This window comes from Osmerus eperlanus, chromosome 6, assembly GCF_963692335.1.
Source record: "Osmerus eperlanus chromosome 6, fOsmEpe2.1, whole genome shotgun sequence".
In the NCBI taxonomy this organism is placed as follows: domain Eukaryota; kingdom Metazoa; phylum Chordata; class Actinopteri; order Osmeriformes; family Osmeridae; genus Osmerus; species Osmerus eperlanus.
The window spans coordinates 17,584,013-17,721,395 of record NC_085023.1 but is presented as its reverse complement, the minus strand read 5'-3'; the positions used below and the strand labels follow the sequence as shown (position 1 = coordinate 17,721,395).

At 46.1% G+C, this 137,383-nt stretch overlaps 17 protein-coding genes across 21 annotated transcripts in view; 9 read left to right on the top strand and 8 right to left on the bottom strand.

The window, feature by feature from the left end:
- tbc1d12a (TBC1 domain family, member 12a) overlaps positions 1-643 on the top strand; it is an 8,998-nt gene extending 8,355 nt beyond the window's left edge. For all 4 annotated transcript variants that reach the window (XM_062464109.1, XM_062464108.1, XM_062464107.1 and 1 more), the window contains one exon: positions 1-643. This exon is cut by the window's left edge. The gene's annotated coding sequence lies outside the window, so the exon portion shown is untranslated.
- Positions 644-22,248: 21,605 nt separating this feature from the next.
- On the top strand, positions 22,249-27,612 carry LOC134022529 (cytochrome P450 26B1). Its single transcript, XM_062464105.1, has 7 exons — positions 22,249-22,481; positions 23,113-23,377; positions 23,773-23,997; positions 24,216-24,491; positions 25,069-25,224; positions 25,415-25,852; positions 26,349-27,612. The coding sequence occupies exons 2-7, from the start codon at positions 23,174-23,176 to the stop codon at positions 26,697-26,699; spliced, it is 1,650 nt and encodes a 549-aa protein (XP_062320089.1). The 5' UTR covers positions 22,249-22,481; positions 23,113-23,173; the 3' UTR covers positions 26,700-27,612.
- A 1,439-nt stretch (positions 27,613-29,051) lies between these two features.
- LOC134022904 (cytochrome P450 26A1-like) lies at positions 29,052-32,127 on the top strand. Its single transcript, XM_062464650.1, has 7 exons — positions 29,052-29,392; positions 29,596-29,820; positions 29,925-30,206; positions 30,326-30,475; positions 30,571-30,705; positions 31,060-31,212; positions 31,374-32,127. Exons 1-7 carry the CDS (start codon positions 29,204-29,206, stop codon positions 31,713-31,715), a joined length of 1,476 nt encoding a protein of 491 aa, XP_062320634.1. The 5' UTR covers positions 29,052-29,203; the 3' UTR covers positions 31,716-32,127.
- A 6,269-nt stretch (positions 32,128-38,396) lies between these two features.
- Positions 38,397-45,391, bottom strand: slc22a15 (solute carrier family 22 member 15). 2 transcript variants are annotated; one of them, XM_062464101.1, is made up of 13 exons: positions 45,154-45,391; positions 44,645-44,794; positions 44,144-44,284; positions 43,797-43,929; positions 43,533-43,697; positions 43,087-43,216; positions 42,634-42,861; positions 42,404-42,544; positions 40,541-40,626; positions 40,340-40,448; positions 40,166-40,238; positions 39,920-40,078; positions 38,397-39,836 (listed from the first exon to the last, which is right to left on the bottom strand). In XM_062464101.1, exons 2-13 carry the CDS (start codon positions 44,726-44,728, stop codon positions 39,795-39,797), a joined length of 1,491 nt encoding a protein of 496 aa, XP_062320085.1. In that variant the 5' UTR covers positions 44,729-44,794; positions 45,154-45,391; the 3' UTR covers positions 38,397-39,794. The 2 variants fall into 2 exon arrangements, with proteins under 2 accessions (XP_062320085.1, XP_062320087.1); XM_062464103.1 differs by having other exon boundaries at positions 44,645-44,718.
- Positions 44,972-49,517, top strand: znf365 (zinc finger protein 365). The gene is made up of 5 exons (XM_062464104.1): positions 44,972-45,305; positions 45,846-46,643; positions 46,890-47,061; positions 47,181-47,227; positions 47,557-49,517. Exons 2-5 carry the CDS (start codon positions 45,853-45,855, stop codon positions 47,741-47,743), a joined length of 1,197 nt encoding a protein of 398 aa, XP_062320088.1. The 5' UTR covers positions 44,972-45,305; positions 45,846-45,852; the 3' UTR covers positions 47,744-49,517.
- Positions 49,518-52,036: 2,519 nt separating this feature from the next.
- adob (2-aminoethanethiol (cysteamine) dioxygenase b) lies at positions 52,037-53,815 on the top strand. The gene has a single exon (XM_062464100.1). The coding sequence runs from the start codon at positions 52,364-52,366 to the stop codon at positions 53,123-53,125; it is 762 nt and encodes a 253-aa protein (XP_062320084.1). The 5' UTR covers positions 52,037-52,363; the 3' UTR covers positions 53,126-53,815.
- Positions 53,816-53,917: 102 nt separating this feature from the next.
- Positions 53,918-56,032, bottom strand: LOC134022525 (early growth response protein 2b-like). Its single transcript, XM_062464099.1, has 2 exons — positions 55,843-56,032; positions 53,918-55,519 (listed from the first exon to the last, which is right to left on the bottom strand). The coding sequence occupies exons 1-2, from the start codon at positions 56,006-56,008 to the stop codon at positions 54,540-54,542; spliced, it is 1,146 nt and encodes a 381-aa protein (XP_062320083.1). The 5' UTR covers positions 56,009-56,032; the 3' UTR covers positions 53,918-54,539.
- Positions 56,033-60,296: 4,264 nt separating this feature from the next.
- kif11 (kinesin family member 11) lies at positions 60,297-67,843 on the top strand. The gene is made up of 23 exons (XM_062464098.1): positions 60,297-60,441; positions 60,752-60,866; positions 61,050-61,179; positions 61,266-61,363; positions 61,481-61,559; positions 61,777-61,962; positions 62,128-62,252; positions 62,433-62,523; positions 62,623-62,865; positions 62,967-63,062; positions 63,430-63,518; positions 63,655-63,742; positions 63,967-64,155; positions 64,326-64,533; positions 64,629-64,801; positions 65,018-65,143; positions 65,274-65,432; positions 65,616-65,755; positions 65,896-66,175; positions 66,300-66,522; positions 66,766-66,926; positions 67,240-67,347; positions 67,518-67,843. Exons 2-23 carry the CDS (start codon positions 60,790-60,792, stop codon positions 67,629-67,631), a joined length of 3,183 nt encoding a protein of 1,060 aa, XP_062320082.1. The 5' UTR covers positions 60,297-60,441; positions 60,752-60,789; the 3' UTR covers positions 67,632-67,843.
- Positions 67,844-68,243: 400 nt separating this feature from the next.
- On the top strand, positions 68,244-89,283 carry arfgef3 (ARFGEF family member 3). Its single transcript, XM_062464096.1, has 36 exons — positions 68,244-68,628; positions 68,772-68,823; positions 69,419-69,500; positions 69,645-69,776; positions 69,968-70,036; positions 71,407-71,523; positions 71,615-71,660; positions 71,786-71,870; positions 72,030-72,134; positions 72,247-72,613; positions 72,817-72,929; positions 73,032-73,815; positions 74,021-74,177; positions 74,596-74,762; positions 75,372-75,537; positions 75,661-75,768; positions 76,947-77,162; positions 77,371-77,481; positions 77,681-77,819; positions 77,970-78,266; positions 79,486-79,619; positions 79,741-79,886; positions 80,240-80,419; positions 80,529-80,670; positions 80,813-80,935; positions 81,030-81,133; positions 81,318-81,462; positions 81,867-81,995; positions 82,766-82,942; positions 83,038-83,152; positions 83,257-83,359; positions 84,314-84,445; positions 84,619-84,749; positions 85,868-86,201; positions 86,474-87,439; positions 87,565-89,283. The coding sequence occupies exons 1-36, from the start codon at positions 68,544-68,546 to the stop codon at positions 87,754-87,756; spliced, it is 6,651 nt and encodes a 2,216-aa protein (XP_062320080.1). The 5' UTR covers positions 68,244-68,543; the 3' UTR covers positions 87,757-89,283.
- Positions 89,284-93,098: 3,815 nt separating this feature from the next.
- On the bottom strand, positions 93,099-94,612 carry LOC134022522 (cytochrome c oxidase assembly protein COX20, mitochondrial). Its single transcript, XM_062464097.1, has 4 exons — positions 94,458-94,612; positions 94,159-94,264; positions 93,837-93,900; positions 93,099-93,595 (listed from the first exon to the last, which is right to left on the bottom strand). Exons 1-4 carry the CDS (start codon positions 94,473-94,475, stop codon positions 93,454-93,456), a joined length of 330 nt encoding a protein of 109 aa, XP_062320081.1. The 5' UTR covers positions 94,476-94,612; the 3' UTR covers positions 93,099-93,453.
- A 648-nt stretch (positions 94,613-95,260) lies between these two features.
- On the top strand, positions 95,261-101,227 carry lhb (luteinizing hormone subunit beta). Its single transcript, XM_062464095.1, has 4 exons — positions 95,261-95,335; positions 95,422-95,614; positions 95,782-96,060; positions 101,126-101,227. The coding sequence occupies exons 1-3, from the start codon at positions 95,274-95,276 to the stop codon at positions 96,016-96,018; spliced, it is 492 nt and encodes a 163-aa protein (XP_062320079.1). The 5' UTR covers positions 95,261-95,273; the 3' UTR covers positions 96,019-96,060; positions 101,126-101,227.
- Positions 96,040-97,204, bottom strand: LOC134022519 (ovarian cancer G-protein coupled receptor 1-like). Its single transcript, XM_062464094.1, has one exon. It carries the CDS (start codon positions 97,194-97,196, stop codon positions 96,333-96,335), a length of 864 nt encoding a protein of 287 aa, XP_062320078.1. The 5' UTR covers positions 97,197-97,204; the 3' UTR covers positions 96,040-96,332.
- Positions 101,228-101,379: 152 nt separating the features above from the next.
- Positions 101,380-102,261, bottom strand: LOC134022783 (G-protein coupled receptor 4-like). The gene has a single exon (XM_062464533.1). It carries the CDS (start codon positions 102,259-102,261, stop codon positions 101,380-101,382), a length of 882 nt encoding a protein of 293 aa, XP_062320517.1.
- A 2,541-nt stretch (positions 102,262-104,802) lies between these two features.
- Positions 104,803-113,661, bottom strand: desi2 (desumoylating isopeptidase 2). The gene is made up of 5 exons (XM_062464093.1): positions 112,892-113,661; positions 109,544-109,616; positions 109,313-109,406; positions 108,636-108,777; positions 104,803-106,463 (listed from the first exon to the last, which is right to left on the bottom strand). Exons 1-5 carry the CDS (start codon positions 112,937-112,939, stop codon positions 106,194-106,196), a joined length of 627 nt encoding a protein of 208 aa, XP_062320077.1. The 5' UTR covers positions 112,940-113,661; the 3' UTR covers positions 104,803-106,193.
- A 290-nt stretch (positions 113,662-113,951) lies between these two features.
- On the bottom strand, positions 113,952-118,248 carry LOC134022516 (cation channel sperm-associated auxiliary subunit epsilon-like). Its single transcript, XM_062464090.1, has 15 exons — positions 117,999-118,248; positions 117,368-117,582; positions 117,061-117,247; positions 116,605-116,860; positions 116,373-116,431; positions 116,152-116,230; positions 115,973-116,025; positions 115,759-115,812; positions 115,584-115,629; positions 115,271-115,350; positions 115,088-115,187; positions 114,930-115,010; positions 114,528-114,685; positions 114,383-114,436; positions 113,952-114,203 (listed from the first exon to the last, which is right to left on the bottom strand). The coding sequence occupies exons 1-15, from the start codon at positions 118,244-118,246 to the stop codon at positions 114,068-114,070; spliced, it is 1,806 nt and encodes a 601-aa protein (XP_062320074.1). The 5' UTR covers positions 118,247-118,248; the 3' UTR covers positions 113,952-114,067.
- Positions 118,249-118,262: 14 nt separating this feature from the next.
- On the bottom strand, positions 118,263-121,101 carry LOC134022517 (cation channel sperm-associated auxiliary subunit epsilon-like). The gene is made up of 9 exons (XM_062464091.1): positions 120,993-121,101; positions 120,736-120,784; positions 120,565-120,638; positions 120,314-120,377; positions 120,121-120,203; positions 119,834-119,858; positions 119,318-119,395; positions 118,999-119,099; positions 118,263-118,858 (listed from the first exon to the last, which is right to left on the bottom strand). The coding sequence occupies exons 1-9, from the start codon at positions 121,061-121,063 to the stop codon at positions 118,336-118,338; spliced, it is 1,068 nt and encodes a 355-aa protein (XP_062320075.1). The 5' UTR covers positions 121,064-121,101; the 3' UTR covers positions 118,263-118,335.
- A 134-nt stretch (positions 121,102-121,235) lies between these two features.
- On the top strand, positions 121,236-134,970 carry adss2 (adenylosuccinate synthase 2). Its single transcript, XM_062464089.1, has 13 exons — positions 121,236-121,565; positions 126,162-126,264; positions 126,871-126,939; positions 127,037-127,087; positions 127,552-127,618; positions 129,110-129,217; positions 129,579-129,660; positions 129,888-130,014; positions 131,105-131,259; positions 131,453-131,577; positions 131,705-131,802; positions 131,917-132,066; positions 132,264-134,970. The coding sequence occupies exons 1-13, from the start codon at positions 121,374-121,376 to the stop codon at positions 132,314-132,316; spliced, it is 1,380 nt and encodes a 459-aa protein (XP_062320073.1). The 5' UTR covers positions 121,236-121,373; the 3' UTR covers positions 132,317-134,970.
- Positions 134,971-137,383: the final 2,413 nt, after the last annotated feature.

Genomic DNA, 137,383 nt, shown 5'->3' with positions numbered 1-137,383 from the left:
CCTCTCAAACAACAATCCCACTGGCCTCCATGGCAACACTTCCAAGTTACAGCATTGTCGAATATGTGAAGAGTATAGCTACGTGCCCTTCTAATTCTGCTAGCTGCAGTAGACATCACACACCCCATTGGAGGAAAAGATGTGAGCAGGAGAGGATATTTTTATATAAAAGTGCAATAGTTATCTGTCTTGCTGGGCATATGAGGTTTTCAGTGTTTTGAAAAGAAACACACGTTTGAACAACTGCTTCGTATTGAGTTTAGCGGCTTCAGTAGTCAGCCATGCTTTGATGGTATTATCCTGCCTTTATGACGGCGCAGTGCTTTGATTAAATATTTAGGCAGGGGAGGTGAGGGGAGGGGGCAGAAATTGTAAATGCAATTTTCTTCCTGTTCATTTTATGGCTATGTACATCAAATAAGGCTTGTTTTATTTCTCCCACAATAAAATGGTCCAATGGATATTATTTAAGTTCTTTCATTGCTCTTGGTTGTATTTTATCTCTATGTAAATGATTAATTTAGGTTTCTGTTTGTTTTCAACTGTACAGTTTTCTTATGCCTTACTGGTTCTGTACATAACATGTAAAAAGATCCTCTCTTTCATATATGAACACTAGTTACATGTGTAAATAAAAAAGTTAAAATGACATGTTTGGTCTTATCTTCATGTCTTCTTTGGTCCAAACACTACCTTTTACATCCCAAACACAGTATTTCACAGATTTATTCCACCCTTTTTTTATTTTCAGACCCCTTGGCTGTAGTGTGCTTGTGAGAGCACTAGGGGGAGGTATAGCCACAACTTCAAGCATTGGCCTTATCAAGAACTTTCCTGAAAGGAGACAGGGTTTCTAGGGAGAGCAGAACTGGGCTCCCAGCAAATCATCAACCACAGTCTGCATCTAATCAAACCTTTACATTACTGCTACTCAGCTGTGTGGCAGGTATGTTTCGCTTTTGCAGCGTCACCTGGCTGAATGTAGAATGCCTTTGATGCGCAACTCACACTTGCCCATTTGTGTCAGTGTGTTTGAAAAGCTACATGAAGCACATCATCTCAAGAATGCTTAAACTCTGGTATGTCTGTACTGTGTGTAGTATGTGTGTACATGTGTGTGTGTGTGTTCATGTGGGTATGTGTGTGGTCTCAACACAGTAGGCAGCTTCATTGTTGTCTGTCTGGAGTGAGAGGTTTGGCCTTTCAGCCTTCAGCGCCTCAGAAGGGAGACTGACAGTTTAAGAGTGGTGGGAGAAGGTAGGAGGGCCTCTCTGCTCAAACCCTGAGTGTTGACATGTAGATGTTTGTTAAAGTCATTTAGTCTGCATGTGAAACAGAGGGCAGCAGCCTGCGAAAGGAAAGGCTTCTAATATTGGGATGAGGATCGGAAGGTATAAAGATATCCATTCCAAAACAATAAGAAAAGCTCCGGGGAAGATTGATTGTTTTCCTCCTGCGCCCACAGTTGGAGTTAAAGAGGTTACCTTGCCTTGTTACGACAAAGAGGTTTCCAGTGTGTGATTCCCCCCCTGTGCGAATGCTTCTCATCAAGCACGATCTGATTACAATCAGTGATACGTTATTAGAATTCAATATCATAATTCATTGTCGTTTTCCTAGTATTGCGCTCTTACGTACTGATTCACTTTGATTACGGAAGGACAGTTGTGGAGGACGAATCATGTTCTCTTCGTGCTCAGTAGCCGGTGAGAGCCTGGTGCCTAGGGCCAGGGGTGGAGCGCCCCGTGGCTCGAGCCTCCATTGGTTGAGTCTGGCCTGGTGCATGATAACTGTCTCGTCTGTGATTGAGAGTTTTCCATATTTTGTATAACACGTCATATTTTCGTCTGTTATTCTTCTTCTATCCTCGAATCTAATCTCTAATTAGACGCTAATCCTCTGATCTTCATGCCTCAGAGAGACTCTGCAGCAGACAGTTTCCGTGTCTTTGATCCATTCATTATTCTTGCAGAGTGTGACTCTCTCGATTCAGCTGACTGATAAATGCGTATGAACCCCAAAACCGAGACTGAAGGCACAACGCTGGGACAGTAACATTTTGTTCTCCCACAACTTACAGCTCGGCTTATACATGGGCGGCACAAGCCCATTGGCGTACCTATCTGTTCAACGTTATAGGGACGTCTCATCCGACACAAACATGTGTTTTGACAAAGGAAAGTGATACACTGTGACACGGATCTCGCCGTGACGTGCAACTGGAGGAAACATGGCACCGCTGCCAAAGCAGCTGTTGACACCGTGGCCTATCTGAGTCGGCTCTGACGCTGACGCACCAAGAGGTAGAATGGCTCTCTGTTTGTGTGTGAGCTCCCGTTGTCAGGGAAACCTGTTATCTCCGTTACGTGGACATTAGCGAGATGCTGGGCAGATAGTGGCACAGTGGACACCGCTGGGAGAGAGGAAGGGAGGAAGAGAGGAGGAGAGAGGGTTTAGGAGAGAGGGGCTAGTAGCACTCAGGCCCAGAAGTCTTTGATCTCCTGCTTATCCTCTGCTCACTGTCACCCTGAGGGAGGTGGAAAGGGGGCACTAAACCTCGTCTCTCCCCATTTTATCCTTCCGCCTCAACAACCACGTGCGCACACACATGCACAAACTACACACACCGTATGTAAGCATCTAGCGCACAGAACGCTTGCGGGACAGAGAACTCGATAAAAAGTGGAAAACAAAACATCCTCACAGAACACAGAATGTTCTGCTTTATGCCAGCGCTTGGTCCCCCCAACATTTACATTACATTTAGCAGACGCTCTTATCCAGAGCGACTTACAGTAAGTACAGGGACATTCCCCCCGAAGCAAGTAGGGTGAAGTGCCATACCCAAGGACACAACGTCAGTTGACACGGCCGGGAATCGAACTGGCAACCTTCAGATTACTAGCCCGACTCCCTCACCGCTCAGCCATCTGACTCCCTAGTGATGCCATGTGATGCCACCAGGGTGTGAGGCAGGCCAAGTCTCTTTAGCTCCCTTTACACTTGCCAGGGCGAAAGACGCTCGCAGATGAACGACCAAGCCACCAGGAGCCGAGTTGCAATTAGACGTTCCATTCTACACGGGATATTCAGATAATAAGGGAGTAGCTAGGGCATCAATGAGGTCAGTGGCCTGTCATTGTTGGCGAATGAATGAGATTTTTAATAAAAACAAAAAACTGCTTCCTTATTATGGTGACCTAATGAGTTCTGTGTCAGAATGTGGGAAAGTCCCGTCATGCCTCCTAACTCCCCCTTCCCAACCCCTCTGCACCTGCATCTCTGCCCCCCCCACCAGCCCTTCACTATGCTCAGGGGTTTTGATGTGAACCAGCCATCCAGTGTTTGTATTGAGCGTGAAACGGACATTTAATTACCAGAAAATGCTATCGGCATTTCGCCCCAGACAAAGAATGGCACATAGAGCTCATTGAGGTTATCAACAAGGGGACCAGTGGTCAATTGGGTCATTGATTTGAATTGTTTGACAGACCCGGAGGAGCAAGCAAAGTTCAAAAATCCCCCTGTAAAATTGAGAAGTTTGTCACAGAATCTGTTGGAAGGGTCTGTCAGGAGTGATTAGGGTGCATGAAAGGGCCTGGCGATCAAACAAGCCTATACCAACGCTGCAGATTTAATTAGAATTTGCATGGCTTTGTTCCTGACTCCTCATCAAGCATGATCTGATTACAAGGGTGAACAGTTACAACGGGGTAATTGTGGACTTATTTGTCTAACAAAACTGATATTATTTTTGCAGAACCTCAAAGTTTTTAAAGTAAATCGGTCCGTGTGGAGAGAAAATATTTGTAGGTAAAAAGAAGCAGAGGACTGTCAGTTTGATTGTGAGTTTGAAGTTTTTCCTGTGCAACCAATTTTAAGCCGGGGCTTGTGGGAGTTTAAGGGTGCGTTGGAAGCGAGGCCTCATTAACTGTGTGGCGCCCCTTGACCCCACTGATGTGGGGTGACAGGCCAAATGGGGGGAAGGTGATTGGGTGACAGGCCAAATGGGGGGAAGGTGATTGGCTAGCAGGTTCCACGGTTAAACGTGCCACCACTGGTGTGTCCTGAGCAGACTGTACACAGCCTCCTTCTGTCAAACCCATTCACACCACCAGCCCCATCCTGCCCGCTCTCTCTCCCACACACTGTCCTTGCCCTCTCTCTCTCTCTCTCTCTCTCTCTCTCTCTCTCTCTTCATCTCTCTCTCTCTCTCTCTCTCTCTCTCATCTCTCTCTCTCTCTCTCTCTCTCTCTCTCTCTCTCCCCCCCCCCCCTCCCCACAACGCTCGGCACTAATTGTTGTCTTCCATGAGTTCCATGATTTCGTGTTTTTTACACACAACGCTTTCCAGAAGGTCATTTATCTGAGACGGTCCAATTGTTGGCAACTGCTTTTATATAAAGTCACTCCCGAAATGATAGTACTGTAAGTGACGTGCGAATGACGAAAGTTAAAATGATATGATTTCTTAAATGACGATGGTGCAGCGAGGAGGAATGGAGCCCGTCTGGAGAGAGTACTCTCTGAACTCCAAAATAATGACCGTTCCTGGTTCATTAATGTCTATTTAGTCAATCATAACACATCAGAAATTAGTTTACTATTCAGAGGCAGGACAATTGACCTTGTGTGTGCCCTTCTTCGCCATAGAGCTGTCACAGGCCTTCCTCCAAATTGAGGCAATTAGCAGCACTGTGTCTGCCCATGAAGATGAGTGTCTCCACTGTGGACTAATGACAACGCCAGGACATGGCCTAATCAGCCCCGGATGCCTGAATCCCCCAGAGGTCAGAATGTACACCTGCCAATGGGACGGATGGGTTGTGGAACTTTTCCTCCTTGTGACCTGAGTTGGACGTGCAGAACCTCGGAGGAACAAAGCACTGTAATTCCACCTCTCTTCCCCTGACACAGGGTCTTTCTACTAGTCATCAGACTGCTGCATATCCTTAGACAACCCCAATTCCATAAATGAATAAGCCGATTAGTCCCAATTCAAATTTGGGACACAAGGAAACATTTTAAATGGCATGCAGAATCTCTTCGGCTTAAATCCTGACCTGTTGCTGACCTTGAGATAGGTCTGGTGAGGTGTGTGTGTGTATGTATTTGTGTGCGTGTGTGTGTATGCATGTGTGTGTGTATGTGTGTGTATGCGTGAGTGTATGCGTGCGTGTGGATGTGGGGACCCAGGGCTTCACATAGATCTAATTACTGTGCGTCTGAGCTGGATTATACTGTAACACAACCGATCAGAGGCACTTCACACACACACACGCACACCCACACTCGTAAGCTCATCCAGGGAGCATTCAAATTAAAAACCTTTGATATGGTTTTTCGATGCCCCTCTACGGATTTACCCCGCTCTATTAGCGCTCTCTGCTCGTGTGGCGTGGTGAGGAGCGATAAGGGCGCAACCTACTGTATCAGCCCAGACAGCAGCCCCCTACCCCTCCCTCCGCCCTCCCTCCGCCCTCCGTATTACTGAACCAAATCTGGGGGCGTGGATGGGTGAGACCAGCGGGGCGAGGCTGGGTGTGTGTGTGTGTGTTAGGGGTCGGGGGGGGGATTCCGTATTGTGTTGATTTACGTTGGGTTTGAATTGTCCGACGACAGTCAAATCCTCCGCCCATTAGAAAGGGTGTTTTCAAGTAATGTCCTTTTCTTTTTCTCTTTCGACTCTCTCTTTCTTGCTTCTGGGAGACAAGAAACGGATAAACACAAAACGGCAGGCTGACTCCCGACATTGATTGCATGTGGATAAATCTCTAGTTTCTATTTGTGTAGCTCCCTAAAACCCCTGTGTGTGTTAGGACTTGAATCAAATCCCGGGTTCTTACAGTCCTGAAAACAGAAGGAGAGAGAGAGAAGGAAGAGAGGCTTCTGGTCTGACCTGGCCGTAACCTCGCCCTGTAAAAACACAGCATGCAAAAGTGACCAAGCTACGGCTACTGTATCAACTGAGCAACTAACAAACAAACTGGACGGGAGAAGAGATTATCCTGCCAGAGACAAGTTTTACAGTGCAGGGAGCTGTCTCTCCCGTACTGCAGATGTTACAGAGAAGGAAAGGGGGGGGGGGGGGGGGGGTGGGGGGGGGGGACAGAGAGGAGATGATTCAAGGAGGTGACATGAAGGAGAAGTAAAGAAAGTGGCTCTCAGTGGGGGTTAGTAGAGGCCACTACACCCAAAATCTGGCAACCTTCAGGCCTGCAAACCAAGCAGGTACACATTACTTAAGTCCCTCAAAGTGTTTAATTGTCCACATTTGCTATGCTCCATAGACGTGGCCAGTATTACAACACAAGGGCCTGATCCTTGAGATTGCTCCAAAATAAAGCACAAGGTACAGCCAAGTCCTATTTCAAGTCCTGCCATGTTTGCAAAAACGTATCAGTTGTGTTTAACGATAAACGTTTCTGTCTGTCTGCCTCTCCTTGGTGGTGAACTCATATCGTCTCGTGAACGTTCTGGTTTTTCCTTTCATTACTAATGATCAGAGCCGTCGGGGGGACAGTCAAACAAACATTAAACAAGACAACTCCTCATCTGTTTCAATTAAGTATGAGGTCATTGGTAGATCATGATCAGGGCTGATGTGGAATAAGAATTAGTACGTCTGCATGTCGGTGTAGCCCCCCCACCCCCCCCCCCCCACCCCCCCTGGCCGGGTCTTGATTGGGTGGAGCCTCTTAGCGACAGAGAAGAGCACAGTCCAACTGACCTGGCAGGAGGGGAACCCCACCAGTTCCACATCTCTAGCCCCCTCTGTGTTGACAAAGATCACTGTGAGAGTTGAGATCTCTCCAAGCTTAACCTCCTGGCTTGTTGTCTTAGGGATAATAGCCTGACTAAATACCACTATTTTAGACAACATACTTACCTTAAAGATTTACCTTAAAGATTTAGCAAGAATACCTCAGTGATCTGAGCTTATGTTTCAAAGACACAGGGCCTTTGCAAAGCTTTGTTGTCTGACTGGGGTGCAGACAGTATACATTTACATTTAAGTTTTAAGACATTGAAATACTGAAAATGTACACACACTTATTATTGGGGTTCTAATCTGTTTGAAGTCTTTTTTTTTACACTTAGTTTGGGTGGGATTTATGGACAAAAGGACTTCTCGTCCTCTCAACTCCTAGCTCCCCAGCCCTCCCAGCCCGCCCATACCATCCAGCCTCTTTCCCACTTTTCCCCCAGTCTCAGACCCGAGGCTAGACCTATAGACATCTCCTAGACCTCCATACCCAGATCCACGACGAGGCCAACCCCTACAGCCTCACCTTGGACATTAGATTCCAAGAGTAGTCGTCCATCCCGTCCGTCCGTCCCCCCCCCCACACTGCCCCTCCGGCCCCCACTCCCTCCCCTGCATCCCTGGACCCCAGCTGGGCCCTGAGCGGGCTTCAGAACATGTTACTACGGTTACGCTGCCTGTTCTCTATATTAACAGAGAAAGTTAGTGGTGCGGAACAGCAGAAGGGGATTGTAATTGACAGGCGGACTTTCTCTCTCTCCACGGTCTGTCCAACTCAGGGGGGCCTTCTTATTAGGGAGCCCTGCATGAGGCCTTGACCTGTCACACACTTAATGATCTGGGGCCCACAGCCCCGGCCTCTGCCTCCAACCAGCCCCAACCCCAGCCCCAGCCCAACCCCAGCCCTGGCAACTCAGCAACATGTCAGGTATTAAGTCAGTTCTGACATCAGCTATGTCAGGTATTAAAACAGATTTATGTTGATGCGTTAATTTAGAATCTCTGAAAACCACCAAATCCTTAAAGTGACTTTTTCAACCTCCCAGAGGATATACTTCTTTGAGATACTAAATGTATAAAAAAGGCAACTTTTAAAAAAAATCTCAGTGAATGTTTTTATACAGTGTTACATACAAGGTAAAAGCAGAAAACTAAAGCCTATGAGGCACTTGAATCGAACAAATCCATAAATACACATCTTAACTACATTCAAACCATAAACAAGAAATCTTACCAAGGGGAGCTTTAAGGCGGGATTGAGGGAAGTGAACTCATAGTGCACTCTATTCTTAAAACGATCAAATTATAGCCTTTCATCTTGGTGTGCATGGCATGTTATTAACATTGCTAACACACTTGAACACATTGCTGCCACACACTCACACACACACTCACACACACTCACACAAGGAGGAGACAAATCCGTCATCAGTGGGGTTTCCTTCCACTAATCTGGGGTTTGGGAAGGTTTGTTTAGTGACCATTAAGACCCTGGTTTAAATCCAGCCTGACCTCTGACCCCTATCTTAATTGCGTATTGCCAGAAAGAGGTGCTGATAGGAGCACACCCTCATCAGGAGAAGTTGGGTAACATTCTCCAATATACCATAATTCCACCATGCTGCTTTTAGCAGATATACACGTTAGTTCCCAGCTAGTTGTTTCCAATTATGCTTTCCAGCTAGATCAGCAGTAAGTGAACAAATAAGGAACAAAACTGTCTGTAATGCAAACCATCCCAAGATTTTCACTGCGGAGAAGTCTGTTTTATTACTCTAAACTACATATTTGTTCTCAAAGAACTTTGCACATTGTTTCAACATGCTTTTGTGTATCTACAATGTGTGTGTGTGTAACATTCTACAATGTTCCTGTTTTCAAAATACATCTCATACAGGAAGTATGTGTCTTCTGCAAGAGAAACAGGTATGAACAAATCTTACCTTTCCCAAAAGAGCTTTACTCTTGGAAAAGGAATCCCTCACATATTTCTTCTTGTTATGGCAAAGCCACTCAACAGCACATTATCTAACCTGATTGTGTCTATAACTGATTCAACAAACAAAGAAATTACTTTCTGTCTTGTTTTGCCATAAACATGACCTAAGCACTCAAATATTTGGTTGCTAAACAATAGCTTCAGGTGTGCCAGTGAAGTATTCAAGGTATGATTCCAGGGAAGAGGATATGATTCAGGGAAGAGGAGTGTGTCATACACATTTAAAGGCTGTCCCGTATGTGCATTGGGCCTGCATGGACATCTGTCCCTGGTCCCACTGGCATGAATGCGTCTTGTGTCCTCACTCCTTCCATCAAAGACAGTCACAGCAAGATCCAAGGGAAATAAGGACATCCATCATGTTTATGTGTTTGATTTATTCCCTCACACTCACACAAACTTACAAACAGGACAAACCCAAACTATTCGAGCCACTAGTGATAGTTAATCATGAAAATGAGCAATTTGTCACTTGTTGCTAATTGATGGTTTGTTGTATAAACAATTTTATCACCCCCCCCCGGTACACCCCTCCACCAGTGTGCTGAGTCAGGACTGCTGTGCTGCCGTAGAGCAGACACAACAAAAGCAGGACCCTGACAACTACTGTTGGTTTAAGCCACTGATAAGTCAGACTGATTCTTCAGTTAAGGGAATTAAGAGGGACCATTTCAATTTCATCAGTTGATATTTAAGTGTTTTTAATAGAATCAAAGTGTGGTTTTATGTGTGTGGACTGGCAGGGTTATAACTGTCTTTTGATCATTTAAACCTACAATGGCCTTGAACTCGGTTTGCAGCACCAAACTTTTAAATCTTAGTTTTTTATGTCAAGTTTGTGTTGTATGTCAGACGTCTTTTCAAACCGTTTTCAAGTGGTATAGTGCATTTTGTGTCCATCAGGCATATAAAAAAATGTGCGTTCATGTCAAACCACAGGACAAGAACTTAGCTCTCCCTTAAGGATGGAATCTTCTGAATCAACTGAGAAGCCCTGGGGTTGTGTAAGGATACGTTGTGTAATTACTTGTAATTTGTGCAATTAAAGCGTGAAGGTGAGCAGGGAGTTGGAGGCTTGTTTTTCCAAGTGAGCCTGAAAAATGCGTAGGATGTGTTTTTGAACTCTTGGTCATACTTTCTATCTGTGGTCGTCTGTGGAAACGCTGGCAGCCAGTCAAAAGTGAGCTGTCTTTGTGTCTGTCTGCTTGTCTGTCTTCCCCAGATAGAGATTAACCCTTGTGCTGCCTTCGGGTCACATGACCCAAAGGTTCATAACGAATCATTGTTGTGTTTACCCAATTTGTGTTTACCCCCTTGTGTTATCTTCGGGTCATTCTGACCCATCAGTCATTGTGACCCACCGTCGTATTGCGACAAATTTACCTCATACAAAAACAAAGTGAAGCATTTTCTTTTAACCGTTGGGCTGTCTCAGACCCCCCACATTGCGAAGGTTAAAAGAAAATTATTTTTATTTGTTTTTGTATTGGGTAAAATTGGGTAAACACAACGATGGTTCGTTATGAACCTTTGGGTCTTGTGACCCGAAGGCAGCACAAGGGTTAAGAAGGTGGGATGCTTACTGTCATTCAGTGGTGGTTGGGGGGGGGCGGGGGGGGGATGAACCATGTTAAATATCGAGGCTGAATCTACCTTTTTTCTTCTCAGTCCTACACCTCCTTTGTTCTTCCTCTTTAACCTGACTGTGGGACATGGTCCCCTGTGAATCTGTGTCTGACCGGAGGAGAGGTAGTGGTTGAGAATGATTTGTTGCAGCTTCTGTAACGGTTCACTGAACAATTCAGCCCACCACACTGGTGTCACCTAATCCCATTAGAGAGTTCCCTACCAAGGGAAAGAGACAATTACACAGTGTGTGAGTGTGTTTGAGTGAGTGTGTGTGTGTGTGTGAGTGTGAGTGTGTGTGTGTGTGTACTGGGTAGGAAAGAGTAGTGTAGCAGGCTGCCCAGTTCAGCTCTCCCAGGCTGGAGACAGACCTGGCACAAACAAGACAAACACAGACAGAGCTAATCACAACTGAAGTCTGCTCAAGCTTGGGTTTCAAAGGCAGCGGATGCTTCTGCCACCCCACCCACACACAACTCCCTCTGTACTCACAGCATTTCATCTGTCTATTTGTGACACTTCGTATATTATCTTGTGTAACTTTCTTTCTTTCTCTCTCTCTCTCTCTCTCTCTCTCTCTCTCTCTCTCTCTCTCTCTCTCTCTCTCTCTCTCTCTCTCTCTCTCTCTCTCTCTCTCTCTCTCTCTCTCTCTCTCTCTCTCTCTCTCTCTCTCTCTCTCTCTCTCTCTCTCTCTCTCTCTCTCTCTCTCTATCGCTCTGTCTCTGTCTCTCACACACACAACCCACAGGTGCCGTGTCTTCAATAGAAGCAGTGTCATTTTCAGATAATGACTGAGATCTGACAATACAACAGGAAGAGAAGGTGGTGCTTTGTCTGGCCCATGGTTTAAGAGTGTGTGTGTGTGTGCGCGCGCGTGCATGTGTGCGTGTGTGGGGGTAGGGTTAGGGTTAGGTGTGGAGAGTGAGGAGGGGTGAGAGAAAGGAGGTGGGAGTTTGTGTGGCCCCCCTGTAGGTAATTGTTGGAGTGATTGGCAGTGGAGGACCCCAGCTGGCTATGAGGTAGCAGAGGTAGGACACACACACACACATACCCTGTCCGGTCCCCCACCAGCCTGACTGAAAGGATGTCAATCAAGGGTCCATTCCAGCTCAAAGGAGGGGCTGCTGTTGCTTCACACTGGGGTTTGAGTGGCGCTGCTGGGGCATGGAGGATGGATGGACCTGTCATAGCAGCAATGCCACTGCCTCATGGCCCCTAGATCAACCCCACACCCCTATCCTCTCTCTCTCTAAGTGGATCAATGCTAAACAAATTAGCAGATAGTAGTCATATTTCTCAAACAGGGAGCTCCTACTCTTCCCCACGCTCCCCATAAATCATCCTGACTGACGCGGCCCACAATGATGAAAGCTACCTGTCAAGCCTAACTGGTGGCAGTTAAGAAAGCTCTGCACATTTTTTCTTCTTCCCCCTCTCTCCGTCTGTGTCTCTGTGTCTCTCTCTCTCTTTCTTTCCTCCCTCACCTCTTTCCACTGCTCTTTCGTCTTTGTTTTCTCAAGCAACTCAAAAAAAGAGAAGTAAAAAAAAGTAGAGGAAAGAATGCATTGAATGAAAGTGTATGATTGACCCCTTCAGGGAGAGAATGTTCCCAAGAGCGAAATGTATCTTTGTTGCAATTGTCCCTCGGGTTTAAAAGCTTTTCACAGGGCCCAAGAAAGGCTGTGCCCGTGTCAGCAGATCTTCTTTTGAAATATAAGTTGTTTGCTAAGGGCTTCTCTTTTTTCATCAGCCCCTCGTAGCCAAGGGTTACGTGCACGCTCGCGGTGGGTTCAAAGGTCACACGTACACGCCTGTGATGGTCAGTTTGAGGTCGATGTCTTGAGATGCTCTGCTTGTGCCCTTATGGCTCTGTGTCAATGCAGGGCTGCAGGTGGTCGTCACTTTTGCTTTGGTCTGGAAAACCATTCAAGCTAGAGTCAGCGAAATTGACAAAGAGGGAGACAGAGAAACTCAAACCTTTCTAAAGTTAGGATGAAATCGTTTTTCTAAGGTATCATTAGCTATAATAACTTCCATAATAGCGTTTGTGTGTTTTAAGGGTGGAGACACACACAGTCACACACACAATGACCAGCCTAGATTTCCACCAAGCCATCCCTTTCATAGCCCTCCTGTACTGTCTGTGTGTGTCCAAATGGAATAGTGTCCTGAACCCTCTCTGACAGTCAATTCATCACATGGGAGTTATAACGACATTACACAGCCACACAATGGATGAGCAAAGACACTGAGGTGAGACAGAGACCACCCCCCAGTCCTCCTGCCCCCTCCCTCCTCACCATGCCCCCACCCACCCCCCACACCAACCCCACCGCCAGGCTCCCAATACCATTAAATTAAGACAACATTCACTAATTAAGTATCTCCGACCTATTACTCTGTCATTCAATCAGCCATTATTTCGAAACTTCCTTCCTCCTCTCTTTCATATTGATGGGCGCTGGGTGAGTGAGGTTCCCCCTGTATAATTACCACGGAAGGGGATTAGGGGATAGGGGGTGACGGCTGGGGGTGCATAGGGGCTGGCGCTGGGGGGTACCCATGCCTGCTGCTCCTGCATTGTTCCCTGCATTTCTTTTTAGGAGCTCATCTATATGTGTCAATTTAGTGCGGCCCGCAGTCTGGTGTTTCCTGCCTCTCTGAGATTGCGTTAAGGTATTGACCACACACATACTGTATATCTTGCCTGGACTAACAGCTGTATCTCTCTGTTTCAACCGTGTTTCATATCAACGTCCTTCCGTGAGTTCTCGTACCCCTTCCTCCGTTCTACTTTGTCGAGAAGTCAACTGTGACAGACGATATTGCAGCATCATCTCTTTGTGGGAAGTTCGATATACGCCTCTCTTTCCTTGTAACGCATCTGCTGGGCCTTTGTTACGGAGTGACATCAGTTGTACGTGTTCCCAGACTCACTGGAGGCTGGGTATTCACCCAAAGTGCTGTTGTGGCTAACCACACCATGGTGGCTTCAAAAGACTGGGAGAGGTGAAGCTGCCTAATTCATCACAACCCAGTGTACTATTTCACATGGCCGGCCGGGTTATTAGCGGCTTCTGAAGCAGACAAAGTAATTACACCTTTCAGTATCAACCTACAGGGGGTAGGACACCCACACCTGAGACAAGGGATCCCAGGGAATCAGATGGGATCTCACCCTAATCTGAAGGATACTGTGTTATGAAGTGTCTCTGTGTCTGAAAGGACACTGTCTTATATCGTGTCAAGCTGTGCTGTGTCTGATTGTGCTCCCCTGTGACTGCGCGGTCTCCTTTCTCTGGGGATGAAATGAAGCCCAATTCTCGGAAAGACGGCCTACCCAGAGAACGTGGAAGTATTTATTTACACTATATTGTAATAAATATCCGATTTCCTCAAAACGCACACATATGCGCACGCACATGTACACACACATACACACACACACACAGTAGCTAGATTAGTGCGCCTCTCTTTGATGGATGAAGGTTTACATGGGGGGGGGGGGGCGATGGTGGGTCTGAGGTTTGAGGAAGGACAGAATGATAGTGTGTTTGTGTGTGTGCGTGTGTGTGGTGTGTGTGTGTGTGTGTGTTCATTCACAGGTTCTATCAGACATACATTCCAGACACTGGGTTCTGAGTTGAGGGGGAAAGAGTAGTGATTTATCCCTTCAGCCGTGGGCCCTTCTCCAACCTTCCTCCACGCCAACTCACGATTGATGCTCTCAGCTGGGATTACCATGTGTATGGAGCCGGGGCTGGAGGGGAGAAGGCCAAGCAGGTAGGAAGCTATGGCTGAGGGCTATTTCAGGCAGGGGAGGGTAGGTTAGAGCTAGCTGGAAAAGTTAAAGGAAGGGGGTACGGGTAGGAAGGCAGGAGTTTTTTCAGGGGACACTGGGGAGTGAAGAGGAGGAGGGGGGGTAGATAAGTCTGAGGACAAGGCTGTGGAAGTGTGAGGGCTGGGAGGACTGGAGGATTCTGGGAGGACTGGGATGACAGGAGTACTGGGAGGACTGGGAGGACAGGAGGACTGGGAGGACAGGAGGACTGGGAGGACTGGGAGGACTGTGAGGACAGGAGGACTGGGAGGACTGGGAGGACTGGGAGGACAGGAGGACTGGGAGGACTGGGAGGACAGGAGGACTGGGAGGACTGGGAGGACTGGGAGGACAGGAGGACTGGGAGGACTGGGAGGACAGGAAGACTGGGAGGACAGGAGGACTGGGAGGACTGGGAGGACAGGAGGACTGGGAGGACTGGGAGGACAGGAGGACTGGGAGGACAGGAGGACTGGGAGGACTGGGAGGACAGGAGGACTGGGAGGACAGGAGGACTGGGAGGACTGGGAGGACAGGAGGACTGGGAGGACAGGAGGACTGGGAGGACTGGGAGGACAGGAGGACTGGGAGGACAGGAGGACAGGAGGACAGGAGGACAGGAGGACAGGAGGACTGGGAGGACTGGGAGGACTGGAAGGACAGGAGGACTAGGAGGACTGGAGGACTGGGAGGACAGGAGGACTGGGAGGACTGGGAGGACTGGGAGGACAGGAGGACTGGGAGGACTGGGAGGACTTGGAGGACTGGGAGGACTGGGATGACTGTGAGGACAGGAGGACAGGAGGACAGGAGGACTGGGAGGACTGGGAGGATTGGGAGGACAAGAGGACAAGGAGGACAGGAGGACTGCAGGACTAGAGGACAAGAGGACAGGAGGACTAGAGGACAGGAGGACAGGAGGACAAGGAGGACAGGAGGACAGGAAGACTGGAGGACAAGGAGAACAGGAGGACTGGAGGACAAGGAGGACAGGAGGACAGGAAGACTGGAGGACAAGGAGGACAGGAGGACTGGACGACAGGAGGACAGGAGGACAAGGAGGACAAGAGGACAGGAAGACTGGAGGACAAGGAGAACAGGAGGACTGGAGGACAAGGAGGACAGGAGGACTGGAGGGCTGCAGGATTAGGAGGACTGGGAGGGCTGGAGGACTGGGGGCCTGGGCATACATAACTCAGGAGTGGCAGGTAGCTTCCTACTGTAAATGATAAATGTATTGGGGAGGAGCAGGGCTGAGCTGCTGGGAGAGTAGGTGTGAGGTTCTCCCTCCCTCTTTTTCTATCTCTCTTTCTCTTTCTATAAATCTACTGTCTCTTACTATCTCGCTCTCTCTCTCTGTCTCTCTCTCTCTGCATCTGAGCTCCCTACTTTATCTGACATGTACAGTCAGTTAACTTTTTGGTTTGTTTGTTTTGATGCCTTTGTTATTGCGTCAGGTTGTCTGTAGGTCGATGGAGATAGAAGGAGAGGAGGCCAGGCCGGAGGTGCACACATTCCAGACTGGGAAGGATGGGTCCAACATTCCGCCTCTCGTCTGCGAATGTGCCAATGTCCCGCCTACTCCAAAACACCTACACAAGCAAGCACACACAAGCCAACACACTAACAAACTCACGCCACGTGACACACTTACACACCCTGACACACACACACACATCAGCCCTGCGGCCGTCATGTAATTGCTGTTTGGCTGGAGGTAATGTTAACGGGAGTTGAACAGATGCCTGGGCTGAAGCAGATGTTTGAAAGGCACTGATGGAGATGGTACCTGTGTCCTCCGCTCTCTCTCTGAATACCACAGTAATCATGCTCCCCCAGGCTAAAGAAACACACACACACACACCCATATACAAAAACCGCATGCAAACCTCCCTGCCTTTTGGCTCCATAGACACGTCACAACTGAGCTTGTAAACTTTATACAGGTAAACACCAGCAAGACTGTGTATAGTGCAGATTGTAGGTAACTAACATAATATCTGTATGTGTATGTATGTGTGTGATTACCCTATACTGGGGTTATAGCTCTCCACCTCCGTGCGTCAGAGTAGCAGTGATGTCATAATAATGATAGGCCTCTATGTGGTGACTGGCTGGGGTCCCAGCTAGCTCTCTCTCTCTGTCTTTCCCTCTCTCTCTACCTCTCTCTGTCTCCCTCTCAACCTCCAAGCCCCGTCTATCCCCCTCTCATGAAGGAGAATGGGTTGTTTCACTCACGAGCCTTGTTATAATCATCAGCCTTATCAGCTGTCAGGGGACGTTTGGCACCCCGCCACACCACTCCTCCACCAATGACAAGCATACTGCCCTTTCCTGTCTGACAGAAAAAGGCCTCATCATGCTTTGTTAGAGTGTGTGCATTTAAGGGGGCTTAGGGTCTTAATGGATTATAGCTTTTTGGGGAAAGACACCCCCTTTGAAAGAGATTCCTCAATTGAAGATGCCTTTTGGGCCATTGTCCTGCCCTTTCCTCTTCTCTGTGTGTGTGTGTCTGTCTGTTTAGAGCTGAGGCATTGCTGACCCCTAATCGTTGCCTGAGGTGGGCTTTCCACAGGTAATGGGTTTCCATGACAGCACGGCCTAATGCCCACTCTTCCTTTTCATAAAAGGACTTCCTCCTTTTTTGTTGATTCAATAAGAACGTAAACAAGACACAATCTCCAACGCTCAGGGGGCGGAAAACCATGTCCTGCTCCCATCACACACACACATACAACAAGGTAAGCCCTCAGGTAAGACACATTTTGGTGACACTTAAAATACTCCCATAAACTGCTAAATCACCATCAGACAACACTGACATGAGATATATAAGGATTGGTTGTGAAAAAGGTTCTAAAACGTTGTAATACCCGGGAAATACATTGAAATACATAATTATCATGGTGGAGATGATTACAGTGAGTATTTAAATTCAATAATAATAATAGTAATACAATACCACTTGATTAAACTATGATTATTGTTTCTTTAATGCTGTTATGAAAATAATACTTTTTAAAGTTCTCCCTGTTTTCAAGGCAAGAAAACAAAACAGATTCTTATTCTTTTTTGAGCTGCTTTTCATCAGAGGACTGACTACTAATCCCAGACCAGACCAACAGAACAGTAGTCCTTGTTCACCAAGCGTTTCTACAGGGTCATGACACTGCACCCTGGCCCAAACCTGATACCCTGGGCAGCGCTCTGCGGCGGCCCTCCTGAAAGATAAGGAAGTGGGGGTCCGGTAGTCAGGCGTTACCCCCCTTGCCCTGCTCCTGCCCCGGGGTCAGCCTAACGCGGCCCCTCCCTCCCCCTCTCCCCAACCCTCCCTCCCCCTCTCCTCGAGCCTCCGTCCTCCTCTCCCCACCCTCCCTCCCCTCAGGGGAGTGCTGATGACAGGCAGCAGCCTCAGACGAGGGGGAAAGGGTCTGGGAATCAAAGAGAGGAGGTGGGGAGGCCCGGGGAGGGGAGGAAGGACAAGGGGAAGGAGGGTGGGGAAGGGATGGAGGAGGAGGTGGAAAGCTGTGGAGGTGAAGGGGTGAGGGAGGGGATGAAGGGAGAGGTTCAGGAAGGAGGATGGGGAGGGAGGAGGTAGAGGAGGGTTATAAGAGGTGGTGAGGTGATGGAGGGGTTGAAGGGGGATAGGGGGTTACTGAGAGGGAAAGGGGGGGTCACGGTGTGTGATGAGAGATGGTGTCCAACATACACAGTTTCAGCAATGTGGAGAGACTCTCTAGTTTGTCAGGCCTAGTTAGGCCAACGGATACCTCTTGTCCCAACAAGACAGCTGAAGTCTTATCTAGCCCACTGATTCTCCACTCCAACACCTGACCCCTGGCCTTTTTTATCTGACTGATTTTCAAATAGACAAATATTCACTCAATGAAATTGTTAGCTCTGTCACACTGCTTTGTCAAGTTTCCAAGTGGCACTGATAATCAACCTGCTGAGACAAGTAACTTAGTTATAGTTGATAATGTTTTGGATTGTGTTTTCCTTTCTTTTCTGTCTTGATGAAGCCTTGAGGTGGTTGTTTTCAGAGCAAAATAAACTTTCTCCTCTCCCTGAACTACAGCTCGCTGGTGTTGACGGAAGGGGGTTCGATTTCCCGGAAAAGTGGTCTAAAATATCGTCCCTGGTTTCCTCTGCAGCTTGACTCCAGACGTCAGACGTCTGATTCGGAGTTCACCCCTGGGTTGAGCTGACCTCGCCCGCTGCGCTCGGCCCCTCTGCCCCTCTCTTTAAAGAGTGCCTTGGTTTGCGTGGATTTAAAAGCATCGGTCCTTACGAGTAAGGACGGTGAATTGCCACACTCTTGAAACTAGATAGCCTTGAATGACCAAGGCCAGATGTCTCTGAGTTGGAGCTTTAGCTTGGCAAGCTAAACCATCGTCAGACACACAGGAGGGTTCCGCATTCAGTACCTGCCAATCACATAACTACAGTACTCTGTACAACACAGGAGGTATCTAGTTTGTAACCCATCAAATGTAAACATCATCTGTGTACACTCTAGCTGGCAGGAGGCAATAAAGGATTCAAGCACCTCACAGACTCTACAAATCAGGTCACACACCTCGTACTCTAATTGTAATTTGGCTTTCACCGGCAGAGAATCTTCCAGAGGCATGAATTGAACATGGCAGCATTATCGCATTGCAGAATTACTGTAAATAAACCTTGAGTGATGTGAGACTTAGGCTTCAGCTCATCATTCACTCCATGGCAACTCCTACCTACAAAGTGATTTTTTTGTCCGATGTTGAGCCTCCCCCCTCTCTGTGATGTGAGATGACAGACAGCCCCAGCCGTCCTCATGAAAGCACATTCTCACAGGGAGCAGACTGGGGTGTTCAGCACCCTGTGAACTCATTTACACTCTGTCTGTCTGACTGGAAGGAAGAAATCCAAATTAAAAAGCTGCTCCACTGGATGGAACGGGTCTTGCTGCAGTGACAGGAGACCGTGTCTGTAGAGGTTTGTGTGTGTGTGTGTGTGTGTGTGTGTGTGTGTGTGTGCGTGTGCGTGTGCGTGGGCGTGTGCGTGTGTGTGTGTGTGAGTGTGAGTGTGAGTGCATGCGTGCTGATCAAAGACGTTGAGATAATAAGCATTAACATTGCAATTACATATCCCAAGAAGGCCTTTGCTACTCCCACAGCACAGGGCCAGAAGTGTGTTTACCTGTTGTCAGTGTGTTCAGATCATCACTAACCATGCACCCATAACTCACAGGCATCCAGCGCTCAAGATGGATTTGAACTTTGCACAGACACACACGGTGTTCTCAAGCATAGCTGACACGCAGCTCCATTTAGATCAAAAGGGAAGGTTGCAGACACATGTCATGCAGCTCACCTGCAGGCTAATTGGTGGTATAGTTCACTATCTCTCTCTCCCAATGTTTACACTGCATTTCACAACCTCTCGCTGGCATGACTGGTAGAGTTAACTCCTCGCTGGAGCCGGCCCTCATAACCAAAACATCCTAATGATGACTAACACCAGACAACTGTTCCTAAGTTCAATTCTCTAGTGATTACAGACTTCTGTTTCTCAAGCATTACTGCGTTGGCTTGCATGACATTCTACGCCTTTCACATTGTTCACCTTGAGTCATTCCTTGAAAACTAAACCATTGAAAAATAATTACAGGACTTTGTTTTGTCTCTATTGTGTGCCTCTGTAAGAAAATAGCTGAACTTTTTAGTGGTAAAATACACATGTCACAGGTTGACACGTCATGCCAACACGGAGGAAGCTGGAACATGTACCTGTGTGTGTGTGTGTGTGCGTGTGTGTTTGTCTGGGATAGCAGCCCTGTGCTCAGGTCTGGCATGCTCCTACATGCCTCCCCCAGTCTGGGCTGATGCCTTCTCCTGAGGTATTCCCTGTCTCTGTCTCGGCTGTTAAAATTAATAATGGGATCTGCTGAATATCGAGACTGGGGAATGTTTCTGCTCTGCTTCCATCCTCTCCTCAACCCTATTTTGTCCTCTCTCTCTTTCACTCTCTCTCGATCTCTTACTCTTCACCTCCTTGCCCTCTCACCCTTTCTGACATTATCCCCCCCCCCCCCTTCCCTGCCATTTCTCTATCCACCTTTCTCTCAGACACACTCCCACTGGCCCGGAACGAGGCTGAACCAGAGCTACCTCTCACACTTCAAAGTGCAACAGCGTCTCAGTGCAGACAGGCTATCAAACAAGCTATCAGGCTATTCGGTTTGCTTCCACAAAAAAAAAAGAGTTAGACCCACACCATGGTGTCACAACATCTTGATGTTCGGATGTGTTTTCCCATCACGCCCTGCCATCGCTGTGTAAACATTGACTTACTTATTTACTTATCTATGTCATTCATTTGGGGTCAGTGAATGATAAATACCATGGTGGGCAAGATAATGTATGTTTAAATGGGACTTGAGCTGATCCCAACTTTGACCAGGGCCTATGCAGAGAAGAGGCTCAGTACACACCACTATCCATTATACCATGCGGAGGGGGGGGATCAGTACATACCACTCCCCACTATCCCATGGGACAGATTAGTGTAAATCCCGGCTCCTGGCAACTTCTCCCTGTCTGTTTACTTGCCTGTGCTCTGACTATGGGGTTCTGAGTTCTGCTTCATCTTCACTCATAGGCAGCAGAGGAAAGACGATGCTGGAGGGAATGAGGGAGAGGAGCCTGAGAACAGGTCACACATTATAAAAGATTACAGATTAGATTGTCACATTTATGCAAATCTGGGGTGCCCCACTGGCTCACTGGTAAAGTGAGTGTACCATGCAGGCTAAAGCCTTACTGCAAGGGCTGGGGTTCAAATCCAGCAGGCCCAGCCCTTCTCTTGCATTTCAACCTCTCACCCTCTCTCTCACCCTCTAACCCTAACCCTATTTCTTAGAATTGTATATGTCCCAAAAAGAAACCAAATGCCCCCCAAAAATATAAACTTATATCCATTGATTTTGTTTTGGAGATCTGCATGTGTCTTTGTAATCTTTCAATTGCATTTACTTTTCTCTTTTACTTACACTGCCTTACACTGAATTAGAAAACGAAATTGAGTATTAACATTTGCATATTTGTGTTCAGAATTTCTCACATTCAAGTCTATAATTGCTGGTTATCTTATGGACAGATGAGTAACATGATTTCCTATGTCTCTAAAATATGTAAATGCTGATTCGGTACCTATTTGATCAAAGTCATGTTGCCTCGTATAGCCTATAGCTGGAGACCTAGGCCGACACTGCAAAGCTACATCGAGTCTGTCAGCGCTCCAAAAGAGACAGTCATAAGGAATCTAGTCGCCGCTGTGTCGAACAGGTGTTCAGTCTGTCCTGTGAACGGAAAAGGAACCCACCTGGACCTGGGGCCACCGAGTAATCGACGTCTCCGGGGCACGCGCTTCCACTGAGAGGCATCACTCAACATCAGTGAATATAAGAGGAACTCAGGAATGTATACACAAACAGCTCAACATTCTCCCAAGTATTCGGATACGTTAAATGAATTATTCGTTTTACTAATGTTGTTTTAGTTGTCCCATACCGATTGACAAGAACATTTGGACCCACAAACCACACATTACCTCTATCATTAATAAGACCACCATGGAATGTTGGATGGATGATTGGATGATTAATTGTACTGTTAAATTTTTTAACGGCAATACCATTTTTAAAAATCTGAAATAATTTAGCGCTTTGTAAAAAGGGCATTCACATTGCAGATTGACACACTTGCCAAAATATGATCAGGATACCTTCGTTCAAAATAACTAATTTTCCATATATAGTTTTTAAATCTAGGTCATATAGCCTACAGGTTATAACATAGTAATTTAGGTTTTAATTGAGGCAATAGAAAAGCAGAGCTATGTGCTTACTGAACACTGAGCTAACAGAGGAGTCAGTCAAGCTTTGCGTTTCCAGCGATTGGTTACCTGTCTCCTCCATCAGTTGCCATTCGATCCCCATACACACTCTCTGAAAGCCGCCCCCGCTGGCACTCACTCAACCTCCGAGTGCTGCTATAAGATCACAAAGTTTTCTCCAATCCTGGCGATTTATCAAGCTCTTTAGTTATTCAGAAAACGTAATACGTCATCTGTGAAGGTGGATCATGTTGTGTCCCAATATTTATAAAGCGCTGCGCGTAAAGTTCAGTGAGTAGAAATAGACGGCGACGTTTGGAAAGAGAACTTTTTTTAAAGGACACATTTCTCGCTGCTGTCAAAGATTTGCTTCTGTATTTCAGAATTAGGTAAGTGTGTAACTGAGGTTTCTCTCTTATATTCTGATTATCCAGTTCACTTCCTTGCACTTGTGAGGAGATATACGGTTTAAACCAAGTGCATTTAGGCAAAGATTAAGCTTATTTAAATAGGAATGACAGTAAGCCAGCCTCCGCCTTTATATGGCTCTTGCGCCTCTAAAGCTGGCCAACTGTACTGTATTTAAATCTCTGTGAGATGCCCCCGCTTTTACCTGATTTATTACCATGCACTATAAAATGTGGGGCTGCCTAGGGGCTATTGAGCCCCCTGAACTGTACCTATAAAGGCACATAAATAGACAAGCCGGCGCATGTAACCTGTAAAACTACTTGGAATACTTGTCAGTTTCTTGTCATTCAGGAGTAAGTATGGGGGGCGGAATGAAGACGAACATTTTACAAAGTTAAAATCCCTTTTCGTTTTGCCTGTATTCCCCCAGTGAAATAATCTGAGTTAAGACATGTGTAAAATGATTCATCACTGTATGAGTCACGCTTGTTATTTATTAGAAGAGTTAACGTGTTGTAGCTGGGGAATTTTAATATTTTTGTTTCTTTCTTTCTTTGCATTTCTTTCGTTTTCTGTTAAATATGAAAATGAATGGTGTCTTCTGGGCAGTGAGACAAACAGCGTGTACGCGCCAGAATTTGCCAATCAATAAGCACGTGGATGTTCGGAGATGTTTCTCCCGGAGTTCAGCGTCGTGTCAGCGCTGGCCACTGCGCTCACATCACTGCTCTCAGCCCTGCTGCTGCTGGTCGTCACCAAGCAACTGTGGGCTCTCCGCTGGACCATTACGCGGGACAAGGAGTGCAACTTGCCGCTGCCCAAGGGCTCCATGGGGTGGCCTCTAGTGGGGGAAACTTTCCATTGGCTCTTCCAGGTATGATAAAGGACTTAGCTTCACTGAGTTTGTTTTACAAGGCTTCCAAAATATGTCTTGTTCAATCATCATTTGCTCCTTAATCACTAAACATTTGGCAAGGTGATGTATTCTCACAAGGATCAGGGTTGTTTGTCTTGTGCCACATGTTGGATTAAATCTCCAATTAATAATTCAACTTGTGATTAAATAGAGATTGTTTTTGGAACTCATGAAACTGTAACATGTGTAGACTTGATGAAATTACTTGTGGTAAAAACAGACGTTTTTGTTTAAATTTCTCGCCGCTTCTGCATGTGCCAAGACATGGAGTAGGCCTAGTTTAGGAATCCACGGGGCTTACTTTGTTTCAGAGCACGTGAAATTTAAAACATCCATATCTGTGTTCATGACAGGGGTCCAACTTTCACATCTCCAGGAGAAAGAAGCACGGGAATGTTTTTAAAACTCACCTTCTTGGAAAGCCCCTAGTCCGGGTGACTGGCGCCGAGAACATCCGAAAAATTCTGGTGGGGGAACACAACTTGGTGTGCACTCAATGGCCGCAGAGCACCCGGATCATCCTAGGACCAAACACGCTGGTCAACTCCATCGGGGATCTTCACAAGAAAAAGAGAAAAGTAAGAACATAAAGACTATGAGTTAAAGAATAATGAAGAAAACTGCCAAGTTGCGTACAAGCTCTGTCTCCAAATATAAATCAAATTGGGCCGTTACCATAATAAATAGGCCTTGAATGTAGAATTAGCGAACGTTTGTAATGAATTCGTTTCCAGTATTATTCTATACCATCATGTCTTGTACCTGGTGATAACTTTTTATTATGCTTCTCTTTAAGATCTTGGCAAAAGTGTTTAGCCGCGGGGCGCTGGAGTCTTACCTGCCCCGCTTGCAAGATGTTGTCAAGTCTGAAATTGCAAAGTGGTGCTCAGAGCCCGGTGCAGTGGATGTCTACGCCGCAGCAAAATCTCTCACATTTCGAATCGCTGTCAAAGTCCTGCTGGGCCTACAAATGGAGGAGACACGCATTGTTTACCTTGCTCAAATATTCGAGCAACTCATGAACAACCTTTTCTCTCTTCCTTTTGATGCACCCATGAGTGGACTCCGCAAGGTGAGTCAGTGTAGACATTTAGGTTGGTTATAGGTGCTGATCTGTGGGCATCAGTGAAGCCCCATGTGGCACTGCTTGTAGAAAGGGCTATACAAGTAACATTTTATTTTGATTTGAAGGGGGCATATAAAAAAAGTAATAACATCACATCTAAATACAGGCCGATGTTATGTCTCACATATTAACCCTTGTGTTATCTTCGGGTCATTCTGACCCATCAGTCATTGTGACCCACCGTCGTATTGCGACATCTTTACCGCATACAAAAACAAAGTGAAGCATTTTCTTTTAACCGTTGGGCTGTCTCAGACCCCCCACATTGCAAATGTTAAAAGAAAATTATTTTTATTTGTTTTTGTATTGGGTAAAATTGGGTAAACACAACGATGGTTCATTATGAACCTTTGGGTCATGTGACCCGAAGGCAGCAGGAGGGTTAAAGCCTCAAATTTGACAATTTGGAGTATGTGGCTCTCGCCAAGTATAAAATGAATCGGTAGTTTTGGTACTGTCATGCCTTCCCTTGGGGCCTCAAATGTATTATTTCTAACACCTGTTATGATTTATCTCTGCATAGGGAATAAAAGCGCGGGAAATCCTTCACAAGTGCATGGAGAAAATCATTGAGGAAAAGATGCAGAGGCAACAAACGGAAGAGTACTATGATGCATTTGATTATATGCTAAGCAGCGCCAAGGAGACCGGGTACGAACTAAGTATCCAAGAGTTGAAGGTAGGTCACATCAGGGGGTGTGGGGGAAGGAGGAGGTGGTTTACTTACAGGAGTTGTTAATCCGTTTAATAGTAGCTATAATCTCAGTTGCCTCATAGAGAAAATATTAACAAGCAAATAGGCCATTATGTATTGTTTATTTTACGACGGAATACTACAGTCTTAACACGTGTGTGTGTGTGTTTTCTAGGAGACAGCAGTTGAGTTGATATTTGCAGCTCACTCTACCACTGCCAGTGCCTCCACTTCCCTTGTCCTCCAGCTCCTGAAGCACCCTGCGGTGGTGGAGAAAGCCCAACAGGAGCTGGAGACAGAGGGGCTGGGTTATGAGGCCCATAGAGCACACAGCTGCCCAGGCAAAGAGGGGGATTTAAAAGGCCCTTTGGAAACCACACAAGACGACCACGGGAGCCCAGACACAGAGACCACCTCATTGCTAAATGGGAAAGGGAATGTTCACGGCGCCTCCGATGAAGAGAAACCTACATCTCGGTCCCATATACCTTATCTAACGATGGAAAAACTTAGTCAGCTGCAGTATGTTAGCTGTGTAATCAAGGAAGTGCTCCGTGTTCTCCCCCCGGTATCCGGCGGATACAGAACCGTGCTCAAGACATTTGAATTGGACGTAAGTTTGCCTTTCTGGTACTGAGATCATATATTGCAAATAGCCCCATCTTGAATTACCTCAGTTCACCCTGCAGTTCGGCCAACACATTTAATCAAATAGCTTTTATCTAGACTGGGATAGTCGCACATCACAAACATAACACCATTTCTGTCTTTCTCTGAAAGTAATCGGAGGTGTGTTCACATACCCATTGTCAGTGTGCGCTCACATGCATCTCCCATACCTTGCATCTCTACATGTGACCGGATTCCTAAACACACAAAACCTCTGAAGAGGGAGTGGGTTAGCTAGATGAAAATGGGGTAAATTAGGAGTTACCATTTAAACTCCATATGATATTTGGGATGGGGACATTGGATTCCATAGACTTAGATTTGGACAAAAACATCAATTTTGTGTTTAATCATCTGTTCCTATAACTTATTACATAACTGAAAAAAAGATCATAGTTCATAAAAAACATTGATTGTATATTTGTGTTTGTCTTGACCAGGGTTACCAGATCCCTAAAGGGTGGAGCGTGATGTACAGCATCCGGGACACCCACGACACCGCCCCAGTGTTTCACGACCCAGAGAGATTCGACCCTGACCGCTTTGGGAGTGAGCGTGACGAGGGCAAGACAGGGCGTTTCAATTATGTTCCATTTGGAGGTGGTGTTAGGAGGTGCGTCGGTAAGGAACTAGCCCTGATGATATTAAAAACCCTGGCGGTGGAGCTGCTCAGCACATGCAGATGGAGCCTGGCCACAGAATCGTTCCCCAAGATGCAAACTGTTCCAATTGTCCATCCTGTCAACGGGCTGCATGTGCATTTTAGTTATGCACACACAGATGCAGTTTAGAGGCACCGGGCAGAGGTTTCACACTTGTCTTCTACAACACATTTAAGTTATTGAATCAGAGTATAACACCAATAACTATACTATCACTGTCCAGAAGAGCTTGGAATATTTTTGGACCAACAAATCCTTGTCGAATGGACCCAATGCAGGCGTATGCTTTGGTGACCTGAGGAGACCTATCATTTTTATGCATCATTGCTTTAAGTGGCTGAACTCTTATGGACACCTGCACGCCCACCTCTGGAACGTAACAAAAAAGTCCAAGGAAGTGGACTAATATCACTGTCTTGGCTGCTCAGGTCTGCTTAGTTAGTCTACACAAGTCCAATGCAAAACAGATCTTGCACTTGATCTTTACCAATATATCCAGGAATGCCATTTTAAATGTTTATGTTCAGTGTGTGCGTATAATGTGATATAATCTTATCCATTAGGGTATGTATTAAATGAAGAAGCATTACATAAGCTTTATTTAAAGAGCATCGTATAAGCCCTATAACAATTTTTTTAAAGCTAGAATTGATTACTTTATTATACAGCCATATTTAAAGGTTATGCTATAGCTTAATTTTTCTATTTTTGTAGTGCAATGGCTATGAACGCCAATACAGTTTAGTTTATAATAATTCAGCTATTTTATTAGACATTTGCATAATTATTATTATTATTACTATTTTGTTATTATCTTCATTGTTATTCATAATCACTAGTGGATTATGTAGGTATAATTGAAGCGCTGTGAAATTATCTGATTAATGTTTTCATGGAAGGAGATAGCACTTTTTCTCCTTTATGGAGTTTGTACATTGCCTAATTGTCCTGTTGTTCATAGCCTACATGTTATTTGTAATTGGCTGTTATTATTTGTACTGTAGTGAAATTGTTGTTATGAGAAGTAAATAACTGAATATTAGTGAGTTTTGCTTGTGAATAATTTAACCATCAGGTTAACGTTGTTGAACAGTCAAAATTGACTAAATCCGTTTAGTTAGTCTAGCTGTTGTTAAATCTTTTTTCATATGAAATGTTGGTTTGAGCGTGAAATGTGTCATATATTTAGGCTAATTATTCTTGAAGAGGCTTAATTATCCTTTGAATTCTTTCATGTTCAAAGACTAATACATATTTATGTTCTGAATAACACATTTTGTTTTAAGATTAGGCAGTTACCCTGCAAGGAAAGGCTATCTTAATTAGTGGCAGCTAAAATTATAGGCTTTTCGTAAAAATCCACAAGCGGTTGTTCACTATTTCACTTGCCCCAAGCATAATTTTGACAGTAACAAAATGCAACAAAAAGTTGCCTAGGCTAACGTCATGACAGGTAAAAAAAAAATATATAGGCCGATATGTAATTTTTACTTAACGTAAATTGGTTCTCGAATTGAAATTCTTAAAATTATGATTTGTTGGAGTTGGTACGTTCTTTGAAAATACAGTCTTTCCATTTCAGATGGACGATATACAAACGTATTACAGTTAGCTATTCTTGAACAAAATATAGGCCTACTACAAATATTTAGCACATGATGAGGCCCGCTTTAAACGCCATTGACCTCTTTCTTTGACACAGGTCACCAGTGTGCCCTAAACTTGATTGCTATGATTGACAGTCGAAGAATAGCCCGGAAGAGTGAGGACAAATACAAACCCCCTCTAATTATGTGCACCATAGGACCTTGGTGCCTTGTTATCCAGAGAGTGAACTTGGCGACGTTTTGCACTGAAGTTCACACGGATGTCATGGTCCGTGTTGTAGGTCACATACAGGTCAGAGCTCGAGCCCCATCACGAGTAAATGAGCAAGAGAGCGAGCCCCCGCCGTCCTCCCATTGGTAGGGCGCAGAAGCCTATGGATGTAAAAACAAGGATTTACCGTGATGCATCACAGAGATATCATGAAGACCAACTGCTACACAAATGCATTTATAACCGATCTATTAAACTAAAATAACTGTCCTGTGGGCATTATAGCATACATGTCGGACATTGTTTTCGCATATTATCTATCATATTGAAAGGGACTGGTCAATTTCGACTGGAATATCTGCTACAGTGTTTCCTACATAAGAAAAACACATACACAACAATTTACAGATTAGCAATGTGCATTTTTCTATTCATGTGACCAATATCTAATATTTTCGTTTTTTATTTATTAAGTTAAGTTATTTAGAAGGCTAAGGGGGTGTAGTAGGGTGGAAGTAGAAGTCTACAGCTAGCGCATCATACCGCCTCCCTCCGGGAAATAGTTAAACATTTCTGCCAGTCCGCTAGGGGCGGAGCACGGTGCGCGAGCCCAGTATCCCAATTAAAGATGAACTTTGTGTGAACTAATTTGTCTTGACCAAGGTAAGATGGGGCCAAGAATAACTGTAAAACGGACTTATAAAAGCTCGGAATGGGGTGGGAAACATACCAGTCAAGGAGTAACGTTTGAGAGCCTGCGTTCCCTTCAAAGCCCCTGAATTCTTTATTTCCCCACTGGTTCGCTCCACCTCCAGATGAGTTTTTACACGCTTTTTGTAACTTCCCTCTGTACTCTCGTACTGCCGCTTTTGCTGATAGCGGCGGCGGTGAAACTGTGGGAGATGTACGTCATCAGTGGATGCGACCCAACCTGTCGTGGTGCGCTGCCGCCGGGTACTATGGGACTGCCGCTACTGGGAGAGACGCTGCAGATGGTCCTTCAGGTAGGCTAAACTGATGGAGAAACCTCCTCCTTCGACTCGCATCAATTAAGAGGCAAAATCGACAGGAGCTTCAGATTTTCCATCACACATTTGAAACAAATGATGTACCCTATATTCTTTTACATTGTCGCAATACACAATAATAATAAAACAACAGTGATTTTTGTCTTTAAAATAGGACAACCATCTTCCTTATTTTCCAGAGAAGAAAGTTCCTGAGAATAAAACGTCAGAAATATGGGTACATATATAAAACCCATCTCTTTGGGTGTCCCACGGTGCGGATAATGGGCTCGGAGAATGTCAAGCAGATTCTCCTGTCAGAGCACAAGCTAGTCGCAGCGCAGTGGCCAGCCTCGGTCCGAATCATCCTTGGTTCGCACACCCTCTCCAACGCCCATGGCGCGCATCACAAGAGCAAAAAAAGGGTATTTATCTGTTTTGTGTACAAATAAAACCATTTATGTTGATCATGGTCTACTTGCATGGCTGTCGTCCTGTCTCTCATTCTCTTTCTCTTCCTTTGGTGTAGGCTATCTTGAAAGCGTTCTCCCGGGAAGCACTGGAGCAGTATATCCCTGTAATCCAGGAGGAGGTGAGAGGCACGGTGGACGGGTGGCTAGAGAGCGACACCTGTGTCCTTGTCTACCCCGAGATGAAGCGACTCATGTTCCGAATTGCGATGAGGATTCTGCTGGGGTTCGAGCCGGATCAAACAAAGGCGGACGAGAGAGAATTAGTACAGGCGTTTGAAGAAATGACAAAGAATCTTTTCTCTTTACCGATCGATGTTCCTTTCAGCGGATTGTATCGGGTATGCTGTTTGTCAAATTATTTATCAGAATGATTGAAGGTGCTCGGTGCGTGCTGGCGTAATTGATCTATGGGTTTGTCTTCAATTGTCAATTTGTCAATTGTCTTCCCCATTTGTAGGGGTTGAGAGCACGCGATATCATCCACTCCAAAATAGAGCAGAACATCAAGAAGAAGCTTCTCAAAACGTGTGAAAACAACAACTATAAGGATGCTCTTCAGTTATTGATAGAGAATGGTGAGAAGAACGATGAGAGACTGAGCATGCAGGTACAGTTATTTCATCCAGTCAAATTCTCACAATTATGTATATCTATATGAATATTTAATTTTTTTAAATCGTAATTTCTAATAAACCACTTTAGGAAATCAAGGAATCCGCAACAGAATTGTTATTTGGTGGCCATGAGACGACAGCTAGCACCGCCACCTCTATGGTCATGTTCCTGGGGTTGCACGCACACGTGGTGCGTAAAGTTCGGCAGGAGTTGCAGGAAAAGGTGAATAAAAAGCTTTCGGTTATTATTATCAGTTGTCCGATTATCACCCAAGAAATGTTGTTATAGAGCCATTTGAATCAATCAAATGTTTTCAATCCACATGTCATGGCACCCTCTTTAGGTACATTCTATCTGCCCAAAATGTGTTCTAGATGGCTCCATAGTGCTTAAACAGATGTATTTCTTTTTTAGAGGGTTTCATCATTTTTCCTAATGGTTCTGTGGTGCCATGTTTATTTTATTTCTATTGTTTACATTTCTACTCTCAGGGAGGGTGGTGGTTGTGACCCAGTGTCATGGATACTCCAGGAGAGTCTACCTTTATAGCCTCACACTCTCCTGTGTATTTGACAGTATGTTATGGGAAGTCAGGGAGAGGACAAGCCCTTGGACATGGAGCGGTTGGAGCAGCTCAAGTACACCAGCTGTGTCATCAAAGAGACCCTGAGGATCAACCCGCCTGTTCCCGGGGGCTTCAGAGTTGCACTCAAAACTTTTGAGCTAAACGTAAGCTTGCCTGAACAAAATAAATAACATAACGTTTTATTCAGATGTTTTTTTTGTGTGTGTTAACTTGAACATGACAATTTGAGTTCTCTGGCCCATCATGTAGCCTTGTGGTTTACTACGGTAAATAATTCCCAAATTCTACAACTGACCTGTTTCAGGGCTACCAGATTCCCCAGGGTTGGAATGTCATCTACAGCATCTGTGACACCCATGATGTCCTGGAAGCTCTGCCCAACAAGGGGGACTTCCAGCCGGAGCGCTTCCTGGATAACAAGTCACCAGAAGACTCGGCCCGTTTTGGCTACATCCCTTTTGGGGGCGGGGCCAGAATCTGTGTGGGGAAAGAGTTTGCCAAAGTCCTGCTAAAGGTCTTTGTGGTGGAGCTGGTCTCCAGATGTGACTGGAGGCTGCTGAATGGACCCCCAACCATGAAGACAGGCCCCACTGTCTACCCCACTGACAACCTGCCCACCAAGTTCACCTGCTGGCCAGAACCTTAGGACCTAGAGGCTAGTGTCTCATGTACAGACATAGGCCCTAACATTGAAACAAGATTTTGGTTAGACTTGAGATGATCTGTTCTAGGAGTTAAAGTGTCATCTAATGTGACATGTGCTGATACTTTATGAGGAAGTATATGGAATTTAGTTATAATTCAGCAATGACGAAATTAACGCACTCATGTTAATATTTGAGAATAACTTCACATTTATTTTTCGGATTGCATGTATATATTTTTCCACCGCTAGATATTTATCGAAATTGAATGGATGCATTTAAAGGTACTTTATGTTGCAATACATTTCTGAGAGAATTACGTTTCTGTAAACTATTGACATTTTATGCAGTTATTTTGTTTGCAGTTTTTGTGGCCCCTTTGGATAATATGTTAGGTGTGTGAAAGGTTATTAATAAAACATTGCAATGATGCCAAGAAATGACTTCTAAAACACCTAAACAAATGATCTCACTCTCTTTCCGTCTGTCTCTCTTTCCCGCTCTTTTTTGCACACACACTCGACTGATCCAAGCCGTTTGCAGTCAGGCTTGTGGTGCAGCAGAGGGGTAGGCAGGTCAAGACAAGGAGGAGGTAACAATCACTTAGAACAGATCATTTCCCCCCTCGCTACTGTTCTCATGTGAGAGAAGATGATACTTTTCACTTCATAGCAGGATGGATGAAAGCTCTCCTAACGTCATTTGCATGTCTGGTGCACTCTTGCCCTCCTGTTCAACCATGTCCATCCCCTCTAATGGCCAATCAGATTACCTTTTAGCAGACCATTGGTATTATTTAGAATCGAGGGGGAGAGGCTGCTCTGAAGCCGCTGTGGGGTCAAGAAAAGTTCAGTGATAAAGAAGGGCCGTGAGATTGCAGTGATGGGGTTGGGGGGGGGGGACTTTCATGTGCCCATTCAAATAGTTCTCTGATGAGTAAAGGAGGGGAGGGGAAAGAGGAGGAGTAAAAGCAATTTGTCAGTTAGATTCATAGAAGAACAGGTACAAATTTTAGATATATTTTATGGTTTGGGTATTTGGGAATTGTTGACATCCATGGAACAATGAAAGAGAGCATTTGAAGTTGTAAGAGTTCATGCTCTCCTACAACATTAATTCTTCTCTACTTAAAACGGTTTTGGTTCAAAGACTTTCCCCTTAACACGATAAGGGACAGAGATTTGTGAAATGAGAGTTAATGAGGGCAGATGGTGACTGTGATAGGGGTGTTTAACCATCCTTTCTAAAGTTAGGTAAGGGCACCTTTAAAGCCCCCCAAGGAAATGTAAATTAAAACTGACCTTCTAACCTTTTACAGACTCTCTGTGGAAAGAGGGCAGCGGTATTATAGGCTTTACAAAAGATACACATCAATAATGATTTCTCTAAATAGCTTTTCCAGGTCATTGGGAGAACAGTTAATTATAATAATGAGGTAAAAGAGACCTATTTAGAGAAAAATTTACCCGACCGCAAATCTATGTCACCAGTTTATCCACCTCCAAAAGATAAAATGTCAGAATCCTGTTAGGCTGTGGGTTTAACTTTGTGTTTGAAACTGCATTAAAACGCTCGGAAGTCTTAAAAACGAAATTAGTTATTGAGGAGGACTTAGAAACAACGTCCAGCCATCAGACACCTACTGTACTTCTGTTATTATATTACAAATGGATTTACAATCCCTAAAATGTGATTACTTTGCGGAAAAGTTGAAAAAAGTTAGAAAGTGATTCTGAGAGAGGATGAGAGAAAGGAAAGGCAGAGAGAGAAAAGTTCCGGTAAAGAGAGGAAGAGTGTGATAGAGAGTTTGAGGAGATAGTAAAAGATGTGTTGAAAGAGATATGACTATTGCATCCTCCTGCAGTAACCTGGTATAGGAAAGCACACAAGCTGTTAGCACAGAAGGAGTAAGGGCCAAAAGAGGCAGGGCTCTGCCAAGGTGAGAGATAATTATTGGCTGTGTCTGACAACATCTGTTGCTGAAGCATTCCAGCAGTCAGCCACTCTGAGGACAAGCTGGAACCTCCTCTGGAGCTCCTGACTGACAGAGGCCGCTGGCTGTTTCCCTCCAAACGCTCCCTCTGCCCCATCTTTTCTCCCTCCCTCCTCCATTCTACCTCCCCTAACAATTAATTTAGTACAACACATCTGGTGTCATGGGAAAATGTAAGGATTAAAATATGATAAGATAGTGTTTCTGTGTGTGTCTGTGTGTGTGTGTGTCTGTGTGTGTGTGTGTGTGTGTGTGTGTGTGTGTGTGTGTGTGTGTGTGTGTGTGTGTGTGTGTGTGTGAGAGAGACTGAGCCCAGGTGCAAGGAGCTGCAGGCCCAGAACAGCTACTTCAGTTTACATTCAGGCCACAACACAGATCTCCACACTTTACGTCAGCATTTTTGACAAAGGGGTATATTCACCAAACTAAAGGCCAATGACACCCACCATCCCATATCGCTCTAAAACATTATATTTTATTGATCCATATCAATCAAATCCATCAAAGCTTTTCTACATACAAAAAAAACAACTGTAGAATGTAGAGGCCACAAACAAGCCTCCTAAATCTCACTTCAGGTGCAATCTAATGGGGTGCAAACCAACCATGTTATGATTGGGACAATGCCAAGTTACAAAATAAGTCTGGCTTTTAGAGCAAATCCGTTCAATCTTTCTAGACTATGAACCTACGTACACATTTTTTATTCTAATTTATAACGATTTTCATTGTCCAAAAATAACTTTGACACTAACCTAATAATTTACCTGTGGGGCATCTTGCTAAATCAAAATGGAATCTTTAAAAGAATAAAGTAAGTTTACTTTGTAAAAAAAACAACCAGTAAGCCATACAAGCTTAGGCTTTTGTCTAACTTGAGTTTGCCCATGAGACCTGTAAGCAAATGTTCAGTTCCGTCTGCCAGTTTGAACAACACCCAGCCCTGCAGCGAAGCAAAACGAGAGAGGAAGCTGAATCCTCATCGCCAAATCACTAACTGCAAAAACTTGTTCCGTGCCTACAGGTCAGGCAGAGTTCACAGGGAAGTTAAAACAATCGCTGCTAAATCAAGCATCGGCTGTTTTTGTTTTCCTGAATCCTCTGCAGCCAGGAGAACTAGGAGCTCTGAGCCCCATTGGACAAAAAAAGAGAGCAGAGAGGCAGAGTGAGGCAGATAGAAGTGGGAGAGAGGAATGGGGGTGGAGGAGAGAATGAAGGATGGAGAATTGAAAGTAGGGAGGATGAACTCTGGGAGCCCTCATGAACTTTTGTATCCATCAGAGCAAATAAACACCTAGTGTCTGTGACACGCTTGTTTATGCTGTGAGATACTGTGCTGCGCTGCACAGGGGAGGGTGATATACACACTCTGACTGTACTATGGTGTGCCACATACCAGCCCCAGTTCAAAAGTTCAGACGAACCGCGACTCTGTCAGGCCACAGCAGGCAGTTCTACCCACCCGTCAAGTAAAAGGGGGAGACTGGGGCCAAGGGGGTGAAACCAGTCCCAAGCAGCAAGCCACGTTCAAGGGCAAAGACAGGTAAGAGGTGTCACCCTACCTCCTTCCTTCCTCGACTCTCTAATACTTCCCCCTTCCAGGAGGACTTTATGACCCCCAAATTCCCTCTCGTATTCCCTACATCACACACACACATCCCTTAGAACACAAATACAGTCACTGTGAATGAGTCTCAAGCTGCTCTGTTTGGTCAGCCTATTCAATGGAGTGGCGTGTGTGTGTGTGTTTTGGGGCCGACCAGTGGCTGGGGGTCAGCGACAGCGCTGAGGCGAAAGGGACACGCATTCCTCCATAGGTTTTGTGTTCATACGTGCGTCTGTGTAGGGCGTGTGTCTGTCTGGGGCAGGCCAGGGAATACAAACACAGAAGGTTGTGACCTTGGTGTATTTGTTTAAAGATGAGATATGTGTCACCGTGTCGGCTCTGGTCAGGCTTCACAGTCCAAACCAGCCACAGGCATAACTGGCTCTGGAATGCTAACAAACCCAATGCTGTTGCTACAGCTAATTTGCTAATGTTTTTACCAGCTTATCTCAGAATACAGGGTGTTTAACTTGATCAGTGTACCGTTTTTAACATAACATGTTGTTCCTTGTCTGACCCAAGTTGTCATGTTTGAACAGCACCCTTTTCTTTGGGGTTAAAATGTTTTCCACAAGTCTCATAATTCGTGGCCTCTGTGATAGAAGCGAAACAGAAAAGAGGAGAAAAAGATAAAAGCGAAAGTGAGTTATCAACTGCTAAGGAGTTCATGTAAGCTTCCGTTGACTGAAGACTTTGCTAAAATCTTTTTAGGGGGAGAACCAGAGTGATGTGAAAGTCGTTGAAAGCATTAGTAGACACTGAGTGCACTGACCTCAACCTGTACCCTTCCTCCCTCACTGCTAGAGAATAAATATCCCTCTATTAGCTACAAGTACCTTGAAAGCTGTCCTGCTTTTTTTCTCTTTTCGCAAAAAAAGCAGTGTCCTTGACAGACAGGTAAAATCCCTGGCTCCCTTCTCTCCTTCAACCATGACACCATGACATACACACACAACCACACCGACAGACACAGTTATTCTCATCCGCTGTGGTATGTGGATGAGTGTGTCTGGAGAAGTCTTCAATCTCAGGGTTCACTTGCTTTCCCTGGCAACCTGGCGTGAAGGCAGTCAGAGCAGCGAGCAGGCAGATGGCTGGGAGAGTGAGACGAGAGAGCAGTCTGATATAACAGTGAGAGCAGTATTTAAAACAATTCCCTCAGTCGGCTGCTTTCTAGGGTGGGAATGTCAGCCTTGTCCAGACCAAGCCAGGAAGGGAGAGAGCCACGGAGGGGAGGAGAAAGAGAGGGAGACAGGGAGAGAAGAAGAGAGGGAGAGAGGGAGCAAGGGTCAACCAGAGGCCAGAGAGCTATACTGACACGTTTCATGGGTTCAATCATCATACAGTTCAACACACATGCACACACATTTGTGTACTGTACATAACATAAACATATGCTCACAACACAAACATGCACACACTCTCTCCAGCCTTTGTACTGTTTTTGTCAGTTGATAATTAGGATGATAAATATAATGTCTCATCTGCAATATAAATGTTTATAGAGTAGGAGTCATTTCAGTCTCCTTATCTCCTGGGGTCAGAGCAAATGTTATACACACAGTGTCATTGCCTGGGTGACACTAAAAGCATTTGATGTTGAAGCCTGGAATCATCCACTTCACTGAGAAGCATGACTGCTTCTCCACTTGCTTTCCAGCACCTCATCTCAGGTTGGATGACAGCTCCAGGCTCCATTAGGACTTCTGAAGGCCTCTGCAGGCTTCTACGTACTCTAACCACACATCCATCATTCCAGATCAGTTTTTCCTAACGCAGGGGTAGCAAGTCGTCCATCATAGCCATGTGCTCATTTCATTATTGCCCCTCTCTCTCCGTCACCCTTAGAAAATGGCACGTCTTCTTTGTGGCTCCGAAAGGACAAGGGAACAGTTCAGAGGAAAGTCAATATTCCCACTTCGATCTCTGTGTGTCAGGGAAAGAGTATTATGGGGTATGAGCTCCTCAGAGGCCCTATCGGCTTGTAGTTAAACAGGTTGGGTTACAGCCGGCATTGCACTGGTCTGAGAGAGCCCTATCTGATGAAACAGTGAAACGCCCTTTCCCTCCTAATCCATTCATCCTTCTATCCCTCTGCCTTTATCTTTTTAATTGCACCCCTTTATTACCTCTTTCTACATCCTCAACATTCCTCTATCTCTCATTCTTACCGCTTCTCTTCTTACCTCCTCACCTCCTTTCCTGCTTTCTGTCTCTGAGGAAACGAAGGGCCTCCATCCCAGGTTGAGCAAAACGGCACTGCAAACGGACGCTCCCTTCACACACCCACACACCCGCACAAACGTAGAATACACATACCATATTATTGCAAGCAGCAGCCACGATGAGTGCGAAAGCAGGAGATGACAGGTCTGCCAACATGCAGCAGTTCAAGCTGGGCCCAGCCCAGGGAAGGGCAGTTCAGACTCGGCTCCGCTGAGGGGGAAAGGGGGGGGGACGTGGAAAAGTTGTGGTGTGTGTGTATGACTTTCTCTCCTAGTCATCTTAGGATGGAGCGCCGAGGAAGCTTCTTGAGTAAAGCCTGTTGTAAACACACACACACCGCTTATCTGTCCCCCTAGGTGATAGTGAGTTGGAGCAGGACGCTGGACTGTGAAGATCAGTGACCCTGCCGTGTGTCCTGTCAGACTGGAGGATTTATGGACTGTCTTCTCGGTGTGTTCACACACCACAAATCCTCCAACACACTCCCAGCTGACAACTGCCTCTGTGTGTGTAGTAGTAGTAGTATTCTAGATTTCCCCATGTTGAAAAGCTTCCCTTTAGGCCTGTATTTATGCAATCTTTGCCTTCAACCATCAGACATGCCTCTCAAAAATAATGACTGAGCCCAGCCCTGGTGCATTGTGACATGTTGTTTGGGCCAAACCTACTGTAGTGCCAGAGTTCATTCATCTATAGATGATATCTGCTGCATCAGGAGCTTGCCTAACTAGTCTACTGTCTGCCTACCTACAGGTCAACACGGAGAAGATACTGCAGTGAACTGCTTTGACCCCACAGAAAGAGGTCAATAGGTACAAGTTCATAAAGATAATTAAATGCATAAACATCATACTGATTTAATTGCTTTTAATCGTTTTGCTGGGTTTCCTCAAAAAGTTATTGATCTTATATAAATCCTCACCTCACAAAACACTTTCATCAAACGTGTTTTTATGGGTCTTATTTGAAGAACACAGGTTCAGTTGATAATTTGTTTATTTACCTCTTCCTTGGGGATTTTCTGCCCAGACAGGCTCTCACAGTGAAGGAACATAAACCAAAACAATGATTACAGTTCAACTCTTCAACCCGCCTCAGCCTACTCGTTGAACTGGGTGCATGAGCCAATTGTGCCATGAGGCATAATTATAAGTGATGAGGGGAAAAAACTCTATGTGGTTCCTCCAGTGTCTTTGATAAGACAGCTCCTGGGAGTCAAGGTTGAGCTGGGCCTCTTTGTCTGCGTCAATGCTGACACAATCACCTCACGGGGGAAAAGGCCAAGCACAGGGTTGGTTCAGTAACACAAAAGTTCAGTTCAGGTCTTCAGAGACCAGGCAGTGAGTACTACCACAGCGCCCTCTGGTGTCAACATATACCACTCGACAACCAAATATTAATTTTCTACACCTGCAAATCTAAACCCAAGAGCAATGAAGATCCTATCCAGAGCATAAAGACAGCATGTGTCTTTAGCTGGATTAGGGGTGTAAAATGATAATAGATCCATCCTTTTCTGTCAGTACTTTAAATTCCTGCATTTTGGTGACTAAAAGTACTATTTACGAGAAGGTAGAATATATAAGTTATATAATACAGTACGTTATATGTGTATATACACAAAGAATGTTGATAATCCCAAGAATGATAAACTTTTGATTGCACGTGTGATACTTTAAGGTCAACTAAATGGAAATTTGACATTTTACATCTCAAAATTGGCACATTTGTTAAACAACATGAAATTATGTGATAAATAACTTTTTACAGAAGGCACTTCACATGTAAATCGCTGTACAACAACACACACACACACACACACACAGACAACACACACAAATATTCAGTCCACATACAAAACCACAATATACTGTAAACACGTTTCCCTGCAAGTAGGCTTACCAGCTATCATACGGTATAGCTAGGTCCTAATTGTGCTACCAACTACTAGGTTGGCATGGTGTATTGGTTCCCTTGGTTACCGTGGTGTATTGGTCCCCTTGGTTGGCATGGTGTATTGGTCCCCTTGGTTGGCATGATGTATTGGTTACTGTGGTGTATTGGTCCCCTTGGTTACCCTGGTGTATTGGTCCCCTTGGTTACCGTGGTGTATTGGTCCCCTTGGTTACCGTGATGTATTGGTCCTGAAGTCTTTGGCTCGTACCACAGAGAGAAGGCTTTTGGTTTACTGTCCTACTTGGTCATCAGATCTGCTGTGCTATTGAATGATTTTGCCACAGACTCAACCCGATTGGTTCACTTGTCCACCTTCTTGTCGGACTCCTCAAACAAGCGTCCCTGCAGAACAGAGGGAAACCCAGAGGTGAGTCAGGGCCGGCGATGGGTACGGTTGCCTTCCAGACGGAGGGGGGGGTATTTACCTGCATCTCTAGGATGCGTTGGTAGACGGGGCTGCTCAGCTCATCCAGGGTCTCAGCTCCAGGCTTGTTGAGGGTTTCTGGCAGCAGCAGACTCAGACCGCCAGCAGAGATCCCACTCAGACAGAACACAATGAAGGGCATGGAGCTGTGGACCGCTCTCTAGAACACACACACACACACAATAAATATCAACAATCTGTAAAAATAAACATACACACACACACACATACACAAACACACACATACCATAGAAGGAACAAAAGGTGCCAGGATCCCTCCCACTCTGCAGGACATGGAGCACACTCCCAGACCAGCGTTCCTGGGAATCAAAAAGATTTGAGATACACAGACAAACACCCTTGTCTCCAAAATCCACACCCTCAACGCGCCTGCACAAACATGCTTCGAAGACACACTCACCTGATAACCGTGGGGTACAGCTCAGAGGTAAACACATACACAATGTTGAAGGCTGCACTGACCATCAGTTTCCCCAGCAAGGCTAGAGAGGTAGGATTGAGCAGCAATCCTACAGATAAAAGAAAAATGTTGATACAACATAGTGGAATACTTGAACGCAGAGGGCTTGGACCTATAGATAGATATCAGATGCGTGCTTACCTGTATCCTCTGGTATAAATGTGGTACACAGACAAGCAACGCCAGCCAGAACTAAGGCGGCAGCCATGGTTTTCCGTCGTCCTGCCCTAAAAACACACAAAAACGAGATGGTTCAGCTGTGATGACAATGTACCAAGCTCTGGTGTACCATGTTGGGAACACACAAGTCATGTACAGTTAGGTCCATAAATATTTGGACATTGACACAATTTTCATCATTTTGGCTCTGTATACCACCACAATGGATTTGAAATGAAACAATCAAGATGTGCTTTAAGTGCAGACTTTCAGCTTTAATTTCAGGGTATTTACATCCAAATCAGGTGAACGGTGTAGGAATTACAATACATTTTATATGTGGCCCCCCCCTTTTTAAGGGACCAAAAGTAATTGGACAATTGGCTGCTCAGCTGTTCCATGGCCAGGTGTATGTTATTCCCTCATGGGAGTTCGTTATTTCATTGACAAGGAGCAGATAAAAGGTCTAGAGTTCATTTCAAGTATGGTATTTGTGTTTGGAATCTGTTGCTGTCAACTCTCAATATGAAGTCCAAAGAGCTGTCACCATCAGTGAAGCAAGCCATCGTTAGGCTGAAAAATCAAAACAAACCTATCAGAGAGATAGCAAAAACATTAGGTGTGGCCAAATCAACTGTTTGGTACATTCTTAAAAAGAAAGAACGCACTGGTGAGCTCAGCAACACCAAAAGACCCGGAAGACCACGGAAAACAACTGTGGTGGATGACAGAAGAATTCATTCCCTGGTGAAGAAAAACCCCTTCACAACAGTTGGCCAGATCAAGAACACTCTCCAGGAGGTAGGCGTATCTGTGTCAAAGTCAAAAATTAAGAGAAGACTTCACCAGAGTAAATACAGAGGGTTCACCACAAGATGTAAACCATTGGTGAGTCTCAAAAACAGGAAGACCAGATTAGAGTTTGCCAACAAACATCTAAAAGACCCTGTACAGTTCTGGAACAACATCCTATGGACAGATGAGACGAAGATCAACTTGTACCAGAATGATGGGAAGAGAAGAGTATGGAGAAGGGAAGGAACTGCTCATGATCCAAAGCATACCACCTCATCAGTGAAGCATGGTGGAGGTAGTGTTATGGCGTGGGCATGTATGGCTGCCAATGGAACTGGTTCCCTTGTATTTATCGATGATGTGACTGCTGACAAAAGCAGTAGGATGAATTCTGAAGTGTTTCTGGCAATATTATCTGCTCAGATTCAGCCAAATGCTTCAGAACTCATAGGACGGCGCTTCACAGTGCAGATGGACAATGACCCAAAGCACACTGTGAAAGCAACCAAAGAGTTTTTTAAGGCAAAGAAGTGGAATGTTCTGCAATGGCCAAGTCAATCACCTGACCTAAATCCAATCGAGCATGCATTTCACTTGCTAAAGACAAAACTGAAGGGAAAATGCCCCAAGAACAAGCAGGAACTGAAGACAGTTGCAGTAGAGGCCTGGCAGAGCATCACCAGGGACGAAACCCAGCGTCTGGTGATGTCTATGGGTTCCAGACTTCAGGCTGTCATTGACTGCAAAGGATTTGCAACCAAGTATTAAAAGTGACAATTAGATTTATGATTATGTTAGTTTGTCCAATTATTTTTGGTCCCTTAAAAGGGGGGGGCCACATATAAAATGTGTTGTAATTCCTACACCGTTCACCTGATTTGGATGTAAATACCCTGAAATTAAAGCTGAAAGTCTGCACTTAAAGCACATCTTGATTGTTTCATTTCAAATCCATTGTGGTGGTATACAGAGCCAAAATGATGAAAATTGTGTCAATGTCCAAATATTTATGGACCTAACTGTATGATGTTCCAGACGTTAGACCCTTACCATGGCTTGTTGATGAAGTACATACACATAGGATATGCAGGCAGCTCCACCAGCCCATACATGGCCACAGTGAAGTAGCGATTACCTGAGCCACCACTGGCGTTTAGGGTCAGCCCATAGTACACCAGACTACACGCATACCTGAAACGTAAGACAGAAGGACTGTTAATAAACAACCAATAAAAGAAGAAATATGGAACCAGAATTATTTTGTGGTAAGTGGTACTTACCAGACATACATGAGTACCAAAGTCCTCCTGCAAAGGATTGGATGGGTGACTAGGTTCAATACGCTGGGGGCTGAATTGTTGTTGCTATCCATTTTGGCAGCGCCAGGGCAGCGGCGAAGGTAAACCTTGGCGGTGCTTCCATTCCTAATTGCTATGAAACGTAGAACCTCCTCCGCCCGCTCAGTTTTACCTTGCGAGTACAGCCAGCGAGGAGACTCGGGAAGGTTCCTGTCATGACCGGGGACACCACAATACAAAAATAAACATACCCAAAGAAGGGAATGAATCATCCTGTTTGCAAAGCAACAGGGTATATATCGGCTAAATGTGCCCCAAGATAAGCAGTAATCAGGCTGTGGGGTAAGCAGGCCACATCCACATGAATCAGAAATATAGATTCAGAAAAATATATAATTGATAATTGGATTCCTGAGGGTCCCTACAGTGACTTACACACACAGGAGGAAGAACAAGACTCCAGGAGCATTGGCCACTGTTGCTAAGGTACGCCATGGTCTGACATAGTAGCCCAGTAATCCAAACAGGGCGATACCCACCGCAAATGTCATGTTACTCAGGGTCCCTAGAACACAAAAATCCACTGGTAAACATTAAACAACAACCAAAGAAAACTGGAAACAACACTTGCCAGTATTACTACAGTATGCTGGTAGACAGTATGCTGGTAGACAGTTTCATTAACGAACATTCATAACCTTATGCATCATAACTGTCAATCATACCAGAATCAAGACCAAAGAGGTTTGATACACTTTTCCTCCAATTATCAAACATGCTGGCACACCATCTCACCAATCTGTTCAATTGTGAGCATACAAATTATGATTGTACTTTTTGGAGCATACATCTGCATGTGAATCTTTCTATCATATAGCTACCTGTCATAGCCCAGTACGACTTGCCCACATACTCCTGGGTGAGGACAAAGCAGACCAGCGCCATGCCCCCGTTCATCAGGCCCACCAGCAGACGGGACAAGGCAAACATCTCATAGCTGGGAGCAAAGGCTGAGCCAAAGCCAAAGAGCACCTCGAAAAACAGACCTAAGACAAAGAAGAACAAAGATGAGAACAGGACACACAAGTGGATCACATAACAGCAGCATTGGTTTAGTGCAGAGGATAAAAAGCTCTAGGACTCACCCGTTAGAAAAACAGGTTTCCTCCCGATCCGATCTGAGATGGGCCCGAACAGGACATTTCCAATCAGAACCCCAGCAAAGAACAATGAACCCGCCAGGCTCACCTTGTAGGCCTGCTGCTTGATGAGTAACCACTGAAAAGACCAGAATGTGGAAAGATTGTGATGATGTGGGTCTGTGTAGGGTCAATGTAGACTGTAGTGTGTGGTCTGCAGAACCATTTTTGAATACTCTAAAAACGTCCTCCCCTCAAAGAATTTGTCTAGATAGGTGAAAATATTCACTTCTCTACACCAATCCATACACGGTTAGGGAGGAGCAACGCATTTACTAAGTCTAGTCCCTCACTTCAGTGACAATCGAGTCGACGTCCTCTGTAAACTTGACGGACTGGATGACCTCCGGCTGACTGACGGCTCCTTCTTCAAAGTGGTACTCTGGCACAGCTCCGATTAAAACTATTAGCATGGACTGGCATGCCATGTAAACCTGGAAATACACACATCTGGTGAGGTAGAATGCTGAGTCTCATAAGAATAAGTTAACATAGGCTACATCAGGTGGCAAAGAACTCAAGCGTGTCATTTTATTTACGTTACTGTTTAACCCTACATGTTAACCAGTCTTTGTAGACCACTCAAAGCAACAAGTTACAGGCACAGGGTGACACATTGATGACATATTTGCCTAATCTTTCAACATTACATATTATCTATGCACAAGCTGCATGAAACCTCCGGCTTGGTAGACCACATTCAAATCAGCTATACTCGATAGCTAGCTTTGCCAGCTCGAATCGCTATCTGATGCCCTTAGTAAAAATGTAATATCGTTTAATTAACCACAAACCTGTAGCAATACAAGAACTGCCACCGTCTGCTTCTGATACGATCCGAATTCGCCTACAACTCCATATGCCTCCTCTAAATCCATTCCAAGAAGAAACAGCAAAACATCACACCAAACTTCCACTGGAAAGCTTCAGTCGTAGGCAATACGCTGTAAGGACGTGGACAAGGAATGCGTGGTTTGTTATACTGGGTAAACCGGTTTCTCATTTGAACCAATGAAATACTTCGAAAAGGATACACCCGCCCCTACTGGGAACAGGAGAAACTAAACCGATGTTACAATGTGTGACATGTTAAAGCAATACATTTGATTGGCTGCAATGACTACGTCTGAGAATATTGGGTGCGCTTGATTTGTTTGCGCCATCTCTCGAACAGTTAATCAGTGACATCCAACTCCTGTACCTTTAATCGTTTCGTTGTTTGAAGTATTATACCTACCATACCATGAGTGTTATTTATTTCGAGGTGTTACATTTTGGCAACATAACAATTATCAAGGCTTACTTGTAATCTACGGTGCAGCTATCTCACTTTCTCGAGACCAGTCGTTGACCAGTTCGACTATTCTTATCCACCACCACCATCCACCTGTCTGACAGATTATCCAGAACCCCACACCCTCGCCGTCTGCTCAACAGAAGCTTTCTAGCGAAAAGGTCAGTAGAGAACTCGTTGTGTGTAGACAATAAAGAAAGCACTGGTAGCTAGCTAGCAAGTTTGACAACTGCATGTCGCACAGCTCTTGCCAGCTAGGGAGGCCATGGAATTTTAATTAGAATAGGGGGGAGGCACCGCCACCAGTTTGATTGGATACTGCGACGCTAGCTTTGTAGGGCTAACCTGATAGCTAACTGGCTATTCGTGAAGATATGGACAAGCTTGGTAGGTAGCCTCTGAAAATATGTTACTATAATATGTTTAAGCCAGGGTTGGCTAGCGAGTCATGCGTCTCTTACAGTGTAATTTCCCCCCGGGATCAATAAAGTATTAGTCTATTAATTGAGGACCATTCTACTCTACTCTGTACTTCAATATTTAAGGCACAATGTACACAATCATGGTTTATTTTATTGAAGAGGTCTACAGCTAACTTTTTTAGTATCAATGAGGCTACCTGGGTTCTTGCAGCCTGCTTTGTTGTCAGTAAAGAATGTCTGTGTTTCAGGTGAGAGATGTAAAGAGTGTCTGTGTTTCAGGTGAGAGATGCAGCAAAACCTATGTTCCAGAGGGACATTGTCCTCCTTCTTCCCGGACAACAGGCAGGCCTGTGGGGGAGCCTCGGTGACCCCAGTGCTCCCGTTCAGGTGCCCACGGTGTGGAGAGCAGGAGAGGTTTCGAAGCCTGGCCTCCCTCCGAGCTCATCTGGAGTACAGCCACTCTTACCATTCCCCTCAAGAACTGAGTCTCCCCCTCCCTGCACGCAGGGGGCATCCTCTCTCCCACAAGGCCTTGCATGTGCGCTCCCTGAGTGACACCAGAGACGCTAGTGTCACGGGTTCTGAGAGGCGCCGCACGCAGAGTGTTGGCACGCAGGCGGATGAAGAAGCCCAAGCTGAGGATGAGGATCAAGAGGAGCACACAAGCAGGACCTCGGAACTTCCATTCATCAAGTCAAGATCCACTAGTCCAGATCACTATGTCCACTTCCCCACACCTCCCCTTGCTCCAGACCCAATCTGCCAGCCACAGGGCATGACCCCAGGGCAGAGCTTCTGTGGTGGGGAGGTGTCGGTGCGCCGGAGGCTGGTCAGTGTGTTGCGGGCTGCAGATAGCTCCATGCAGAGGAGGCTGACCCGGGTTAGCACCGAGCTAGCCCAGACGGACACAGAGCTGCTGTGTGAGCGAGCCCACTCCCAGCACCTGGCCCAGGAGAGGCAGGAAGTGTTGGCACGGGAACAGGCGCTGAGCAGACAGGTGGATGTGGCTGTCATGGTGATAGCCACCCTCAGAGAACAGCTCAACGCGTCCGAGGACGAGCTGGAGAAGAGGGAGCAGTGAGTGGGATTGATGGGAAATCATGCATGTGCTGGATATTACAATGGCTAGTTGGATAGACCAGACAAAGACTAATGTAAAACTTAACAGCCCCCGAATCAACATACTTCAGTGTTTAAAGCAGTCAGGAAAACCACCCTAATTAATGTTTTATCAATAGTATTTGTGGTAAAGTTAGTACTAATATAGAGGGTTTTAATCAAATGTCTGTTCATCCATGTGTTGTGGTTGTGTTATTCCTGCAGAGAGGTTCTCACCATCCAGAGGTTCCTGGAGGCTGCAGCACAGCAGGAGCAGTGTGGAAAAGTCCGGATCCAGCACTTCATTGAGAACCTGCTGCAGCGCATCGCTCTGGCTGAGAGACTACTGGAGTACTACCAGAGCTCCACCAGCACCTCACATAGCAACCACTACATGGTAACAGCACAACATCTTATATCTGTCTAGCAGAGTGGATTGATATACAGGGTGATTTCAGGAATATTAGATGGAGTCTCAGGAAACACAGATGTTCTGATTGGTTTTCCTCTTTCCAGGAGCACCAGACAGGTGAAAACAGAGCTCATAGAATCAGCAAAAGCAGGCAAGTTGTTGACTTGACAATTCAATCATTCTTTAGTTTCGCTGACAAACCGCATATCTAGTCATGAAAGTCTGTATTGAAACTTCTTTCTGTTACGTTGTGTTTGAGTGTGATCAAGCAGAAAGGTTAGGACATGATGTATGTTAATTATTCATAAGGAGGCCGTGTTGCCAGTCCAATTTGTGTCACATTCATTCATTAGAAATGACTCACCAAGTAAAAGGATTTACTCTCTCGTTACATAATTGTTTATTTGATTACTTCTTGGCTATTGCTTTGTTGCTGGTCTAAATCAACTGTATGAAACCCACTTCTGGTTCTGGTTCCAGGCCAGGAGGAGGTCAGCTGTCATCTTCATGTCCCCAGGACGGCAGAATAAACTCCACCCAGCTGGGACGCTCCTTTCCTCAACCTTCAAGAGAAAGACTGGCCCAGTCTTCAGGCCACTGCAGGCTTGGCAACAGCAGAGACCAGTTCTGGAGGCCGCACCGCAGACCAGCAGGCTATGAGGCCTAGACACCCAGGCCAAAACGGGTCATAACCCATGCAGACCTGGGCCAAATAAACATGAGGTGCCAAATACATTCGCGGTACATTTGGTTTCCTCATAAACTTTCATTTTACTTGACAATATAAATCAAGTTTTTTAAATGCATTAATGTGTACTTGCTGAAGGTTCAGAACCGAGGAATGTACAGTTCTAGTTGCCTGACCTCGCCCATGCCTGTCTGAGGATGAGGAGTGTATGAATTATAATCAACACAATAGTGGTCTCTTCTGGGTCAAATAAGCTATATTCAATGCACTCGTAAACTTATTACACTGAATTGTAGATCCCACTTCCGCTGTGGTGATAGCCTCTGTTATTTAGAGCAAAGTGTTTTGGTTCGATGGCATGTTTTTTTTCCACTGGGTAAAAATGCAGACTTTGATTCCCAGGTATGTCATCTGAAGTTAAGCATTTTACACAGTATGCTTCATCTGGCTGGTCAAAGAGGTGGCTACCAAACAAACAAGCTCTTTTATTCTGGCGTGACAGGCTCTCATATGAAAACAGGTCTCTATTTCCCTTGTTCCCTAATATGGAAGAGTGAACGATATTCCTTTCATGATAAAAATATGAATGTAGAGACTTGGAAGTAATGCAACTTTATTTCACTGCAACGTATCATCTGTGTTTACAAGTTAAGAATGTATTCAAAAGGAGAATCAATGTTCATATGTATTATCTTTGGTGTTTGTCGTAACTGTTTTGTTGGTATCTGGTTGTTGATATTTTGTACAGAGCTATTTTACTTGTATGTCTCTTGGTGAAAGTGTATTTCTGTGGGAATAACGTAACCGATAGTAGCAACTACTGTAGTTGATCATTTTGGGGTAGTGGGATCTTTTCACCCTTCAACAACATACTTTCTATTTTTAATTTTTTTAAGTTACAATCTCACCAAAGATGGTGTCACTGAATCTATCTTTTGTATTTATGCTCCTTTTCGAGTGCAAGTCGTCATGTGACAGTCGTGTTTCCAATGGATAGTTTAAAAATAACTAATTGGAGGATGCATGTTGGTGCATAGCTATTGTATACTGAAAATGCATGCTCCTTAAGTAGCATTGTGAAATTATGTATGAAGTTATGTATTCTATTAGGTGTACTTTTGTAGCAGGAGAACCAGATGTATTTTGTTGTTAACGGAAAGTTGCACTAATGGACAAAGAGCACTTTGGACCTGATGGTCCTAGTCAGGAGTGTGAATTGGACAATCTGAAAGGAAGTGTATTTGGTGTGTAGACTAACCAGAGAAGTATTAAGAACTACAAGCAAAGGCTACCTTTATTGCTGTATGTTATTAGAGATACAGTTCCTGTACTAATGTTATTGCTGCCAAGTTTCGTGTCCTTGATTCCTGTATGTCTATATATAGGTTTATTTGCAAGAATAATCACTAGTTTTGTGCCTTCACTTAAACTGTAGTCTGTATAACACTGTGCTAAATGCAATACTGTGAACAACTAAACTACTTTTGTTCAAACGTGTTGGTCTGTGTGGAATCATGATGATTTAAGTTCATACTTATCCCATCTGTCATCTTTGTTGAGTACAGAAATAAATAATTTATTTAAAATACTTTTGGGCTCTCTTACAAGAGAGCTTCTTGTGGTGTTGTGGTACTGTATCTATGTAGCCTGCTATGGCCACCAGGTGGCTGTAGTACTGTATGTTCAAACAAGTTCTACAGAAATTGTTCACCTGCCACTTTGTCTTCTGTCATTTATACTTCCATAAATTTGACTTGACCAAAGTGTATGCTCTCGTAAATAATAATGTACAAAGTGCTCTACCAAACATACAAAGCTTTACCAAGTGTTTGACACAACTTTGCACCATCATTGTGATGCCGACATTATCATCACAGCATTATATTGTGCAACAAGACATTGAGTCATTTTTCATAACCATCCACTGACGTCAAAGATATGATTGAATGTTAATTGTTGATCCCCTATCAATTCAGACTGTTATGAGGGGTTTTCTTGTCTTGCTTCTTTGAACTGCAATTGACAAGACCAAACCCAAGATGTCTACGAACAATCCCCTTCCCTTTCTCCCAGTTCCCATGGAAAGGTTAGCAAGTTCAGTGTTCTAAGTATGAATGAGAGGTTTGTCAGTGTGTGAAACAGCTAGAAACTGCCATTGTACATCCAGGAAGGAGGTTCAGAGGCTACAGTGTGAGATGGGAGATCTGTTGTAGAGGACTGATGATAGCAGTTTGGGTCTGAATGAATGAGATGTGAACGATCCTTCCAGAACTCTACCCCATTTTCATGACCCTGCATCCCAATTCTCCTTTCCCTCCCTATGTCCTGAAGGATACACTCAACTAGGATTTACTGAACTGTTAGGAGAGTCAAAACCATTGGGTATTCTTAAGGTATTTGTTGTCAACAACATGGAAAAAGAAGTGTCCATATTCATCAGTGTTTAGTAATCCTGTGAGTGTCATGTGTTTGGAAAGGGGGATGTGTTGCCGGTTACTCACCAAACACCAGTGATGCTATTCTCCTTATTTATAGACGTGAGAAGACAGAATCGTGTCTTCTTTTGCTTCTGACAAACGAACACACACGTTGCACCAACGCAGTGGCTTGTTGCCTCTCGCTTTCTAATAATACCCTGCAGGATGACACAACATATTGGTCAACACTCTTGGGCTGCAAATACAATGGGCCTTAGTGAACACTGTGTGAGAGCAGGAAGATGTATGTTGACACATTATGGTAATTACAGGGATAACAGCACAAGTGTCAAGTGTTGTGGAACGCTTATGTAAATGCTCTGTGGAGGAAGTCAGTGAAATTGGACCAGAGCCTAGTTTGAGACCAATAACGAAAGTTTTTTGCAGCACAACAACATGAATGTGTTTGTTAATAGTCATTTGAAGGAATGTTTGAGGAAGACCTTGCCAGAGATAATTAACTTCTTAAGGGTATACGACACACATTTGTAACAGGGCCTTCATCCTCTCTGGGCATCTGGTCCCAAAACAGGGACCTTCTGTCAGACAGTCCTTATTTTTCTCTATGAGCTGGATCTTTTATTTTTGTTGGAGGTTGTGTAAAGTGTGTTCAGCATGTTTCCGAAACTGAGGGATTGCTAGGCATGAAAAATATGATCTTCTGTCACGCTGGTATATTTACAAAAGTTTTTATCCTAACTGTTCATCAATAGGAACCTGTCACTTGGGGTTAGACGATCAAAAAGCCCATGGAACAAATTCAAATATCTCACCGATCACCATGCTAATGTTACAGCTGTGCTCTGTTTTGCTATGAACTGTACTCAGCACTAGGGATCCTTGGGGAACCACTAACATGGATAGTCGTGTTTCCTGTCTATGCCCTGTGGAGTGGGCAGAGAGCCCAGACAGCAACTATGAACTGAAAGATGCAGCAGCTGAAAAACGAATCTCCCGCCCCAGATTTATCTTATTTAGAACAGTGACTTCAATCTGTTCAGTGTCATTGTAATATCTAGGTGTTTACTTTATTGGAGGGGGTCAGGGGGTGCTACGAGGGGGCAGGGTTGCGATGGAGGACGGAACTACGTGTTATTCTACTACACAAACAACTGATTATAGTACTCTTGCTGCTCTCTAGGAATTCCAAAGAAACTGATAAACATGCTGGTGGCTGGGTTTTATGGAAATACAAGGCCTGGGATAAACAACCTCTTGCAGTGACTAATCTTGTTTGTTTGTTTAGTTTGGATGGGATGGGATAAACACCACAATGAAACAAAGGAGAAAACAGGGGGTCTTCTCAGTCTGTCAGTGTACTGTCATTATGATTTTACTCTCACATCATGGGACCACCTATTTGAACATATTTCAAATTATGTATGTGAAATAGGATACTTGGATGGTGGGTCTGTGAATACATTCATCAGAAGAGCAAATCGGAATAAAAATACTTTTTTTTGCCAACTCTGACACGTTTCATTGCTATTCTGAGATCATTTCATAGTTAATGCGCCAGTGTAGCTCAGACGCCACATTAGGTGACCAAAAGGTCAACAACCTGATTTCGCTTAGAGAGCGGGGGCGTACGATGCTGAATCTTGGTTATTGTAGTAGGATTGCAATGCAAAGTTGTTATTTATTTGAATAAAACGTCAATATCCAGTCATACTGTGGCTAAATTGTACTTAAAAATATATATAACGTAAATTTTGACAGTAGTATTAGTATCTGAAAATTTTCGATTTAAATACATTATTTGCACATCATAATCAAACCACATTTCCCATGTTGCTATGGGGTACGTGGTGCGTCAGCTATGTTTTCTTTGCGGACGTGTGTGACAGAAAGCTTCAAATGGGGTGTTGACGTTGAGAGATCTATAGTTGTTACATCTAACCTGATTTCTTGATATTCAGTCTTTATGGTGGTTATCGTACCATGTTATATGATATAGGTTAAAGACCAAACATTTTCAATCGGTTAAAGAGGAAGTGCAGAAAGGTTAGCTGGTTAGCTAGCGTTTGCTGACCGCGAGCCCAGAAGTCAGCGTGATTGTATGAGTCACGTTTGCCAACCTTCGTGCTTGTAGCATTGGACTGCTGGAATTACACGATCCGTTATGATGCCCAGAGACAACATGACCTGCCTCGTCAAGAAAATTGCCCGACAGGCGCTTGTTACGTTTAGAAATCCGTTTGCTGTGGGGGAGGCGAATAAAGCTTTCCTGGAAAACCAAACTAAACTGAAGACTCTCATGACTGAAGTTAGAGCTGAGGATCTGAAACTCGTTGCGAGAAAAGTTGACAGCTCCCTGATATCTCCACCACATAGCCCACCGGTCACATACATGCACATATGTGAAACGGACACCTTTAGCATGGGAGTGTTTCTACTAAAGAGCGGCGCTTCCATACCGCTACATGACCACCCGGGGATGCATGGCATGTTGAAAGTTATGTACGGCAAGGTCAGGATCACCTGCTTCGATAGGGTGGACAAACATCCAACAGCGACCAGCAGCAGTGACACGCCTTTCAGCCCACCGTTCCAGAAAGGGGCACTGAGGCTTTCCGTGCTGAGGTCGACAGGAGAGTACACTGAGGAGAGCGAACCGTGTATGTTGAGTCCTGACAGGGACAACCTTCACCAAATCGACGCCGTGGATGGACCAACTGCTTTCCTCGACATCCTGGCACCCCCATATGACCCAGACGATGAGAGGGACTGTCATTACTACAAAGTTCTTGACCCAGTGGTGGACACCGAGGCCAAAAAGACAGAATCACAAAACCAGAAAGAAGTGTGGCTGATGGAGATATCCCAGCCTGCAGACTTCTGGTGTGGAGGGGAACCCTATCCAGGACCTGAGGTCTCCATCTGAAGATTAGGTTGCAAGGCCAGGATGATTAGACTAGTTAACAGATTTGTGATCAGTTGATTTTCAGGACTCTGTCACATAGTTTTTGTAAGTTCTAATGAGTCCTCTCAATGATGGTAATAGTGGGCTGTCACCCTGGTGTGGGCAACGGAGTGGGAGGTGTCTATGAAAAAGCACTTAGTTGGGCCTTTGCTCACAATTGTCTAATACCCATTTTGATGTGGAAGGGACTGTGAATCAGTCACTGTGTAATGAAAGCAGTGAAGCAGTACAGAAGTGTGGTCTGGTTTGCTTATAAAGTATGTGTAATCTGTAGTTAATGAATGATAAATCATGCAGGCCATGGCCATTGAGGCAATAGGGTGGGTTTCTAGGATATTATGTTATCTAACATGAAGGCATTTGGCACAGTTCATTGTGATACGCGGTCTCAAAAATCTTATATTAAAAGTTACACAATGCTTTAATTGTTATTTTTCCGTAAACTAGACAGGTGTTGCTCTTTCAATGTTGGCTGTTTTAAGACACAGTGTTTTAACAATAAACAAAACATTTAGCCAAACATTTTTATGGCATAAGCTCAGCGGACCAGTCCATTTAAAGCTTAATGCATTTACATAGCGTGTATGGAAATAACATCTGTAGTTCAGAACATCATATGGTCAAATAAACAAAGGATTCAGAATCATTTAATTGTTGTTTTATGTTACCAAATTATTTTACATTGAAGTGGCTGTCATGTGAATAATATTGCTCAGGATATTTGCATCCAATAATAATATTGTAAAGCACTAATCAATTAATGTGAAATTAATGTGGTCCTTGGTAAGGCTACAAAAGTCAAGAGCAGCAATGAATCAGCCACAATCAGTCACAATCATCTCTCCACACCAAGACATCAAGGCCCAAGCTTTGTAGCTCCTGAGAGCCCAGCGAGGATCCCTAAGCAGGGAGCTGGCTCTTACATTTTGGCTTTAGGACCCTCGCTCTATGGAGATCTGTCAAAAAGACTAACTGGGCATCCTGACAGGGAGGGAATCCCTAAACCCTCTATGGCCCACAGTTTGATTTGAACCCTGAGCAAATACAAATCACCAAATGCCTGGTATGCTGAGCACTGAGATATAATAATAATAAAAAACATTTTAGCAGTTGGTATTCAGTAATTAGTTACTAAGTAAATCCCAAATCAGCAATATCCCTCTGGGTTGCTCCCATAGTTGGGTTGCTGCCCCAGCAAGGACATGGTGGTTGAGAGAGTCCTCACCTGAAGGAATGTCTTAAGGAATGTACTTCAGTGCAAGTGAGCCTATGAATATAGTTTTTTCACATCCGTGGTGTTAACACATTCCATTGACAGTCCTCTATTTCGTTAATTGATTCTGAAGAGACATTGACTGTCAATATCGCGTCGATTTTATGACGACTTTTTGTCTTTCTGTCTCAGGTGGATTTTAGTGTGCCTTCTTCTCTCATCACTCCTGGCAAACTTTCTTCCACAGTGATCGCACGTGAAGGGTTTTTCCCCTGTGTGCGTGCGGATGTGAGTAGTGAGATGATCGCTCCGGCTGAAGCTGCGCATGCATATTCGGCACTGGAACGGTTTGTGTCCAGTGTGGATGCGAAGATGCCTGCTGAGTTCATCCGACCGGGAGAACCTCCGGTCGCAGCTGTCTGCTGGACAGGGGTATGGTCGCTCGTGGACGGGCGTCTTGCTAGGTCGGTTGGGGTACTTCCTCGGTCTCAGTATTGGTCTCAGTGGTAGATTTTGAGCAAAAGCAGCTATGGGGCCCTCCGTTGCTGGTCCAGCAAGGGTAAAATTCCTGATTGTGTTGAGAGGTGTAAGGGGGGGTGGAACTCGGAGAGTGTCTAGTGAGTATGGTAGTGATTTCCTTTCAGGGAAAGCCTGGATGTCCCGCTGACAGCCCTGTTGGTAGAATCCACCATAGTCTGGCATAATGGAGAGTAACGCACTGTCAACTGTCGACTTAGGCGCTGCATAGGATGGGGGTTGATAAGCCATGGTGCAGGTGGAGGTTGCCATGAAAGCTGATTGGTCCTGGTACATCTCCCCGCTACAGGAGTAAGATGGTGGAGGCGCGTACATGTGACTGATATCAGGCTGGACGTGCGCCATGGTGCCTCTCAAAGTGGTGTCGGCGTAAATGTTGGCTGCTGTTGGCGAGGCCGGGGACGCAGACCCAGTGGATGGAGCTGTGGTACTAATATCCGCACTGACAACGTCAATGACGTCCCCCGGATTCCAGTGTACCCCTGAACTTCTTGAATCGACGGAGAAACTGCCAGTAAACGATACAGCTTGAGTGCGTAAAGCCGCCGCCTGCGTAAAGTTGTCGTAAGACAGTTCTTCTGTGTCTTCTTCAAACAAACTGTTAACTGTGAAAAAAACACAATGCGTTAATGGTCTATACTAAATTGATCAAATTATGGATAAGGTAGGCTATTCAACGCATGATTTGAATATTTGTGCATAGGCCTACTGTTGATCATGTCGACTTGTGAACGCCGTTCATTAAACTTAATAAAATGACAGGCTATATCAGATACAAAACGAAATAATTACAATATTAACCCAATAATCTGAGCTATGTGTGTTTTGAAAAATGTATGATGCGTTTACTGATTAATGGTTCCCATACCCTCCCAGCCTGTTGCGCTAAAGCGCTATATAGTTTAAATCTTCGCTATGTCTTTCTTACCCCCTTCATTTCCATTAATCTGGTTGTCACATTCCTCTTTGAACCCAGATCCCGGTTCTGGCAATTGTTCGGATATACCCTCTCTCACTGGGTAGATACTCTTGGGAATATCGTCAAAAAATACACCGATTGATGGAGAAACTTTGTCAACGATTTTTGTTGTCATCTTGAAGCCGATGAGCGTCCGTATTGATAGTCCTTTTGTCATCAAATTGTTATGAAATGGAAATACTAATACTGTACGCTTGGTAACATCCTCCCCATGAGTCGTGTTATCTCAATTTAGACATTCAATTCTCTGTTTTAAGAACATAAAGGGAGTCTCTCCATACACGTCATTGACCATACAAGGACTTGGTGATTAAAGGGAACTGCTATTGCATTTGGATTGGACCTTGTGACTTATAACGGCATGCAAGCACAGTACAGTACTTTAAATTAAAGATGAAAAAGTACAGCATCCAATTTACTTAGTCTTTTTACAGTTGTTGTTTTCCCCATTTGCGTCATGGCAATTATTTAAGTTCAATATCGACAAATTGACAAGCGCAGACCTATAGGATTTGCTTATCATTCGGAATTCCGGTCACACCTCACCAAAAATTGATTTATCCGGTGAATTGAACACGTCCTCTCACTACGTATTTGGAACATATCCAGGAAAATGCTCATGCCAAAATGCCCCCGCACTGAACAGATTTGGCCGATTTATATTTGCCCAGCCTGGGTTTTCAATATGTTTGCCTTTTAGACATGTGTTCTTTATGGACTATTGCTTCCTTTTGCAAGGTGTTCTTATGAACAGATTTTGGTTGTAGACCCGGGTGTTCAACTTTGGTTCAATCAGTGAACAGCTCCAGTTTCATGTGAGCTAGTGAACGAAAAAGTTAATGAATTGGTGAGTTAGTGAAGAAGTGAATAGGCATGTAAAGTGTGTTTGTGTATGAGAGAGAGAGAGAGAGAGAGAGAGAGAGAGAGAGAGAGAGAGAGAGAGAGAGAGAGAGAGAGAGAGAGAAAGCAAGAGAAAGAGAGAAACAGAGAGAGAGAGTTTGTGTGTGTGTGTGTACATTTGTGAAAGAGTGATTGGGCTCATTATCTGCAGTTGTCAGTTCTCAACATCAGTAGATAGGGATGAGACAGATGTGAACATCTTTAAACACAGTCATATGAACTGCTAAGCAGCTAATGAGACCGGAAACAGACAATTAATTATCTATTTTGTCACTGGGGACAAACATTCCTTCTGATATGCACATAGGATGAGAGCATCTTGGCAGTGTATTGATGTTTGATAGGTTAAAAGCCATGCCACAGACCACTGTAATGCTGCAACCGAAAATCTGCTACTATGTTTGGATACAAAACTTATCTCAGGTTCTTTAAGGAACAATTCTCAGATCTCCAACTGTATTCTTTCAACTTCCCTCTCTTTTAGCAGGAGAAATCAGAAATCCCTCTCTTTCTTTTCAAAGTCCCTCCTTTCAACGCCCACACTTACAAAAATGTTGATGTATTGTGTAGACCAGTGAGTGCCACCTCCCCCAGGGCAGATGGGGGTTAGTCCAGGTCGAGCGTCAGTTGGTGAGGCATCCCAGTGGGGCTCCGTAGGGATGGATGCCCTTCTTGCACCCTTCGCCCACGCACCGCCACACCAGCCCGGTCGCAGAGGGAGGGGCGGTTTTGTTCAGTGTACGCCCAGTGTCACCCAGAGGTACCCAGGGGTCTGTAGACCCCACCACGCCGATTAATCATGTGTCATGTGGGTTTTTTGTTAATATGGATCTTTGTCTCTGTCTGGGCGACAGGCATGGTATAAGTAAGCTTTGTTGTGGTTCTGTTTATCTGAAGTAGTTCTTTTTCTTAGTAATTTATAACCATATGGAACTGTTTTATATCTATGTCCTTTGTACAATCTAAAGTCTGCCAAAAAATCAGCTGACCATTAGAATTGAGATCATGTCTGTGTCCTGTCAGTGCACAATATGTTTATGAACGATTGAAAGAATGGCATTTTTTATACTTTTTGCTTACCTAACTGTTACCTTCGATAATACACCTATTTTACAACTGAACTGAAATTAAAAGGATAACTGAACTTCTTGAGTATATTGTGACTAAGTAGTTCATTATTTATAATGGAATTATTGTATAGATCATTGTATTTTTGACCATAAACAGAAAACAGTGTGCTAAATAATGTTCAGTCTTAATGTTGACGAGGAAGAGTTCTTACAGAATAACAATGTCTCCCAATATTTTGAGTCAGCAAAAAGGTTACATATATACATCCTTTATAACCGTTTCCACATGCAAAACTAATATCCTCAAAGACGTCACTGAATGCATAGGTTGAAACAGTTTGCTCTACACATTGTAACATTTACACCAGTGACTGTGACTCTGAATTTGGCATGAAGGAAACTGTCTTCAACATCAATAAAAAAAGATTCTGATATGCTTACCTGTAATATAACTGGAAAAATCCCGAAGTCCAGGCTGTGTTTAGCAGACAGAGGTATGGAAATGGTACTTTGAGCGTGGCCGTACTCAAAAGTCTGACCGGCCAACTGGACTTGTACTCCTGGTGTGGGTTATAACAATGCTTTCAATCTCTCTCTGAGCAGCCCAAAAAAGAAGAGAGAAACAATAGGATTGTTCCCACTTCACTTTGCTTCCACCCTCGCAGTTAAAATTGTTATGATAATGAAGTGGATTTGTCAGCGCCAGCAGATTGTAACAGAGAGCGAGTCTTTGATCGGAGGACCCGGAGGTGTTGGGGTCACCCAGGGCCCATGCCTGGGGCGGGGCATCCATGACAGCTGTTCTGCTCTGTTAGATTGAGGTGTGAAGATATATGTTGTTATATTTGCTAGATGAGAAATGATTGTTAGACTTTGAAAAGCATTTCATTGCACTTATTGCATTTCTATGCAATACATTTTTTATGTTGTTTCATGTACATGAGGTGAGGCCAGAAAATCTTTCTTCAATGTCTTAGTTTCTTCTTCTTTTCCCTCCTGAGTCAGTACTGAGGGAAGGAGATCCATTCTCTTACATTGGTTTGAGACAAAACAAGGAGAAAGGGTGTCAGGAATCAAGAACTTTCTGTTGAGATTTAACCCAGGCATATATTTAATCCTTAAGTGTGTCTCTATGTGTGTGTGTGTGTGTGTGTTTGTGTGTGTGTGTGTATGAATGTTTGTGTGGGCTCTAACATAGGGGAACATCCCCCCTCCCTCCAGAGTGCGTGGGAGGAAGTTTCCCAGGAGATGGATGACTCTGTTCTGCAAACCTGATGGCTAGCAGTCATGTCATAAATCTGAGATAGACAAGCATAATTGGTTTGTTATTTAATTTTGTTGCTTTTGTTTGGTTTCTAATCGTAATCATGTGTAGTTTCCATGTAATCTAACCTTTTTCAGATGACGAGAGAAGAGAGAGGAAGGCCTCTTTAGATTACAGTATTGGGATGCACTTGTTATTTTGTTAAGATCCACAATATGTGGATGATATGAATATTAGTGTGGTATTTTACAGGCATGGTTTGCTTCTTCTCACTATGTGTATTAAGTACAGAGCAGTTGATGTTTTGAAACTGATTACAAAAAACATGAAATCAGTGATTATAAAATGCAGAGGTAAAATCTATCATCCAGGGCAACCATAATTGTACCAGTAACTCAAGGAAATATAAAAAACTGAGTATGTGTTTACTAAGCTCCACCTCTGCTTGTCTGGTCACATTGATCACTCGAGGGGTAAATTACTACTGCGAGACAACATTGCCTGCGGCCTGTCATGACAGAGAAGAAGAAACCTTAATTCATCATTCGATGTGACACACACACAGGCAGCAGACACACACATCCACCAATTTCATTTTTGATCTACATTTCTCCTCTGCTGTTGTCCTTCTTCCGAGCAGTGAGCAAGGCAACGTGGGGCCCATTCACCAGAAGTGCCTTCTGAAAACGTGCTCACCCTGTCGTTATGTTGTGATTCTTTCAGGTGGAACCCCTTGTGAGCATGGGGAGAATGTCATCTTCACACAGAAACCTAAGCACCAAACAGTTCCCCAAGCAGGAATCAAACCCATGGCCTTCTTGCCAACACTCTTTCTATATGCTATTGTTTTCCTAGGAACTACAGCTCTTTACTCTGATTCATAATCTGTAGAAGCTCTATATACAACATGATCAATAGTGGAACAGGGGATGTATTGACTAGGTTCGATCTCTACGAGATGAACACATTGCTCAATACAGTGAAAATAATAGGATGACGGACAAGGAGTAATCAAAGAGAACATGACTGAGTCCTGTAAGCGTTTATTATGTTGCCATCTAGAGGATAAATACTTAAAATGTACATGCTCCCGTGGTGCTTTGCGATTCGGTTTATACAAAGCTGCGGCCAATGAAATTCCTGAGAATCTCTTCCGGTTTTCACCCATTGGCTGTTCTTCTCGATGGGCGAAATTTGAAGTTGAGTTTGAAGTTGTTTCGTGTATAACAGAGCGCCAGTAGGATTGAAGGCGGATTTAAATTAATGTTACACGGAAAGGTTCCAAAAGACGACAAAACGAGAGGATTTCATCAGGTAGTGACGCCTTAAACTTAACATATCTATCCAAATTACTCTGATGTTAGTGAAAGTTATGTAGTGCATTCGTTAGCTACCACACAGTAGCGTAGTAAACGACAAGCTAGCTACTGTAGCTAGGCTAGCTAACTAGATATAGCTATTTTAGCCCGTTAACTAGCTGGCTTTCTACTTTTAATTGGGACGGTGTTATAGCAGCTGAACGCCAACAGTAATGGATGAATCAACAGCTTAGTTTGCCAGTTTCTTGTTTCTGGACTAAGGAATTAGTTTCAGCTAACGTGTTTGTCTTTTTTGCCTTTTTCAGTTGACGCCTCGTTTGCAGGGTTGCTGTGTTCTGCAAACATGTCTTCGCACAACTCTTTCAATCAAATTAAAAGAGATGAGAAAGGGAGAAACATTCAAGTCGTTGTGAGATGCAGGTACATAGCTTGCTGACTTATATTATTGTTGTGTTTTGCCATCTCGTATTATAAGAGGAACTGAATCTTAGAGCCACGGATACCGCTGTTTGAGTAGCTCTAGTTGGCCTACGTTTATACCTCGCCAAGCAACGTTAGTCAGTTACACTTGTACTCACTCGTGGTATTTTGATTCCATTGTAGACCTTTTAATACGGCTGAACGCAAGACTGCCCATGGCGTCATCGACTGTGATCCTAACAGAAAGGAAATATTAGTGCGAACTGGAGGGGTCAACGACAAAGCAGCACGAAAAACGTATACATTTGACATGGTAAGGTGTTAGTCTAACGGTGCAACCGTCCTTACCATTTCCAATGTCTTCCACCTTAAAGGTAATCTTGTATGTTAAACTTGAAGGTTTTTGGACAAGCTGCCAAGCAGATAGAGGTGTACAGGAGTGTTGTGTTCCCCATCTTGGATGAGGTGATCATGGGATACAACTGTACAGTTTTTGCGTAAGTAGCTTGTGGCAAGGAGTGAGGAAGAATATGCCTACTCATAGTCTGAAAATAATGACTAGCTAAGTCATTTCTATGACTACTCTAAACCTCTGATTTCCCCTGGCTCTCTAGATATGGACAGACAGGTACTGGGAAGACATTTACCATGGAAGGAGAAAGATCTCCCAATGAGGAGTTTACCTGGGAAGAGGTATGAATTATGAAGCATCATCAATGTATGTTTTATGATCTGTGTCAGTAGCCCTGCACTACAATTTGATTAATTGTACTGATTGTTTGTAGATATCCCTACAAACTATTTTCCTGAACTCAGACCTAACCTTTTGTAATAGTATTTTCACAATACATGTACACACCGAGATTCGACTACTTTTGTCATAGAAAATATCCCAAACGTCTGCTTTCAGGACCCTCTGGCTGGAATCATTCCCCGAACTCTGCATCAGATATTTGAGAAGCTCACATCAAACGGGACAGAGTTCTCAGTAAAGGTCTCTTTGCTGGAGATCTACAACGAGGAGCTGTTTGATTTGCTCAGCCCGTCCACAGATGTCAACGAGCGTCTCCAGCTGTTCGACGATCCTCGAAACAAAGTATGACCGCCACAAAACAAACCCCTAGACTAGTCTAGCTCCTCTGAACATGAAGCCATATTTGAGGGCAAAACGTCGCAAATGAGTGGTCATTCAGGGGGCCGTTGTCTTACCGTGCGTAGGTGACTTGCATGTTTGTTACATTTGTGATTTTCTGCCTGCCAGCGCGGGGTAATCATCAAGGGCCTGGAGGAGATCACGGTTCACAACAAGAACGAGGTGTACCAGATTCTGGAGCGAGGTTCAGCCAAGAGGAAGACCGCTTCCACACTGATGAATGCATACTCCAGGTAAATCCCTATTGCTAATTAAAGTTAGTAGGGAGGTAAGAAACATGAAGTTGCTGGCTCAAATCTTGGATTGTGTGGTTGAGTTAGTTGGAAATATACCAATACCAGATTTAAAGATTGAGTCAATCTTGTAGTTTATCTACTGAGCCTTTAAGTGAGTTGTTTGTTTCTGTGTTTCAGCCGCTCTCACTCAGTGTTCTCCGTCACAATCCACATGAAGGAGATCACCCTGGACGGAGAGGAACTGGTCAAGATCGGAAAACTCAACCTTGTACGTCGTATATAAATTGTATGCACTGTCAAAACATGTCAAATACATGTACGTTAACTCGTTTAACCCAGCTCATAACTGACTCCTTCATTGCTCTAGGTGGACCTGGCAGGCAGTGAAAACATTGGCCGTTCGGGGGCTGTGGACAAGCGTGCCCGTGAGGCGGGCAACATCAACCAGTCCCTGCTGACCCTCGGGAGGGTGATCACGGCCCTGGTGGAGAAGAGGCCCCACGTCCCCTACCGGGAGTCCAAGCTCACCCGCATTCTGCAAGACTCTCTTGGCGGGCGCACCAAGACCTCCATCATCGCCACTGTCTCTCCTGCTTCCATCAACATGGAGGTAGGTGCCTGTGTATAGTGGGGTTTGCTCTTTGTTTTTTACATAAATGTGTGTGTGTGTGTGTTAAATATACATATTTTGTTCTTATGCATTTTCTCTAGGAAACCCTAAGTACTCTGGAGTATGCCAACCGGGCCAAGAACATCATGAACAAGCCTGAGGTTAACCAGAAGCTGACCAAGAGGACTCTGATCAAGGTATATTGACTTGATAAATACACAACTCGCATAAATAAGGTGCTATAAATACACATTCAATGTTAACTTGATCTATATCCCTGTGCTACAACATGCTTTTGATAACATACATTACTATTTAACAAAAGTTTCCCTGACCGATACTAGATTTTAGGGGCCAATACCTTTTATTAATGAGCAAAACTTGACTTTATAATAAATTTTACAAAATACAACTTTGATTAAAAAAAACAAAAATACCAAAAATATACATACAATGCTACCTGCATACCTTAAAGAAAATAATAAATAATTGGCACATATTCAATATGTGATGGCACAGGCCCATATTGTGTCATTCAATTCTTTTTGATGTAATCCTTTTCAGGAGTACACTGAAGAGATTGAGCGCCTGAAGCGTGACCTGGCTGCCACACGAGACAAGAACGGAGTTTACCTCTCAGCTGAGAACTACGAGTACGTAACAGCTCTGCACCAGTGGTGACGTTTAACTGCCTGTACTGGCACACATTATGTCTTGTTTTTTGTGACATTGGTGTAGAAATGCATGTAGTTGATGTATGGATTCTGTGTGTGGTGCTGTCCTCTACAGGAACATGAGCAGCCAGATATCTGGGCAGGAGGAGCAGATCACAGAGTACAATGATAGGATATCATCCATGGAGGAAGAACTGAGGAGGGTATGTGGTTTTCAAAAACAGCAATACTGCTTCCTCCTTCCTTTCAATTTAAATGTTTTTAAGGTACATTTTTTAAACAAAGGTGGTAAAACCAAACTGAATAAAGTCACCATAAGTGTTGTATTAATAATCTTTTTCATAAAAATATGTTGTCACATGTATTGTCTCCTGACATATCTTTTCCCTTTCCTAACCTGTCCCTGCCTGACCTCCTGCCCCTCCAGATTACTGAGTTGTTTGTGGACAATAAGAGTAAGCTGGACCAGTGCAGCGATGAGCTAGATGAGAAGAACCAACGCTTGGAAGAGACCCACAAGAACTTGCAGCAGACCCAGGCTAAGCTTAGCCAGGAGGAATTCATCTCCTCAAATCTGGCCTCTACACAAGAGCAGCTGTACTCCACTGCTGGCCAGGTAGGAAGTGGTTGGTGGAGGATTTAGAAACACTTGCTTGACCATTAAAAATGGAATGGAAAAATAGTGTTTTGTTAAAAACCCGTAGTCTGCGTCAGACCATGGTTAACACAGTGTCTTAGCAACAGAACGAATCGCAGTTGTCTTGACCTTTCAACCGTTCTTTCCAGCTGCTGTCGACGGTGGACGTCAGCACCAGCGATGTGTCGGGCCTGCATGCCAAGCTGGACAGGAAGAAGCAGGTGGAGCAACACAACAACGACATCCAGATGAGCTTCTCCCAGCGCATGGAGCTCATGTTCAGCCAAATGCAGCACTCGCTCCAGGACCAGGGCTCCAGGCACCAGGACATGCTGGACCACTGCACAGGCTCCGTTGGTAAGAGGAGAATATCCATCAAGTAATGCATCCTTCCCTGTGGAACCAAATGTCAGCTCTATTCCGATTGTGTGTCTTCTTGCCCTCCCCATCAGAGAGTCTCTTGGCAGTAAACGACAAGACCTTTAAGAGTGCCATGGCAACAGTGGCCTCCTCCCTGGGTGGGATTAGGGAGCTCGTGGTGGAGGGTGTGGCCAAGGTCCAATCCAAGATGGCGGAGCAGGAGAGCGTGTGCTTGCAGAGCAGGGACTCTCTGCAGCTCCTCCTGGTAAGACTGGATTGACCCAACACGTGCATTTGTTTCTACCTGTCCTGTCATGTATGGATTTAGAGTACACACACACACAAAATATTTATTAAGACATGTCTGATGTGGTATAGTAATCTGTCGATTTGATCTGATGTGGAGCAGATATCTATGACCACAGTGTTAAATCTTGTACGTAGTGGAGGTGTGTTAACCAGGGGTCCTCCTGTCCACCAGGAAGAGCACAAGCAGGAGATGGAGGAGGTGCTGGTGGCCCAGGTGCTCCCAGGCCTGTCTGCCATCATGGCCATGAACGATAGTCTGAAGACCAGCATGGAGAGTCACCGCACCCTCGCTACCCAGGTGACCGTGGGAACAACGCAGAAGAATCGAACTCACAACACCGATGACGCACATGAAACCCCAGCTAGACCTAGGACCCTATCTGTTGCCCTCCAGGTCTCTCTAACTGCATGTGTGTCTGGCTCTACAGATGGAGGCGATGAAGAAGGAGATGAGCGTGTTCTTCAGCGGCCATGCTGGAGAGCTGGCCGTGCTGAGGGAGACCACCACCCAGGGCCTGGGCTCGCTGCAGGCGGAACACAACAGCCTGAAGGAACGGATCAGCCAGGCGGACCACAAGCACCAAACGGTAAGTCCTCCCTGCCTGAGGACCCCCGTCCGGGGGGAGGAATCTGCTGTCTTCTTTTGCTGTTTTTTTTGTTGTTTTTTTACACTTCTTAATTTTGCCTTTTGTAGCTAAGGCTGTGAAAAAGCTGCCTTGTAAGGCTTAACATTTGTCTTGGGCTCATGAGTGGTGCTTGTGGTCATACAGGGCATGTCCCAGGTGATCCACTGTTTGCAGAATCAGCTGAACCTGCTCGCCATGGAAACCACGAGTGACTATGCAGGACTGATGACTGCCACTGATGCCCTGCAAGGCCCAGTCCAAACCCTGCAGAACACACTCACCAGGTCAGACACTCATTCACACACACACAGACACACACACAATGCAGCGTCAGTTCTTTAGTCATGCAGTATACAAGGTCGTCATAATTTCTTTCACACTCCAGTGTTACATTTGAACACTCGTCCTCCTCCCCTGTCTGCAGTCAGTGCAGCGCTGCTGAGAGCCAGGTCTCGGCCCAGCGAGATCAGCTGGCCTCCACCACCTCCTCCCTGGTGAGCCAGCTGCAGCAGACGGCGCAGGAGGTGCAGCAGACTCTGGAGGAGAGCTCTGGCTACTGCGGCCACCTCCACAGCTCCCTGGGAGGCCTGGGGGAGAGGAGCCTCCAGTGGTGCTCCAGCACCAGGGAGCAGGCCCAGAGCCAAGCCCAGGAGCAGCTCACCTTGCTGAAGGACAACACGGTCTCCACGCACACCCTGCTGGAGGTAATAACCCTATGGAGTAGGGTCAATGTCGTCACCCCTGTATAAGTGGCGTGACACATTTTCAGCTTGTTTGGTTGGAAAGGCAAGTCAGGGGATGTGTGTTGATCATGCTGTGTGTTGTCAGAGTGTGGAGACAGGCTGTGAGGCCCACCTCCAGGAGGTTCAGGGGCAGCTGCAGCAGCAGCAGGCTGAGGTGGTTCAGGGTCTGGTGGCCATGAAGCAGCGGACCTCCACGGACCACAGTGCCCTGGAGGACCACCAGAGGGAGCTGCAGGCCCACATGGATGGCGCCTTGGCCCGTGTCCACACCTTCCTAGCAGAGGAGCTCCGACAGGATGTCCCCACCGGTGAGCCAGACACTTGGGGTGTATTATTTGTAATGGCTGCCCTCTGTCAAATTTTGAACATCTGCTTAACCAAGCTAGGTTTATTGCACGTGTTTACAGTGTACCTGTAACACACTGCCATCAGTCCTTAGAGGAGTGGGGGCAACCCACCCCCAAAAACTGTTCCAGACGAACTTGCGCAACGTTGGTATCCATCCTGTCTGCTCCAGTCACTGACGGTCGTCTGGTGTCTCCCTCCCCCAGGAACGACCCCCCAGAGGAAGGAGTACAAGTACCCGCGCGTCCTGGCCAAGTCGCGGAGCCGGGCTGAGCTGCTGGAGAGCCTCCGTCAGGAGCAGGACGAGCTGCAGGCAGCCCTGGCCCAGTGTGACACCGTGGAGGAGGAGGAGCAACAGCAGGACCAGGTAGCCCAGACACCCTCATCTGATCTGGTGGATGACCGATACTGTCCTCTACATCCTATGAGGATCTCCGTTCTAGAATCCTCCCAAGTATCATACATTTTTATTCTTGTAGTGGTTTTTCCAACGCTGTGTACAAATGGTGCAATGGTGGCTTCCGGGGTCTATTGAGTAGCTCAACCACCACTGAAATGGGGTTTTAAATATGTAGGCCTATATCACAACGGTGATGCATTGGATTTATTAAATGTGTTAGAGGATTTGTTATTAGATGAGGGGCTTTGGTCTTGCCCTCTCTAATGCCATGCTGTTACAGGACTCGCTCGAGGACCAAGTAAATGGATACAGCGACAGCACCATCGAGTGCACCTATGTCGATGAGAACCTCATGTGTGATGAGAACCACAGGGGGCCTTTCTTTAAGGTGAGATGAGCTGTACTGCGCAATGTTTGGCTCCGTGTACCACTAACATGAACACTGCTGGCTGGATGTGTGTGTGCGCTTCAGGAACGCTGTATCACAAGTTGAGTTTCAAGATAATGAGACTGGGTTCTAATTGTTTTTGTTTGTTTGTTTGTTTGTTTACCTTCCAGAAAACAAAGGCCCACAAGAAGGAAATCAAGGCCCTCAGTCGCCTCAAATCGGCAGAAAATGAAACTCAGGCAACACCACCTCGATCCATGTTACCTCTCAGGAGTCAGAACTAAAACAACTTGAATGTCCTTATTTCTTTAACTTTATGATATTTTATTTTTAGTAGAATTAGCCTTTCAGCTTTCTTCACTGTACGTTTTTTACTTTGCTATTTTTAATCTGTTTTGTGTTAGTCTTTGAATTATTATTGAAAACATGAGCTACAAATCTATAAATGTCATTGCTTTAAATGGATTATTAAACTGAGGTTTTGTAATAAGATGTTGGTTACCTTTATTGTTATATTTTGTTGGGCTTGATGTTTAGGAATTGGTTGGCACGTTTCTGTCAACTATCCCTTTAAATCGCAGCCTAGGAATCGGACGGTGAGAAGGAAGACGATACATGGAGCTCTAACGTGTGAAACAGATTTACGAATGGCAATGTCCCTGTTTAGCTGATCTAGCTGCCCTAAATGTTCATGACCTTTGTTATTTTTTACATCTTAACGGCCACTTGGTGTATTTAATTGAATATTTAATTAGTTAAAATGAATTATATTGTGGCATTATTAATGTTATGCTCATATCTCAATGCGACCCAGTCCAGTCTTTTTCTAAAAGATCTACGTCCATGTTTTCCCAAGTTCTGGATATTCACCGCGAATGGTATATGAATCGGGACTATATTTTGACTTAAATGAAGACCCGTAGAGAAGGGTGATATATAAACAACGAATCCAAGCATTCTGTGGGGAAAAAAATAAGGTCGTACATTGTTTTCATTTTTGTCTAACATTTCGAATTCATGGACTGACACATCAGTCAGCTTATCATTTGTTCACTTCCTCTTCGCCGCACCTCGGATTTGACGCTCGCTTTGCATCACTGGCCTGGCGGTGAATCATCTTTGGGCTACGGGGATGCTGCACCTGTAAACTGGACCATCGCGGTTAGCTATTTTGCACTGTATATTGTGACTTCAGAATGGAGGAAATACTGCGGAAGCTACAGAAAGACGCATCTGGACACAAAAATAAAGCGATCCGTGATGCGTGCGTAGTCGCTTGTGGTAAGTGCGTGTTGAGTAGCCTGTATGCTGTGAGGTTTTGATTTCACCTGTGACTTGTAGTCAGAGCAAATAAAAACCGTACCTACAAAATGTTCCTTCTCTAAATATTTTGATGCAATATAATTCTCTTTGGAATTCTACAGAAACCCTTAAGGCTCAAAATGGATCTTTCAAAATCCCACCATCTCAGCTGAGGTAAGCATGAGTCTCCGTCAGTTGTCAATTTCCTAACCTGCACAACACACATTTCACTCGTCATAGGTACCAAACGATGATGAAATAGTCGTGTATATTCAGTGATGGGTATACAAATAGCTGTGATGCGCTGCCCAGCTGCAGCCCATTGTGTACATGGAGTAAACGTCCAGTAACACTAATAAGACATGTCAAAGAGAGCTCTCCATAGAAGCATGATGGTTTCTGTGATCTGTGTCACGAACCATGGTTACATAATATCTCTAGTGTAACTACACAGTGGGTAGCCTACTGCCTTTGACTCACTAGAAGACAGTAGAAAAGAAGACACAAAACTGGGTACAAAGTTCTAGCAGGCTAAGACAGAGATGACTGTTTAAAAACTATACAAATCAATTTTGATTTGATTAAACACGTGTGACTGGTTCTGATGAGGTGTCCCTAAGCCCGCATGCAGCATGCCAGCAACACATGCACCCCACACAACACAGAATTCATTCAAGTCAAAGTTCTGTTCCTCGAGGGTCAGGTGCCTCCGATTCTTAATCGACCAGTCAGCATAGGGACTCACTGTGTGTATGTGTGTGTGCTGCAGGGAGCGATGCCTTCTGCCTCTTCAGATGGCTCTGGAGTCCAAAAGCACCAAGCTGGCCCAGACTGCCCTCTCTGGGATGCAGGTACAACTCTGACCGCTAGAGATCCTGGTGCTACTACAATATAGGCATGGTGCTTAGAAATGCATGCAGGTGTCTGTATAAATACATCCGCCTCTCTCTCTCTTTCTCTCTCTCTCTTGCTCTCTTTTTATCTCCTTCCTGTAGAAGATCCTGTGTGACGACCGTTTTGTGGGGGTGGGGGTGGAGGTGCGTGAGCGTCAGATGCTGAGTCAGATGTTAGAGGCGGTCAGAGTGACCCCATCCCTCCACGAAGACCTTCAGGTGGAGGTGATGAAGGTGAGATGAAGCCAGGGTTGTTTGGAACAGCGCTCGTATCATCATAGCCCTGCCTGTGATAAGACCATCAATCTCTCCCAGACTTTGAGCGATTGATATTTAGCGTTGCAGTTCAATGTCAGGTCGATGTGGGAGGTTGGCGGTTTGAATCCTAAATGTGACAAGAGTCTGTGTGTCTGTCCTCCCGGCAGGTCCTGTTATGCATCACCTACTCCTCCACCTTTGAAATCAACGGTGACTCCATCCTCAGGATAGCTGACGTAAGTGTGTGTGTATGTGTCTGTGTGCGTCACCTGATCAAGGCTGACTCTTGATATTATATAGCACTAAACACTGTCTCAGTACAATTCTATACCCCGCCCACGGCTAGCTACTGGACAAGCCATAATGAGATACATCTATGTCGAGGCTGCAGTCCTCGCGTGTGTGTGTGTGTACGCATGAGTGAGTGTTCTCTTGCTGCCCATGATGTCATGACATTAGTCATGAGTCGAATACATTATTAATGTGTGTAGATGATCCATCCACTCCATGGCCAGTATGTCTTTAGCATGTTGCGTGAGGAAAAGGTGGTCCACTTGCCTCTCCTCTATTCATCTCTTGAAACATATACAGCTGAACTGTTTAAATCCGCACAGGCAATGCACAGGTTGAACTTACAGTATTGCACTCTTCTGACAGTCTGCACTCTAACAGATAGATTTGCTGTGGAGGTGTGTCTGTGTGGGCGTGTATACCTGTTGTTATTCAGCCCACTGAGGCCAAGCTACTGGTTGTCCATTAACAGCTCATAAAAAAAGTGTTAATGGATCTGCTCCCCTCAGGACCCTCCATCGGCTGTTAGTGTGTGTCTGGTTCTGTGTGTATTTGTGTGTGTTTACAGTAGGTGTATGTCTTGTTGTGTGTGTGTGTGTGTTTCTGCTTCCATCTGTCTGTGTGGGCAGTTTGCAAAACGTCGTAACTCCAGGAGTCTCACAGTAACAATCCACAAGCCCTCATCAATAACGGGTCTAAGCACTATAGACTTGTAATGCATGTTTCATCGACCTGAAGGGGAAGACCAGGGGATAAAAACAAGATATCCCCATCACTAGGTTTATAGAACCTCCTTTTTGTCAGTCAGTTTCTCCTTTCATTCTGGAGGACTTTGGAGACAGAGTTGTAGAAGCCATTTGCAAGAAGGCCTTTGCTTTAAGCCACGCTGTTGTTTTGACAGAATCCTGTCACTGGTCTAATTTAGGTCCATGACACCCCCCCCCCCCGAACAGATAGGGGTTGATGCGCTTGATTCTTTGCTGACGTGTCGTCCCCCCCTTCTCACTGACCCCCCTCCAACCCCCTCCGTGGTGACTCAGGGTAGGAGAGAGAGCTCACGCACAATTCCCCGTAACCTTTCAGAGAAGAGACCTGTGTCTGACTCTACTGTTACCTTAGAGCCAGGAGAGGGGAAAACACTCACACACTCACCCCCCCCCCCCCTTCCTCCCCACCCCACCCCTGTCTTATCACCATGGCAACATCTGACGCCATGGAAACCTCACTCTCCAGGAGGGAGTGGCTTTGTCAGACATGGGTCCATTTGTACTTCAAATCATATTTTTCATCCGGCGCGTGTGTGTGTGTGTCCCAGGTGTGTATCGAGACCTACATGTCCAGCTGTCACCAGCGTAGCATCAACACAGCGGTGAGAGCCACCCTCAGCCAGATCCTGGGAGATCTCACCCTACAGCTCCGACACAGACAGGAGGTCGGTGACCCCTGACCCCTCACACACTCACTGATCACAGTCTCTCGGTTAGAGATATTATTTCTGTGCATTAACGCTCCTCCGTCTGCAGGGAGTGGATGGAGAGGAGATCTCGGTGCCCCCTCTTCAGCGCAGAGGTACTTTACTGCTGGCTTTAATCCATGCTTCAACTGCAAGTTCACAACCCCATACATGCCAATGAAGGACACTATTGCTTTGTGTTCATGAACTTGAAAGCAGTGTGTGTCTTTGTTTTCTCCAGATGTGTCTCCTACCACCCAGTCTCTGTGTGAGGACGTGGTGACTGTGATGACTGTCTTCTGTGAGAAAGTAGAGGGCGTTGACAGGTACGGTTTGTGTGTGTGTGTATGACTGCTTTGTGAGGGAAAATGATTGTGTTTGTTGTGTGTGTGTGTGTGTGTATTACATTCTTGCACAATGGCTTGCCTACTGAGGCAGCAGGAATGACCAATAAAGTTGTATTGTTTTATTTGATCGTTTCTCAGTGAGAACCAACTGCTGCAGCTTCTCTTCCTGGAGTGTATCCTCTCGATGCTCTCCAGCTGTCCTCCCACAATGCATCTGTACAGGGGCTTCACCGACCTCATCTGGTAAGGCCCCAGTGATGTCACATCCTGTGTATATATCCAGTGTGTATCCTCTGACCTCAGGTCACTGTCTAGGTGGTTAGCTAGTTTGTGTTTTATCTATTTACTCTCCCAGGAAACAGCTATGTCCATCCCTGGTGGTGCTGCTGGGAAATCCAGTCAATGACAAAACCATAACCTCCGCCCACACTGGAGGGGGAGGTGCAGGAGGAGTGGCAGGGGGGTACAGCTCCGGGGGTCTCGGGGAGGTGGAACTCTCCCAGGGTGGGGTGTCTGACCAGGGCCGGGGGTCAGGCTGCTCCTCCAGCGCCCCCGCCAGGATCGCCCCGGTGGTGCGCACCATCTGCTACATTGCAGCGGAGCTGGTTCGCTTGGTGGGCTGTGTGGAGTCCATGAAGCCTGTGCTGCAGTCTGTGTACCACCGCATCCTGCTCTACCCCCCGCCCCAGCACCGCGTGGAGGCCATACGCATCATGAAGGAGGTCAGGGTCACACTCACGCGTTCCCTCTTCTTCGTCACTCCCTCCACCTCTCTCCCATCTCACACCCCAGTTGTTTTTGTTCACGCGCTTTGTTTTCATTGATAACATTTCGAATTGATCTCCTCTGTTCATCAACGTTTCGTTTCACTGCTTCTTGTTCATTTGAAAATGACCCACCTGTGTGTGTGTGTGTGTGTGTGTAGATCCTAGGCAGTCCCCAGCGCCTGTTTGACCTGGCAGGTCCCTATGTCACCGAGCCGGAGACCAGGAAGCGCTCCTTCTCCAAGAGGAAGTCCCACCTGGACCTGCTCAAACTGTGAGCCGCACTGCTAGAGAACCCAGACTGTTGCAACAGACATCGATACTTATGTCTGTGATATGTCTGTGTTTATCGTCTATAATCCCGTGTTATTCTCAGGGTAATGGATGGCATGACGGAGGCGTGTATGAAGGGGGGCATCGAGGCGTGCTACTCGTCCGTGTCCTGTGCATGCGCCCTGCTCGGAGCTCTGGACGAGCTGTCTCATGGGCGGGGCCTGCAGTCCGAACAGGCCCGCCTGCTGCTGCGCCGATTGGATGACCTAAAGGAAGGGGCGGAGTCGACGCGGGAGTCTATGGAGATCAACGAGGCCGACTTCCAGTGGCAGCGCCGCGTCCTGTCTTCTGAGCACGCTCCGTGGGAGGCCCCCGCCCCTGAACGCAGCCCCGACATCAGCATCAGCGTTACCACAGAGACGGGCCAGACCACTCTGGAGGGGGAGTTGGGTCAGACCACTCCGGAGGAGTGCAAGGAGGAGCCACGTCTGCCCTCGCCCTCTTCCTGCGGTCAGGAGACCGACCCTGACCTGCCGGCCTGTACCAGAGAGCCGGGGGTGGAGCCAGGAGTGGGGGCACCGCCAGACGTGGTCCAGCGAAGCCACGCCCTTGTCTACCCAGACATCACCAACTTCCTGTCGGTGGAGTCGAGGGCCCGGTCCCACGGCTCGCGCTACAGCGAGAGCAACTTCAGCGTGGACGAGCAGGAGCTGTCACGGACGGAGTTCGACTCGTGTGACCAGTACTCCATGGCGGCGGAGAAGGATTCCGGAAGGTCTGACGTGTCGGACATGGGCTCGGACAACTGCTCTCTGGCGGAGGAGGAACAGACGCCACGGGACTGCCCCGGACACCGCTCCCTCCGGACCGCTGCCCTGTCTCTCAAGGTAAGAAGTGACTCTATCCTCGAACCCCTCAAACCAGTCCAACCCAACCCCTCTCAAACCCTAGATACTCTTCTATCATGAGATTCCTCTGATTGCAAGACAGCTCAACAGTAAAATGACATGGCAAACCTGTACCAGTAAAAGTTTTGACCTTGTGGTAGACTTCTACAGCAGATAGACTTATCTCTGTTTTCCTCTACTCTAGCTGCTGAGAAACCAGGAAGCGGACCAGCAGAGTTCTCGTCTGTTTGTCCAATCCCTGTTGGCCCTGCTGCCACGCCTGCTTGGCATGGGCAGCACCACTGACGTGGACACTTCCCTCCAGAACTTTTCCTCCACCTTCTGCTCTGGTTTGCAGGCTGGTGAGACATCCTCTGTAAACTGTACAGTAACTCCTGCCTGAAGGGTGTGGCCCAGTAGTTTATATTAAACAAACCCAGTGTGTTTACTTTAGGTAGACGGTCAACACTGCAGGACTGGGAGAACAATGCTGTGGGTGTGCTTTAGTTTCACACGGCCCACAGGATCAATGGTCTCATCCTGCTCGGTAGCAATGTTGTCTACATCTATCACAACACAGATCTTTTTTAAATTGGATTCCTTTAGCTGACAATGTGGCCATCGGACACTTAAGTGAGCAAAATGGATCCAGTGTAGTTTCTGTGCGTCTCAGACAGACGCCATCTGAAATCATGATTGACGTGTACTGCTGAGTGGTGGTCTTTTCAGACTAGGTCCCATGGTGTCTTCTCTGCTCCTCTGCGCCCCACCTCTCTCCAGGGGGCATCCACTCGCCAGGCTTGGAGGGCGGGGAGAGCCTGAGCTGCCAGGCCCTGATGAACGCCGACGGCCTCTACCTGGTCTCCTACTACGCTCTGCTGCTCAACCTCAAGCTCTGCTGCTGCGACTACTACCGCAGGAGAACCATGCCCGCCCTGGTCAGCCTGGTGAGCGGGGCGGGGCTGCTGTGAGGGGGGTGGAAGAGGGGGGCGGAAGAGGAGGGTGGAAGAGGAGGGTGGAAGAGGGGGGTGGAAGAGGGGGGTGGAAGAGGGGGGTGGAAGAGGGGGGTGGAAGAGGGGGGTGGAGGAGGGGGGTGGAGGAGGGGGGTGGAAGAGGAGGGCGGAAGAGGGGGGTGGAAGAGGAGGGTGGAAGAGGGGGGTGGAGGAGGGGGGTGGAAGAGGGGGGTGGAAGAGGAGGGTGGAAGAGGGGGGTGGAAGAGGGGGGTGGAGGAGGGGGGTGGAAGAGGGGGGTGGAAGAGGAGGGTGGAAGAGGAGGGTGGAAGAGGGGGGTGGAGGAGGGGGGTGGAAGAGGGGGGTGGAAGAGGAGGGTGGAAGAGGAGGGTGGAAGAGGGGGGTGGAGGAGGGGGGTGGAGGAGGGGGGTGGAAGAGGGGGGTGGAAGAGGGGGGTGGAAGAGGAGGGTGGAGGTAAAGAGGGGAGGGTGGGGGGGGGGGTTGAGTACTTTTGGGCCATGCAGACTCCATTCTGCGGAGAGCACTGGAAGAGCTCGGTCTTTGCCGGCTCCCAGTGTGAGCCTCCTGCCTCCTTCCTCCCTACAGAAGGAGTTTGTGCGTCTGATCCAGAGCAGCGGGGTCCTGGTGGTCCTGTCCCAGGCCTGGATAGAGGAGCTCTACAACCAGGTACTGGACCGGAACCTGCTGGGGGAGGCCGGCTACTGGGGCGCTCCAGAGGACCACAGCCTGCCCCTCATCACCATGCTCACAGGTACACACACACACACACACACACACACACACACCTGTCTCTGATTGTTCTAAAGGTAAAGGTCAATTGTATATCATTTCATGGAATACCTGTCGATATTCAAATGTATTTGTGTTTGCTCAGACATTGATGGTCTGGGCAGCAGTGCCATTGGAGGGCAGCTGATCCGGAAGGCTTCCTCCCAGTCTCCCTTCAGCTGCGACAGGGCAGGCAGCGACTCCATCATGGCAGGTACAGGCTTGACTGGTGGGGCAGCAACATATGTGGGTTCTGTTCCATTCGATAAAGAGAACAAAGGATCCTGTTCTCTGTGTGGTATCAGGAGAGGGAGAGAATGATGGATGGATGAGGGACTGGGTGAGGGACGGAGTGAGGGATGCCGTCATCAGCTCTGCTTTAAGGGAGGGGAGGGGGGGGAGGGGAGGGGGAGGGGGGGGAGGGGAGGGGGAGGGAGGGGAGGGGAGGGAGGGGAGGGGGGGGAGGGGAGGGGAGGGAGGGGAGGGGAGGGGGAGGGAGGGGAGGGGGAGGGGGAGGGAGGGGAGGGGGGGGGGGGGGGGGGAGGGGAGGGAGGGGAGGGGAGGGGGAGGGAGGGGAGGGGAGGGGGGGGAGGGGGAGGGGGGGGAGGGAGGGGAGGGGGAGGGGGAGGGAGGGGAGGGGGAGGGGGAGGGGGAGGGGGAGGGAGGGGAGGGGGGGGGGAGGGAGGGAGGGAGGGGAGGGGGAGGGGGAGGGAGGGGAGGGGAGGGAGGGAGGGGAGGGAGGGGGGGGGGGGGGAGGGAGCTAGAGTCCCAGCAGAACCTGCTCTCTCACTCTCTCTCTTTACTACCATCACTGAGAACAAAGCCACCCTGCCCGGTTACCCAGGCAACCGTTCCCTCATCTGTCAGGGAGCCAGAGCGACAGCCAGGCTGCTAGGGAGGGATGGACCAAGCAGGAACAGAGGCATGTGGGTCGTATTACCGATAATCATTTTGTAAGATAATTACGGCTACCCAGACCTACAGCAGGGAGGACCCTGATGTAATAATGAGGTGACCCTGTGTGCTGATATTAGGAGTGGCTGGGAGCAAACAGAGGATGTATGTTGGCTTGCATTCTGTTCTAAACCTCTGGGCTCTGACGGGGGGGGGGAGGTGTGTAAACACCACCCCAGCCAGCCCTCATAGACCTGTTCTGGCCAAGTCCTGCACTGTACATTCACTCTCTGCTGTCTGGCAGTGGAAGGGCATTGCAGCTCACCATTTGTGCGCAGGTGTTAGGATTAGGCAGTGTGTTATTGTGTATAGACTGTCATGTGAATCTATTAAGGGGGGTTGAGAGAATTCCATACATACTGTGGTCAAAATCCTTACTCTGAATGTCTGGCTGTCCCATGTGTATATGTACGTGTGTGTGTGTGTGTGTGTGTCCAGGCAAGGTGTTTGCCCGCTACATCTTGACTGGCGTGTGGAAGAACCTGATGGACACTCTGTCCACGCCGCTGACGGGGCGCATGGCGGGCAGCACCAAGGGGCTGGCCTTCATCCTGGGAGCGGAGGGGGTGAAGGAGCAGAGCCAGCGGGAGAGAGACACCATCTGCCTCAGCCTGGACGGCCTGCGCAAGGCCGCCGCTCTGAGCTGCGCTCTGGGTGAGAGCCGCACAGCACAGCCCAGCACAGCCTGACGGCGACTGTGAGCTTTGGTCCGGGTCCAGGTGTTAACATCACCGGTCGTTTACCAAACACAGCTGTGCCTCTTCTCAACACAGCTGATCTTGTGTACTCCTCTACCGTCACATGTATTCATGAGTAAATGAGGGTGAAAATGACGTGGTGTGTGTGTGTGTGTGTTCCTCAGGTGTGGCGGCCAACTGTGCCTCGGCTCTGGCCCAGATGGCCGCGGCGTCCTGTGTGCAGGAGGAGAGGGAGGAGAGGGAGGGGGGCGAGTCAGGAGATGCCATCACACAAGGTACCAATAGTAAACACCCTCCCTCCATACCTCCCTCTCTCTCTCTTGTTTTCTTTCTCTCTCACACCCAGCTCACTATGTGTGTGAGTACTTGTATATGTTATGCCAGGTTGCCTTTCGTTGTCTTGTCCCAAGAATTTCAGTGCCCAGTCTGACCTTTCAATAAAAACTTGAAACGTGTGTCTGTGTGTGTTCCCAGTCAAGCAGCGCCTGGAGCAGATGAGCCGCCCTCAGGGTGTCCGCCTGCACACGGCTCATGTTCTCTGCATGGACGCCATCCTCAATGTGGGCCTGGAGATGGGGAGCCACAACCAGGACTGCTGGCCTCACATCTTCAGGTACACCCCCAGAGGGCAGAGCAGAGCACGGCAGGACAGGGCAGGACAGGGCCCGGCAGGGCATGGCAGGGCATGGCAGGGCAGCATTATTGACCATTTATTAATTCCTCTTCTCTCTTTTATTGATCCCTTTCTCTCTGTCTGTCTCAGGGTGAGCGAGTATGTCAGCTCCCTAGAACACACCCACTTCAGTGACGGCTCCTCCCAGCCCACCATGACCATCACCCAGGCCCAGCAGGCCGTAGACCTGGGGCTGGAGTTGAGTGGCGAAGCCTGTGGGGAGGCAACAGAGCTGGGCCTGAGCCAGCCCGTCATCCAGCCCCTCTCCATCCAGGAGCTGTTGAGAGAGAGCGGCAGGGGGAAAGGTCTGGACGCGCGCAGCGGGAGCCTGATGACCGGCACCAGCGCTGCCAAGGCTGTCTGTTCCCTGTCCACTCAGGCTGACCGGTAGGACACTAAGGAGTGCACACTTTGTAGGACACTAAGGAGTGCACACTTTGTAGGGCACTAAGGAGTGCACACTTTGTAGGACACTAAGGAGTGCACACTTTGTAGGACACTAAGGAGTGCACACTTTGTAGGGCACTAAGGAGTGCACACTTTGTAGGACACTAAGGAGTGCACACTTTGTAGGACACTAAGGAGTGCACACTTTGTAGGACACTAAGGAGTGCACACTTTGTAGGGCACTAAGGAGTATCTCACTCTGTGTGGTGCTCTAGAGTGCAGATTACAGTATGTAAGACACTATGGGAGTGTTGACTTTTATAACGTCGACATCATGTTTCATTGGCAATATAAATCCTCTGACTTTGTTGATGGAGTTGTAGTCTAGTATTGTGGATTTGTGTATTGAGTATGTCGCCACCAGGGGGCGGTATATTACTGTACAATTTGCTTTGACCAGATTGTAATGTGTCGTACCAATACCAGTACCAAATCATCAGTCAACAGTCACTGTAATAATTTAATTCTGTCTTTTGAATATTTTCTTACAATGATACATGGTGTTTGGTAGTGAAAAGCTGTTCTTTACTCAAATACAATCTACACAATAAAATTGACTTTTTTAATAACTAAAGCATTCACACCATATCTCCTATAATGCAAAGAAGTACGAGGGGAGTGGTATGACATTGATGGGCTAAGATAGTTGAAAGCCAGCCGTGGCTCTTCTTGACGATTCTAGATCAAGAATCAGTCACATGTTTGTCCTAGTGATGGGGCTTTGGCCAGATATTCAGAAACGGCAGCACAGTCCATTCTGACTAAGCCCTGGCCTGGCTTGGCCTTCGCTGGCCTGGCCTGCTGGGCTTACATAACCTCTGTGCTGCTTTTAGAAGAAAGAATAAAACCTATTTTATATGACAGATGTTCTGGAGGCCAAATGTAGGACCACCAAAGCACTAATGCATTACTGGCTGTAGCTGTGTAATTAGCTAGTGATGAACTCAACATTTCTATTTTTTTTATCAAAATATTCATTGATGGATAGAGTCAGATTAGAAACTGATCAAAACTTTTCTTTAATTCTTTAAAAAGTAGTCCCATCCCCCCAAAGTACTCTTTGCTCATACAATTTGGCTCATAGACTTACAAGTAGGAGGATGTTGTGCCCTAATGACTGTGTGTGTGTGTGTGTGTGTGTGTGTGTGTGTGTGTGCAGGCTATTTGAGGAAGCTGCCACCAAGCTGAACCTGGTGGCCCTGGTGGGTTTCTTCCACCAGCTGAGGAGAGCGTCCCAGTCACAGCTCTTTTACATGGTCACAGAGACAGGAGACTACTCTCTGGCCATGCCAGGTACCACAACTGCATCCATGTTCTGCGTTTAACAGCAGAAACGTAGTGACGACTCTCACTAATGCTGTCAGTGGTTTCAGTTTGTCTGTGTGTGTCCGACGGCCTGACTGTTTTGCTGCAGGCGAGGCCAGGTCCACCCTGGACAGACAGAGCGCCCTGCACCTGTTCCGCCTGGGGGAGGCCATGCTGCGCATCGTCAGGAACAAGAGTAGACCTCTCCTGCACATGATGAGGGCCTGGAGCGTGGTGGCGCCACACCTGGTGGAGGTAAGGGGGTCAGATGGCTGAGCGGTTAGGGAGTCGGGCTATTAATCAGAAGGTTGTTGGTTCGATTCCCGGCCACGCAAAATGACATTGTGTCCTTGGGCAAGGCACTTTACCATACTTGCCTCAGGGAGAATGTCCCTGTACTTACTGTAAGTCGCTCTGGATAAGAGCGTCTGCTAAATGACTAAATGTAAATGTAAATGTAAGGAACTGCAGTTCTCCTCATGTGGGAAGTCTCAAGCTCAATGTCTCACAAACACACACACACACACACACAGGAAACTCATTGTCCTTGAAACCTGATCGTGAACGATAACATCTTCTTCTCTCTCCCATCTGTCCGGTTGCCCCAGGCTGCATGCCACAAGGAACGTCACGTTTCCCAGAAGGCCGTGTCCTTCATTCACGACGTCCTGACCGAGGTCCTGACCAGCTGGGCGGAGCTTCCGCACTTTCACTTCAACGAGGCGCTGTTCCGCCCCTTCGAGCACATCATGCAGCTGGAGCTGTGTGATGAGGATGTGCAGGACCAGGTCAGCAACACACACACGTGTACACACACACATATACACACATACACACTTCAACATTGACAAAGACAGATATGGACATATTTGTGTTGTGTGTGTTTGTGTTGCCCAGGTGGTGACGTCCATCGGGGAGGTGGTGGAGATGTGTTCCCCTCTGATCCTGTCTGGATGGAGGCCTCTCTTTAGCGCGCTCCGAACCGTCCATGGCAACAAGACTGACACTAAAGACTATCTGATAGGAGAATACTCCATGGGTTAGTATAAAGTAATACTCACTAAACATCAATAGACAAAAGACTCCGTAGGGACTAGCTGTAAGGACTACATATCCCCCCTGGCCGTTTCAGGCTCTGACCCTCTACTTTGTGTGTGTGTGTGTGTGTGTGTGTAAACCAGGGAAGTCCCAGGCACCGGTGTTTGATGTGTTTGAAGCCTTCATCAACACAGACAACATCCAGGTGTTTGCCAATGCAGCCACAGACTACATCATGTGCCTTATGAAGTTTGTCAAAGGCTTAGGTGAGTCAGGTACTGAAAGGTATCTTTCAAGTCCATATTTTGTGTGTTTGTGTGGTTTGTGTGTGTGTGTATAAGACTGTGTCTGTTCCCCCAGGAGAAGTGGACTATAAGGAGATAGGAGACTGTATCAATGCCTCCACACACAGCTCCACTGACCTTTGCCTGCCTGCACTGGACTACCTAAGGAAGTGTTCGCAGGTAGGAACCATTGTCCTCAAGTCCATCACATCAGTTTCTTACAGGTGCCACACTAAAATGACTCCTTCTTTTCAGACTGAATTCAAATAGACCAGTAAATATAAGAATGACCATTGCAAGTACACATACCTTGATGTGGCTTTAAGTGAACCCTTTGAGTTAGAAAATACATTTTGATTCATAGCTGCTGGCCAACATCTACAAGATGCCTTGCAAGCCTGTGTTCCTGGGGGCACGGCTGGCCAGTCTACCACTGAGAGGGCAGGAGAGGTCGGTGAGCAGTGAGGATGGCATGGACTGTGTCCTGGCTGAGTTTGATGACGACACAGGTGACAGGCTGATGTTTCCCTTCTGTTCTTTCTTCTCCTCTCCTCACCTCCTTTCCTCACTTCTCTTCCTCTCTCCTCCTCTCCTCTCCTCACCTCTCCTCCTCTCTCCTCTCCTCTCTCCTCACCTCTCCTCCTCTCTCCTCTCCTCCTCTCTCCTCACCCCTCCTCTCTCCTCTCTCCTCTCCTCCTCTCCTCTCCTCACCTCTCCTCCTCTCTCCTCACCTCTCCTCCTCTTTCCTCACCTCTCCTCCTCACCTCTCCTCCTCTTTCCTCACCTCTCCTCCTCTCACCTCTCCTCCTCTCCTCTCCTCATCTCTCCTCCTCTCCTCCTCTCTCCTCTCCTCGTCTCTCCTCTCTCCACTCCTCCTCTCCTTCCTAAGCAGCTGTTCTCCCTCCCTCCCCAGGTCTGATGCAGGTGTGGATCCTGCTGCTGGAGCAGCTGACTGCAGCCGTTTCCACGTGCCCCCGCCAGCACCAGCCCCCCACCCTGGACCTGCTCTTCACCCTCCTGCGAGAGGTCACACACATACCAGGTCAGACAGGCAGAGACAGACAGGGAGAGACAGACAGGGAGAGACAGACAGGGAGAGACAGACAGGCAGAGACAGACAGGGAGAGACAGACAGGGAGAGACAGACAGGGAGAGACAGACAGGCAGAGACAGACAGGCAGAGACAGACAGGCAGAGACAGGCAGGCAGAGACAGGCAGGCAGAGACAGGCAGGCAGAGACAGACAGGGAGAGACAGACAGGGAGAGACAGACAGGGAGAGACAGACAGGCAGAGACAGACAGGCAGAGACAGGCAGGCAGAGACAGGCAGGCAGAGACAGGCAGGCAGAGACAGACAGGGAGAGACAGACAGGGAGAGACAGACAGGGAGAGACAGACAGGCAGAGACAGACAGGGAGAGACAGACAGGCAGAGACAGGCAGGCAGAGACAGGCAGGCAGAGACAGGCAGGCAGAGACAGACAGGCAGAGACAGACAGGCAGAGACAGACAGACAGACAGACAAACAGGCAGAGACAGACAGACAGACAGACAGGCAGAGACAGACAGGCAGAGACAGACAGACAGGCAGAGACAGACAGACAGGCAGAGACAGACAGACAGACAGGCAGAGACAGACAGGCAGAGACAGACAGGCAGAGACAGACAGGCAGAGACAGACAGGCAGAGACAGACAGGCAGAGACAGACAGGGAGACGGAGATGCACACTGTCGATACTATCCTGAGAAACCAGCGGTGAAGGGCTGGTAATTTAACATCCGACTGTGACTGGTCTTTCACTTCCTCTCCAGGGCCCGGTTTTGCCATTTTCTCTGTCATTCAGCTGCTCCTCCCAGTAATGGCACTGTGGCTCCAGCGTAGCCATGGCGACCACTCCTACTGGGACGTTGCGGCGGCTAACTTCAAGCACGCCATCGGTCTGTGCTGCGAGCTGGTGGTGGAGCATGTCAACAGCTTCATTCACGCAGGTACAGCGTCCACGCAACGTCACACCTTACAACTGGATAGGACGTGTGCCGCGCCAGCCCTCATCACTTCAAATGTGTGCCTATAACCACTCCAGATATTGGCTATGAGAACCTGATCAACCTGATGCTGAAGGATCTGTTCAAGCTGCTGGTCGCCTGCGTGGCTGAGCCTGCTGAAGCCATCTCCAGAGTAGGCTGCTCCTGCATCAGGTGAAACACACACGCATGCATGCATCCACCCACCCAGTCTACTGCCTGTTGTCTGAGCGACCTTTCAGACTGATTCTGTGTGTGTGTGTGTGTGTGTGTGTCAGGTATGTGTTGGTTACTGTCGGGCCTGTCTTCACTGAGGAGATGTGGAGGCTGGCATGCTGTGCTCTTCAAGACGCCTTCTCTGCCACTTTGGAGCCTGTCAAGGTAAATATAAGCAGACACACACACTGTGCCACCCTACTTTTCTGAGGTCACATCGGTCTGTTGATGTTGCTTTGTAATGTAGTAATCCACGCTTGTTTGGGCCTACAGTACGGGAGAAACCTGATGTCAAAACCCTGCTCTGTTGGCTACTCTAATACTTTCATGAGATGATCCATTAAGCTCCAGCATCGACATACATAACAATAACAACCATTGATTTAAACACAGCAGAAGTATGGATTTGTGTACGTATAAAACGTGCCTTCGTGTCACGGTGTAGTCGTATGCATTGCCCCGGCCAGCGGTGGTCCATATGCTGCGGTTATGTGACGTCTGTGAGCGCTTGTGTCACCACGTGTGGTGTGACCCTCTGGCACAGTTGTGCTTTAATATCTCACAGATATAATCTTCTTTACAGCTTAGCGTGTGCTAGCCTCTTTGTTTTTTTTTTGTTTTTTTTCTCTACAAAGCTGAGAGAGGGGGGGGGGACTGAAGTGCTGCGTTCAACAGGGGAACATGCATATGTTCATTGACATAGAGGGGAGCTTTACATGCTCGGAACGCAGCGTTTGACCTAACGGGGGATTAAACCTCTCGAGTGGAGGGGAATACGCTGCGGGTGTTATCTGTGGTAACTACCAGTGCTATTGTTGATGTGGAGTTTTAATCTTTGCACACGCTGGATGTTCTTCAGTCATATTAACGACTGATCTCCGCGGGGGGGTTATGTAATAGTTGTTATTGGATAGTCATCTTGCAGTTCAAGTGCGCGTCACGCATTGTGAATTTCTCGGTGATCCTTTTAGAGATGAGGTCAGACTCATCCACTTATAGAAACGACCAATTCCATGTCAAAGTCTTTCACTGTCCCGTTGAAAACGGTTCTGTGAAAGGAACTTTGTGTGAGTGCATCAGCCTACCCATGTTATCGTGTGTGTGTGTGTGTCCTTGCAGAACCTGCTCGCATGCTTCCGTAGTGGTTCAGACAGTTTCTCTGGGGACGCGTGTGAGGTGAAGTTGGCAGCTCCTTCCCACTCCCCCGCTGCGGAGGCAGAGTACTGGAGGATCAGAGCCATGGCCCAGCAGGTCCGCACTACACACTGCACACTGCGCACTACGCACTGCGCAATATGCACAACACACTACGCACTACACACCACTGCACACTACACACTGCTGCTTAACACTACGTACTACTGTACTACTTAAGTTACCAGAGGAGCAAAACTATGACCCAGTGTTGTTCACTCCTCTCCAAGGTCTTCATGCTCGACACTCAGTGCTCCCCCAAGACCCCCAACAACAAGGAGGGCTTTGAGCACGCTCAGTCCTGCGTGCTCATCATCGAGCTGCCTTCGGACCAGCAGTCAAATGGTCACACTCAGAAAAGGTTGGCAAGGATTTCACTGTCTCTCTCTCTCTCTCTCTCTCTCTCTCTCTCTCTCTCTCTCTCTCTCTCTCTCTCTCTCTCTCTCTCTCTCTCTATCTCTATCTCTATCTCTATCTCTATCTCTATCTCTATCTCTCTCTTTCTCTTTCTGTCTATCTCTCTCTGTTTTTCTGTCTCTTTTCCCCTGGGTGTATATTTAAGGAATGTTATGCAAAGCATGAATGAAGATCCCCTGATCTTCTTCCACTCTGTCTCTCTCCCTTCGGTCTGTTTTCTTCTTTCACATGCATCAGGAAAATTGGGTAAGAGTATTAAAATGACATCATATTTTCTGTTATTCATTTTTACAAAACATCTGTACCCACCTGTATGTCAGTGCCACATGTCACCCTACGATAGGTCTGGTCCGTACCAACACACACACACCCATAGACATACACACATAAACAGCAGATGGTAGCAGATGGTCCTTGGGATAATCAGGATTGATATTCTCTAACAATGTTTCTGTAAATGACAAAAGAGCCTTACTTTTCTGGACTATAATATACTGTCCTTTGATCAGTCTTTTCAGGATTAGAACCACAATGGTGTCTGACAGTGAGAAACAAGCCGTCTTTAGTACTATTCCCAGAATGTCTAATATTACGCTGCTCATCCACGCGCAAAGCTGTGTGTTAGATTAAAGATTGCTTGTAGAACTTGATGGCACATTAAGATAGCATTTGTAGATTTATATCTATATATATAGTGCTGTACTCGGCACTCTGAGCAGTACAGATCTGATTGAATGATCCTGCAGTAAATGGAGGCAGACCTGGGTCCCTGCCCAAAGGAGATGGTCTCACCTTGCCTCGCCCAGAACACCAAGCTTGATTAATCAAGCGCATGCTGAGCAGCTGAAGATGCCTTCCCATCCAAGCTGGGTCCGCACCAAAACAGCTATGTTCAGGCAGCTCTTCATCACTAGACCCAGCTGCTTTCCATCATAGCATCACGTCAGTCCAGTTGACCATTTCTGGTTGACCTTGAAGATCAAGTCAGACATGAAGTGAACCAGGATGTTAGCTTCCTAAGCATTTGTGGTGTGTGTGTGTGTGTTTCCTCCCCCAAACAAGGATCCCGTTCCGGACTATCGTGGTGAGCCTGCTGTCCCACCAGGTCCTGCTCCAGAACCTGTATGACATCCTACTGGAAGAGTTTGTCAAACAGCCTGAGGGTCAGGATAGGGTCACGCCCGTGACCTCTGACCCCAAGCCGGCCGGCTTCCTGCGCTACGTCTCCATGACCAACCTGGCCATCATCTTCGACCTGCTGCTGGACTCATACCGGACCGCCCGGGACTTTGACACGCGCCCAGGTCTCAAGTACCTGCTGATGAAGGTGTCTGGCGTGTGTGGTGCCGCAAACCTGTACCGCCAGTCCGCCATGAGCTTTAACATATACTTCCAGGTAGGCTGGCAGTGTAGGTGGCAGGCAGTAGCCAGGACAGGAGGGAATGTGGGGGTGCAGACCAAATCCTGCCTGTTTCATGTAAAAAATAAAAAAAAATTAAAGCGTGCGGTTTTTATCCAGTAAAAACGCTGACAAGTATGGAATTCGATTGCTTTGGCTCACACCCGTCCTCTCATCCCGCCCTCCTGTCCTCTTCCTCCTGTCCTCTTCCTCCTGTCCTCTTCTTCCTGTCCTCTTCCTCTCTTCCTCTCTTCCTCTCCCTCTTCCAGGCGCTGCTGTGTGCCACTCTGAGCCAGCAGGACAACATGACGGCCGTCCACGTGAAGAAGATACTGTACGAGGAGGAGGAGGGCGGCTCCGACTCCTCCCACCCCGGCTCGGCGTCCTCGGAGGACGAGGACATCTTCGAGGAGACGGCCCAGGTGAGCCCGCCGCGGGGGCGGGACAAGCGCCAGTGGCGTGCCCAGATCCCCTCCCTGAGCGTGGCCCCTCTGGGCAGCGCCGACTGGGCCTGGCTGGTCAAGAGGCTCCACAAGCTGTGCATGGACCTCTGCAACAGCTACATCCAGATGCACCTGGACCTGGAGAGCAGTCTGGACCAGACCCCCCTTCCCAGAGGGGGCGGAGGAGGGGATCCCCTTTTCTTCCTGCCCCTCTTCCCCTCCGAAACCTCCACCCCCTCCACCAGCGGGGGGCTGTCCGGGAGAGGGACCCCCTCCGAGGACGGCTCCCGCTGCCACCCAGGGGACACCCCCTCGGAGGAGGCCTCGAGCCCGGCCTACAGCACCAGCCTGGGCAGCCTGAGGGGGGAGAGGAAGGGGGAGGTGGCGGGAGGGGTAGGGGGGATGGAAGGGGTGGGAGGAGTGGGGGGGATGGGGGGTCGGAGGAAGGAGTGGTGGGAGAGCGCCGGGAACAAACTGTACACCATCGCCACCGACAAGACCCTCAGCAAGCTGATGCTGGAGTACAAGAGGAGAAAGCAGCAGCAGCAGCATAGCCACGCCCCCGTCTTCCTGAAGGAGACCAAGATGGCCGCCGGGGGGGACAGGCGGGTTCCAGAGTCGCCGGTGGCTGCCGCGCCGCCCCCGAGGCCCCAGCAGCTGGTGGACCCGGGGCCCATGAGGCACTCTGTCAGCGCGGGGCCCGAGGTGCTACGACAGGACAAGAGGCCGCGCTCTGCGTCCACCGTCAGCTCCCACAACGTCTCCCTCAGAGACGCTGAGGCCCAAATACAGGTAGGGGTGGGACCGACGGTGTGTTTGTTTCGTGTGTTGGTGTATGCCTCCATGCTTGTCTGTGTGTGAGAGACTGAGTTACCTCTTGGTTCCTCTGACCTGTCTGCTTGTGTTCTCAATTCCAGGCATGGACTAACATGGTTCTGACGGTGCTGAACCAGATTCTGCTCCTCCCTGACTCCACCTTCCTGGCCCTGCAGCCCGCCCTCTTCCCCTGTGTCAGTCAGCTGACCTGTCATGTGACAGACGCCCGCGTACGCCAGGCACTACGCGAGTGGCTGGGGAGAGTAGGGCGGGTCTATGATATTATTCTGTGATTGGCAGGCCGACTCACCAATGGGAGTTGTGTTACGTAGCTAATAGTATTCTGTTATTGAAGTCATGCTTTCTTATGCTGTGAGCTTTATCCCTACCATCCACTCATTGAAACAGTGAAAGCTGTCTAGAAATGCTTTTCTATTTTTTACAAACTATCGTATATACATATTTATTGTCCCCCTTGTATCTTCATGTATTTGTCTTGAGAATGTATTATTTATGGAAATGCTTTTGGATCAGATTGTGTGCCATACTGTATGAAATGATCAGATCTGATCATCTTTACCTTTCTTTGTGCTTGGTCAGTGGTTGGTATATTGCACTCCTTATATGACACAATGTCTGTCTTCAGAAACACTGCACTCTATGACTATAGGCTTAAAAGTCCAGCCCACTCCTAGCAGACCATCCTTACGTCTATCCTACTGTACGCTACACCAGTCAACCAAGGGGGCTGGCAAAGTTCATTGGAAGTGCAGAGTGTGGCTTTAGAACTGGGACACAGGAAGCAGAGGGGCTATAATGAGTCAAACCGCCCGTGAGTCAGCTGGGCAGCAGCTCGCTCAGTCGGGCCATGAAGCGGTCATTACCCCCAGGGTTTACTCTGTCTCTCTCCCTGGGAGGGTGGGAGAGTAGTGACCCTAATCCAGGCCTCGGCTGAGAGTTGCTGACCTGGCCTGGCAGTTTCATCGTAGATGGCTGGACACACAGCAGCCCCATCCAGCAGCCCCATCCAGCAGCCCCATCCAGCAGCCCCATCCAGCAGCCCCATCCAGCAGCCCCATCCAGCAGCCCCATCCAGCAGCCCCATCCAGCGCTGGGATACTTAACAACTTTTATAATCATCATCAGCCCACCCCCCCACCCCCTCCACCTCCCTGTTCGCTCTGTGTAACAACCTCACTCTCTCGTTCTATCAATTTCTCAATCTCTTATCTATCTTTAACCCCCCCCCCTTCCTTTCCCAGCCTCATCCCACGACTGTCTGAGAAGTTAGGAAGGAATTGAGGGCACAGACTGTGGCACAAACATGCTGGAAATATTCGTATTGCTATTTTCCCTCATTGCATGCTGTCGATGCATGTAAAGTTGGAATTGAATTATTGTGGCAACATGCTGTTTGAATAGAATATGCAGTTCTTCAAATCAATTTTCCTCTTGTTAAACCTCTGTGTTTGAAGTCAGACGGTCTCTTATCTGCTTACGAAATGTTGCTGCTGTTAGTTGGCACAGATCTTGAGCCTAAACATTCCTTACACAGTATTAAGACATTAGACATTCGGTTAAGATAAGACATTCGGTTAAATGTCTTATCTTTGACTTTAAGATGGGAATGGGAGTAAAGATGACAACCTGCTACAGTACAAGGTACTACTGTATGTATGCTGATCCACCTTATGCCTCTCCACTCCTGGTGGTGTCAGGCAGACGGCTAGTTCTGTGTGTCTGTGTTGAAGCCAAACACTGTAGACGGCTGCATGATGTGCAATAGGAGAGAGATGGGCGTATCTGTTAATCCTTTTTTTTTTTTTTATATAATGTTTTGTCTGTCGTCTTTATAATTTAACAGCAGATCAATGGGGCAGAGAGATAAAGGGGGTGGAAATGAAGTCACTGATTAATGTAGCCTACGATATTCAACTCACTGACTGTTTTACTGAAATGACTGACTGAAGGTGTCAAAGCCACTTCTAGAGTGAGGAATTATATTCTGAAATTACATTCCCAAATGTTTGACACACTTTTGGGAGAATCCTAAACCTCAAAAAAAAGTACTCAGGGATTGTAGGATATTGTAGGCTTGAGTACCAATTTTACAATTTCAAATGATTTGATGTCATGGGGCATAGGGCAATCTCATTGTATCCAAAAATCACAGAATGTGACTGAAAACGTGCTCATTGCAGTTAGATATATCATTGAATAAAAAGCCTACTAAGGCCATAAAAGTGAGAAAGTGTATGAGGAGGAAGGCCTGTTTGTATGAGCATTAATAGGTTGAGTTAGGAGTGTGTACAAGGAGACCGCTTTCTGAACAGTTACTTTGACCACTGAAATGTGTGGGGTTTCAAACAGACAAATCAGTGCATTCAATTTGGTTATCTGCTTTTTGTTCATTTTACATGGCTATGTTTATATCTATGAAAATTAACTTTGGTTGCTCTCTTAATTGTCTGTTTTCCTTCCTTGATTCTACGTAATATAGGTCTGTAAATGGCACAACCAAAAATGAAAGTTTTACTAAGAATGCCAACTTGTAAAAGTTGTGTGTGTTTTTGAAAAGTTCGGTTTCTGCCTTTGATGAAGAACCTTGTTTCTACTGTTCTGGAGTCCCTAAAGACATGCCTCAATGCTGTATGTTTTATCATGTGTGGATGTATTCATATCATAGTCCATTTATTTCAAAGTGCTTTCCTGACAATGGTTTATGTGGTATGTGTTGGATAAACAAGCAAACCTATCATTGTGTTAAGTTTAATTTCACTTCACCCTAAATGATCTGAAGTCATTCAAAGCGGATACAAGTCCTTTAGATGGTGTGGGTTTGCAGGAAATCTATAGTAAGAGTACATCCCGATGTTATACGACATTTAACCCTTACATGTCACGAACTAGGAGGAAGGGATTAACAGCGATCAACTGTGAGGAAATATCTCAATCAACAGTACAACAGTGATGGAGCACTGACATGGAAAGGGCTTTGGTTTTTAGCTAAAAAAACAAACAATGATGGACTAGAATGGAGGCAGGAGCATCTGTATCAGAACCTCCTGTCTGGTCCTGGTGGTAAAGTGCTCGAAATCTACATATCAGAACTTCCTGAAGGCTGCTACTGTGCTGAAGGCCAAGCAGAAGCTATAGACCTACTCTTCGTGTCCCAGCCTTTTAACTCAGCAATAACTTGGAATCCCCCTCTACTGATGGAAAAAATATAATAACCAAACACACGAACAAAAAGAAGCATGTATGAACATGACAAATGTCACATCATACTTCATAAACCTCTTAATCCCCTCTCATTTAGGTGAGTAAGTATGACACATTAGCAGCAAATACATCTATATTCCCATATGTAGACTCAGAGAGGTTTTATACGCTGAGAATTGGACGGACACATGTTTAGGTTTCACACAAACATTTGACATAAAATCCGCCTCACATCCCGACAATCCGCTGTCCATTCCTCACTATGTAGGGCAGCTGCTAAGTCCAGTTCTTAAGAGAGATTGATGGCTGTCTCGCTGTGATTGGACAATGTGACGTCCTAGCTGATCTTCTAGCTGTACACACACTGTCCCTGCCCTCATTTTTCACGCGCGTTGACCATCCCAAGTGACATCTTCAACACTCCGCTCTTCATCTCTCGGGTCGGCATCGCTCCGCTCTCTGCCCCAAGCCAACTCCGTTGGCCCCGCAGCACCGCAGGATGCGTCGGTTGCTGGACTGGACAAAGTTCGGTCCCGCAGGCAGAGACTATATTGACTGGGTTGATGGTGCCTCCCCTCTCCCCTCTACTGACAGACAACTCCCGGTTAGTTGAGATTTGTCCCCCTATTTTTCATGGGCCAGATCTACTGTGGAAACATTTTGATATTTAATTTCTTTGGATTTAATTTTGTTGAGTTTTTTTTTTTGGGGGGGGGGGGATTGTTTGTTTGAACGTCATTTCAACTGCTAGCCTGTGATACTGCTGTACTACCTGTTAACCCTTGTGTTATCTTCGGGTCATTCTGACCCATCAGTCATTGTGACCCACCGTCGTATTGCGACAACTTTACCGCATACCAAAACAAAGTGAATCATTTTCTTTTAACCGTTGGGCTGTCTCAGACCCCCCACATTGCGATGGTTAAAAGAAAATTATTTTTATTTGTTTTTGTATTGGGTAAAATTGGGTAAACACAACGATGGTTCGTTATGAACCTTTGGGTCATGTGACCCGAAGGCAGCACGAGGGTTAACAACACATTAAACAATGCCTTGTACCTGTTTTCCCTGCCATTCTTTAGGACAAAAAGTGGAATGAGTTGACTTCTGGGGAGGCCACCAGCACTGAAGTTATTGTCTACATCGTCATAGCTACTGCGTCCTTCCTCTTCCTCGGGCTCATGAGCTTCCTGGTGTGGCGGAGGCGATGCTCCGGCGGGAAGCTGGATGTGGCTAACGTGATCGACCTGGCCGACCTGCAGGATCCTGAGAGGAACGTGGAGCTCCTTTCATCCATCCGCCGTGGACGGGAAGCCTTCCCCAGCTCCAGCTCCGACCCGGAGATGACTGACGGGGTCTTCCTCATGGTTTACCTCCCCGCTCCCTACGAACAGTCCCTCACACAGCTGGCCCGCGCTGCCTCCATCACCAGCTCCAGGAGAGCGGAACCACCAGCCCGGCGCAACAGGCCCATAGAGCAGCCTCCGGCCTTGACCCAGGACCAGGCTCAGATCCATAACCAGACCCAGGACAGGGTCCAGGACAAAGACTGGAGCCAGGAGTGAGGCACACGGTCTGGCTGTGCACAGGAGAAGGGACACCAGGACCGCTCCAGACACACACACACCATACCCATAGACAATCATGTAGCTCTTTATGGATGTTGGGTACAAATCATCTCTGAAAATAGTATGAATGTCTCTTCTCTGAGATATAATGGTTGGGGAGCATGTGGTGTGAGTGATATTTAGAATTACAGTCTTTATGGTTCAATCTCTCTGGACGGGTTCCGGACCTCCATATTCATCACATGATGTGAGATATCAAGCAACTTGATCACTTTTGTTGTTTCAAGACTTAAGGGCACAGACAACAAGTTCTAGAGGAAGGTTATATTATTTATATTACATAATTTGAATATTTCCAAATATCTTGAACTGTTAGTAAACTGTAGAAAATGCCACTTGTAAACATTCCAGTAAAAAAAAAAAACTAATGTAAATATCTGTGCCATGTGTTTCTAAAATAAAGCTGAAGAAATATCTTAATTGGATGTCTCATCTGTGTTTACTTTAAAATCCAAAAGTAGAAATATGGAACACCGAATGTAAGACAATAATTCCAAACATCCATATAAAACCAGACTCACAAATTGAGAGCTACACTGAATGCTACATCACACCTACATGAATAGTATGAAGACCTATGAAATCTTGTATTATATTATCAAATATTATTTGAACAAGTCATGAGATGGGTAAAAACATAAGAATGGCGCCATCTAGTGGCCACGTAATGAAACTATCGTGTGCCTGTCAAATAGGACACAAATCATCAATATTTATTCTGTTGAAGAAAATCTATAAATTTGCCCAATTATCAGCAAAACATTTTACACCATTTCAGACACAAGTGGATTGACATGTAGCATTTTAATATAAAATACTTAAGTCATAGTCACTAAAATAATTCAAAAACATAATCCACATAAACTGGACATAAAGAAGAAAGATTTAGAACAGGCTGAGGTACAGAAGTTGGAGTTATCTGCCTGCCTGAAATGTACACTTTCCCTAAATAATACAAAATGGAAACAACCACCATTAGGAACATTTTGAACATTCCTCTGGTCTAGTGCACATTTCAACTCACCCAACCAGTGAACAGTTCAGAGACAAGAGTACATGAGCACAGGCATGCAAGGCATATGCAGCAGCAGTCCGACAGGGAGTACAGGGGGAGGGGTGAGATGACCGATCACTTGTTGGTCATGAGGTGCCTGACTGTGCTCCTTTAGGCTTGCTAGTGGGGTCCAGACTGGTCCCCTCATACATAACCTTGTTCTTAATGCCATCCTGGATCAGTCTCTGCTGCACACGCAGCTTGGCGTTATTGATTCTGCAGTAGAACCTGAATAGAGTGTCAAAGGCACAAAGTACTGTAGGTACACATACAATAATAAATTACAACTTTCTTTATACATATCTATGTGACCCTTTACATGGATAATGACCTCTTTATCCCTCGAACTGAGGCTTTATTGTTTTTCTTTTATCCAGTTGGTTATTTCACATAGCCAGCATGTACTCACAAGAGTTGTCAAGCCATGATACTACTAGACTGTGAGGAGTGAGGTAACTAGAAGACCTACCATGACCCCAGTGTTGTAACCATGAAGCCTGCAAACCCCACATCAAAAGACCTCTTCACCCGACCTGTAGAACACGGAAGGAGGAATGGCAAAGCAGGGGTGAGGAGGGAAGGATAGTTTAAAATCAAAAGCATAAGGCTCATGTTCAACATAGGCTGTAGTACAGAACTAAGAACTAATTTCTTCGATGTGTGGGAGACTATACTAGGTGGGTGACCGGCTAGCAAATACCAATTGACAGAGCCATTACTAATCTGAAATGATGATCTTGTATTAATAACGGTAAGTCCATAAAAAGCCTCGCACGACCAGTCAAACTCACTAGTGGCTAGGAAATGTAGTAGCCCAGCGACCAGTGATCCTCCAGCCCCGTGCAGTATGGCCTCTCTGGCACAAGGAATATTCCTGATGTTCGCGATGCTGAAGCTCTACAGTACAAACATAAAGTACATAGATGAGATAACTGATAGCTACAACCACTGGTCAGACACAATCACATTCGTAACACAGCTGACCTTCTACTGAGGGCAGGAAGTGGCTAGCGCTACGCGTTAGCTAGCTAGCAATGTAAACTCGTTTTAATACTGTAAACTACCATGGTGAGACATGCAGCACACTTACCTTCTCTTCACTGGACATGTTTCTACTGTTAATTAACGTTGTTTCACAAAACACACGGACTGTCGCATCTATTTACTTTCATAATCACATTGGACATCGCTCATGCGCAACAGATATCTATCGGTGTACGTGACTATTAAAGTTCGTGTGAAGCAGGAAACATGGTAACATTTTATGTGTTCCGTGAGACTACTGATGCATTTACCAAATTCAAATATCATTTGATATTTTAATTTCCTAAACAGCTAAATGTATATGCTCTAGTGTAACCTACTAGTTTGCACAGCGACCAGAAAAGGATAAATACAACTAATAATATAAGAGCATATGTTTCTGAGCTCTGTGGCATCCTACTAACAAAACCGGAAAAGGAAAAGGAAATTCGATCTGAAGAAAAGGCTTTGACTTGGACCTTGACAATGTCAATGACCTTTCAATCACATTTAACCAACACCCTTCCTGTAAGAATAGCAAGGATGCTACTGTTACATTTAATGTTTCACACACATGAGTGGGTCCAGGGTCAAAGTAGTTACTGAGAGCAGTAATTTAGTGACCATGTCAAAACAGGAAAGCCATCATGTCCAGGTTGCTTTGACCCTAAGCCATCCACTATGCAGGACTTTGTGAGGTCTTAAGAGAATGGCTGTCAGCCAATGAATGGACAGTCAACACCATCACCTGTAATGCAACAGATGGCCATAGTTCCAGGAAGAAAACGTGGTACAGTAAACCTTTCAGAGGAAAACAACAGATTACGTTCAAGGTTTGTTATCTATGATTGGAAAACTATACACCAACCACCCCATACTGAATATGTATAAATATAGACACATGAAGCCAGTCAGACTCAGAACACAACTGTGCAGCAGAGTCAGGTAAGTGTTCAAAAACAGATGGCAACATTTGAGGGGAAACATAGTATTATCTGACATTGTCAGTCTGTCTGTTTTCATTCCTTCAGGATGTTGGGAACCTCCGTTAGCTGTGTTACGTTCCTCCTGATGTTGCACCTGCTCTTTTGCTTGAATCCCTCTGTGGCGTCCCACCTGCAGCACTGCCAGCCCATCAACCAGACTGTGTCTGTGGAGAAGGAAGGATGTCCTACCTGCCTGGTGTTTGAGACATCCATCTGCAGTGGACACTGCCTCACCGAGGTAACTCAGTAGAGGTATATTTGAGGTGCACTTGATTCATATAACCTGACATGCACTGTTTTTATGGTCCAGTCCATGGTGCAAGCATAGTAGGCCTATTCTAGGCTACTGAAAGACTAAAAGCTACCATAATTCAATGAGCATATGTGTGTACTGTACATCTCCAGGAGCCTGTCAGGAGACGCCCATATATCTCCCAGCATGTGTGCACGTACCGAGACGTGCACTACCAGACAGTCCGCCTGCCTGACTGCCCCCTCAATGTCGACCCCTTTGTCACCTTCCCCGTAGCGCTGAGCTGTGAATGCAACATGTGCACCATGGACACCTCGGACTGCACCATCGAGAGTCTGAATCCAGACTTCTGCATGACCCAAACGGCTTTTGAGCCTGCTTACTACTAATCATCTGGAGATACTAGGAGCCTAAATTATGAAAATGAAAAACTTTATTTGCGAATATCATTGACTTAAGAATACAATTCCAATACAACACAATTTATTTTGTAAATGTTCAATGTCTTATATCAATAAATGTTCTCCAACTTGACTTTTTATTTTCATGGTTTGGTCTGTAAATGTCTGGAGCCAACTGATTAGAAAAGACAGATGAATCATGGTAATACTGACTTTAACACTTTTTTTAGTTGATTTTAGTACCACAGTTCCTGCAATCAAACCTTTGTGCTCAATCTCACCTCCTCCTGACAAGGTTCCAGTCACAGGGAAGTGGGATTATTAGTCACGCTGGTGGTGGTCTGGGTAAGGTTGTGCTCCCCAGGCAGCAGCCTATCCAGGCAGGGACAGGGACAGGCCATCAGGATGTCCTTGGCCCCTCTCCGCATAAACACATAGAGGAGGGGATCCACCAAGGGGCTGAACATCACCAGGATGCCCCACAGATGTGACTTCACAGGGCTCCGCACAGCAATCAACAGGTCATGTATGACTCGTGGGAGGAAGAAAAAACAGTAGATCCCCAGAACCAGAGCCAACGTGCCAATGATGCGTCTCTTCTCCAGGACGGGAACAGAAATGGAGTCGGACAGAGCTCCCTGCGTTCCCACCAAGAAGAAGATCAGCAGCGGGAGTGGGATCAGGGTCAGGACTGCGTTCAGGAACAGTGAGGCCTTAAGCGATGTGAGGGATAGGATGATGGACTCGAAGAAGGGGAACAGCCAGACGATGGAGGACACAATGAAGGAATATTTAACATTGCGTCGGAAACGGTACCAGAGAGGAAAGGCAATCAGCAGGTACCTCTCCAGAGCGACGCACACCATGAAGCCCACACTTGCTGTCAGGCCAAAGTTGTACACAAGCAGCACCACATAATGACAGCCGCCCTGGAGCATGGCTGGTACAACAGTCATCTGAAGGAGGTCCGAGATCAGCAGATTGATGACGTAGATGGGCGCCATGTGGTTAGCACTGATCAGGAAGTAGAGTAGATAGATGGCGAGGAAGATGACTGGGATGCCCAAGGAAAAGACTACCCAGCCCATCACGTAGACCACATGGCCAAACTCACTCCCGTTATTCTGTGTGTTGTTTTCAATGTTGATGATGCAAATTATGTCCATTCTTGAGTTGTGTTGTGTGGTGCTAAAGAGACAGTTTTGTTTAGTTAATGAGTCACAAGGTTTTGTTACATTCTGCCAGATGTTGTGATGATATAAATGATTGTTATGATTTTCCTGCAGTAAAATATTCACAATTGAAATACAGTGTAAAGATACATGAGAAAAACACTATCAAAGCAACCCTAGATCTATTAGATATTATTTATGTAACTGTATCTCTCCGCACACATCATAGTATAGGTATGGGTAAGTAAGAAAAATACCGTAGTAAGCTATAGGGAAGTTGGTTTCCTGTTCTGTCTCTGCAGTTCAACCACAAATATTTGACGACCAAATAAAAATAGAATGTTTCTGAATAGAAATAAGTTCAAATGGTTTCACAAAACCTCTCCAGATGTAAAACAATATTCATTTACTTGAAATTTGAAGTAAATTATCATTAAATTATTATTAAATTATCATTAAGTCCTGTAATGCAGTTTTTATGTTGCTGGTGATGTACATTTATCAAACTTTTATATATAAAACACGTTTTTATATAAAAAAAGTAACGCAGTGTTCTTACCTGGAGGTTCACAGATATTAAAGGTGGGGTTGGGAAGGTTTTCCTTCTCATGTATGGGTGATCCGCTTTCTAAATGGATAACAACCGTAAAATAGATTACACTCCTCTAACTAGTTTGTGCACGATGATTGAAAGATAGCACACAGCAAAAAACAAAGTATATTATCAGAACTTCCTACACACATACACACACACACCCATGCAGAAGCCTTTGTGGCTCATGAGGAAATGACTTTCACAAAAAATATTTCTGTATCTTATTACCAAATATAATTACCAAACAGCCACATTAGTCAGAGGCTCCTTGTGATTTCTGCAGAAACATTGACTGCGTTATCACTGCATTTGTATTGCAAGTGAATATTGGGAAATTTTGACATTAGGATGGCCTGTTCATCTGGCGTATGATGATGGAGATGCAGCAAGCAAGGAGTATGTTTGTTTATCCTGAAAGGCTGCACACAAAGTCTGCAATGCAAATGGTATCTTCTGTCAGCAGCCATACTCAATTGATCATATTTACCTTATGGAAATATGAGGCTGACCAACCCACATTCAAACAGCTTATCTGCCAGCTGTTTCCAGTTAGAGACTGTTTGACCTGTGCCAAGAAAGAATGTGCTAGATAAATGCATGTTAAGTAGACATAACTGTACAGCAGAAGACAGAGGCAGTCTCCTGGACATGGCCTCTATTGATCCTGTTCTCAGGGGGGCAACCAGGAGTTCAGATGCTTTTTCAACTGGATTTATATCTACCTAAGGTGAGATAACTTACAATTCAAACTCTTTCTAATTTTTCCACTGTTGTGGTGGGGCTAATTCATGCGTGTTTGGGACAATTCATGTCAAAATATATATATACTGTTGGTTTTCCAAGTAATTAAGAATGGATCTTAACATAATATACTTTAATTATTAAATCTTATTTGTATAGTCCTCTTCACAAGCTATGTCAAAGGATGCTTTACAGAAGGCCATAGATACCCAAAGGATCAGTTAAATAATGTTTTAATCAATCAAAAATAAATGTGCTGCTGCGTTAATGTTGTAAATTCATACTGACTGCCATTCCAGCAACATCATATGTTTACACTCAGGAAATGAGTCAACCTACAGTACAACCCGCCAACCAACTTTCACCTGGAAAATTGTGTCCACCAAAATAAGTAATTATCTAATTAGCAATCAACTTAACAGCCAATCAGCAGCCTATGGGGTACCTGGTTCTAGGGTGTGTCAACAACAACACCAACAGTACCACCCCTTTAGACGGGCTGGCTCACATCATTGGCTGGGTGACGTTTGCTGTGGGCCTTCCAGCCATTGGATTGGCAATCTATGCTCTAAAGCACATGGCCAAAGGTAGGAATGGAGTGCCTTTCCACATCATCAGCCTCCTTGTCTCAGATATCTTCAACTTCATTGGCCGACCACAAGTCACCACGCAAAGTGTCATATCCCCTGACATGTCCATGCTCATCTTGTACTTTGGTGTTGTCTCAAACATCACCTTCATGGTGTGCATAGCACAGGAGCGCCACCTGCAGACAGCCTGGCCACAGTGCCAGGGCTTTTTCACCAGAGTCAAAAGCACCGCCCTGTTCTCCATGGTCATGTGGGCGGCGCCCTTCGCCATCCTTGCTCTCGCGGTGCTCAAATACTATTTCTGGTTCGCTGTGACCCTGCTCCTCCCCTTTCCCCTCCTCCTCTTCTTCCTCCTGGACTCGTGGCGAGCCCTCCTCTGCTGCGGACCCTCTCCCACGCCGGAGATGAAAAGAACTGTGGTTGCCCTGGGAGTCATCCTGACCAATTACACCCTCTTATTCCTCCCCTTTGTGCTGAACATCCTACTGGAGTCATTGTGTTTTCTAGAGGAGGTGCGCTACCTGGGGCTGGTAGCCAACATGCTGCTGTACCTCACCCCCCTGGTGGACCCCTTCCTCTATATCTTCATGACTAAAGGACCCAAAGAGTTGGTGAAGGCCCTGTCCTGTTGCAGGAAGAGAGAGATGGATCACCCAGAGACCATCAGCACTGTGTCTGAGATTGTCACAAGACTCTGAAAATGTGTATCAGACATTCATGTTTACCTAGCTAGATACCTAGTTAACCCTCGTGCTGCCTTCGGGTCACATGACCCAAAGGTTCATAACGAACCATCGTTGTGTTTACCCAATTTTACCCAATACAAAAACAAATAAAAATACTTTTCTTTTAACCTTCGCAATGTGGGGGGTCTGAGACAGCCCAACGGTTAAAAGAAAATGCTTCACTTTGTTTTTGTATGCGGTAAAGTTGTCGCAATACGACGGTGGGTCACAATGACTGATGGGTCAGAACGACCCGAGGAGAACACAAGGGTTAACCTTAACACATTTCCATTAACCTGGCAGAGACATTGGTTCCTAGGTCTTACTGTTTTAATTGTAATCGAAAGGCTTGAGCAACATTATGGACTGCTCTGCAAAAGGCCTGAGATTGTGTGTTTTGGATGTGAATTAGTTTCATTATATTTCGACATTTTTATTTATATTGGGAAACCACAAAGACTGTGGCTCGAGATACCCCAAAGACTGTGGTTCGAGATACCGCAAAGACTGCGGCTTGTGTGTTCTGGATTACCGCAAAGACTGCAGCCTGTTTTCAGAAGGGTATTATTACTTTTATTACTTATAATATTGTTTTTATTGATTTTATGTTAAGTACTTTGAGCTGCAATTCTTATTGCTCTTCTATGAAATGTGCTATATAAATGAAATCTTCTTCTTCTTATTATTATTATTACTGACAGCCCTTGTTTTGGAATGCTACGGTGAATTTCAACCAATTTTTTTGTTCCTCAAAATAAACTAATGTTAGTGGATCCAGTACAACAAATATCAGATTAAACATGTCTTTGTTCGTGTCCTTAGGCCACTGTGTTTATTTGTCCACTAGAGGTCCTCAGTCTCACTTTAACCCATGGATACGGGACAAAGACGAGCATATGGAAGCAAGTCAGTGACATAATATTTTGAATTTTAAAAAGCATTGAATACTTATATTAAACTATTATGTGTGTACTGTACATCTCCAGGAGCCTGTCAGGAGACGTCCATATATGCCTGTGTCCCAGCATGTGTGCACATACCGAGACGTGCACTACCAGACAGTCCGCCTGCCTGACTGCCCCCTCAATGTCGACCCCTTTGTCACCTTCCCCGTAGCGCTGAGCTGTGAATGCAACATGTGCACCATGGACACCTCGGACTGCACCATCGAGAGTCTGAATCCAGACTTCTGCATGACCCAAACGGCTTTTGAGCCTGCTTACTACTAATCATCTGGAGATACTAGGAGCCTAAATTATGAAAATGAAAAACTTTATTTGGGAATCTCATTGACTTATGAATACAATTCCATTACAACACAATTTATTTTGTAAATGTTCAATGTCTTATATCAATAAATGTTCTCCAATTTGACTTTTTATTTTAATGGTTTGGTCTGTAAATGTCTGGAGCCAACTGATTAGAAAAGACAGATTAATCATGGTACTACTGACTTCAACACTTTATTTAGTTGATTTTACTACCACAGTTCCTGCAACCAAACCTTTGTGCTCAATCTCACCTCCTCACAAGGTTCCAGTCACAGTGGTCAAAGTGGGATTATCAGTCAGGCTGGTCTGGGTAAGGTTGTGCTCCCCAGGCAGCAGCGTATCCAGGCAGGGACAGGGACAGGCCATCAGGATGTCCTTGGCCCCCCTCCGTATGAACACATAGAGGAGGGGATCCACCAAGGGGCTGAACAGCACCATGATGCCCCACAGTTCTGTCTTCAAAGGGCTGTGCACAGCAACCAAAAGGAAATGTATGACTCGTGGGAGGAAGAGAAGACAGTAAGTCCCCAGAACCAGTGCCAATATTCCAATGATGCGTCTCTTCTCCAGGACGTGAACAGAAATGGAGTCGGACAGAGCTCTCAGCGTTCCCACCAAGAAGAAGATCAGCAGCGGGAGTGGGATCAGGATCAGAACAGAGTTCAGGTACAGCGAAGCCTCAATAGACGGCAGGAAGGATCCGAAGACGATATTGGCGAAGGGGAACCGCCAGAATATGGAAGACACCATGACAGAATACTGAACTTTGTATCGGAAACGGTACCAGAGGGGAAAGGCAATCAGGAAGTACCTCTCCAGAGCGATGCACACCATGAAGCACACACTTGCTGTCAGGCCATGGTAGTACACAAGCAGCACCACATAATGACAGCAGCCCTGGAGCATGACTGGTATAACACACATTTGAAGGAGGTCTGAGATCAGCAGATTGATGATGAAGATGGGCGCAATGTTGTTAGCACTGATCAGGCAGTAGAGTAGATAGATGGCCAGGAAGATGACTGGGATGCCCAAGGAAAAGACTACCCAGTTCATCACAAAGACCACATGGCCGAACTCACTCCCGTTATTCTGTGTGTTGTTTTCAAAGTTGCTGTGTTTGCAAATGAGGTCCATTCTTGAGTTGTGTTCTGTGGTGCTAAAGAAACAGTTTTGTTTAGTTAATGAGTCACAAGGTTTTGTTACGTTCTACCAGATGTGATGATATAATTGATTCTTATTTTCCTGCAGTAAAATACAGTGTAAAGATACCTGAGGAAAACACTATCAAAACAACCCCAGATATTAGTATTTGTGTAACTGTATCTCTCCACACACATCATAGTATAGGTATGGGTAAGTAAGCTAAATACCATAGTAAGCTATAGGGAACTTGGTTTCCTGCTGTTTCTGCAGTTTAACCACAAATATTTGACGACTAAATAAAAATTGAATTCTTGTGAAGAGAAATAAGTTCAACTTGTTTCATTAAACCTTTACAAATAATCTGAAGTACATTATCATTAACTCATATTATGCAGTTTTTATGTTGCTGGTGATGTATACATTTATCAAACTTTTATAAAACTGTTTTTTATTTTATTAAAAAAGTATTGCAGTGTTCTTACCTGGAGGTTCACAGAGATCAAAGTTGGGGTTGAAAAATGTTTTGCTTCTCATGTATGGGTGTCTGCTATTTAAATGGATCACAGAAATAGATTTCACTCTAGTTTGCATGATGATTGTAATATAGCACACAGCAAAAAACGTAATACATTATCAGAACTTCCTGATAGACACACAGACACACACACAGAAACCCCAGATTTTAGACAAGCCTTTGTTACTCATGAGAAACAAATGACTTGCACATAACATATTTGGGTGTGCTTCCCTCAGCAAGGCACAAACTATGTTATCTCACATATATTCATGTATTATTATTATTTTTTGTTTTCCTACCCTATCTTCTTCCTCAATATTTGGACTACATCAGGGGTCCCCAAACTTTTTCTGCGAGGGAGAATGAAAATAACGAACGTCACACCCCTTCACTGGCTAGCTAACGTTAGCTAACTATCAAGATTACCTGACATTATGATCCATTCGCTAAAGTTGACAACACAATCAAAATTGCATACCTTTCTCCTTGGCACGTTTCTCTTCTTCTTCCTTTCTGGCCTAGGACAGTTTATCCCCTGGGGTAATACATACACTAGTAATACATAAGTAAGTTTGGAGATACCTTCAGCTTTAGAGAGCAATACTCAACCTTTCAAGGATAAGTCCCTCTGCAACCAATGGTCCAACTTCTTTTTGTTTTTTTCAATAATAGGCAAATATTTAATGAGCATCTTTCCTGTTGATCCTTAGTTATGGTAATACCAAGGTATGTTACCCTTTCTTTGACTGGAATATTGTAAATATAGGGTGTCACACAGCCTTTAATTGACACCTATTAAGATTTAAGCAAAGGCCAGATGCTTTGGAAAATATATCTATCACAATGACTGCTCTGGGAATCTGGTCAGAATCTTTCAAAAAGAGGGTTGTGTCATCTGCAAGTTGACTTATGATAATATCTCTGTCCGCAATAGAGAGATCCCTTTGACATCACTGGATTTAACAAAACTTGTAAGAAGTTGGGTTGCAAGCAGGAAGAGGTACGGTGAAATTGGGCAACCTTGCCTAATTCCTCTTTTCAAATCAAATCTAGGAGAGGTACCATGCTTAAATTTAATTGAACTGTTCCCATTCATATAAAGAGTTTTAATTGTACTACAAAAAAAAAAATTCTCTATGGGGGATGAAAAATCACTTGGAGGCTGAGAAGGAACAGTGTGATGACACCAAAAGAAGTCCTTAGCTAATTAGCAATCAATTTAACAGCCTATGGGGTACCTGGTTTTAGGGTGAGTCAACAACAACACCAACAGTATTCATACTGTTGCAAATTCAAATTCATACTGACTGCCATTCCAGCAACATCATATGTTTACACTCAGGAAATGAGTCAACCTACAGTACAACCCGCCAACCAACTTTCACCTGGAAAATTGTGTCCACCAAAATAAGTAATTATCTAATTAGCAATCAACTTAACAGCCAATCAGCAGCCTATGGGGTACCTGGTTCTAGGGTGTGTCAACAACAACACCAACAGTACCACCCCTTTAGACGGGCTGGCTCACATCATTGGCTGGGTGACGTTTGCTGTGGGCCTTCCAGCCATTGGATTGGCAATCTATGCTCTAAAGCACATGGCCAAAGGTAGGAATGGAGTGCCTTTCCACATCATCAGCCTCCTTGTCTCAGATATCTTCAACTTCATTGGCCGACCACAAGTCACCACGCAAAGTGTCATATCCCCTGACATGTCCATGCTCATCTTGTACTTTGGTGTTGTCTCAAACATCACCTTCATGGTGTGCATAGCACAGGAGCGCCACCTGCAGACAGCCTGGCCACAGTGCCAGGGCTTTTTCACCAGAGTCAAAAGCACCGCCCTGTTCTCCATGGTCATGTGGGCGGCGCCCTTCGCCATCCTTGCTCTCGCGGTGCTCAAATACTATTTCTGGTTCGCTGTGACCCTGCTCCTCCCAAGGAAGAACCATTTGATGTTTGCTATAAAAAAGGTTATGCATGGTCACATGAAGGAAACATCTGCCATAAAACTAAACAACTCTGATCACAGGCTTCAGTTTCTCATACATTTTTCTTTAATAACTTTAAAATGGGATACAAATATTGTCAGTTCCACAGAAGACTCTAGAAAGGTGTAAAACATCTGATATCAGTTATCTAGGGTAGGAGGAGTCTGCTGGCTGCTGGAGGCAGGCAGACAGGCAGGTAACAGACATACAGACAGGTAAACCAGACAGACAGGTCAACCGTCAAGGAAACAGTGCAGCGCTCCATGAGCTGGTACAGTACAAATCATCAGGCACAACCGCCACAGAAGTCAACATCAGAGAGAGAGAGAGAGAGAGTGTGTGTATGTGTGTTTGTTGGGGTGGCGGGATTGGCCCAGGTGTCAGTGTCATAATCAGATACCATACACATACACAATCTGAGAGAAACGCATTCACTCAGTTTGTAAACAAAAAGCTCTTAAAAAAGACAAGAAAAACAGAGTGGAATAAAATGCACTCTGAAAAGCTCTATAGAGTGACGTTACAAAAAGCAAAAAGAAGTTGTGTGAGAAGGAGACCTAACAGAATATTAAGCCTTTTGGAGTCCTGAGTATATAAAATAAAACAGAACAGACCAGAGAAAAAGGCCAAAGTCAGTCAAATCAACAAACAACAACACAAAACACAACCATAAAAAGGATTGTTGTCTTGAAATTAAAACAACCATCATCCAAGCCTATCGCCATGACACCCAGTGTGATAGCCAGTGTCTGTGGACGGCTGGTGGATGGCAGGTCTCTTCAGGAAGGAGAGGCATCTGCTGTGGTCTAGAATACCTAGCTCAAATACTATCAAATACTTGGGGTGCGCTTGGTTCAATTTACCCCCATACAATGTACTACATGGAAAAGTCCCAAAGTAACACTGTACTATGAGATAAACCCAGTGCACCCTAAATACATGTAGGCATTTGGCCAGTGTATTTTACCTACGTTTGGCCTCTAGAGGCTGGTCCTGGGTCAGTTTAGCATTTTCCTTGTTCGTGATCAGTGTTAGGATCTAGGAAAGTAAATCTGAATGCGGATCTGGTCCCAGGGCACCATTATGGCAGAGGTGTCAGGAGGGGAGGGGATGCAAGCAGCAAGGGGCCGTGTTTGTGTCAGTCTCTTGGCAGAGTGGTCCAGAGCAGGCTTCGGGGGGTAGGGCCTTCAGCCAGTCTACTGCGGAGCAACAGACTCTGGCTGTGGTTGAAGGCGAGGAAGAGGTCCACACTGGGCCCCCCTGGGCCTGGCAGGCCTGCTCCCAGGCCGGGCTGCCTACAGGAGAGGAGTCTGGGCTAGCTTGACCCCTCGGCCTGGCTCTATGGTTCCCCTTAGTCACGGCCCTACAGGAGGAGCTGGAGGCTGGATCGGTGGTGTGCTTCCTTATAGGCCAGCCCTACCGGCGGGGCTGGTGCCTGGGAGCACGGGGCAGCTGCGAGGGGCTGGAGGAGGAGGAGGAGCAGGAAGGCATGGAGGCCAGCGAGGCTGTGGCTGCGGCATCCTCGGCCTCCTCCAGCTCTCCAGCGTGGAGCTCCTGGCTGACGCTGGACTGCAGGGCGGCCGGGGTCAGCCACTCTTTAGGCAGGCAGCTCTGCAGGAAGGGCACACAAGAGCTGAAGTAGGCCAGACGGTTGACCCAGCGAGGGACCTCCCTGCCGCACAGGATCTGAGGGGGGAAGAGATGGGGACAGAGAGACAGGAAGTCAGGCAAAGGGAAGGCTGACGTACCCGTCAGGGGCTGAGAAACACTTTGAGGACCTGATGGAAGAGGAGAGACCGCCGTACAGCAGCAGCAGACAGCTGACTCCACAGGCTCGCTGGGAGTATTCCTGGAAGAAGGACTGCTGACAGCTAGCCTAAATGTACATTAGGTAGTCCAGTAAGGCGCAACGCTGGGATGGTTATGGGAATGTACACTTACATTAAAACTAGCCTCATTGCATTACATGAAGTAGCAGGACCTCCTCTCTGTCTGAGAGCTGCATTATCTGACTTCTGTTATTGTTCTGTTAGAAGCGAAAGACGCTTGCACAGCAGGAAGAGACATTGTCTTTAGTCTCTGTAGTAGCCCTGGTGGCAGCAGTCCAGCACACCGAACATACATGAATCAACCATCATCTGTTTACCTCTGCCGTACAAAATCCTGTATGACAAAGAACAACACTCTCATTCTCAGCATAACACCCTCTGTGTGGGATTAAAATTATTCTATAAACTGTCCTATCATCTCAGGCAACACGTCGAAATGTGACTGGGTAAACTTTCCCCTTTGGTGTCTGTGCGTCTCTGCACGAGGAGGCAGGGCTAGGGAAAGAGCTGCTTCTCAGAAAGAAGCAAAGTGTGAGAATTACTAGTGAGAAGATGGAGGCTGTGAAGAACACCCACTCAGAGCTGGGGGGGGGGCTGCAGCTCACAAGCTGACTTAGCTAATCCATTCCCAGAATCCTCCTGTGTAGTGCCAACAACAGACTCTAATCCAGGCCGCCGAGCAGATCAGGTAGAGAGAAGGAAATGAAAGTGAGTCAGACACAGATTTCCCTTGCATCCTAACACAGGAACTGGTCACAGCCCCAGCCACATCCTCAGGGCCAACTGTCCACATAGCCTTGGCGTCCTTGGCCTCCACCAGGCCCAGGCCTCCAGCCGCTGCTCAGCCTCCACCCATTCCTCTGCCTGGTGCCTGAGGCTGGCTGGGAGAGATGGCAGCTACTGAGTCTATTTGTGTAACAACGGCACAGGATTTGACATTCTTTGATATGGGTGGGGGTTTTCAGAACAAGATAACGTAGGCCTATGTAGGCTATGCCAAGAAGAATCCTCGAACTAAGCCAAGATTAAATCTGATCCTCAGAGGAAATATAAAAAGAAGAATAAATGGGAAACAAAATCTAACTCAGGCTCACACTCAAGCAAAACAATATAAAAGCAGAACAGAATCTGTCTTGGTGGTCGTGGTCAGTGGTGACAGGCAGCTAAAAGTGGCAGTCAGCCGGGTGAGAGGGAGCAGTTCCTGGTGTCGGGGCGCCGGCAGAGGCATCCTCCTTGTCGTGGTCATCATTATCGTCTTCCATCATCAAAGCTTCATTTGCCTTTCAGATGGAGGACTGCCCTCAGACACACTAGAGAGCATGTCTCAGGAGGGTTAGTCATCTGCCTCTCCATGCCACGCCCCTTGCTCCGCACGCACGCACACACACACACACACACACACACACACACACACACACACACACACACACACACACACACACACACACACACACACACACACACACACACACACCCCTACTCATTAGTGTTTCATAATGAAGATGGAGGACAAAGATCAATGGTTTGAATAAAGAGAGAAGACAGGTGTTCTAAGATAACCGACTGTTAGCCTAATTCTCCATGTCTTGATCATTTACACTCATATTCACCCCTCAGGGAAAATGACTAACTAGAGAGGGCTTTCTGCTGATCTGGCACAGACCATAATAACAGAGTCTCCGACCTAACAAAGGTTAGCTACATTAGTAAACATGAGCCCAAAGCCTGCAGGAAGAAACACTAGTGTCTAGGGTCATCTGATCCCCAGACAAGTTTACCTTTGAGGCTGGTGTGTGTATGTGAGTGAGTGAGTGTGTGTGTCTGTGTTTGTGTGTAGCTACGCCGGCGTGTCAGGGCTTGTATCACAGTGTACTAATCCCTGTCTCCCGGCCAAGCGCTGACTATAATACTGACACACCGTAAAGCATCTTTGGACTACTGCCAAAAGTTTGGGCTGGGATGAAGGTTCCGAGGGGGGGGGGGGGGGGGGGGATTTGATTTGCGTTTGTGTGTGTATAATATACCATACCTCTGACAGAGCTGATGAGAAGTGGTTGCAGTTCTTGTGCATGAGGTGGTAGGCGTTTCCCTTGTATTCTTTGCCCATCTCCTCTACGATGCGCTCCACGTCTTCCTCATTAAAGTCTGTGCTCCCCAGGACAAGGGCCTCTCTGCGGGAGGACAGCATGTTAGTGGCTGTACCATCACACACGCCACACAAACAGGCCTGTGCGGGACTCCAAATAATCGGGAATTAGGTACGTCCTCCTGTTATGGCTCTATTCAGGCCAACCGTGCTGCCGTCATTAGCATCAGTGGAGAAGACTCTCTGGAGCCTGCAGGCACATCAACTAGAGCAGAACTGATGCCCAGCTGCATAGGAGCACTGCTAGGAAAACACACATCTATCCAGGCTGCATGCGCGTAGACAAAGATGTCTAGTCAGCTGTTCATGTGGTTGTTGTTGAGCAGCTGTGTGACTAAGCTCTCCTCGCTATGGTACAGGACAAGTCTGACCATATGCTTCATCCCACAGCTCTTCATTAGGGCCAAAACGCTGGTGGCTGGCTGACTTACAAGCTAGTCTTTCAGTCCACTAAATAATGAAGTGAAATGATCAGGACAACATTATTTCAAGCAGTCACAAATGCTTCGGAAGACAAACATACAGAAGCAAAAACCTTCTCTTAAGCAGTTGGCACTCACTTGAATTTGAACGTGTCGCCGAGTTCTGTGGCGTCGCCCGGGGTTATCTCAAAAATCCCTGAGAATGGGTATGGATGTCCTCCATAGGCAAACTCTGGAGGGAGCACGCGCGCGCGCACACACACACGCGCACACACAGGAAAAACAATAGGATTGCATTAAGACACTTGCATCTCCTGAGCACACACCTACGCACACGCACACACAGCAGGGTAGAGTAGAGAGGCTGACCTCTGCCGTAGACCTCAATTCCTGAGTGGAAGACTCCGATGCCCAGAGAGGTGGTGAACTCATTGATCCAGTACTGTGGAGAGGAGACAGAGAGACACACCACATGGCTCAGTATTACCAGTTAAAACTGAAGGGAGTAAAGTAGATAACTGAAAACAATGATCATAAGAATGACATCATGACAATGACATGATCAAGCAGTGGTTCCTGCTTTGTTTGGTGTTTTTTTTTAAGTGCCAGGCCTGGTTGCACTAGTGATGGATAGAGGAACACCATCTGGCCATTTTCCAGGGAGGGCTGTGATTGGTGAACTCTCGCCCACTGACCTCTCATCCCACGTAACCATGGAAACACACCAGACTCTTCAGAACAGAAAGGCAAAAAAAAAAAAAAAACACACCCATTCCCCATCCCCCTTCTCTGTCTCACATGCGTCTGCACACTATCAGGTGCGAGGGCCGTCATTCCTGTGGTGCACTGTGCTCAGTGCAGTCTGTTGCTAGGCAGAGTTCGCTGGTGTGAAATGGATACGTATGTGTCATCACAAGACAGTTGGAGTTGGGGGGAGAGGGTGCTACATCTCGTGCTCGGTCTCTCAGAAGGGAACCGTTCACTAGCCTCCAGGTCCAGAGGTACCCAGCAGACGCTCTGGGTTCCTCGATAGGCATTTACATCCAAAACCCCATTGGTCCTCCAGAACAGCCTGATAATCAGTTACACTGCTGCTGTTCTCACATCCGGTGTCATGCAAATCCAAGCCACTCTCATCTGCAGCACTGCTTTCATTATTCCCCTCTTGAAATTTGCATTGCAAACTATCCCTGGGTCTCTTTGCCATGACATTAAAAACAAAGGTTATCGTTATTATAAGACTTACTGCAACCCTCTCAGTCTCAATCAGACGGTATATTTAACACACTGTGACTATGAATGAGTCATTTGAATCCCTCACTTCTAACAGCTCACAGCTGAGCTGGCATTATAAGCACAAAATGATGCTATCTCAGAAGAATAGCCAGCCCACTGTCATTACTCCAGTTTGTAGTTCTCTCTGTGTCAAACATTGATAGGTCTCTATTATGTTGCCCCATCTATCAAACGACTGGATATTTGTGACCCAGTAAACTGAAAAATATGAATGCTCTGTAGTAGCCCACTGTGATGCTTGTCTTCTACCATGTGACTGATCCTATCTGGCAGCCATGGGTCATGTCTGGAAGACAATGAAGGGCTCAGCAGAGTAGATTCAACATTAGGCTTGAGCAAAAGCTAGGCCTCATGGTTTAAAGCTACCTTGGTTAAGTAAATCCACAATTCTTTCGCATATTAGCCTTGGTTAAATCAAGGCCATCTAAACACTACATTTAACAGTGCAGTATGGTGACGGAAGACAGGAAGCATGCTACAGTGTCACAGGGAAGGCTTGAGGCTACCTAAAGTCTGGCTGGTATAGTAATCTCACCCTGGCTGTGTAATAAGGCTCTTATCCCTCTGCCCCTAATTACAGCAAAGCTCATTAAAGACATCCTCCACAGCAGAAAGCGAAAGAGAGAGGTAGAAAGAGGGGTCCAACTCCGACTTTGGGGAGGAGAACCATACTCAGCATTGTTGTTCTGCTTGGTCCGGCCCTTTGAAAGGACTGCAAACAGACACCAGCAACAGCCCAGAACCAGAACTAGGTTCACGTTAGTAGAAAGGGGGCCAAAGAGGACCACCTGCTCCTGTTCTCCAGAACTCAAACGCTGCTCAGCTGCCAAACCCATCTGACCAGTTAGCTAAACCTAGCTGCTGTAAAACTGCAGTGAGGAGCTTTTCTACCAAATGGAGTAGGACAAGAGTAACATTCCAAATAAACCCCTTTCTGCCCCTAGTAGCCTAACTAAAGTTTAAAGTCATAGGAATTATTTCCACTATTTCCAGAGACAGTCAGAGCTGTAGGATGTAACTGTAGTGGAGTATTGTCTAATCCTAATCCAGTCCCATCCAGTTTGGCGCCTTGCAGATACACTACAGTATAACCCCTGGCCTTCAGATCAGTTCCTCATTAACCTGAGTTAACTAAACACACTCGGCTCTGGTGGGAATCCACTTATGTGAAACAAGACTCGCTACTGCTGCTTTTGCTCAGGCAGTCTCCTTCCTTTGGACTGGTTTTGGATGGATGTTGGTACACAGACACACAGTCCTCCAGGTCATGGTTTTTCATTTGACCATTGCTGATGTCCATTCATAAAATGCATAGATAAAAAACAGTACATTTCTTGTTTAAAATCTATTTGAAGTATTAAACTGTAAGTAGTAGGCCTAATAAAAAATATGATGCAGCTACCTGCCTCAACTTTGCTTGTCTACTATCAGTGAGAGATCCAGTACATATCTTGATCTGTCTCACACATGGCTGAGGTGGGGGTATAGTCCATGTGAGGAGCTTACCTACATCTAATTGAGAGAAAAATGAATTAAAATGGCTAGTTTATTGGTAAACAAATACCCATGCTATGACATGGTATTTTAATCTGCATCTTTTTAGTCTGTCCGTTACAAGACAGAGGAAAGATGGACAGGCCGTAAGTCTTAAAGTAAACTGTGGAGCAGTTTATGTAAACAGTGTTTTGTTAAACTATTAGGTCAACTCTTGTTACTTTAACAAATAATTGTTAAAACATCAATATTAAGGAGAGTGGTTGGCGTGTCAGCAGCCCTCTAGTGTCCGTATAATTTGTGAAAAAATGGGAGCATTCTGAAAAGCTTTCAGAAGAGTACAACTAATTATTTGTATGATCAGTCAGACCCTAGCTGTACTGTAGCATTATGTCTATGGCATACTGCTCCCTAAAATCTGATTCTACATAAATGTATTATTATCATAAATGTCTGACACATTGCAAGAGACAAAGTAGGCTGTGCTAAAGCCAGCGACTCGAATTAAGAAAAAAACGGAATTTCTTGATTCCTGATCGATTTCATTTTCTTATTGTGACAGTAAAGTAGACTAAACGGGTAATTTTAGCATCTGAACTGGCTTTTGGTCTGGGTCATTTAGTTTCTGTCAAAATATGCTGACGTAATCAAAGAACTGACAAACTTGTAGAAACTAACGGGACAGATGCTTAAAACATTTTAGACGTAAAATGCTAACGTTAGCCAGCAGCTTTTCATCGTGTTATTGCTAGCAGCTAGCTTGCGTCTAACTAGCCAACTAAAAGTGTTATGCAGCTAGCTTGCGTTTCCTATGGCCATCTAACCTTAACGGTCGGAAGCTAGTTCTAGCATGCTGTCACACTTTTGTTCTTTCTTTGGACACGCTTACTAAGTTTTCTAGATGGATAAAATAGCAAAAAAACTTACCATATCATAGACGTTTAAAATGATCGGCTCGTTTGCCATCACTGGCATCGGGAATTTCTTCCACTATGCTGGTGTCAGTATACACTCTGGCAGCTAGCTAGTGTGCTTGCTAGCCGTGGCCACCCAATATTTCACGTTATTGATTTGCCTGCTCGCTACCTAGTTCCCTGGTATTTTCTCCAGTTAACTGACACTCTGTCTACTACTAGCTTGCAAATCCACCTGTGCCAACAGAAAACGCATTACGTTCCATAAAAAGTTCATCAGTCTCGCAATCGCATAGGGGTAGCTACTTCGATCCAATTTCCCCATGCAAACAGATGTGATGTCAGGTCGCCAGGTTTTGCTCGCCGTTGTTGCTGTATAAATTGAACTGGCATACACTGCTCATTCAGTGAAATTATTTTGGTATAGCAACATTTTTTGTTTCAACTGGGAATAGCCATTCAAAAAACAAATGGCTTTATATGCCTTTCCTCAACGCCGTAGTTTGTTACTCCTTCCAGATGAAAAAAAAAATCTCCAGCAGAAATAACGGTGAGGTACAGTACCAGATGCCTGTCAAGTAAAGAACAACGGGAAACATTTCTTCATTATTCCCTCACCACCCCGCGGTGCACTGGGCTGGCACGGATCGCATTGACTGTGCTTCTAACATGATGTATTATTAGGTTGTAAGAAAGAGGTTCAATTAAAATTACCACTATGTACACTGAAAATTCCGACGTCGGTCATACACTGTGAATAACTGACCTAACAATGCCCAGCCCCGCTCTCGCCCGTTTTTTCCACTGGCAAGTACACTGACACAAAACAAGGTGGCACAAAACGAATTGAACACAAACGTCTCCAGCAAAGCACGTAGGTTTGTGGGAAATGTCGTTTTAAATTGTGTAAGTATCAATAACTGCATACCATCGCCACCTGCTGGACAAAAGCTTACTCACGACGTGTGGTTAGTTCAACGTCTTTTATTCGAAAAACCACACGACGATAATAATGCCACACCACTTCCACTCTCAAATGTTACATTCAAGTACACTCAATAGAAATACTGAAGTGCATGAAAATACATTTTTATTCAACTACAAGGAATCTGAAAGTGCAACTGCATCAAAGAAAAAAACTTGGAACTAATCTTTATATGAAATGCATATATTATAATATATGCATTACTTATTCGTCTTTCATCTTTCTAGCAGCAAGGACTTTACGGAAGATTTTGACATATCGACAGTAACTGTAGCCCAGTATGCAGAGAGAGAGGAAGGCGAAAATCAAAGCCACATACACAGTGAGATACTCATACTTCCTAAAAGAAAATAAGATGCACAGATTAGTTAATGGTTAGGCAGCTAAAGCACAATGTAGTCATAGACCTGCACAAGGTAACAAAGGGTGAATAAACATGCTATATATAACCATGTTTCCACTCATTACTTATCAGGATATGAATCATGTCAAATGTTATCACAAAAAACAACTACTTACGGACGGCTAATGCCAAAGGTCTGGACAGCGAACACAGCAGTCAGATCACAGAAGCTGATGAAAGAAGACACATCGATGACTTCAAAACCACAAACCCCGAAGTCCCCAAGGAGGTTTAATCACCAAAACTTCAAGCGTGTTAAACCTGTAATTGGGGTCCAATATTTTCACACGGAACACATAGATGGCACTGTCCACTTGTGAGAAGGTCAGGTAGTTCCCAGAACTCCGGTTCAGGATCTCGTAAGGCTGGTCCAGGTCTCCCAGCTTTTCAGGCACCACCGTGAAACAGCTCCGGTAGTTCTGTTGGTAAGAGGCACCATTCAAATACAGTTTCATCCACCTCATCTGAATTTCCGTTAAAGGACTATTTGAAAAGGGCAATTCACAGGCAGGTTCAATGTAGTGTGTAGCACCACTCCTGAGCAATATATATGATGCATATCATGAATCTGTACCATTCTTCAAATACACTACTTTAAACAAGCCTATTTGACTGAATTATGGATCTGTTTAAAAGATTGTAGTCTAGAGAGACAGTCACAACCTCAGGGCCCCAGGCTGTCTCCAGACTCTTGCCCTCAGTCAGCTTGGACGTCCAGGTCTGGGCCTCAGACAGACAATTTATCTACAGGACACAGCCACCCAACATGGTTACTATAGTAACGACACACACATACGCATGCTGATCTTAGTGCACTGTACCTGTTGCATGGTCGTATTGAAGGAATAGTCATTCCGTCCAAATATCTCCCAGATAATGTAGTTGGCATCCACACTCTTGATGAAAGTATTCCCATCGTACCTGAGGAAGATATAAGAAATGTGCTGGAAAATGTTCCAACCCTTTGAGAATAGCAGAATTCAGAAGTCCCCTCCTGCACTCACAGGTCTAAGTGGGGATTAAATTCAGTACTGTAGTGTAGTTTGAGAAGACATCCAAATTTCTCCCAGTCGTATTCCACCATCTGCAACAATGGTCAACAAACCCTTAATTATAATCTAATTTACAGAAGAGCATTACGGGATATTTGTGTCTAATATCAGTGATAAGTCAGTTTGGTGTTTATAATTCGGTGTTGAGGTCAACCAACAATGTTGAACGTTTCAGAGCAGGTGCACCATGGCAGTACAAGAATGACGTGCATAGCTACGGGCTACTGTCTAGGCAAGCCAGCAGGATGTATAAAGTAATACTTACCAAATCCTCTCCTAAAAAATCCTTAGAGTGGCTCCTCAGTACATCTCTTAAATAAGACGACAGTCACACACAAAAACACACACGTTACGCAGGCTCACTGACACATGATATTTGTGTACAAGATCAAACGGGAGAGCCACATCGATAGAGGTGGAGTCAGGTGGTTCTTGACAACCTTGGAATGGTGTAGTTTCTGAGGGTGTTAATCTCACAAGTCATGCCCCAAGGCCTGGTGAAGACACAAGAAAAGACACTGGGACAAAAACTCTCAGATAAACTGCTTCCTAAACTATTTTAATATAACTACTCATCTATTTGATAGTTTTCCAGAACATCAAACTAAAGATAAATGGACAAAAAATGCTGTTTGGTTTTCTGACTTGGACTACCTTGCAACACGGATGTGTCTCTTTGGTGGGCAGCCAACATGAAAATGGGATACCTGTCAACAACACAAGAGTAAGGAATAAACACAACTACATAAGTTAACAAAAGGGTCAATAAAACCAAGAACATTTCAGATTTTTACTGTCACACAAGGACTGTGGTATATGATAGAATAATATACCCGGTTAGCGAGCAGGGTACAAGTGTTGCCAATCTGGTTGGGAAGCAGTTCCAAGGTCATAACACCACTGGTCTGTTCACTAGGACACAAACAGCAAGAGGTCAAATACTAACAAACATGCAAACACACAGCAGTGTGTGTTGTGAGACATGTATTTTATCACCACATTTTACTGCATCGGTCAACAACTTTTTAACAGTGAGACTGACAAAAGTACTGACATCAGATCCGAGTATCTCTCGACATTTTCGTAGTCCACTTTCTGACTGATCGTGATAGTCTGAAATAGACAGCAAGCTTTATAAACTTTTTAAACAAGTGCTTTATATCTCACTCATCATGATACGTATGTGGACATTTGAATACATTCAGATTTGTGTCGAATGTCCGCCTAGGGACTGGCTGGTTCTATGTATAGGTTCGGAAACATTTCAAGTTACGTGTCAGCCTCACCATGTTAATAGTGCCGACTTCTAGCGCCATTTGAGAGTGGGACATCTGGGAGATGATCAACAAATGCTTATTGTTGTTCAGCAACATCACATGAACCCCTTGTCCCTCTGTATAGACAATCTGGGCCCAAATTGTAATTGTGTCTCCTTTGTCCATGTAGTATGCCAGTGCAGTCATACTGTTCTTGAAGGTGATGAAAGGGCAGCTGTGGTGCGTCATGTGCATAGAGCTCTTAGTTTCCATAAGTAATGGGTACCTGACCAGGGAAGGACACAGGTGTCATTCAAATAGAAACCAACTGTAATTGCCTTTGTGAAGACAAACAATAATGAAACTGAGGAAACCTCTGTTATAAACCAACGGCCTATCATGACAATATTTCTTGGAAGATTAATATTTTATTGCACATGCTAGGGCAATTGCACAGGACAGCCCTAACCCCCTCCCCCCACCCACATCTGTTCGTGCAGTTTCCCATCTGGTGTCTGGACAATTGGGGTGAACTGGTCCTTCTGGTCCATGTAGATCACATTGCTTGTGTTCGGCTTTCTCCAGGCGTGTAAAGACACCAGCTCAGGCATACCCACTTTACAGTAATAGAGCATGTTGTTCTCCATTTTCACCAGCATGTTCCAACTCTGGTCTGAGGGGAGATCACACACACACACACACACACATACACACACACACACAAACCCAGGAAGTTGTACATCCACATGCAAAATACACAAAGTCAGCGGTTGACGAGGTGGAGGAGACATACCCAGGATCACCTGGTGTATCTTTTCCCCCCCAGAAGCCACGTTCACGTTGCTGCCGTTGGCGAGGAGTAACTCGCCCCAGTCGTTGTCGTTCCTGAAGCTGTAGATGATGGTGTGATCGTTCCACAGCAGCAGCGCATCCATAGCGGAGCTCAGGAAGTGCATATGGAAAGGTCCGACAGGGTGTTCGCCCTCCTTGAATTTGGTCAGGAAAGTGCTAGACACGGTCGCATGAATAAAGTTAAGATCCATTTTAGAATAGCTGCAAGTTATCCTCTTACCCAACAGGGTCAATTACAATACTGATGGTTAAGACCATCCAACTCTCAGTGTAACAGTGTTCTCTCGAGCCACCTGGAGTCAGCTCAGTCCGCTCAGCCACCTGGAGTCAGGTGGCTGAGCGGTTAGGGAATCGGGATAGAAATTTGAAGGTTTCCAGTTTGGATCCCGGCTGTGCCAAACGACGTTGTGTCCTTAGGCAAGGCACTTCACCCTACTTGCCTCGGGGGAATGTCCCTGTACTTACCGTAAGTCGCTCTGGATAAGAGCGTCTGCTAAATGACTAAATGTAAATGTAATGTTCTAATGAGCCAACAGGACCTTCAGCTCAACCGAAAGGATCAAATGAGTCACCTGGTCTTCCAGGCCTTGTCCACCAGGTTGTAGATGAGGAGAGAGGGGTGTGAAGGGGAATCGGGGGAGGTGTTTATCACCAGACAGGCTAGCGTGACTGGCTGGGAACCAAAGCAGGCTGTCAGGATGGTGGTATCAGGAGGCAGCACCAGCAATGGCTGAAAATATCTGCTCTTGCTTCCTTTGAAGACTTCAGAGCCCATGAGTAGCCTATGGTCCTCCCATGCAAGCAAAGTTCCCAGTTCCATGCCCTACACAAAAAACACACACACAGAAGTATGATAACTTCAATTCTTGCACACTCAGAGATTACCTTTATAGGAAAGTCAGACATCTGTCAGCCCTCCTTTGGCAAGTAACTGGCCTGCAAGGGGTAGTAGTTTACACAACTGGTCCTCTGGTACATCCCTTTCACAGAATCGAGGCGCAAGTTGGGGTGTGAGGTCAATGTACGCTGATGGAGGTCCCACCAGTAGAGGGTGCCGTTTATAAGGAAGAGGATGCCGTCCTCTAGCAGGGCACTTTCGTCCACAGTGAAGTAGCCCTCGGGCGGCACAGGCACCAAACCTGGCTCCGCCTTCAGTTCCTCATAACTTTTGAAGCCATCCTGCGTGAAGTAGCAGCCAAGTTCTGACAGGAGAATGCTACGATATGACTTACAAGTGCCCCTCAACACAGTTATTTGGCTGCCTGGGGACAGCCGTAAGGACACTTCTTGTCCACTGTAGGGCCTCTCCTCTTCTAACCAATAAAAGGTATACTGGCTAGATATGATGAAGCGATGCTGGAAGTTAATTGGCTGAGCGTTTATGTAGAAGCTGTAGTATTTCTTGTTGCCAGGGACAACCGCTTCCCAGTATCTGTAGTCGAGAACAGCTTTGTTTAATAGCAGGCTCAGAAGTTCAGACTTAACCCTGAAAGTAAATGATGTCGCGAGGACTGCTGTGGTCCTTTATCACAAGAAAAGGGATATTGTGAAAGAAATAAAAAAACAACACACCCATCCTTGTGGAAATATCCCTGGATAGTTTCCTTTGATGCCAGTTTGATCTCTGGGTACTGGCCCAGGTTGAAGAACTGCTTGGTCAAGTATTGAGATAGCTGCAGGAGAAATGAGAAACACAGCAATAATTGGTAAATAGCAAACCCAAAAAGGTCCTACCTGATAGGCTTCACCTGGTTTTCGGTATATTGCATATCTGAAGACCCAAGAGTAAGCTTGAAGAGAGCATTTTGTCTGGAGGTCCTCTTTGGATTGAGAACACGTTCTTTACCACACCTGTATGGTCACCGAATAGTGTTCACTGCATTACACACACCGTTGTAGGTTTAAGTGCTTTGTTGTCGATTTCAGATGCGGCTGCTTGCTCCGGTGCAAAGATCCACATTCTCACTGTCTGCAATATAAACAAGAATCAAAGGGTGAGTTATTTTTCCAAAACGGAAGCTAGCTAGTTTTAGTTAGCTTCCGTTACCTAGCAACCTAGCATAATACTCGTAGCAATGCTACTACCTGCTAGTGTTACTTGTTAGCCTCCTAATTGTAAATTTTGAAGCCATACTATAGCGTTTGTCATATAGTTTTTGTCTATCGGAAAATAGTCGGTTGGGATGTTCAGAATCACATATGTGTGACGCTACTCCTTAACGGGTTAAATAACATCCTTATCGCGGAATATACATAATGCAGTTCTGCATTAGTATGATGCGAGAAAGAATTGTGTCTGATATACTGTAAGCACGTATCCATGGGGAATTGGCTTTATACATGTGGCACAGACATCCATTCATCCACTCATCTGGTCAGTGTACAGCTACTGTTCAGTCTACTGTACCTTGAGGAATGTGCCTGTTGAATTTCTACAGAGGAAACAAATGTGGCAAATATGATTAGAATTATAGTGTGCCAGATAAGTGCAACAGTCTCATAACACCAGTCTTAGCAGTCCTATTAAACAGTAACCAGTGTAATTGAATAAAGCCTTGCCAAAAATAGAAAAAATATTTGAAAGAGACGTAACAAAAAACGTTTAAGTTAAATACAAAAATAAGTAACAAGAAATTAGAACCTAATAACTTGTTTTTATAATGATCTCGATGTGTACTGGTTTTTCAACATTACCTTTGTATAGGCATTATAGCATACCAAGCAAAACTGAAGACGGAATCTTTGATGTAGAGAAATCTGGCGTCCTCCTCCTCCCCCTTAAGTGTGTTACAATACATTTAGCTTTACACATTATAAGCCTCTCAACATAATCTATATTAAGATAATTAATGAATGAATAACCAAAGTCTGCATACTGGGTACTTACAGTCACCACTGGCTTTACCCTTTTCAAACCATCGGTCGTGCATGTCATGATTGCCATTGGGGAGCTACAATAGAATCATTGTTCCAGTCAAGTTAAGTTAAGATCAAGTGTTGAGATAGTGGACCACAATGAAAAACGAGGGCGAAGAAAGGCAGGCGACATAAAAATGTCTCAAAGCAACAATATTTTAGACAGTTCAGTAATATGAGCTTATCGAGGATGCCATCATCAGCAGACAGGGTTTTTATTACCTTTTGTTGTTCAAAGTACAGCTCTCAGGGAACAACCACTCAACAAAGTCATTTTCAGTATACCTGAGGAATACCTGGCGTTGAAGATAAGAGATTAATATGATAATTTTTTGATAGGTTAGCTTGCAAGGGAGCAGTCTTGCTAGGCTTCAGAGTGGTACTCCAACTTACTCTATCTGCTATGGTGAAAAATTCTTCATCGTTCATATTATTACTGTATCTGCAAAGTAAATTAAGTTTAAAATTACCGACAGAATATTTTTGGGAACAGAAGGGTAAAATAAGATAGTTAACGTTAGCTGTCAAGCTAACATACAGTACAGTATAGCACAAACTGAAAATGTATCTAGGTCCATTATCTTATTTTAGTTTAAGTCTTCAAACCATAGACTATAGACTATAAATTATGTACAGTCAGGCAAATGTACCTCCATGCCCCATAACTGATATCAATCCTGAGGAGAAGGATAGAAAACAACATAAGCATCTTGCACATCATGTCTGTCCAACTGGTAATTGTGTGTGTTAACGCGCCAACTATCATTCAACTGTCAAACCATAAGTATTTTGGATGGGCGGGTCTTCAAGGTCTACTAGACATTTGTGCGCGCGCTCACGTGCACACACACACACGTACACAAACATCACCACGACGTTCTCCGTTGTGTGCTCGTGAACAGACGGTGGTGGTGGGCGGTCCTGACTGGCTGTCATACGCAATGCACGCTATCAATGTCTGGCCACAAGCGAGCAAGCAAACAGAGGAACGCACTATCTGAAGCCCACTTAGCCTCTACAGGGAATCGGTCATGTCGGATAGTGGGAATCAAACTGAGGCTCAGAACGGTGGAGCCCACGGCAACATCACAGAACCACAAGTAACCAGACCAGATGTTGGTAACAAAGTGGCCGTGGTTTTAGGGGCTCAATGGGGCGATGAAGGCAAGGGGAAAGTTGTGGATCTTCTGGCCCAGGACGCCGATATCGTTTGCAGATGTCAGGTATGCCATACTAGCAACCAGGACCAACGTTTGTAATTGTATTTGACCGGGTCTTTGCAAGCACAATATCTTTGTCTACTTGCAACAATAGTAAATCAAAATTTTAGTTTTGCCAGTTACCTGTGTCATAAACTATGGGTCCTTGCTTGATTCATCACAGAGAAGTACAGAAGAGGATGTCATTAGCTTTGGCTAGCTTGTGGTTGCCTGTACTACAGGCTGTAGAGACGTTAGGTCGCTAGCGTATGTTAGCTTCTGACTTGCTAGCTAATGTCACCTTGAATTCCAGCAAGTAAAGCGCCTCTTGACACTAGATAATTGCATGTTCCTCATGATCATTTGATTAGCCCAATGTTATGTTGCACCCACAGGCTAGCTAGCTAGCTAGCATCATGCAATTGCAAGTGACAGTAGTGCATACTCCGGTTTGTGGCTTCTTGTTAGGGGGTTTTGGTTATGTTTCAGGTCACCATCAGTCTTTATTCCAATAATATTCGGCGAAGCAATAGTCAAAAATCTGTGGACGGTCACTGTATATATACACCTTTAGCAATATAAAAAGCTAGTGTGAAGACTAATGAGGGAAGCGAGGCGAGTCTGCGCAAGTCATTGTCAGAGTTTTGCTGGAAGAGGATGCCCTTTTGTCAATATCCCCAACACAAAACGAGAGTGGAGAACATTGTAAAAACACGTGAAGTGTTGTGATGGGCAACAACCAACTAGCCTTATCTACATAACTCTACTGTAATTTTACATATTCAGTTAAAAATGTTCTTAAATTATTTCTATACGGTGCTAGAGTATATAGTCTGACTGAAGCCACTTTATACCTGAGGATAAGGCTCTGGGATAGGCCCAGTCATTGAAATTCACATTGGTTGTGGTTAGACCTTAACAGCAAAAGGTCAATGAGGTAGGTGTACAGTAGCTCAATTGTGAGCAAACATTCCCTATTTTGCTCATAAGAATCGTATCATCTCCTGAGGCTGGTTAGAGCAAAGAGCACTGAAGAGCCGCAAGATAAATAGAAGTGTAGTAAAAAATGTATTATAACTGAATACTTCTGTTTAGTTAGGAAAATACTAATTAAACAATAATTTGATGTCTAGCAGCACACAGTTAAGTACACACAATACAGCATTTTGATATATTACTGATATAAATCTACTTGTCTATAAAAATAACATGAAAAAACACTCCTGCGTGTTACGATCATCTACTCTTTGAATAGTCTTGTTTCTGAAATACACTGAGTGTTTTGGGTTCTTAGGCATACCTGTAGAAGAGACAATCTTCCCTCTGGAGTAAACAACACGCTTTGTGACTTATCAGTGGCCTTGCATCCTTTACAACACGCTTTCTGACTTATCAGCAGTCTTGCATCCTTTACAACACGCTTTCTGACTTATCAGCAGTCTTGCATCCTTTGGTTTCCATCACTGTCTGGTATTGATAACAGGGTGACATGACTAAGAGAGTCTCCATTGTGAGCCTGGTACTCTGCCAAGGCTATAGTGTACCATGTAAAAATAAACCTCTTCCTGGAATACTACAAAAGCTCTGAGGCACTGACTGCGTGCATGTGTGCATGCCTGCATACGAGTGTGCGTGCTTGTCAACGTGTGTGTGTGTTTGTGTGTAGCAGAAAACAGATAATGTTCATCTTTTTATAAAAAGGGCTGTGCCAGCAGTCTCTCCGGTGTTCCTTACAAGATTCTTGAGGTTGTAAAATCACAGGCAGGTGTGACATGGTTAGAGGGCGGTGGGGGTGAGCACTATTGGGTAAGGTAGCAGGACTAGGGGCAGGAGGGTAGAGCAGCAGGTGACTGGAGTTGAGGGGTAGGGGGCTGGGAGCAGGATGGCATTTTAGAGGAGCATGTTGGGAGTTTCTCTGGGCCTCATTAACGAGAGGGGCAAAGGGCAACGATACCTGCACCCTGACCCTCTTAGGCGACAGGTGCCCCCCACAGTGATTTGTTGTCTCTGGGGATCACATAGACCCATCGGATTTGATTCATGTGACTGTCCGCCTATCCACCTAGTCCTATAAATAGAGGTGTATTCATAACATGACCAATGAGATGATAGTCTGCCGCCTAACCTTTAGTGCATCTCATATGGTAATGGTGATAAAACACTCCACTGTAGGATATGTGGTCCAGTCTACTAATGTACTGACTTACACATAGGCCACTTTGGGTTTCTAAAATGCAACCTTTGAAAAATAATGAGCTCCATGAAGCAGCAGCTCTGTAGAAAAGCACATGCTTTCATCTATAAACACGTTGGATCAGACAACGACCTCTAGGGTTGTTCTAGCTCCTCTGGAATGTGAACATAGCCTCAAGCTCTACACATTGACTGGAGTGTCTCTGGCCAGTAGGTGTGAACCATGAGGAGGAGAGATCATGAGACCACAGTCTTTGGAAATACCAGCATCAGCTCTGAGCCTGCAGGGCTGAACAGCAGTCACCTGGGACACAGTAGCATCTTGAATACAAGGCCATAAGTGTTAAAAAAAAAAAAAGCCCTAAAGTGGCTCCTAGACCCTTGTTTCAGTCCGAGTGGTCTGGACAGAACCTCCACATAGTCTACCATACTGCAGTATAGATCTCCCACCACCAGGTACTGGTTGAGACCTGCCCAGAAAGATTCCCACTGCTGTTCTGATCTATAAATGCCTCACTTGACTACGGTGTTTAGGGCTAGTGTTGCTATGGTGGAGTTTGTCCATCTTGTAGCAAACACCTTGAGTCTTTTCATGGGGTGTTTACTTCTTTCAGGTGTCCAGTTGGGTAATTGTAGGTTGTGGAATGCCTCTTTGAAAAAACAAATTCCGTTGACTGAATGTTGATGGATGGATGTTGACATCGCTTCACAGTTGGCATAGCAACACAGAGAACTGCATGACAACTTGAAGAATCAGGGCCATACAGTGACTTTGGAGACCTAAGCAGCTCAACCTTAACCTGACTGCAGATGGTTTGTTTTGCATAAGTCGCCCTGGGAGACTGTTCGGAAAAAGGAAGGCCCAAAAGGCAGGCAAAAATACTTGGCAGGTATTGGATTAACGATCTGTCTGTCACCGTCTATCACAGGCTAACTTCACTCTCTCCCATAGCTGCCATTAGTTCCTCATAAGACGCTGTTTGGTCTGAACCACTGTGGTTCAGGCACAAACGAATAGCTTGGAGCTTGTCGAGTTGGATTCTCGCGTGGTCGCTATCTCGCTAATCCAGCTGTCTCGCAAGGTTAAATCAGCCTACCGCAGCATAATTGCATCTCTGCTTGACTGACTCTACCTCATCCTAACTATCCTCTCCACTAAGAACCCCTAACCTGGCCAACCCTGACCCCCTGGGCCCGTGGTTAAGTTGGCAAGGGCCACCTCAAAGTTGAGAAATCAAGACCTCCAAGGCTGTCGCAGGGTCAGCTAGTCCTGCGACCGCCACCAATAGACACATATCCCAGAATGTTCCAGGTTATTGTTGGGTATCACGACACAGTCTGTCTTTAGAGTATTCCCTTCAGTCAACCATTACTGGCGTATAATAAAGAGTTTTACTGCAGCAATAATTACTTGTGGTAGCCTGCCAAATGTGTCAGGCAGCATAAAGTGACAAATGGAAACTATGCAATGGGAAGAAGCATCATTAAAGTTAGAAAGCTGCAGGCTTGGCCCACTGTAGTTTTTTGGATGGACATGATTAGTTCCATCCGGCAGACGATATAAGGTACCTTTAGAGAATATGGCCCAAAGCGAGAACACTTTTATCCATACTGCTATTGAAATTTTAAATAGGATTTAAGATGAATATAATTTGAATAAGTCTCCCACAACAGTTGTGTGGGTTTTTAATTTATATTATGGTTGTTCACGTTTGTTTGTTTTGTATTGTTTGTTTGAGCCTCTGTCTACAGAAAATGTTCTACCCCTGCGGGAATGGACAATGTTTTTCTTTATTGAAATGAGTCAGTCCCTGTAACAGACAGCAGTCAGTCACTATATAGCGCGGAGCAGCAGCTGGAGGGATGGGGGGCTGCGTGGGGGGCATTGGAAACATATCTAAAAAGGAGAGGCATGTGTCCACCCCCTGAAGCTGGTGCACCAGGGCATGCCATGTCCAGGAATAGCACAGACCTGCTCCTTGCTTGGTGAAGCTTTTGGCAAACCCACACAGAGGTATTACCCAACGGTCCCAGCATAAGACACACACACAGACACACACATACAACCCCCCCCCCCTGGAGACTCAGTGTAATCATGTGCGTGTGTTTAGCACTATGTTAAGTTAAGTTTGGGCTATAAAATGATCTTTATCAACCAGTTGTGATAGTTAAGGAACATCAGAGGAGGGGTTCAGTTCACAGCAGATGGAATGCTTGGTGCACTGAATATTCCTTTTCAGGGGCTACAATTTGATCTCATTTACAGAGATTTCATGTGTTTTGGTGACATATATAGTTTGAGGCAAGCCTCAGTGTTCTTTGTGAAGTTTGGACTTGTTTGAGTCCATTATTTCTTTATTTTTCAGCCCCTTATCGTGCCTACCCTGTCTCTGTCTGTCTAATCGTTCTCCCGTTCTCTCTGTACAGGGCGGAAACAATGCGGGACACACAGTGGTGGTGGACTCTGTGGAGTACGACTTCCACCTGCTCCCCAGCGGCATCATCAACCCTGACGTCACTGCCTTCATTGGTGAGCTACGCCCGGTGCTGACTCTCAGCGCGGACAGTCAGGAGGGCCGGGAGCCAGGCTCCTGGCCACGGCTGTAGCAGTCGAGTGCTCTAGAGAGGATTCATCTGCAGTAACATCATTAGGCTAATGGTACTGTAAAGTCGCCCCTCTCTGTCTTGCCTGGCTGCCAGGCCTCTTCTCCTGGCTTCTTACCCAGAACATCTTAGCCGTTCACTTACTGGGTCAGAACCTTAGCTGTTCTCTAGCCGTGCTCAGGTCTGTCCAGTCCAGTTTAGAGGACCGATGCGCCACCTCGGGCTGTAAGTGTGACTGTCCTCACCTCAACAAGGTAAACACAGTTCGGAAGGAGCTTAGTCTGGTGAAGGCAACGCCGAGCTGGCTTCAGTTGGCCCAGTCGTGTCCTTCAAAAGGTTTGCTTTTGGACTAGCGCTAAGCATGGTGATCTTTGGAAGTGTTGAGCTGAGGTCATCAGTTGATCTCGAAGCTTCCAATGGAATGTAAGTCATTGTGCTCCATGGGCCGTCTCGGTTTATACTCTTGGGGCTTCAGAGGAGGACCGCTAGCGTGTCCTCCTTCTCACACGGTCTATCCTGTGGTATCCCCTAGGTAACGGAGTGGTCATTCACCTGCCAGGCCTGTTTGAGGAGGCAGAGAAGAATGAACACAAAGGCAAAAGTGGGTTTGGATTACGTCAATTTCATTCTTGACAGACAAAGTTGTATGAGTTGGTGAGTTCTTTGATTCATCCTTTCACCTTTTCCTTCATCTCAAGGTCTGAAAGGCTGGGAGAAGCGGCTGATCATCTCAGACAGAGCCCACATTGGTAAGGCAGCAGTCTTCCACTCAGGCCTCTCTCCTTCCCTCTCTTTTATTCTCTCTTTCTTTCTTTCTTTTTCTCCTCTAACTCCGACCAAACCACGGGCGTCTCAGCTGAAAGGAACAAGCTAGTCTCGGGACAGGGCCCGAGGGTTGCCAGCATTGCCAAAGCTGGGTTTTAGAGTTGGGGGTTGAGGAGAGAGAGAGAGACAGCACAGTGAACGGAGCTGCACAGATCATAGTTAGTTAGTCATCAGTTATATAGGAAAGGCTGCATTAGCTACGCTTGTGTTGTAAGTCCAAATCTGTTTTGGCGGAGCTATTCAGGTTAGTAAGCATTAAATACTCAGTCTGTCAGCTGTTTCGTCAGCTAGTTTGGGAGGAGGTGTGTAGTTTTGTTAGATTGAGTGAGTGAGTTAGGGCAGAGCTGTTCAGGTTTGTGAGTGTCCTCTTCTCTACCCTCTCCCACAGTGTTTGATTTCCACCAAGCAGTTGACGGGGTACAGGAGCAGCAGAGACAGGAGCAAGCGGGCAAGAAGTAAGACCCCCTCTTCCCTCTCCTCATGGTCCCCACCCTGCCCTGCGCTGCCCTGGTCTGCACGAGAGGGGAACCACTAGTCCTAGCTTTCAGATCAAGCGCTCAAACGATTCCTGCCTGCCCAAGTCACGCCAGGTAGCATGACTGCGAGCGTTTTGAACGGGAAGAAAGAAGAATCATTCATTCGTCGTGCAGTGGTGACTTGTGTGCGCAGGGAGCGGCAACGCTGGGAACCCACGCCTGCATGCAGGAGTGTCCACCGTTTCCCCCATCCCCGGCTGTCCTTCCCTCGAGGGCAGCCGGGAGCAGTGGGTAGCCCTTCCAGCAGCGCCCAGTGACCAGGTCCAAGGGCTCACGTATCAGGAGTTGGATGTTCCGCGTGTTTTTATGTAGGGGTTCTTTGTGGAGGAGACCCATGTGAGCACAGGGAGAACGTGCACTCTCCACACAGACATGCCCTGAGCACCAACAGGGCTGGGGGGGGGGGAACATGCCCTCAGTGTCAACTGCGCCCTGAGCTAGAGGCAAACCCAGGACTGCAAAGCACCATGCCGCCTAACATGGCAATTACAGGAGACTGTCTTTCTGGGTGTTTGCCTGGTGTTTACTTATCTTTTTGACTGGGAACTGTCTCCCCGGGAAAGATCAAACCTGTTCATCAGGAATGGGATACAGTGCTTTCTGTTCAGCACAGCTAAGAATTCTATTTCATTATCTGTTTAACACTCAGTTCATTGCCTTTTACTGTTACTGTCTTGAGGAAATCTCTGATCTACTATTTCTGGAAAGGGAAAAAGCATAAAAGACGCATTTTAGGAGAACTCAAACACAGCCTGTGGCGACTTCTTTAATCTGTTGCGGGGAAGGGGTTAAAATAACGTATCTTTACATTTACCTAGTGAGAGCGAGACATTCCCAAGTATTTGGATGTGTGACTGTCTCCTGAGTGCTCTCTGCAGGGGCAACTTGGTTCCAGAGTGTGAGAATGACGTAGCGATTAAAGGCTTATTTCACAGTGTGTGGAATTCTAGCACCTTGGGGCATTGTGCTCCACTTGTACAGCCGCCTGTGGGAGAGGGCTGGGAACAGAACGCGGAGGCTAGCACCGCGGAGGCCCACAATGCAACAGGCCAAGTGCAGTGCAGTACAGTACAGTAGGCCTTGTGGTCTCATGGTGGTCCAGATTAGAGGGTAACCGGGGTTGGAAGTCTAACTTGACACCTGTGACGGCGGGAAGTGGGATTCACGTGATGTTTTGATCTTCACAAGCTCAGTCAGATCTGGTTACGCATATTCGACATGCTTGCATGTGCACAGATAAACACTTGCGCGTGTGCGCGCGCGCGCACATTTGCATACATTCCACTGATTCCAACATTGCTGTCTCCTTACACACGCATATTTGTGTATTTGCACAGTTGGGTAGGAATGTCCCATGTCAGCATGTACAGGATTCCTGACCTGTTCTTCTTCCGTCTACGCCTCCCCCAGCTTGGGGACCACGAAGAAGGGGATAGGTCCGGTGTACTCAGCCAAGGCGGCACGCAGTGGCCTCAGGATATGTGACCTGCTTGCCGACTTCAACGATTTCTCTGAAAGGTGAGGGTGTGGCGTGAGGCGCGTGCTCGTACGTCCTTACTGTGGCGCGTACGTGTGGGCGCTTGTATACGCTGTGTGCGTAGGCGTGTTAGGTATGTGGATAAGGAGGGGTCTTACCCGTGAACGAGGGCACGCCCGCGCCCCTGTTAAAACATGGGCATGAAGTGAATGGCGTCGGTAATACCCTGTGTTTACTCTGTACACGTGTAGGAGGACAGGTGTTTCGGGGGAGGTTTTCACAGTGACCTGCTCCCCCGTCACCTAGGACCTCTTGCACGTTTCGCTTGTGACGCTGCCCGCGTTGTGCCCTTGCTCAGGTGTTGTGTGAATAACATTGGCTCTGTGAAATGGTGGCTTGCAGGTATAAGGTGCTGGCTCATCAGTACGAGGCCATGTACCCAACCCTGGAGATCGACATAGAGGGAGAGTTGCTGAAGCTGAAGGTGACTTACAAATGTTTTATTTTGTTATCATATATTGTATATTAGTTGTAAACCCCAGTGGGCCCGCTCCTCCATGACTGGGCAGTATAGACAGCAACACACACCAACAGACTATGACTATGCATTTCAAACGAACAGGTCTACGCATGTTTATTTCATTCAGCTGATAAACATTTAGCGTCGTTCAACTCTGGCCTGATGTGCGCTTGGTTTGTCCCCCTGTGCAGAACTACGTGGAAAGGGTGAAGCCCATGGTGAGAGATGGGGTCTACTACATGCACAAGGCCTTACACGGACCCCCCAAGAAGATCCTGGTGGAGGGGGCCAATGCGGCACTGCTGGACATCGACTTTGGTCAGCCCCCCCACACATCAACCTTCCACTTCATAATGTCCCGTAACGATGTCCGCTAACTATGCAGGCTATAGAGATGAAAAGAGTGTTAATCCCCTTTTGAAGCGAATGTGATGGTTGAGCGAGCTTACACTGATGAACTCAAACAAGCCCTCAGGACAGTCAGGCTGACTGGTCTGGGTGCAGTCTGGTAAGTATGGCTGTGCATAGGAAGATCAAACCCACTGCTGAAAGCAGCTGCGTTCACACACACAGCCTCTCCTCTGGCCCTCACACACTTGTGCCTCCTGGAACTGAATTTTAAAGCATCCGATTCGAGTTCCAAACAGATGATTGCAGCAATGCTATGTTTTGGAGAAGGAGTGCCCACTTCGTTGAAGGAGGGGCAGTTGGGAGGCGAGAACACTAGAGAACACTTCCTCACCATGCATGAATCACTGCTGCGCTGTCTGTCACCATCAGCCTCACCAGTTGGTAAAAAAAACGAAAACACTTTCACCCACTGACGAACAATTTGGTTCTCAGTTGTAGCTAGAGGTGTAGTCAAGGGTTGCTGTGAAACCATGGTCACCCAGTGTTCGTACAATGCCTAGTTAAACGAGTTACTAGAAGTGAGTTTATATGTCTGTGATTTTCAGAGAACTGCACTACCTGTACAGAAACTGCCCTCTGGCCTCTCCACACCTAGATATACACTATGTAGATGGGACCCTTTCTGAATTGGGTTGTTAGTCTTAGACCTGTCCACTCCAGTGTGATTTGGACAGGGAGGGCAGGGAACAGACCAAGGGGAATCTCCTGGATAGGACCCAGAGCAGAAGGAATGGAGAATGTGTTCCTCCAGCCGTCTGGACTTGTATAATATGGATGACTAAGCTCGAACCCACCCATCTGAGCTGAGCCGCGAGTCTCTATTAACCCCGCAGAGACGGGTCACCTCTGAGCCACTTGGTGACTCATGCGTGTAGGAGAGAAGCACGCTGTCCTCACTCGTGTTACCAGCGATGTTGATATACAGGCTGTTTATGTGTTGGGATTATGGTTTGTAGGTCAGTTTCGGCGTGTGACTCGGTGTGTGTCTGTGTTCCAGGGACGTATCCTTTCGTGACCTCGTCTAACTGCACGGTGGGCGGGGTGTGTACGGGTCTGGGCATGCCCCCTCAGAATGTGGGCGACGTGTTCGGCGTGGTCAAGGCCTACACCACCAGGGTGGGCATCGGAGCCTTCCCCTCGGAGCAGAGCAACGTAAGACGCACCTTGTTGCCTGGGTCTGTGGGATTCTTCAATAAGAGGTCTCTGAACCGCTTCTTATAGATTGAAGACTTTTGAAAAGTATGTAAAAATAAAAAATAAAAGTAATGTCTCCTCTCCTTGTCCAACATCACCATCTAGTGGACAGTGTTATACATTGCCATTGGCCTTTCCTCTCTCGTTCCAGGACATAGGAGAGCTTCTGCAGACGAGGGGAAAAGAAGTGGGCGTGACCACAGGCCGGAAAAGGCGATGCGGTTGGCTGGATCTGGTCCTCATCAAATATGCCCACATGATCAATGGCTTCACTGCGTGAGTCTCTAAGCCCTTCCCCGACCTTTGCTTCTTCAGCGAGCTTAGCTGTCAGTCGTGTGTGTGTGTCTGCGTGTGTGTGTGCATTGTGTTCACTCGTCGCTGTGCTGTCCTCTCTCCCCACCAGCTTAGCTCTCACCAAACTGGACATCCTCGATGTATTCCCTGAGATCAAAGTGGGAGTGTCCTACACCGTGGACGGCCAATTGATACCTCATTTCCCAGGTAGGCGTGTCTTCGGGGATGGACGCTTCTAATGCTGATACCAAAAGCAGAGAGATGGCAGCCAATAGCCTGAGAGTATCTCACAGTTGTCCTGCCTTCCTCGCCCCCCCCCAGCCAATCAGGAGGTGCTCCAGAGGGTGGAGGTACAGTATGAGACGCTGCCGGGGTGGAGCAGCGACACGTCCGCCACCAGGACATTCCAGGAGCTGCCGGAGAACGCCCAGAAATACGTCCGCTACATCGAGGGCCACCTGGGCGTGCCAGGTTAGAGACTGTTACACTCTCTCTCTCCCCCCCCCCCCCCGAGTCTTTCCCTTTCTCCTTTAACCTTATCGCCCTCCTTCACCTCCCATCTTCCTCTTCTCGTAGTGTTTCTGTTTCCAGACTCCGGTCTTGTGTGGTGTTCAAATCTTCCTCTCTATTGTTCCCTAACTCCCCCTACTTCTGTTGTCTCCCTACAGTGAAGTGGATCGGAGTGGGCAAGTCCCGGGAGTCCATGATCCAGCTCTTCTAACCCCCCCCCCCCATCCCCCTCCACCCCCCCCACCCCCTCCCCCCTCTCAAAGACTGACTCTTCAGCTCATCTGGTTCTCGAACCCTACATCTCCTATGCCTGCGTGTGCCATATACCCTGTACCTCCCTTTAGCTCCGCAGAAGGTCATGTGTTACCTCTCATCGTACGCGTCCCATCACTGCTTACAGACTTGGTGGGTTCGTTGGTCAGTCGGTCAGTGTATAGGTTTCTCTTGCCTGTGTTGTCATGGTTGCACATTGTGCCAGTTGATATTGTTCTGTGCTGTCTGCCTTGTACAGGCGTGTGAGATTGGCTGGGTTTGCACTTTCAGCCACTGGCTCCGTTTTGCCTGTATTTTATTTCCAGATTCTGTGTGAGCAGGGTCTTGTCTGAAGCCAGTAGCCAAAGCACCTGTTCTGGACCCATAGCCCCATTCAGACCTTTAGAATGTATCACAGTGCTATTCATAGATAAGATGCTAGGATCTTAATGTTACTGCTGACAGCCTCTTAAGTCTCAGGACTTTCTCTCCGTCAGAACCGTTTTTATTTCGGTATGTTCTTTCTGTATTTTATTGCTTGCCTAGATGTGTTTTATGTGTCTGTTACCTTCCTGTGGAACACCAAGTGTCTTCACAACTCCAGTAGCTGCTCCCCTCGTCTTCAGATTTAGCTCCAAGCGACTCCATGGTGTCATCGCCTGTATAGCTTCAGATAATACTGTCCATGTGATGATTATGAATCTCCCAGGCCTGTTGTAGTGTGTGGTAGAGGGAAAGGGTTAGGGTCACCTTGGAAACGGGTCCATGGAGTTCACGCGAAATGTTCTCAGACATGGTCAGCCATACATGAAACGGAATGCACACTGCAGAGGCTGTAGTTGACTTTGTGGAGGAACTGTTGCTTCGATGTACATTTATAGTTACTGAATGTAACGAGAATGTTCTGTCGTGTTTAAGAATGTGACGATTCAGTGGTCGTCTGGCTTCCAGTAAGTGGAGCAGTGACCCGTCACCTCTCACGTCAAGATATTTGGCCAGTGGTGCTGGTTCTTAGCTACACTGGGTCCATTTAGACCTTGTCATCCCGTGTTCTGGTCCACATTCGGTGCCTACATACAGGGAACATTCTGTTTGTGAATTTGGGTTTGGGGTCAGGACACACATTAGGATGCGGTCAGAGTCAGTTGATACCTTAAATAGATTTACTAAGGCAGATCATTCTTCCATCTAACATAGTGTCTTGTATGTTCGTGAAGATCTCATGGTTCTCTGACCACTAGTAAAGTGTGTGCCTGTCTGTGTGTGGCACTAGCCAACAGTGTAGCAAGAGATAATGCTGGGAATAAAACTAAAGGGACATCTTTAAATGCTGCTTTTTAAATAAGTATATATTCCGTAAATATAGCTGTTTGTCTACCGAGATCATGTTAGTGTTGTTAGGAGGACTTGACCTGACCTTTTCCCCTGCTGTGGATACCTGTCTACACAAACTAGCAGCTCTGGCTTAAACTCAATTCTAACCCTCAACCACTGATTCTAAGCGCTAGCAGTGAGTGTGTCATACTGTCCTTATCTCCTATAGCTTACTCCAGGACAGCCTGTGCCTTCCCATCACCCTCTTAAGCCCCCTCCTCTTCACACACACACACACACACACACCTGCCACAGCTACCCAAACCACTGCAACAAAGTGGTAAGAAGTGTGAAACAAGTTGACCTCACGACAGCTCCATTTGTGTCCTGGTTCCCTCTGGGCCGTTCTGCGTGCAGTTCCCCTGCTGCAGCCACCCAGGAGGGGTTGCAGCCATGACTGCTGAACACGTGGCTCTTATTCAAACACGGCCACGTGTTAAGTCAGATCATTAGGCTCAGGTCAGCGACGTGTAACTGACGTGGAAGGAAACGTGACAAAAGGCTTCTGATCCCTCTGAAGAAGAAGAAGAAGAAGAAGGCCGTCTGGCGTGTGGGATGTGACAGCCCTGCAAGCAGCCAGTCAGGGTGAGAGATGGAGCGCGAGGAGGAGGAGGAGGAGGAGGAGGAAGCATTGGGAAGAAGGGATATTTCAGAGTTCAGGATGTCATTCGGTGGTGAAATCCAGGTGTCGTTCTATACTTGCAGAATTTCGCCCCTGCCCCCCCTGCTGCATTTGTAACTGAAGCCTCTCATGTTATGTGAGCAAATGTTATAAAGGTCCCAGCCCATATTATTGTGTGTGTCTTAGTAAATTGAAACCAGTTTGACTTTCGCTCAGTACGGTTCAGTCTTGATTGTATCATTGCGCTGATGGACACGTATTTGCAAAAATATGTGGATTGTTTTTTGAGGTACTGTTCTGCGTTGTATGTGCGGGTGTATTAATTCCTTAAATGTATATACAGAGAAACGGAACAATATTATCTTGGTCTTATAGCTGTTCTGTATTTGGTGAATATGCTTTGCCTGTGGCACCAGGGGCTGGTTGTCTGTGTGTGTGTGTGTGTGTGTGTGTGTGTGTGTGTGTTATTTGTGAGTGTGTGAGCGTGTGTGCATGTTTATCAAACATTGTTTGTACATTACTGGTCTTACTATTTGTAACTGAAGATACAAGTAATTTTAATATCAATGGGAGATGCACACCAGAACAAGATTCAAAATAAACATCATGGGAACTGCTTATGTCTCGTTCTTCATTTAGATCACGTTTATAATTAATGTTTAGAAATCAATTATTCGTCTTGCTGATGTTAGTCAATATACTGTACAAGTACATTACAGAACACTTGTGTACTTCAGATAAGAATGATGTTGTTAATGTCATGACCACTAGAGTGCGCCAGATATCTGCAAATTAAATTATATTTCACAACATACTGCGTTCGCTTGAATGTAGTTCACCACCTGGGCAATCATGGACAGCAGGGCTACCCTTGAAGGACACATACATACATGCATATGTACATGTTGTGACAAAATAGGAATTAAAATGGAAAATCAAAGTGTTTCTTTGAATTGTAAACAGACTGGAATCGCCTTTCCAGGAATTGTATAGAGGGAGTCAGTCAGGATTTAAACCCCTTTGCTCTGTACACATCTAAAACTCCTTTATAGAGGAGGTGAACACCCTCTTTATCCTCTTCTCCCTGTCTGACCACAAAACCACCTGGTTCATTTCCCTCCCCCCCTTCTCCCCCCACAGGCTTCCTGCAACATTTGACTACATCTGAATAACACCACAGCTTATCTGGAGGCATCAGCTGCTATTGAGACAGATGAGAAAACGCTGACAACAGAGTCAAGCCGCGGCGCTCTACCATGAGCTACAAGGATATATCTGTGTGTGTGCGTGTGTAAACTGTCACTTACAGAGGCAGACAGTCTATGGAGACAGAGTACCTGAATTCTACACCAGCAGGCAGGCATCTGTCTGGGGCCAGGAGCAGAGCTCTATTGTCTGAGTACAGAGGAGTGGAGAAGTAAACCACATCAGAGAGTTCCTAGCTGCCCCAGGTTGCTCGTCTGTCTGTCGGGTCTGTGTGTGTGTCTGTTAGATCCTAGTCAAGTCCCCCCCACCCCCCACCTTCCCTCAGATTTGAATCCCTGAGTATAGCCTCTTTGTCCTATAGCAGCATTCGCATTGTTCTGGAGGAGGAAGCTAATAGACATCCAAATGAGCCGTCTGCAGAAAATGCACAAAAACATCACACACAAACAGACAACAAACACACAAAACACAAAATAGCACACTTTTACACAATCATGTAAAAACACCTAACAAACACACACACACACAGTTATTATGTTTGTGTATAAACAGTGACTTAGACACAAAAGTCTATAGAAACAAATACGTGCAACAGATAAAACCAGACTGTTTGGATCAAGGTTGTTTGCCCATTCCCTTTGCAAGACGCTGGCAAATAGAACTCCATAGAACTTGTGTTAAAACCAAAGTTTTAACACAATTCCTCAAACCAGAGGTGTTAATCAGCTGCAAACAGCTGTGTGTAGCTATCCACTGGTGCTCTCCTCTGCTTTGAAGTGACATGGAGTGTGGACCTTGAGCCCATGAGTGAGCCTCTTGGTTCTCGCCCTGCCCCACAACCCCCCAGGGCCCTGCAGGCGAGCCGGCCTACACCCCTTCTCCTCCTCTCCCCCCACCCCCCCCTCAGGCCAGGCTGTAAAGGGCCTCATTACAGCAGATGTGAGACTGCTGCTGCTGTCGTTGCTAGCTGCGTGCCCCCCCCCCCCCCCCCCCCCCGACCCTACGCCTGGCCCAGCAACCCCCCTCCGCCCAGCCCGGACCTGGTCTGAGAAGCCCAGCAGCTGTTGAACGAGGGGCGGCATGGGCCAACGCCTGCCTGGCCTCCTGACCTCCCCTCCTCACCCCCCTCACCCTGGCTGGGTGGGGGCCGGGAGACAGCAGATGGGGGTCGACCAGAGGAGGGGGTTTGGTCGGGCTGGGCTGGGCTTGGATTGGGGGGCAGTTATGAGGGTGGGCTGAGAGGGTGAGGGTGAAGGAACCAATAAAGGGGGAGAGGATCAGACAGGGGAGGAGGGGTCAACAGCAGCCTGAGTTTCAGACTCAGACACCACAGGGCCAACAGACACCACAGGGCCAACAGACACCACAGGGCCAACAGACTGCGGCCGCAGAACACTGTAATCCTTTCTGTGTTCCCATGATGTGTCCCTGTGACTGTAAGAGAGGAGAGGGGCTTTACCCTTCTTTGTGTTTGTTGTTTTTTTTTTTTTAAGGAAATATGAAATGCAGATGGGGAGAGCAGTGATTGGCCCAGGCTTCCACTTCTAAAGTGTCATTGCTACAGTAATCAGGTGGTTATAACCAGTATTTGTGAGGTACAACCTCTAACTTCTCCAAGGTCAATATAAGAAATGGGAGATAGAGTTTGCATATCGAAACAGTTATTCAAACTGTCAAGAAGTATACAAAGCTATGCAATAAACAAAGTGTAGAAATGAAGAAAAAATAAGATAGCAGATGTTCCTGTTTGTGATGAATACACAATGTTATTGATCATTATCTGATACTTCTCCAGGACTTGTCTGGCTTCATGTTCTGCTGCAG

Coding starts and splice junctions, on each gene's coding strand:
- znf365 (XM_062464104.1), top strand. CDS start 45,853: ATGCAGCAAAACCTATGTTCCAGAGGGACATTGTCCTCCTTCTTCCCG. Junction 46,644..46,889: donor GAGCTGGAGAAGAGGGAGCA/GTGAGTGGGATT, acceptor TTATTCCTGCAG/AGAGGTTCTCACCATCCAGA. Junction 47,062..47,180: donor CACATAGCAACCACTACATG/GTAACAGCACAA, acceptor TCCTCTTTCCAG/GAGCACCAGACAGGTGAAAA.
- LOC134022522 (XM_062464097.1), bottom strand. Junction 93,901..94,158: donor ACTACATTTCCTAGCCACTA/GTGAGTTTGACT, acceptor CGTGTTCTACAG/GTCGGGTGAAGAGGTCTTTT. Junction 93,596..93,836: donor GTTACAACACTGGGGTCATG/GTAGGTCTTCTA, acceptor CACTCTATTCAG/GTTCTACTGCAGAATCAATA.
- slc22a15 (XM_062464101.1), bottom strand. CDS start 44,728: ATGGATTTAGAGGAGGCATATGGAGTTGTAGGCGAATTCGGATCGTAT. Junction 43,217..43,532: donor GTCGTACTGGGCTATGACAG/GTAGCTATATGA, acceptor TTTGTGTTCTAG/GGACCCTGAGTAACATGACA. Junction 39,837..39,919: donor AACGCATCCTAGAGATGCAG/GTAAATACCCCC, acceptor TCTGTTCTGCAG/GGACGCTTGTTTGAGGAGTC.
- LOC134022783 (XM_062464533.1), bottom strand. CDS start 102,261: ATGGACCTCATTTGCAAACACAGCAACTTTGAAAACAACACACAGAAT.
- LOC134022516 (XM_062464090.1), bottom strand. CDS start 118,246: ATGGAACTGGGAACTTTGCTTGCATGGGAGGACCATAGGCTACTCATG. Junction 116,432..116,604: donor AAGTCGGCACTATTAACATG/GTGAGGCTGACA, acceptor TGTCTATTTCAG/ACTATCACGATCAGTCAGAA. Junction 116,026..116,151: donor GTACCCTGCTCGCTAACCGG/GTATATTATTCT, acceptor TGTTGTTGACAG/GTATCCCATTTTCATGTTGG.
- lhb (XM_062464095.1), top strand. CDS start 95,274: ATGTATAAATATAGACACATGAAGCCAGTCAGACTCAGAACACAACTG. Junction 95,336..95,421: donor CAACTGTGCAGCAGAGTCAG/GTAAGTGTTCAA, acceptor TCATTCCTTCAG/GATGTTGGGAACCTCCGTTA. Junction 95,615..95,781: donor GTGGACACTGCCTCACCGAG/GTAACTCAGTAG, acceptor GTACATCTCCAG/GAGCCTGTCAGGAGACGCCC.
- adss2 (XM_062464089.1), top strand. CDS start 121,374: ATGTCGGATAGTGGGAATCAAACTGAGGCTCAGAACGGTGGAGCCCAC. Junction 121,566..126,161: donor ATATCGTTTGCAGATGTCAG/GTATGCCATACT, acceptor CTCTCTGTACAG/GGCGGAAACAATGCGGGACA. Junction 127,619..129,109: donor CAGGAGCAAGCGGGCAAGAA/GTAAGACCCCCT, acceptor CGCCTCCCCCAG/CTTGGGGACCACGAAGAAGG.
- LOC134022904 (XM_062464650.1), top strand. CDS start 29,204: ATGAGTTTTTACACGCTTTTTGTAACTTCCCTCTGTACTCTCGTACTG. Junction 30,706..31,059: donor GGCAGGAGTTGCAGGAAAAG/GTGAATAAAAAG, acceptor TGTATTTGACAG/TATGTTATGGGAAGTCAGGG. Junction 31,213..31,373: donor TCAAAACTTTTGAGCTAAAC/GTAAGCTTGCCT, acceptor GACCTGTTTCAG/GGCTACCAGATTCCCCAGGG.
- kif11 (XM_062464098.1), top strand. CDS start 60,790: ATGTCTTCGCACAACTCTTTCAATCAAATTAAAAGAGATGAGAAAGGG. Junction 63,519..63,654: donor CTCTCAGCTGAGAACTACGA/GTACGTAACAGC, acceptor TGTCCTCTACAG/GAACATGAGCAGCCAGATAT. Junction 66,176..66,299: donor CCACGCACACCCTGCTGGAG/GTAATAACCCTA, acceptor GTGTGTTGTCAG/AGTGTGGAGACAGGCTGTGA.
- LOC134022519 (XM_062464094.1), bottom strand. CDS start 97,196: ATGGACATAATTTGCATCATCAACATTGAAAACAACACACAGAATAAC.
- LOC134022525 (XM_062464099.1), bottom strand. CDS start 56,008: ATGACAACAAAAATCGTTGACAAAGTTTCTCCATCAATCGGTGTATTT. Junction 55,520..55,842: donor GATTAATGGAAATGAAGGGG/GTAAGAAAGACA, acceptor TTTTTTTCACAG/TTAACAGTTTGTTTGAAGAA.
- arfgef3 (XM_062464096.1), top strand. CDS start 68,544: ATGGAGGAAATACTGCGGAAGCTACAGAAAGACGCATCTGGACACAAA. Junction 71,661..71,785: donor GCCCCCTCTTCAGCGCAGAG/GTACTTTACTGC, acceptor TGTTTTCTCCAG/ATGTGTCTCCTACCACCCAG. Junction 80,671..80,812: donor GATAGGAGAATACTCCATGG/GTTAGTATAAAG, acceptor TGTGTAAACCAG/GGAAGTCCCAGGCACCGGTG.
- desi2 (XM_062464093.1), bottom strand. CDS start 112,939: ATGCCAGTGATGGCAAACGAGCCGATCATTTTAAACGTCTATGATATG. Junction 109,617..112,891: donor TTTTAAACGTCTATGATATG/GTAAGTTTTTTT, acceptor TCCTCTCCACAG/TACTGGATCAATGAGTTCAC. Junction 106,464..108,635: donor TCTCATCAGCTCTGTCAGAG/GTATGGTATATT, acceptor TTCCCCCCTCAG/ATCCTGTGCGGCAGGGAGGT.
- adob (XM_062464100.1), top strand. CDS start 52,364: ATGATGCCCAGAGACAACATGACCTGCCTCGTCAAGAAAATTGCCCGA.
- LOC134022529 (XM_062464105.1), top strand. CDS start 23,174: ATGTTTCTCCCGGAGTTCAGCGTCGTGTCAGCGCTGGCCACTGCGCTC. Junction 23,998..24,215: donor TTCACAAGAAAAAGAGAAAA/GTAAGAACATAA, acceptor CTTCTCTTTAAG/ATCTTGGCAAAAGTGTTTAG. Junction 25,853..26,348: donor TCAAGACATTTGAATTGGAC/GTAAGTTTGCCT, acceptor TGTCTTGACCAG/GGTTACCAGATCCCTAAAGG.
- LOC134022517 (XM_062464091.1), bottom strand. CDS start 121,063: ATGATGTGCAAGATGCTTATGTTGTTTTCTATCCTTCTCCTCAGGATT. Junction 119,859..120,120: donor GCTATAATGCCTATACAAAG/GTAATGTTGAAA, acceptor TTTCCTCTGTAG/AAATTCAACAGGCACATTCC. Junction 119,396..119,833: donor CAACAGGCACATTCCTCAAG/GTACAGTAGACT, acceptor TTTATATTGCAG/ACAGTGAGAATGTGGATCTT.